The following is a 144,179-nucleotide window of genomic DNA, read 5'->3' as shown; positions in this document are numbered from 1 at the left end:
AAAAAAAATGACATTAGTGGATGGTTGAGAGAGAAAGACGAGCAAAGCAAAATTAGCACTGCCGCCTTCATCCTCATGGATGGGGTAGTCAACGCAGAATGAGCACATGAAGGAAGGTGACAGATAATGAGTAGTTTCAACCCAAAACATTGACAATTCCTTTCTACCACAGATGTCTTGATCTATCAAATTCCTCCATCCATTGATGCTCCAGGTTCCAGCACCTGCGACTTGTACTCCCCTTCCTATGGTCAGGAAGAAAGAGGTGTAACTCTCTTATGCAGCAGGACAAATTGTGGCATTTCAGGTGGAAACACTGCATCAGGACTAGTGTGAAGATGGAAGATTGCGGGTATGAAGGTGAGAGAGGGCCGGGTGAGACTGGGGCCAGTGTGTGATTGCTGGAAAGAGGACGGATGAAGGATGATGGACAGATGGAGCCTGGTAGAGTATTTGTGGCTCCAGATTCTAGCATATGCAGTCCCTTGCATCTCTGCTTTACCCTTAGAATACTGATAAACATTCATTTTTCATGTAACAACTCTAAAGCTGATTATCTGCTTGTCAATATACAAATTGATGGCCCATTCTCAACAACTTCAAATCCAAGAAAATCAACTTCCCTTGAGTTTGTAAAAATAGTTTGCAGTTACAGAGAGTTTGTAGATAATTGAGAAATGAATGAAGACAGCTATCTCTCATTTACAGTACCGTGTAAAAGTCTCACACACACACACACACACACACACACACACACACACACACACACACACACACACACACACACACACACACACACACACACACACACACACACACACACACACACACGAGCTGTTGAGACAGATTTTACCTGGAATTTCGGAGACCAACACCGGGAACCGTCCAGGCTCTCGGCACGAGGCCCGTGGCTCAGGACCCAGGAGTGGCAGCCCGGTAGGGGTCTTGGGCTGGACCCCTCGCACTTACGCTATATCTGCCCACAAAAACCTCTGGAGGAGAGTGACAAGAACAGGAAGAGTTATGCCAGCTTGGACGTCGCCCAGATGAACAAGGTTGGAGAACCAGGACCATCTGAGAAACTGGCTACCGGAATGCTACCTTAACAGTAACCCACGTAAAAGCGGATATATCAAGTGCATGTGTGGACTCTGGCAACAGCAAATACCATCGTTCACATGCACAGAAAAACAACTGATTACCCAACAATCAAACATTGTCAACAGAAGATGGTTATTCCATCTCGAACAAGAAGACTTAGAATCACAATGCACCACAGTATCATCATCGCAGAACTGAGCTTGTTGGCGAATATGAGATCAATCCCCCACCTCCACAACTCACAGAAGGCACAAAGGTAACAGTTCATCTTGTACACGGGAAATGCAAGTTCGATCCTCACCTCAGACACATCGATGCTGGCTATGACAGAGAGAGGATTATTGCTAAACTGTCGACTGTCAGCCAGCAAACTAGGCTCCACAGGCTTTGTGATAAAATTCCATCAACAGCATGCAAGACACAGCGATTGAAGCATTGTGCACAATTGCAACCTCCAGCATAACTGAGACCAATAACCTGATATATGCATTGGCAGCAGCAATCCTAGAAATACTGAGCTACAAAACGAAATACAGTGGAGAGTACTGTGATAACCCCCTGGAGGCAACGATTGGAAGCCAAGATGAAAACCACAAGACTGGAGGTCAGCAGACTAACTGAGCTGCAGAAGAGTGGGAAGACCAAAGATTCACCTCGGCTCTGAAGAAAGTACAGAGGTATGTCCAAAGCCAAATCCCTGGAAGCTGCCAAGCAATGGCTAACAACTCTAGTGACTAGACTACAGACCTGGACTAAGGATGCAGAGGTCAAGCGAATGAATGCACTCTTCTCCAGAGAACCAGGAAAAGTGTTCACACGGTTTGCAGAGCAGCAACATGCCAGTTCCTGAACAACAACTGAGGAGTACTGGGAGAGTTTATGGGAGAAAGAAGCATCACATAACACCATGGCCCAATGGCTGAAAGATCTACAAGCAAGTCTCTGCAATCTCTCAGAGGAAGAACCAGTCACTACCACAACAGTAGATGTCCAGCAACAGGTAGCAGGTGTGTGTGCGTGTGTGTATATGCGCGCGTGCCCAGGACTTCTACACAGTACTGTATATTGGTTAAAATAGGAAGGTGGGTGGGAAACAGAAATAAATGTTCTTAGCTTTGTATTAACTCAGTAGTATTGTTATTTGGTAACTGGAAAGGCATAATATACAGTACTGTTCAGAAGTCTTAGGCAACCCAGCTCCATATATGTGCCTAAGACATTTGCATAGTACTGTACATATGTATATTGGAAAATAGAATTGACCTTATAAGTCATGCTGCTCTAAACGAGAGATTTAAAACCACATAATAAATAATGACCTAATTTAAATAGATTCAAAAATAGATTTTCCTTCTCATAAATCGTTATGTTCATCGCATACCCTTCATGTATAATCATTATTCTGGTGGGTAGAATGTAATTTGGTATAATTTAGATATACAAATTAGGTAATCACAAAACAGATTATTCCCTTAATTTGAAGAAAAGGTTCTTATTTTATACATCAGAGGGGTGTTAGAGATGAAATATAAATTATACTAACTGACTGAGTCATCCATTTATATTGGATTTCCTGTAAGACAAATCTCAAAAACTTGCAGAGCATAAACTTTATATCTTCACACTTAGATTAGGGATAATGTGCTGATAAATAATGCTAATTAACAACTCATTTATATGGACAAATTGGATCAGTTAATAAACAGAATCACCTTCACGTAGCTTGATGTGCTGCAGATGACTTCATTTCAATAAGCTCCTAACTCTAATATGATGATGTCTTATGAGGGATTCCATGAGCAAAGGAAACTGCTTAGAACAGGCTGATGTGTTCTGGTCTGTATGTGCAGATATACACTGTGTTTCAATGCTTTATGGAGGTGTTCCAATGAACACATACACTCAATGGCCACTTTATTAGGCACACTCGTACACCCCCTCTTAATGTAAATATCTAATCAGCCAATCATGTGCAGCAACTCAATACATAAAAGCATGCAGACATCATCAAGAGGTTCAGTTTTTGTTCAGACCAACCATCAAAATGGGGAAGAATTGTGATCCAAGTGACTTCGATCGTGGAATAATTGTTGGTGCCAGATGGGGTGGTTTGAGTATCTCAGAAACTGCTGATCTCCTGGATTTTTATGTACAACAATCTCTAGAGCAGGAGTTCCCAAATCTTTTTATGCCATGGAGCCTTACCATTAGCAGAGGGGTCCATAAACCACTGGTTAAGAAAAAGGTGCGAAAAACAAAAAAAAAATCGAGTGACTGGCAGTTCTGAGGGTGAAAACACCTTGTTTATGAGATTGTTTCAAAGAAGAGACAGTAACCATGCATTACAATAGTGGTGTTTATTTCTGTCCATAGATGCTGCCTGACCTGCTGAGTTTCTCCAGCATTTTGTGTTACATTGGATTTCCAGCATCTGCAGAATCTCTTGTCTTATAGAATATGAGATGTTTTTCCTTCAAGCTGACAATGGATAACACATTGTGGAAGTAGAGGAGTTTTTTTCTTAGAAATTTGAATACCTGAGAGCATGGGTGGGAAACAGGGTTACAGAATGAAGATTGACCTTCCCTGAATTATGAGGCCTAATTCCAATCATTAGCATGGAAGCAGTGAAGCACAAAATTTCTGCCACCAAGCAAGTGAAGGAATTGTCCACTCAGCCTGCCTTTGTTGGATCAAGACAGACCCATAACAAAACTCCATTTCATCCCCTGATTTTATAACCCTTAATCCCCTCATTTTATAAAGATCTATAAGCATTAAATACTGGAACCCTGAAATTAAAATAGGTCATGCTGGAGATAGTCAGTAGGCCAGGCAGACTTAATGTTCTGAGTCAATGGCCTTTCATCAAGCCCTGAGGTAGGCTAACCTTTCACAACTGATGAAAGGTCATGGACCTGAAACAGCAACTCTGTTGCTCTCTCCACAAATATTGCCACAAGTTGTGACATATTTTGTGAGAAGTCTCCAACACCATTACACTGAGCACGGGGGTCCCCCCAGGGCTGTATGCTCCGTCCACTGCTTTTCACTCTGCTGACCCACTGTGCAGCAAAACACAGCTCGATCCACATCATCGAGTTCACCGATGACATGACCGTGGTGGGTCTCATCAGCAAGAACGATGAGTTAGCATACAGAGAGGAGGTGCAGTGGCTAACAGACTGATGCAAAGCCAACAACCTGTCTCTGAATGTGAACAAAACAAAAGAGATGGTTGTTGACTACAGGAGAGCACAGAGTAATCACTCTCCGCTGAACATCGATGGCTCCTCCGTTGAGATCGTTAAGAGCACCAAATTTCTTGGTTTTCACCTGGCGGAGAATCTCACCTGCTCCATAGCAAAGAAAGCCCAGCAGCATCTCTACTTTCGGCAAAGGCTGAGGAAAATTCATCTCCCACCCCCATTCCTCACCACATTCTACAGAGGATGTATCCAGAGCATCCTGAGCAGCTGCATCACTGTCTGATTCGGGAATTGCACTGTCTTGGATCACAAGACCCTGCAGCGGATAGTGAGGTCAGCTGAGAAGATCATCGGGCTCTCTCTTCCCACCATTACGGACATTTACACTACATGCTGAACCCGCAAGACTAACAGCATTGTGAAGGACCCCACGCACCCGCCATCCAAACTCTTCTCCCTCCTGTCATCTGGCAAAAGGTACCAAAGCATTCGGGCTCTCACGACCAGACTGTGCAACAGTTTCTTCTCCCAAGCCATCAGACTCCTCAATACCCAGACTCTAGACTGACATCTCCATCATTTATTATTATATTGAATTTTGTCCTCTGCTGTGCCTATTGTCTTGTTTATTAATTATTTTATTTATGAATTAATTATTGTACTGCCCTGCACTGTTTTGTGCACTTTATATAGTCCTGTGTAGGTCTGTAGTCTAGCATAGTTTTGTGTTATTTCAGGTAGCACCAGGGTCCTGGAGGAACTTTGTTTTGTTTTTACTGTGTACTGTACAGCAGTTTATGGTCGAAATGACGGTAAAAAGTGACGTGACTTGACTTGACTTGACTTGACAAGTTCAAACAATCTCACTTTTGAACTTAAAGACAGGAGAAGGCCATACAGTCCTGAAGTGGCATGGTAGTTTAGCGGTTAGTATGCATTTCAGTTACAGCTCATGTGGGAAGATCAGGGTTCGATTCCCACCGCTGTCTATAAGGAGTTTCTCTCCGTATATTTCCTCTGGACCGCGTGGATTTCCTCTGGATGCTCCAGATGTGTTCCATATTTCAAAGATGCACAGTTAGGGTTAGTGAGTTTTATGCATACTACTTTGGTGCCAGAAGCATTGCTCGGCACAATCCTCCCTGATTTGATTTGACGCAAATTACATGTTTTATTGTTTGTTTTAATGTACATGCCACAAAAAAAAGATAATCCTCCCCTTAAAAAATTCTAGCTTCTTTCCCTTTCCTTTTTCGTGCTCATGATGGGACTTGGCCCAAAATGTTGAATCTTTAATCCTCTCCATAGGTACTGCCTGACCTATTGAGTTCCTCCAGCATTTTCTGTGTGTTAATCTTTCTTTTCTGCCTCTTCTTCCCTGGGGAGAGATCATGGCTCATTTGTGGCAAAGATCATGCATCCACTTAATCACATTTCTCCTGTAATTGCCCTTTAACAAAAATTTGACAGTCTCAGATTTAAAGCTGCTAACTTGGCCCAGCATCTGAAGTCAGTTCCAAACTTGTAATGCAATTTTCTACCTAAAATCATGTAAAATTATTTTGTACCTTGGCTTGCATAGTTAAGGGAGAAGCACAAAGCCTTTTTCCCAGGAAAGGAGAATCAAAAGCTGGACAGCACAGCATAGGTTTAAGTTGACCTGACAATGTAAACTCAGTGGCCGCTTTATTGGATGCCAGAAGTCCAAAGCAACATGCACAAAATACTGGAAAAAGTCAGCAGGTCAGACAGCACTCACGGAAATGAACAAATAGTTGAGACCCTTCTTCAGGACTGGAAAGGAAGGGGGAAAGCACCAGAATAAAAAGACATGTGATGGTAGGTATGTAAGATGATGGTACCCTCCTGATGAAGGGTTTTGGCCTGAAACGTCGTTATTACCTCCTCCCATAGATGCTGTCTGGCCTGCTGAGTTCTGCCAGCATTTTATGTTTTTTAAGGATAAGAGGAACTCTACCTCTGTTAAGGTGGTGGGAAGATGTGAACGTGCAAGTCTGGGAAATGGGGGAGGCACAGGTGAGGGCAGCATCAGTGGTGGAGGAAGAGAAATCTCATTCGTTAAAGAAGGAAGGAGGACATCTCTGATGTCCTGAAAGGAAACACTTATCCTGTGAATGGGTGCGGTGGAGATAAATGATACAGAGTGGGAAGAGGTATAGTCAAGATAGGTGTGGGAATTGGTAAGTTTGTAAAAGATGTTGGTCAACAGTTGTCTCCAGAGAGATCGAGAAAGACGAGGGTGGTGTCAGAAATGGACCAAGTTTTTTTTTTAAGGTTAGCTTGTTTTAGTTTGGGTTTTTTTTCCCTTTTTTATAATTACCTTTTTCATGGTTAATTACTAAGAGATTGGGAGGTTAGACTCCATTTGTTACTTGGAATATATGTTTCAACATGTTAACGGTTATTAATGTATTCTTGATCTCTATGTATCAGTATCAATATTGTTTATTGGAAACTTAATAAAAAGATTGAAAAAGAAAGAAATGGACCAAGTGAATTTAAGGGCAGAGTGAAATTTGGAGGCAAAATTGATGAAAATGATGAACTCAGCATGGATGCAAGACACTGCACCAATCCAGTTATCAATGTGATGGATGAAGAGTTGGGAGGCATTACCAGGAAAGGTTTGGAACATGGATTAGCATAGCTGGGGCCCATGAAGATGCCCATGGCTACCCCTCAAGCTTGGAGAAAGTGGGAAAAGCCGAAGCAGAAATTGTTGATGGTGAAGACCAGTTCTGCCAGACAGAGGAGGATGTGGTGAAGATGAACTACTTTGTTCTTTTATTGTGAATGAAGCGGAGAGCTTTAAGAGCTTCTTGATGGAGATAAAAGTCTATAAGGACTGGACATCCATGATGAAAATGAGGTGGTCAGGACCAGACAGCTAGTGAAGAAATCGAGCATGAGAACTGTTGTGGTTGTAGATGGGAAGGGACTGAGCCAAAGGGGATAGAATTGAGCTGAGGCATGAGAACATGAGTCCAGTGAGGCAAGAGCAGGCAGAAACAATAGGCCTGACCAGTGGAACCCACCAAGAGATTCAGTTGTTGATCAGATCAGACATGAGAATGGAGAGAAAATATGATCTAAGTGATTTTGACCGTGGAATGATTTAATTGCCAGATGGTGTAGTTTGAGTATCTCATAGACTGCTGGGTCCCCTGAGCTTCACATGCGCAACAGTCTCTAGAGTTTACAGAGAACGGCAGTTCTGTGGGTGGAAATGTCTTGCTTACGAGAGAATTCAGAGGAGAATAGCTAGAATGGTTCAAGCTGACAGGAAGGCAACAGTAACTCAAATAAACATGTGTTACCACATTGATGTGCAGAAAAGCATCTCTGAAAGCACGACACATCAAACCTTAGAGTGGATGGGCTACAGCAGCAGAAGAGCAAAAACATGCACTTATTAGATACAGGAGGTATCTAATTATGTGGCCACTGAGTGTAGGGAAAATTAGACAGCATCACTCTTGAGCGTACAGCATCACTGGAGAACTAATGTCAGTATGTGCAGAGATTCAAGAGGCTGTAGGTACTAGAATGTGGAACAACAATCTTCTGGAGGAACTCCAAGCAACACAAATGGACCTTCTCTTGTTTGTTGGAGAAACTCAATGGGTTAAGCAGCATCTGCTGGTAGGGTGGGTCGGTGGGCGGGAGAAGACCTGTCAACATTTCAGGTTGAAACTCTGAATGAAGATTGAGATTGCAGAGGGGAGACACAGCTGGTAAGAGTGGGAGTGGCGAAACAGGAGACTGAGGTGATGGGTGGAAAGGAAATGGGTGAAAGATGACTGCCAGGTTGAGTCAAGGAGGTGAGGAAAAGAACGCAGGTGGAGTTAGCAGACACAAATTAGCTGACAATTGGCAGACAGCTCTGTCCAACCACCCCCCCGCCCCCCAACTTCACCCCTTCCACTTACAATCAGGATGTCATACTTCATGTTGTGGCTAGAAGCAACAAACTTATTGATGGAGGAACTCAATGGGTCAAGAAGCATCTATGAGTGGAAGGGAACTTTTAATGTCTTATGTCAAACTCTTGTCATTTGAGTGCTCTGGTTTCCTCCCACAATCCAAACGTGTCCTAGTTAGTAGGTAAATTGGTCTTTGTAAAATATCTTGTGAGTAGGCTAGGGTTAAATAGTTGGGTTGCTGGACGGTGCAGTTAGTTGGGCCAGAATGGCCTGATCAACTCTGTATCTCTAAATAAGTTAATACAGGAAAAGTAATTATAAAGTTCAAAGTTCAAAGTTAGTTTATTATTAAAGTACGTATGTCACCATGTACAACCGTGAGATTAGTTTTCTGCAGCCGTTCCCAGTGAAGTACAAATTTCAAAGTAAAATTTATTATCAGAGTACATACATGTCACCACATACTACCCTGAGATTCTTTTTCTGCAGCATACTTAACAAATCTATTGGACAGTAACTGTAAACAGGATCTGTAAACTGTAAACAAAATGTGCAAGTAACAATAAATAATGAGTATGAAATAACAGGATAAAATAGTCCTTAAATGAGTGCAGCTATCCCTTTTTGTTCAAGAGGCTGATGGTTTAGCAGTAGTAACTGTTCTTATAACTGGTGGTGTGAGTCCAAAAGCACCTGTACCTTCTACCTGAGTAAACAGCATGGCCTGGGTGGTGAGCATCTTTGATGATGGCTGCTGCTATTCTACGAAGTTTCATGAAAATGTGCTCAACAGTTGGGAGGGTTTTCCCCATGATGTACTGGGCTAAATCCACTACCTTTCATAGAATTTTCTGCTCAAAGGCATTAGTGTTCCCAAATCGGGCTGTAATGCAGCCAGTCAGCACACTTTCCACCACACATCCATAGAAGTTTGCCAAGGTTTTTGATGATGTGCCAAATCTCCGCAGACTCCTGAGGAAACTGAGGTGTCGTCGTGTTTTCTTCACAATTATATTCACATGATGGGTCCAGGACAGGTCTTCTGAGATAGTGACACCCAGGAATTTAAAGTTATTGACCCACTCCATCTCTGATCCTCCAATGATTACTGGCTCATGGACCTCTGGTCTCCATCTCCTGACGTCTATTATCAGTTTCTTCATTATACTGACATTGAGTGAGAGGTTGTTGTATCAGCCATATTTTCAGTCTTCTTCCTGTATGCTAATTCATCACACCTTTGATACGACCCAGAATAGTGGTGTCATCAGTAAACTTGTAAATGGTTTTGGAGTTGTACCTAGCCACACAGACATAGGTTTAAAGTGAGCAGAGCAGTGGGCTAAGTACACATCCCTGCAGAGCTCCTATGCTGATGGAGATTGTGGAGAAGATGTTTTTGCCAATCTGAAATGACTTGGGTCTACAAGTTAAGAAATCCAGGATTTAATCGCACAAGGGGGACTTGAGGCCCAGGTCTTGAAGTTTACTGATTAGTTAAGAGGGGCTGATGGTGTTAAATGCCAAGATGTAATTGATAAACAGCATTCTGATGTATCCATCTTTGCTCTCCAGATGTTCCAGGGTTGTGTAAAGATCTAATGAGATAGCATCTGATCAGACCTGTTGTTTCAGTAGGTGAAATGGAGTGGATCCAAATTGCCACTCAGATAGGAACTGATTTGCTTCAATACCAGCCTCTCAAAACAGTACATCACTGTTGCTGTAGGTGCCAATGGGTAATACTCATTTAGACAGATTACCATGCACTCCTTGGGCACCAGTACGATTGAAGCCTGCTTGAAGCAAGTGAGTACCACACACTGCCAGAGGGAGAAGTTGAAGATATCAGTGAATACACCAGCCAGTTGGTTGGCACAAATTTTCAGTACCCGGCCAGACACTCCATCCAGACTGGATGCTTTCCTTGGATTCACTCTCTTGAAGGCAGCCCATGCATCATCTTTTGATACTGAGACCAAAGTATCATCAGGAGGCATGGGGTGTGCAATGGTTCCTCCTTGTTCTGGGGATCAAAGAGAGCATAAAAGGCATTGAACTCATCTAGAAGGAACAAAGAAAGGCAATAGGTTCATTGACACAAAGTCTGACAATCAATATATAAAAGAAGACAAACTGTGCAAATACAAAAAAGAAGTCAATAAAAATACTACTGAGAACATGACCTGTAGAATCTTTGAAAGTGAGTCCATAGCTTGTGTTCAGTGATCAGTTCAGCCTTGTGGTGAGGTTGGGAGGAGAAATGCAGGGGTGGGTTTCAGCCACATAGGCTCAGAGCTGGGAAAGTCCAATGCTTTGACACCCCACAATTTGATAAAGAAATAGCTAAGTTATATCCAAATAGTAAAGGAGGCATTTGGTATCAAACGTTCCACCATTTTCTCAGTGAAAGCTTGTTTGCATTGCTAACAGATCATTGACTATTACTGATACAAAATGCCAGAGGAACTCAACAGATCAGGCAACATTTATGGAAAGGAAAGTCGACATTTTGGGGCAAGGCTAGTAATTCTTTTAAGATTAGTTTATTCCTCTCTATAGATGCTGCCTGACCTGCTGAATTGTCAGGCATTGTGTGTGTGTGTGTGTGTGTGTGTGTGTGTGTGTGTGTGTGTGTGTGTGTGTGTGTGTGTGTGTGTGTGTGTGTGTGTGTGTGTGTGTGTGTTTGTGTGTTACTTTGGATTTCCAGCACCTGCAGAATCTCTTGTGCTCATGGCTGTTACCAGCAATTTTGGGAACAAAATCAGCTCTATGCCCAAAGAGGGACCATACATTATCTCAGTTTGACTGGAAAACAGAATGCGAGAACTGAAAGCAGAGTGCAGTGTTATGATGCAGCACTGCAGAACCGAAGATGATGTAGGCAAATGCAAACAGCTCCAATGGAGATCTTTGTCGGCATGGATACATGGGCGGAATGGTTTTGTTTGGTGTAGGACCTTATGTGGATGTGCCATTCATACACTAACTCAATTGAGTGTTTGAAATTAACTTTGGAAATAGCAGGAGAAACTGAAAGATCTGGTTGTTCTGAGGTGGTCTGACCTGCTGAGTGTTTCCAGCACGTTGTGTTTTTGTTTTAGATCTGTTTGGGCTTATAAATAAGCTTTCCTGAGAGAATCATCTAAGGATCGTCACTTTGTCATGGTGGAGAGCCTTGTGAGTTCCTGAGATCCAGAGAATGATGCTATCTGGCGCTTGGCTTCTGGTAGGTTCTCCAATGCCGGAAAGGTCAAGGGTGAGGTTCCAATCAAAGGTGATCCAACCAATAAGTCAATAGTGAAGCTGGCAAATGATGATGACAGCACGACTAATCAATAAGCTTCAAAACCTTGTCTCCCTCAAATGGACCCCTGAATTTCTACTCGAGGAGACCTCAGTCAGTGCAGATCAGTGGTAGCATCTCCTCCTTTCTGATAATCATCACAGACACACCTCGGGGATATGCGCTCAGCCCACTGCTTCACTCTCCTATGGAGGAAAGCTGCAGGAGTGCAGTGTCTCCAACCATCTTGCATTCCATGCCGCCAGACCCTGACCCTGGCCTGTCAGGAACCTTGCAAAGGCTGCTCATGCATTAACCTCCACATGCTAAACAAAGTCACGCACAGGCATCCTCCATTAAAGGAATCCACCTTAATATCTCAGAAGAAGATTGTAGCAATCAGCAAATGCAGAAGGGGGTCAGGATTATGAGGTCTAAAAATCATGGATCCCAGATCAGTTTCTACAGCCACCTGCCCACCAAAGACAACCCCTCAGGGGAACATCATACTCGACAGGAGAGATCACATTGCCATTTTCCTTAGCGATCAGATGGAGTAACAGAAGTTCACACACAAAGAGCTATGATCCTTCTAATAGCAGTGAAATATGTTGCCCAGTGGCCAAGTTTGTTCACAATGGCACTTACATGTGACAATACCAGTTGCTTGAAGCCTAAATGTAATGACAGACTAAAATATTTCAGAGCACATTGATATGGAAATAATGAACACAACTGAAGTTGGCTTTGTGGACAGGCCAGATTTCAATAAAGATCTTGAGGAACTGACCAATCAATGTGCTACCTGTCAGCAATCAAGGCAGTAAATCTCTTCGGCATCTGTCTTCTTCAAGCATTATTCAGCTGTCAAAAATAGAGGAAGGTATCATGGGACTTGCATTTTCATAGCACCTTTCACAACCACTTCCTATCAAATGAGGTTTTGTAATCAAGGAAATGCACTCAGTGGCCACTTTATTAAGAACCTCCTATATCTAATAAAGTGGCCACTGAGTGTATGTTTGTGGTCTTCTGCTGCTGTAGCCCATCAAACCTTTAAGGTCTGACATGTTGTTCATTCAGAGATGCTCTTTGGCACATCACTATTATAACATGTGGTTATTTGAGTTACTGTCTCTTTCCTATCAGCTTGAACCAGTCTGGCCATTCTCCTCTGACCTCTCTCATTAACAAGGTGTTTCCACCCACAGAACTGCCACTCACTGGATGTCTTTTGTTTTTCACACTACTCTCTGTCAACTTTACTGACTGTTGTGTGTGAAAATCCCAGGAGATCCCTAGTTTCTGAGATACAAACTACCCCATCTGGCACCAACAATCATTTATGGTCAAAGTCTCATTTCTTCTTCATTCTAAACAATAACTGAACCTGAGGACAATATCTGCATGCTTTTGTGCACTGAATTGCTGCCCATGATTGGCTGATTAGGTATCTGCATGATCAAGCAGGTGTACAAGTTTACCCACTATAGTGACCGCTGAATGTAGCTCTGTGGTTATGAAGTAACAAGGCAACCAATCAATGCACAAGAGAGTCCCAGAGGCAATGATGAGATCATGGCCCGATAATCTGTTTTATTGATGTCAATAAGACATAAATATTGCCAGGATTCTGGCAGTAAATGACTCTACTTTTCACTAGTGTACTACCATAGGATATTTTACATCAAGCTGAGAGCACAAATGGGGTGTAGGGCTAATCAGTAAATAAGCAGCTCCAACAATAACAGGATCATAAAACTGACAAAATCCATGTTACTAAGATGCGTCTGATCTTCCCATTGCATCTTTGCTTATCAACAAAGAACTACTTTACAACATTGGGTCTGTAGACGTGCAAGTCATGAGAAAACTCAGGTATCTTGAGAATGTAGTGACTCTTTCTTTCTCCACCACTCTTGCAAACAATGAGTTCCATTCCTGTTCCTGTTGACTTTTTCTCAACAGTATCAGAATCAGATTTATTATCACTGACTTATATGATGTGAAATTTGTTGTTTTGCAGCTGCATTTTTTTTTGCAAATTTGTTTTTGCATAGTGAAAAACCATAAAACTACTATAAATTACAAGGCAATTTATGAGTAAAGCACAATTGATAAGTACTTGGATGTAAAGGGTACTAAAGGCTTTGTTCTAGTTGTGGGTCAATGGCACTAGGCAGAGTAAGGTGCTGAAGATGTTGAAGGGCCTGTTTATGTGCTGAAGTGCTCTATGACTCTATGACTTAATTCTGAGGCTTCCATTTATCAGGGTCAACCATGGATGTTGAGTCCTTGCTGTCCAGATATACAAGCCAGGGCAGTATCTATGACTAACTATGGCTCTGTAAATACTGCAAAAGAAAATTGCTAATGAGGTAATGTTCATGGACTGTTCAAAAAGATGACAGAGGGGAAGAAGCTGGTTTTGAATTGCTGAGTGTAGGTCTTCAGACTCCTGTATCTCCACCCTGCTGGTAGTGACAAGAAAAGAACATTTCCTTGATGGTGAGGCTTCTCAATGATGGATGTCACTTTCATGAGGCACCACCCTTTGAATAGTCCTCGATGGTAGGGGAAGTTGTGACCATAATAAAATTGGCTGAGTCTACAACTGTCTGCAGACTCTTGCAAGTCTGTACATTGAAGTCTCTGTACCAGGTTATGATGCAGCCAGTCAGAATACTCCCCTCTGTACATCTATAGAAGTTTGAAAGAATTCTTGGTGATTTACCAAATCTCTTCAAGCTCCTAACAAGGTAAAACCGTTGGTGTGCCTACTTCATTGCTGCACCACTGCTCAGTACAAGAGGACATGGCTTTAAAGTGAGGGGAGGGAAGTTCAAGGGGGATATTAGAGGAAGGTTTTTCACGTGGAGAGTGGTTGGTGCATGGAATGCACTGCCTGAGTCAGTGGTGGAGGCAGACACACTAGTGAAGTTTAAGAGACTACTAGACAAGTATACGGAGGAATTTAAGGTGAGGGGCTATATGGGCGGCAGGGTTTGAGGGTCGGCACAACATTGTAATGTGCTGTACTATTCTGTGTCCTATGTTCATAATTGCATCAACATCTTGGGCCCAGACTAGAGGTCGATAACGAAGAACCCGAAGGTGCTCGCCTTTCCAGTGCTGTCTCCTCCATCAGGACTGGTGTGTGTTCTCCCGACTTGTTAATCCTGAAGTCCACCATCAATTCCTTAGCTTTACTGATGCTGAGTGCAAGGTTGTTGTTGTGGAACCACTCAATCAGCTGATCTATCTCACTGGTGTATACTTCCTTGTCACCTTCTGAGATTTTACCAAAAACAGTGTTGTCATCTCCAAATTTATTTAGTCTGTGCTTAGCCATATATTCATTGGTGCTAAGAAAGTAGAGCAGTGGGCTAAGCACATATCCTTGCAGTGTGTCTTTTGTGATTGTCAGAAAGGAGAAGATGTTATCTCGAAACTATACTGACTGTATTCTCCTGATGAAGAATTCAAGAATCCAGATGATTCGGCTGATTGATTTTTACTGAGGGGATGATGGTATTGAAAGCTAATCTGTAACTGATAAACAGCAGCCTGGCGTATGTTTTGGTACTGTCTTGGTACTCCAAAGCAGAGCAGAAATCCAGTGAGTTTGTGTCTACTGTAGACTTGTTGCAGCATGACTGTGTCTCTGTTTCTAAATTTTGCATGTCCATGAGTTTTACCAATTTTTACAGATGCATCTTGGAAGACTGCTTGGTACAGCAACTTGTCTGCCTGACACTGCAGGAAACGGCAGCGATTTGAACACAACCTGGTCTATTACACCTCCCTTCTACTGACTTCCCACTCCCTTGGGAAAGCAGTCAAAATAATCAAACTCCTCTCCCACCTAAGACATTTTCCCTTAATTCTCTCTCATATAAAAGCTTCAAGCAGGGGTTGCCAACCTGGGGTCCACAGATTCCTCAGTTAAGGGTAGGGGTCCGGGGCATGAAAAGGATTGGGAACCCCTAGCTTAGATAAATGAATTTCCAGGCTCAAGGACAGCTTCCATCCCACTGTTATCAGTCCCTATAATGAACCTCTCATACACAAAATGATTGATTTCTGTCAAGCTCTATTCTGCAATCTCCTTTCCTTTTTACTGCCTCCATGTACTTACAAATAGAATAATCTGGAAGGTATGCAAACCAAAGCTTTTCACTATATCTTGATATGTGTGACAATAATGAACCAATACCAATATCCATAACAATCACATTAATGTTGACCCTTCTGCTGAGGAATTTAATACAAAGGCTATAAACCAATAAGATCATAAGACACTGGAGCAGAATTAGGCTCATTTAGTAAATACTAAGACCCACGGCCTAACTATATGCGCCACCTTGGTCACTCATTCAGTGCCCCCTTCTTAATATGCTGTAGCTTCAGCCAATTTTGATGTATTTGTGGTAAACTATGTGTATACCTGTCTGGACACGCCCCTCTGCTGACTGCTCCTGTGGCTCCTCGCACATACCCCTGTATAAAGGCGATTGGAGGCACTGCTCCTCCCTCAGTCTCCATGATGTCGTGGTCTCGTTTGCAGCTAATAAAAGCCTATCTTTTGCCTCCCGTCTCCGAGAGTTATTGATGGTGCGTCAGTATTTGAGTCTCGGGTGTGAGAATCGAACTCACAAACTTCTGACTGAAGGTCAAAATTAGGTTGCAACAGTAAGCCAAAGTTTGAGATGCCAGAAATGAAAGCAGTACATGAGGACAGCATCAGTCTCACATCTGATCTCAGCAGAATATCTCACCAAGTTTTCCACATGCCAATCCAGATGAAGGGTCTTGGCCCGAAACACTGACTGTTTATTCCTCCCCATAGATGTTGCCCGACCTGCCGAGCTCCTCTACCACTTTGTGTATTGCTCTAGATTTCCAACATCTGCAGCATTTCATGTGTCTAAAGTTACCCAAATTCATGTGTAACTCAGATGGGTGGGTGAAGCTAGTTAGATCATTGTTGATGAGATTAGGAATCATGGGGTCAGACTTATTTCTTGTGTGCTTGTGCATACATATGCATGCGTATAGATATGTATGTGTGTATAAAAGTATGTGTTTGTGTAAGAGCATATGTATGTATAATTGTATCTGTAACTGTGTGTGTATGTGTGTTTAAAATTATGTATGTTTATAAGTGTATGCATATGTGTGTATAAAAATGTGCCTCTGGGTGGGTGGGTGTGTGTGTGTGCTTGTGCGCATTTATCCAAACAACTATTCAATACTTTACATGAGACGCAGAGAGGGTTACAATGAGCAGCAGAACAAAGGAGAACAGGGAATTGTTGTTTCCTTTGACAGGTGACAGAAGACTGACCAGGGTAAAATGATGCACCAGTGCTTTGCCAATCCCGGGAGACCAGACAGTCAGTTTGTACAGACGTTGTCGATCAAAGCTTTGCACTTTGCTTCAGTGCCCTTGCCTGGGAAGTGGAAAACGCAATCAGCCAGCAACCCCACTGCTGATGGAGCGCATGTCCGTGCCAGGTGAGGAGTAGCACAAACTCAGACATGGAGGACATGGTTGACTGCACGTCTGACATCTCAGCACTTCAGGCATAAGCAATGGCCACTTGGGTGAATCACAGCAAGACTGATGGAGCTTGTGGAACCAAAGGCAGTGAAAGGTAAGAATGGATATAAATAAATAAAATTCTGCCCTGACATTGCACAAATCATGTATTTTCTATCTCAGACAACCCTCTCCATAAATGCCAAGGGTGCTGCTTTGAAACATTCACTGTGATGCTGAAGGCAGCCTGTTTTCCATAGAGTCTCACCCTATTACTGTCATTTTTGTCAAGCCAAGTTTCAGCTGTTTCATGAAGACCTGTGAAATTCGGCACTTTTAACCACAACACAATGTAGTTTTTTACAATTTAATAGTTCGGATGAGATGCATCCTGTGTAAGCCTACATACTCACCTCTCCACGGGCACTTGAGTGGCCTGCCTTGCCTTCAAGAATCCTGCATGGAATCATCAATAAATATGCCAGAAGATTAAAGTAAGCAAGAATTCCCAATAAACTGGAAAAAATAAAGCTAGTTCTTCTATCTCAAAAAAAAACTTTTATTTACCTTTTAATGGGACCACAAAATTTCTGCTGAAAAGAAAATCAACCAAACCAGAGGAGGTTAGGGATGTCATGTTAACGTGTGACTTCTGTTTGCGTACTGAGAAATGGCCGTGATCATGAATTGCATTTTAAATAAATTCAAATTCAAAGCTAAAGTTAAATTCAATTTATAGCATCATAGAGAGCTACAGCACAGAAACAGGCTCTTCAGCCCATCTAGTCAATACTGAATTGTTAGGCCCTGGGGATTTTGCCTCGAAACAGCAATCTCTGTAATCTAGTATTTTGCCTCAGTTCTATAGACTCAGTATCCATCTCCTGAGTAAATACAGATAAAAAAAACTATTCAAGATCTCGCCCATTTTTTTCGACTCCATGTGTAGATGACGATGCTAATCGTTAAGTGGACCTATTTTGTCCCTGGCTATGCTTTTTTTATATATTTATTTTGGGATTCAGCGTGGGATAGGACCTTCTGACATTTCAAGCCACACCGCACAGCAATCTCCCGATTTAACCCTAACTTAATCACAGAACAATTAACAATGACCAATTAACCCACCAACTGGTATGTCTTTGGTCTGTGGGAGGAAACCAGAGCACCTGGAGGAAACCCATACATTCCATGGGAGGCCATACAAACTCCTAAGAGAGGATGCCTGGAATGAACTTCAAACTCAGATGCCTCGAGCTGTAATATCAATGCATTAACTAGTACGTTACAGTGATGCCCCATGTTCTTAATTTATTTGTAGAAGCCCCTGGGATTTCCCTTCACAGTTTTTACCTTCTTTTAGCCCTCTTGATTTCCCCCGTTAAGTTTTCTCTTGCATTTCCAATACTCCTTGGTTTTGTCTTCACCTTTTTCATAGAAGTTAGAACAATAAAGCATGGAACAGTTCCTATAGCCCAAGGTGGTGTGCCAGACATATTATGCTAATTACACCTAATTAAACTAATTCCTTTCAGCCTGCAAAAGATCTATATCCCTCAATTTCCTGCACAAACATGTGACTATCTGAACCCTATTAAACATCCCCATCATGTATACCTCCAACATCAAGCCTGGCAGTACATTCTAGGTACCTACCACTCACTACCTAAAAAATTGCTGCCCTCATTCCTTTTGAAAATTTCCCCCTCACCTGAAATGCATGCCCTCTGCTTTTGGACATTTCAGCCTTTAGTAAAAGGTACCAGCTGTCTGCTCTATCTATGCCTTTCATCTCAAGTATTTGTTTATTTATTGTGATAGAACATGGAGTCGACCCTTCGAGTCCTTTAAGCCATGGCACCCAGCAATCCCCCGATTTAATTGTAGTCTAATCACAGGACAATTTACAATGACCAGTTAACCTATCAACTGGTACTTCTTTGGACTATGGGTGGAAACTGGAGCAGCCGGAGGTAACCCACATGGTCATAGGGAGAACATACAAACTCCTTAAAGGCAGTAGTAGGGAATGAACTTACAGCTCCAGATTGCTGGTACTGTAAAGCATTGTGCTAACCATTATGCTACAATGCTACCCCATCAGATCTCACCACAACCTTCATTGATCCAGAGAAAATTTGACTCCTCCCATTTAAATGTGCTCCAGGCAAACTGTTTGTTATTTGCTTACTTAAGCACATTACTTCTACTGGGCTGTAAGCTGCCAACAACAGCGCGACAGTGTCTCTGTCCTGGGCCAGTCTTTCGAGTTGTCTGCAGGTGTAGCCCATAGAAGATCCTTCCTCGCCTACGGGTGAAGTCTTGGAGGCTTCTGTCGGTGCATTTGTTGCATTGTTTTTTTTACGGGAAGGAGCTGCTAGTCCCTTGCCCAACACTGCTCCTTTCGCAGCTGGATTCGGGACCATCCATGGCTGAGTTTGTTATGCACCAGTCCCCTATTCCAAAAGATCATAACACCATAAGATATAGGAGCAGAATTAGGCCATTTGACCCATTGTGTCTGCTCCACCATTTCATCATGGCTGATCCAGTTTTTCTCTCAGCGCCAATCTCCTGCCTTGTCCCCATATCTCTTCATGCCCTGATCAAACAAGAATCAGTCAACCTCTGCCTCAAGTATACCTTGCCTCCACAGCTGCCTGTGCAAAGAATTCCACAAATTCACTGCTTACTGGCAAAAAAATACCTCCTCATCTCTGTTCTAAAAGAATGCACCTCTGTTCTGCAGCTTTGTCCTCTGGTCTTGGACTCTCCCACCATAGGAAACATCCTCTCCACATCCACTCCATCAAGACCTTTCACTATTCAATAGGATTCAATGAGGTCACTCCTCATTTTTCCGAATTCTAGTGAATACAGGCCCAGAGCCATGAGACATCCTTCATAAGACAAGCCACTCAATCCTGGAATCATTTTCGTGAACTTCCTTTGAACCTTCTCCAGTTTCAGCACATCATTTCTAAGATAAAGTGCCCAAACCTACTCACAACACTCCATGAGGCCCCACCAGTGCTTTATAAAGTTTCAGCATTACATCCTTTTCTTATATCTTCAGTCCTCTTGAAATGAATGCTAACATGGTATTTGCCTTCCTCACCACAGACTCAAGCTGCAAATTAAACTTTAGGGAATCCTGCACAATAACTTCCAAGTCCCTTTGTGCCTCAGCTTTTTTTATTTTCTCTCCATTTAGAAGATAATCAACCCTTTCATTTCTTCCACCAAAGTGCATGACCATACACTTCCTGACGCTGTATTCCATCTGTCATTTCTTTTCCCATTCTCCTTATCTTTATAAGTCTTTCTGTAGCCTCTCTACTTCCTCAAAACTACCTGCCCCTCCATCTATCTTCATATCGTCTGCAACTTTTCAACAAAGCCATCATTTCCATCATCCAAATCACTCACATACAATGTAAAAAGAATCAGTCACAACACAGGCTCCTGTGGAACACCACTAGTCACTGGAAGCCAACCAGAAAAGGCTCTCTTTATTGCCATTCTTTGCCTCCTGCCAATCAGCCACAGTTTTAACCATGCTAGAGTCTTTTCTGTAATACCAATTTAAGCAGCTTCATGTGGCATGTTGTCAAAGGCCTTCTGAAAATCCAAGTACACAACATCAACCAATTCTTCTTTGTCTATCCTGCTCACTGCTCCTTATTTTGCATTATCACCCCCTTTTTGTCAATTGCATTCAATCTCTCCTGCCTCCCCAGCATTCTGGTTGAATGCCCAAGCTAGGTGGTCTTTCATTAGAAACATAGAAAACCTGCAGCACAATACAGGCCCTTCAGCACACAATGCTGCGTTGAACATATACTGACGACACTGACACTTGATCCGCCCAACTCCAGAACTCTGAGATCTTAGGCTTCTAAACACAAGCAAAACCCTAAGTCCAAACCCTGAAGTGGCAACTCTGGACCAAACTTGAATCACAGAAGGATGTTCGACAGCTGTCACATCCTACAACTGAAAACAAGCCGTATAGGTTTCAACGAGGTTTTGCTCCCAGATGAAGTCATTACCTTTTATGCTTGCTTTGGCCACCAAAGCATGGATGTACCTTTATGAACTCCCACTGCCCTCTACAACCCTATACTTCAGTCTCCAATATAAGAGCATCCTTCAGGACGGTGAACCCATGGAAAACATCCAGCCTAGACAGATACCTGACCAAGTGCTAAGGACCTGTGCTTATCAATTGGCTGGAGTTTTCACCTGTTTCTTTAACTTCTCACTTCAGTAGTCTGAGATACCCATCTGCTTCCAGCAGGCATCAATTACACCATGCCTCAGAAAAATGTGGTAAACTGCATCAATGACTATTGTCCACAAGCACTTACATCCACTGTGATGAAATGATTTGAGAGGTTGGTGAAGAAACATATCAACTCTTGCCTGAGAAGTGACTCCCATTGCCTACTGTCAGAACAGGACAAAAGCAGATGCTATTTCATTCACTCTTCTCTCAACCCTGGAACATCTGGCAGTGAAGATACATACTACATTTCTTACCATTCAATACCATCATTCCCTCAAAACTAATCAATAAGCTTGAATTCCTAGGCCTGAATACATCCTTATACAACTGGCTCCTTGATTTCTTCACTTGTGGATCCCAGTTAGTTCGGATTGGCAACAACTTCTCCTCCACAATCTCCATCTATACGGGTGCACAACATCTTTGTGCTTAGCCTCCTGCTCTGTTCACTTTATACTTATGACTGTGAGGCTAAGCATAGTTCCAATGCCATATTTAAGTTTGCTGACAACACCACTGTTGTTAGCTGAATCACAGGAGGTAACAAATCAGCACATAGGAGGGAGTTTCATAATCTGGCTGAGTGGTGTGACAACAACGACCTCTCACTTAATGTTAGCAAGACCAATAAACTGATTATTGACTGTAGATAGAGGAAATTGGAGGTCCATCAGCCAATTCCCATTGGCTGAATCAGAGGCAGAAAGGGTCAGCAAATTTTAATTCCTCAGTGTTATCAAGTCAGATGATCTGTTCAGGGTCTAGCACCTTAGCGTCATCTCAAAGGAAGCACAGTTCCTCTATTTTCTTAGAAGCGTGTGGAGATTCAGCAAGTCATCTAAACTTTGACAAACCTCTGCAGATATGTGAAGGACAGTAAATTGACTGGATGCATCACAGCCTGGTATGGAATCACCAATGCCCTTCAATGGAAGATTCTACAAAAAGTAATGGATACACACCAGTCCAACACAGGGAAAGCCCTCCTTACCATTGAGCACATCTGCTGGAGTGTTATCACAGGAAAGCAACATCCCTCATCAAGAATTCCCACCACCCAGGTCATGCTCTCTTCTCACTACTGTCATCAGGAAGAAGGTACAGGAGCTTTGGAAACCCCCACCACCAGGAGCAGTTATTACCCCTCAATCTTCGGGCTCTGGAACCAGTGGGGATAACTTCACTTCACCCAATCTCACTCACCCCAACACTAAACTGTTCTCACTACCAATGGACTCTTCATCTCATGGTCTCAATCTTTGGTGCCTATTTGTTTATTTTTATTATTTCACTCTTTTGTACATGCACAATTTGATGTCTTTTGCAAACTAGCTGTTCGTCCATCCTGTTGGGTGCAGTCCTCTGTTGATTCTTTTGAGTTTCTTTGTATTTACTGTGAATGCCCACAAGAAAATTAATCCCAGGGTTGTATATGGTGACATATACCTCCTTGATAATACATTTTTAACTTCGATTTTGTGAGTCCAGGCCAGGAACTTCTAGTTGGACACCTGATATGTGTGCATCTGAGAGCTTGGGTACAGGACTGGAGCCTCAGATGCAGCCCGGCCTGGGGTCGGAGGCCTAGCTCTGTGTGTATGTGGGTGGGAGGGCAGGAAAGGGGCTTGTTTTGCTGTTATTGCTTTGTTTTGTGTGGTCGTTGTTGTTGCTGCTTGTGCTGTTCTGCCGAAAATTATGGACCTGCTATGCTGGTGCTGGAATCTATGGCAACACTTGCAGCCAGCCGCCTACACATCTGTGGGTGTGTTGGTTGTTAATGCTTTGATGTACACGTTCATCATTCACCTTCAAGAAGCCAAGCCATCCAGGCCATGCCCTTTTCTCACTACTGACATCAGACAGGAGTCAGATCCCACACCACCAGGTTCAGGAACCGTTATTAACCTTCAGCCATCAAACTCCTTAATCAATATGGATAACTCTATTCACATCCACTCTGAACTGATTCCACAAACTACAGATACACTTTTAATGACTTGACAACTCATATTCTCAGTATTTATTTATTTACTTATTTATTTATACATTCTTTCATTCATCTTATTTATTTATTTGCCTACTTATTTGGAAGCCGCATCTATCATCAAAGATTCTCACCACCCGGGCCATGCTTTTTTCTCGCTGCTCACTGCTCAGGCTGAAGGTATGAGTGCCTCAGGACTCACACCAGCAGGTTCAAGAACAGTCACTACCCCTCAAACATCAGGCTCTTGAACGAAAGAGGATAATTGCATTCATCTACTGAGGTGTTCCCGCAACTAATGATCTCACTTTAAGGACTCTTTATCTTGTTATTTCATGCTTTCATTATGTATTGCTATCTATCTACATCTGCACTTCAACAGCTTGTTGTCTTCTATGCTCGTACTCTTTCATTGATCCTGTTATTATCACTATTTTATAGATTTACTGAGTATGCCTGCAGGAAAAAGAATCTCAGAGCTGTATGTGGTGATGTGTATGTACTCTGAGAATAATTTTTACTTTAAGCTTTTTGAATTTTATTTGTCTGTTTGTTTGTTATACATAATATCTTCTTTTGCACTTTGGTTGTTTGTCAGTCCTTGTTTATGTGTAGTTTTCATAAACTCGATATAAGTTCTTTATTTTCCTGTAAATGCCCACAAGAAAATTAGTCTCTGGATTGTACATGGTGACGCACACGTACTTTGAAAACAAATTACCTTGACTTTGACTTTTTTTTTGAAAGCTAACACTCCATCATCTCCTCAGAGGCAATTGGGAATAAATATTAGTTGCTGGCTTTATCAGTGTTGTTCATGGTTCCCCAAAAATAAGATGTTTTTGAAAACATCTCTTCTCTACTTTTTGATATTATTCTGTGTATGTCCAGAGGAAAAACAATTCAACAAATAGTGTCATTATTCAACAAGAACAGAACTGAAAAGAAGGTGTCTGAATGCACAATACAGGGCAATACACAAAGCAAATGGTCAGGACTGAACAATTTAGATTGTATGTCAAAAGGGACTGAATTTCTCAACTCATTTGAAAAATACTTGTGACATCAGAGAGAGATTTCAGAGCAGTTCTGCTCTTGGTTATTTCTTCTCTGCTGCTGTATCTTAATCAGAATTAGGAGTTGCCCATCGGAAGGTGAATTATACACAGCTTGCAGAAAGCAGTTGATTCAGTAAGCAGCTCTCTCTTTATTCCCTTTTGGTACAAATAGCCTCCAAGCAATGCAGATTTCACGGAGACTTCTGGAAAGATTACCTAGGATTTTATTGATGTAGTTATGTTTTGTTCAGGAGGGATTTTATTCAACCAACACTTATTGCTATTCCAGGCATTCTACTGGTTTGTGTTACATAAACATGAGCTCTGCTGGCCAAATTTGCATGTCTTTTGTGAAGTTGATCTGATTTACATTTAGCAATGAATAAATAAAGGCTTCAGTTTCTGGAAACCTGAAATGAAACGAGGAAAAGTGCTGGAAACAGTTCTGAGGGAAGGGTTCACTTGAGACATTAGCCTGTCTGTCATTGATCAGATATTTTCTTGGGAAATCCACCAGACAATAGTTATCTTTTTCATAAATGGACTCTGAATTCAGGCTCAGCTTAACAATTGATCAAGGTCACCTATAATTCACCTGCTCAGAGGATCCACTGCACTGCATTGTCCCTGTGACCAAAAAGACAGAAGAAACATCTCAGAGGCTGACCACCTTAAGCAGGATAAACTATTGGGGATTAAGCAGAATTAATAGATGAATATTTTTTCAACAGATGTCTGAGTTTGGAATACATAGAGCGTAGAACATTACACCACAATACAGGCTCTTCAGTCCACTCTCACCTTAAATCTATGCCCACAGGTTTTTGTTCCACTACTCTAGAGAAGGGTGGCAGTCTGGAGATACGTCTCTACCAAAGAAGGTGTAAGGTGCTCCTTCCCTCAGCTAGCCTGCAGGTCACCCTTGGGCAAGGTGTAGCACCTGCTTAGTCCCCCCAATCAGGGTCACGTGAAACCCATGGGAGCAGATGGTGGATAGTCACACGAACAGCTGGTGCATATCACAAGCCCTGGTTATGCGAGCACTGACACCAGGCAGATAATATCTGAAAAACATCGATAATGGCTGGAGCCACCCATCTTGCAAAGATACTGCCCAGAAGAAGGCAATGACAAACCACTTCTGTCGAAAAATTTGCCAAGAACAGTCATGATCATGGAAAGACCACATCATATGACATGACACATAATGATGATGTGTTGACATCCACTTTAACTCTGCCTCTCATAATTTTAAACATTTCTATAAGATTGCTCCCCCTTCTCTATGGAATAAAGACTAAGGCTGGCCAGACCCTGCCAATAATTCAGGCCCTCTAGTCCTGGTGACATCCTCATAAATCTCAGTAATCTTTCCAATTTCACCAGTTTTTCAATAATAGTGTGATCAAACTGTCGAGGTTCAACCTGACCAATGATTTGTGCAGCTGCAATTTAATGTCCTAGCTCCTATAGACAATGTCCTGACTGATGAAGGCCGGCATGCTAAATGCCTTTTTCACCAACTGTGACACTGCTTTCAATAAACTATGCATATAATCCCAAGTCCCTCAGTTCCATTGCTCTCCCTGGTGTGTTATTATTCATAGTATAAGTCATATGCTGGTTTGACTTTGCAAAATGCGTCACCTCACATCTACCTGCATTGAAATCCATTCACTACTTCCTTGGCTTAATTCCTTAACTGATCATAAATGTTACCCCCCGCCTCCTGTAATCTATAATCACCTTCATCGCTATCTGTAACGCATCTTAATTTCATATCATCAGTGAACTTACTGATCTATTTCTCTCTACAGATGCTGCTTGACACTTTGAGCTCCTCCAGAAGCTTGTTTCTATTTAGAGATACAGTGTGGAACAGGCCCTTGCGGTCTAACAAGCCACAATGCCCGAAAACCCACCTATTCATATAGACAATTACTTACTAACTGGTACGTCTTTGGACTGTGGGAAGAAACCAGAGCACCAGGAGGAAATTCAAATGGTCACAGTGAGAACGTACAAACTCCTTACAGACTGCGCCGATATCCAAACTGTGACACCGTGCGCTGTAATATGGCAGAACAGTAGCGTAGTGATTAGTACAGCACTTTACGGTACCAGTGACACCAATTCAATTCTCGCCACTGCCTGTAAGCATTTTGTACATTCTTCCCATGACCACGTGGGTTTCTCCTGGATGCTCTGGTTTCCTCCCACAGTGCAAAGACGTACCAGTTGGTAGGTTAATTGGTCGTTGTAAGTTGTCCCATGATTGGGCTGGGATTAAAGTCTAGGGTTGCTGGGCAGCGTGAATCAAAGGGTTGGAATGGCCAACTCCACGCTGTATCTCAATAAACCAATCAATAAAGAAATAAATAAACAAACAGTGTCACACTAACTGTTATGCTACTGTGGCACCCAGATTTTCTACTCCAAATTCTAGCATCTGCAATTTCTTGTGTTCCTGGAACATACAGCCAGTTGCCTCTGCATCGAAGGCATGAACGGAAAAAAGGGCTAAGTATGCGCAAAAGGAAAAGAAACTCCTACAATTGTGCTTGCCTGTGCCAGGATTGAGTCACAGATCTAATGCATCAAAGAATCTTTAAACAAATCTGCTGAGATTTCAGAAATCTTCTTTGAAAGTAGCAGATGAGAATGATGAAGAGTGGGTATTGGAGGGTCCAGTGGGTGAACCTTACCTGCCAAGCATTAATAACGTAACTCTAGAGATTATTTAGAAACTAATTGTCCTGAAACTTTTCCAGTGGAATGTGCTTTGGGAGAATAAAGAGATAAGTAATGAGGAAAATCTGACTAAAGATCTGAAACCTAAAACACTAACTCCTTCTACCTTTTCTCTTATGGTCCACTTGTGTCTCCTTTCAGATTCCTTCTTCTTTAGCCCTTACCCTTTCCCATCCATCTGTCTTCTTCTATCACCTTCCAGCTTGCCTCTTTATCTGCTCCCCCACCTTTTTATCAGGGCAACTTCCCCCATTCTTTCTTAATCCAGAAGAAGGGTCTCGGCTCGAAATGTTGAAAATTTGTTCTTTTCCACAGTTGCTGCCTGGCCTGCTGAATTTCTCAAGCATTTCTTAAGTGTGTTTTGCCCTGGATTTCTGGCATCTGCAGAATTCCTCTTATTTGTGATTTAAAACATTAACTGTCCCTCTCTGCACTGATGCTGTGGACTCACTGACTGTTTCCATAATTTTGTGCTTTTTGTCATAGCTAATTGAAAGTCTAGCTTCAAATGGTGGAATGATAAAACTGAGTTTGTTCACAAACTCAAAACCAGGTTAAAAAAAAATTGCATTGCTGTCATCCTGAAATCGAAGTACCCGACCTCAGACCCACCACTGTGGCACCTTAAGTTGCCTGCTATGATTTGTTTTCATATCTGAAAATTTGTAATATTTAAATACAGCTTAAAGTAATGAGTTCTCCTTAATCTGACTCAGTCAAGATTTGTCAATGAGAGAGAGAGAGAGAGAGAGAGCAATTACTTTTGATCATTCAGTTCTCCATTACAGTCTGCCAGAACCAATTCCGCTCTAACCTGATGTCATAATTGTGGAGGCACTGACCTTTCTTAATCTCCGAGTGTGCACAATGAGGCGTAAAGCTTAATGTGTGAGATGAACTCAGTGTCAGCAGCCAGCCATCAATGATTTGTTTTCGAAATGTGATGAAGGCATTTGACAAAACTGATTCCTGTTTCAGCTCTCTCTTGTCAAATTGACATTATCAATGCTCAAGGTCATGGTGAAAGTTTCTTCATTTCAGCGGGTAAGACAACAACAGCACAATAGGCTTATTATCAGGATGAGGACATCTTAGAGAAGGTCTGTATTTGTTGCCTTTTCCAGAGATCAGGTGGGAGTCAACCATATTGGTGGCCTGTGGTCACATAACCAGACCGGGTTGAGAATAAGAGTGAACCAGATAATTAACTTCAAATTCAACAGTTGCCATAATGCAAGATGATCTTCTCTCTCCTGATCATTAGGAGGTACAAGAGACTGCAGATTCTGAAATATGATGCAACACACAAGATGCTGGAGGAACTCAGCAGTTCAGGTAGCATCTATGAACAAAAATAGACAATCAACATTTCAGGTTGAGAAAGTCCACTTGCACTGTGTTGACATTTCAGACGTTAATTGGGTACCAAGATGAAGGGTTTTAACCTGTAACAACAGGAGATTTTCCTCCATAGGTGCTGACTGACCTAACACACCACTCCTATATACACAACCCATATATAAGATTGTAATTTATAGTTTTTATTATTATTATGTATTGCAATGTACTGCTGCTGCAAAACAACAACTTTCATGACATATGCCTGTGATATTACATCTGCTTCTGATTCTGTCAATTAATCTTCTGAACTAAAGAGTTTGCTAAAACTATCCATGAAATTTGTTATTATCTTTATTTATTTAGAGATACATCATGGTGACAGGCCTTTCCAGCCCAATGAGTCCTCATCGCCCAATTACACCCACCTACCAACCTGTTCATCTTTGAAATGTGGGAGGAAACAGGGGCACCTGGAGGAAACCCACACAGTCATGGGGAAAACGTACAAACTCCTTACAGAGCAGCAGCAGAATTCAAACCAGATGGCTGACACTGTAAGAGCTTTATGCTACTGTGCCACACATCAATTTGAAGTGTTCATATACATATCTTGCACACTTATCTAAGACTCTTAAGGATGTCCATGTGTGATGTCAAAGTCTGCACTGTGGTTTTCCTTAAAGTAATACCTAGGTTCAGTGACTGACGATTAATGATGGCCTTACCAGTGATGTTTGTGTTCTATACATGAATGAAAAAACATCCCTTGAATCCTGACATCCAGTGCTGTCTATGTGCAGATCACACATTCCTCCTGTGAATTTTCCTTGGGTGCTCCACTTACTTCCCATATCCCAAAGACTTACAACTTGAGATGTTAGTTGGCTCCTTCATGTTTCTCTAATGTGTAAATGAGTGGTAATGTCAAGAGAAAAGTCAAAGAGACTTTGAGAAGAATAAAGAAAGTATGAATGATGTAGGAGTGTTGTGCTTAGAGGCTGCTACATGTTCAATGCTCCAAAGGTTCCCTATTATATTTCTACATTTCCATCTGAGGGAAAGGGAATAATTTGTAGGCAATGGAGAGAGAATAGGAGACTGGGATTGATGAAATTGCTTTACTAGAAACTGGCATGGACACAATGGGTTAAATGGCCTCTTCCTGTCATCCCATTCTATGACCAAGACCCCAATTCTAATATCATTTTTAGTTAATAGCACATATGTAAGGTGATCTAAGAGGTGCAGTCTTTCTTCAGTAAGAGAAGAAATGTGCAGTTATCCAGGTTTGGGTCTACGGAACATAGAACTGTACAGCACAGTTTAGACCCTTTGGCTCATGATGTTGAACTGACCTTTAACCTATTCCGAGATCAATCTGACTCTTCCTTCCTTCCATAATCCTTCAATTTTCTTTCATGAAAATATATGAAGATATTTGCTACTACTGTGTACAGTTATAATCACAATCAATAAAAGTTTATGATTACAGCATAGCCTAAGACATATCCCAACTTATCGTGAGTTATTTTGTGTTTACTTTATAGCATATAGAGATATACTGTAGATGGTTCCTTGCTTCCTTAAGGCTGTCTTAGCCTGGGGGAAGGAGGTGATAGTGGGCATAAGCTTCCAATCTTTACCAAATGCTCCCAATGGCATGCATCTCAAATAGCCTCAGACAACCAAGACAAGCTCTTGGCCTTCATGCGGGGTTTAGCTACTAAGCCTGGTGGAACTATCTCTATCGACTGGAAAAGGGCAAAGGTGGGTTACTGGTAACTGAAAACCAGTCACTTCAGACTGATGGAGCTGATCAGCTCGTCTAAGAGAAGGAAAACTCTGATCTCAGACATCCGCTGCCTCACCATTTCATGAGTAGGGCTTTGGGAGCTGAAGTCCCTAATGCAGTCTTATGTTGAATTCAACGCTGATTGGCAACTCTTGCAAAGCCATTGACGCCAACCTGTATTAGTCTCTGCTGTTCATTTAGATTCAACAGCTGCGTGGAGAGGGGAGTCTGCTACAGGGGCAACAGCTTGTTCTCCACATTGTACTGTCCTGGCTTGCTTATCACGTATACAGCACACTGCATACGGCACATCTGGTTATGATAGCAGAAAACATACAGTCACAAAGAGAGAACAAAATCACCAAAGTCCCGAAGTGGTATGGCCCATAGTTTGATGGTAAATTATTCTGGTCCAGCTTGTTCTTCTACCGAGCAAACACTAGATGGCAGCACCAATGGATGCACCGTGGATGCATATGTGGAACAAGCTGCCAGAGGAAGTGGTTCAGACAGGTACAATAATAACATTTTAAATACACCAGTATAGCTTCTCCTAGCTTTAGAACACTGAACATAGAACATAGTTCTTCAGCCCACAATGTTGAGCCAAACTTTTAAACTACTCTAAGGTCAATCTAATGTTTCTCTTCCACTTAGCCCTCAATTTTTTTTCTATCATCTATGTGCCTTTTGAAGAGTTTCCTAAGTGTATCTGTCTACACCACCACCCCTGTCAGTGTGTTCCCCGTGTCTTCCCCTCTCACTGTAAAGTACTTACCCCTGGTATGCCCCATACTTTCCACTAATCGCCTTAAAATTATGTCCCTTGGATTAGCCATTTCCACCCTGGGAAAAAGTCTATGGCTATCCACTCTATCCATTGTTCACCTCTATCAGTTCATCTCTCATTCCCCTTTGCTCCATAGAGAAAACCTCCAGGTCACTTGACCTGTCCTTATAAGACATGCTGTAATCCTGGCATCATCCTCGTAAATCTCCCCTGCACCCTCGCTACAGCTTCCACACTTTTCCTATCATGAGATGACCAAAACCGAGTACCATACTCAAGTTCAAGCTCACATGTAAATATTATTCAACCAGCCCAATTAGCAGCAGACTAATTGATTCAAAGAGAGAGAGAGAGAGCTTTGCACAGGTTGGGGAGCAGAGTTGAAAAAAGGTGCATTTCATGGGGCCTGGCACATTTGAGTAGTGGGTATGACTGTGAGGCCAGTTTTCTGCTTTGGGTGTCAGAGAGACCTCCCGACTCCCTGATGGCCATACTTGTGCCAGGAGCATCGAGCTACAGCTCGTAAGAGATTGAGTTAGGAAACTGGAGCTGCAGCTCGATGACCTTCGGCTTGATGGGAAGAATGAGGATGTGATAGATAGGAGCTCCAGGCAGGTCATCACCCCAGGGTCACAGGAGACAGTTAAGTGGGTGACCATCAGGAGAGGGAAGGGAGAGTGTCAGCTAGTGGAGAGCGCCCCTATGGATGTCCCACTTAACAATAAGTAGTCCATTTTGAGTGCTGTACTGATGGGGGAGGGGTCCTACCTGGGGGAAGCAATAGTTGTTGTGCCTCTGGCACTGAGTCTGGCCCTGCGGCTTAGAAGAGTAGGGAACAGAAGAGAAGGGCAGTGATAGTAGGGGTCTCTATAATTAGGAGGACAGATAGGCGATTCCGTGAGTGCGAAGAAGAAATAAGGATGGTAGCTTGCCTCCCAGGTGCCAGGGTTTGTGATGTTTCTGAGTGTGTTCACAATATCTTGAAATGGGAGGGTGAACAGCCAGAGGTCGTGGTACATATTGGTACCAATGACATAGGTAGAAAAAGGGTGGAGCTCCTGAAAGCAGAATACAGGGAGTTAGGAAGAAAGCTGAGAAACAGAAGCTCAAAGGTAGTAATCTCAGGATTACTGTCTCTGCCACACGACAGTGAATATAGGAATAGAATGAGATGGAGGATAAATGCATGGCTGAAGAATTGGAGCAGGAGATAGGCATTCTGATTTTTGGATCATTGGGACCTCATCTGGGGCGGGTGTGACCTGTACAAAATGGATGGATTACACTTGAATCTGAGCGGAACCAATATCCTGGTGGTGGGGTTTGCTAATGCTGTTGGGGATGGTTTAAACTAGAGTTGCAGGAGGGTGGGGACCAAAGTCAAGAGGCAGATGATGGGGAGGTTGGAGCACAAATAGAGAAAGCTTGTAGGGAGTTTGTGAGGAAGGATAAGCAGATGTCAGAGCAAAGAAGCACTCAGCCGGATGGTTTGAGATGTGTCTATTTTAATGCAAGGAGTATCATACACAAGGCAGATGAACAGAGCGTGGATCAGGATGTGGAACTGTGGCATTGTGGTCATTACATGGGCAGGAATGGCCGCTGAGTATCCCAGGCTTTAGATGTTTCAAAAAGAACAGAGAGGGTGGCAATAGAGATGGGAGTGTGGCATTGCTAATTAAGGATAGCATCATGGCTACAGAAAAGGAGGAAGTCATGGAGGGATTGTCTACTGAGTTTCTGTGGGTGGAAGTCAGAAACAGGAAAGGGGCAATAACTCTACCGGGTGTTTTTTAAAGATTCCCCAGTGGTAACAGGAATATTGAGGAGCAGATAGGGAGGCAGATTCTGGAACAGTGCAATAAAAGATAGGGTTGTTGTGATGGAAGTCTTAAACTTTCCTAATATTGATTGGCATGTTCTTAACACAAGGGTTTTAGATAGGATGGAGTTTCTTAAGTGTGTTCAGGAAGGTTTCCTGACACAATATGTAGATAAACCATCTTGCTATGTGTCGAAGGGCCAGTAATGTACCGTTAATTTCTATGTTCCATGTTCAGATGTGAATATAGCCAAATAAAACATTGTTCTTCGGGGGCTAAGGTGCAAGACACATTACCAACAGAGTGTAGCAAATAGCACAAAAATGCACATATGATTATGATTTCAGAAAAGCATACAGTCATAAAAAACAATATAGCCCAAGTCCTTAAGTAGTATGACTGTAGTCCTGGTCCACTTTGTTCTTCCATTGAGCGAACACCAGAGGGCAGCACCAATGAGAGGAGCCAGACCCCAACACAATATGGATTCCAGCAGACTCCTAAGAGGTTTTCCCATATTGCCTCAGTGCCTCCTCCCCTGGCAAGCCCATTGCTCAAATGTATTGCTTGCCACAACTGAGACAATACAGCTCCCCCACCATCCATCTCACCAATGAACCTGTCAATTGGACTTGCAGTTTACTACATTACCAATGTCCGACAGGGTCTAGAAATCCCAATAAAAGCATCGAAGACAATCACTTGCACCGCGCACCATCATAGCAGAGCAGTATGCAACGTCCAGTGCAACAACGCGACAGTACGTAATAAGTCCAGCACCATCACTATCAAGCAGCTCGCTAACAAGATAGTCCTGCAATATTTGATGCTTTAGTATCCAGCAGTGACTTGTGATTGTAAAAAATTGTACAGGATGAACAAATACATCTTTGATTGGGCCTGGAGTGGCCGCTGTGTCTGAGCGCACTTGACAAGAGTATTTCTTCCAAATGTGGTTTAACTGGGGTTTTACTGAGATACAACATTACTTCTCAGCTGTTGCCTGGTGGGATAAGGAGTGGAAAGACAATGTCATGAATTATTTTTGGAGGAAATGGACTGGGAACATTCACAAAGCAAGGAAAGAAGAGCATGTGTGGAGGTATCAATAGTGCATCATTACAGTCAACAGTGACTGCGGATGCAGCGGATCATCGGAGAAATAAAGACGGATATGTCTCATTTTTATTGCAGCACACTACATTATCAAAATTGAATGATGGAGCCCTGAAAGTAATTTTAAAGCATTTATCTCTTCAGCTATTTCAGGTGCCGTAATAAACAGAGAGGGCATAACATGTGTAATTTAGAATTGTCACTTGAATCACGCAATTCCAAAAGAGTCTTGAAATCATTGGCTATTTGACAACATCTTTAAGCATGTGCAAGTTAAGTTAACTACAAAGTGGTACTTTGTATTGTGGTTGCATCAGGCTATTGCATGGAAAATCACAGACCATGGGAGGCACAGAACAGAAAAGGCCATACATCCCATTGCATTTGTCCTGTGTTCCTGAAAGGATGATTCTATTAGTCCTTCTTCCTTCCTCTCTCCCCATGGTTATTGAAGTTGTTTGTATTTTAGTGTGAACAGTTTTATTGCACCTGTTTTCACCATCCTTTTCAGAGAGCACATTCCAGATCACATAAATGTGAGCAGCATTATTTTTAACGATTAAAGATTCACTTTGGTTGGCACATATACGTTGGAACATCGAAACATTCACTGAAACATATAATTTGTGTCAATGACTAATGTAGTCTGAGGTTGTACTGGCACCATCCCATAAGTATCATCATGGTTTCGATGGCAACATAAGACCATAAGACTAAGGAGCAGAAATAGGCCATTCAGCCCATCGAATCTGCTCCGTCATTTCATCATGAGCTGATCCAATCCCCCCTTTAGTCCTACTCCCCTGCCTTCTCACCATAACCTTTGATGCCCTGACTACTCAGATATCTATCAATCTCTGCCTTAAATACACCCAATGACTCGGCCTCCACTGCTGCCCGTGGCAACAAATTCCATAGATTCACCACCCCCTGGCTAAAAAGATTTTTTTGCATCTCTGTTCTGAATGGGCACCCTGCAATCCTTAAGTCCTGTCCTCTCGTACTGGACTTTTCGTACATGGTGTTTCCCACCATGGGAAACAACTTTGCCACATCCACTCTGTCCATGCCTTTCAACATTCAAAATGTTTCTATGAGGTTCCCCCTCATTCTTCTAAACTCCAAGGAGTACTGTCCAAGGGTGGTCAAACGTTCCTCATATGTTAACTCTCTCATTCCCAGAATCATTCTAGTGAATCTTCTCTGAACCCTCTCCAATGTCAGCACATCCTTTCTTAAATAAGGAGCCCAAAACTGCACACAGTATTCCAAGTGAGGTCTTACCAGTGCCTTATAGAGCCTCAACATCACATCCCTGCTCCTATACTCTATTCCTCTAGAAATGAACGCCAACATTGCATTTCGCTTCTTCACCACCAACTCAATGTGGAGGTTAACCTTAAGGGTATCCAGCACGAGAACTCCCAAGTACAGTTGCATCTCAGAACTTCGAATTCTCTCCCCATTTAAATAATAGTCTGCCCATTAATTCTTACATGGCATACCCACAACTTACTAACACTAACCCATACATCTTTGGAAAGTGGGAGGAAATCGGAGCAGTTGGAGGAACCACACACAGTCATGGGGGCAATGTACAAATTCCTTACAGAGTGCAGAGGGAATTGAACCCTGATACCTGACGCTGTAGAATTATGTTCTAACTACGACAGTACAGTTTTGTTCTTCTTTCTGTTCACTATACTACTGCATTGGGTATTTACCCATTTATCCTAAATCTACAGTACTCTGCAGAAATCTTAGGCACATATACTTTATATACTGTTGCAGGAGTGCAAATGAGTTTTGCACAAGACTGTATTTGTCAACGTGGAGTGGAGACCAAGTTTGTAAATCGGGGGAGAAAAGGATGCTGGGAAAGGAGAGAGTGGAGTGTTGCAGTAGGGTTGTGGGACAGGTGGCAGAGAAAGGGTGCCAGCGGCAGGGGCAGCCCTCAGACACCAGGCAAGGTCATTAGATTCTAAGCAATTGATTTATTGATCATTACAGAATGTCTATCCGCTGCTTCCAGCTCCCTCCCTTCTCCCTTGCCCATTTCCCCACCATGAATCCCTTACATAGAGACCCATACCAAAATCAGGTTTATCATCATTCACATACATCATGAAGTCTGTTATTTTTGTGACAGTATAATACATAAAATTGCTACTTTACTGTGCAAAAGTCTTAGGCATCTGACCTATGTATAGTCTTCGGTATATTTATATACATATATTTATATAAAGACTTCGGTATATATACACCGAAGACTTTTGCTCAGTATTGTACGTCCTCTCAGCAAATTGTCACTGAAAACAGCTTCTAATACAATCAATCAATTCCATCCATCATTTTGCTGACACCACTATTGTTGGACAAATCACAGGTGGTGATAAGTCAGTGTACAGGAATGTTTGAGTAGAATTACACCAACCGCCTCTCCCTCACTGTCAGTAAAACTGAACATCACCAACAACCTCTCCCTCACTGTCAGTAAAACTGAACATCACCAACAACCTCTCCCTCTGTCAGTAAAACTGAACATCACCAACAACCTCTCCCTCTCAGTAAAACTGAACAACACCAACAACCTCTCCCTCACTGTCAGTAAAACGGAACATCACCAACAACCTCTCCCTCACTGTCAGTAAAACTGAACATCACCAACAACCTCTCCCTCTCAGTAAAACTGAACAACACCAACAACCTCTCCCTCTGTCAGTAAAACTGAACATCACCAACAACCTCTCCCTTTGTCAGTAAAACTGAACATCACCAACAACCTCTCCCTCTGTCAGTAAAACTGAATATCACCAACAACCTCTCCCTCTGTCAGTAAAACTGAATATCACCAACAACCTCTCCCTCTGTCAGTAAAACTGAACATCACCAACAACCTCTCCCTCTGTCAGTAAAACTGAATATCACCAACAACCTCTCCCTCTGTCAGTAAAACTGAACATCACCAACAACCTCTCCCTCTGTCAGTAAAACTGAATATCACCAACAACCTCTCCCTCTGTCAGTAAAACTGAATATCACCAACAACCTCTCCCTCACTGTCAGTAAAACTGAACATCACCAACAACCTCTCCCTCACTGTCAGTAAAACTGAACATCACCAACAACCTCTCCCTCTGTCAGTAAAACTGAACATCACCAACAACCTCTCCCTCTCAGTAAAACTGAACAACACCAACAACCTCTCCCTCACTGTCAGTAAAACGGAACATCACCAACAACCTCTCCCTCACTGTCAGTAAAACTGAACATCACCAACAACCTCTCCCTCTCAGTAAAACTGAACAACACCAACAACCTCTCCCTCTGTCAGTAAAACTGAACATCACCAACAACCTCTCCCTCTGTCAGTAAAACTGAACATCACCAACAACCTCTCCCTCTGTCAGTAAAACTGAATATCACCAACAACCTCTCCCTCTGTCAGTAAAACTGAATATCACCAACAACCTCTCCCTCTGTCAGTAAAACTGAACATCACCAACAACCTCTCCCTCTGTCAGTAAAACTGAATATCACCAACAACCTCTCCCTCTGTCAGTAAAACTGAACATCACCAACAACCTCTCCCTCTGTCAGTAAAACTGAATATCACCAACAACCTCTCCCTCTGTCAGTAAAACTGAATATCACCAACAACCTCTCCCTCACTGTCAGTAAAACTGAATATCACCAACAACCTCTCCCTCTGTCAGTAAAACTGAACATCACCAACAACCTCTCCCTCTCAGTAAAACTGAACAACACCAACAACCTCTCCCTCACTGTCAGTAAAACGGAACATCACCAACAACCTCTCCCTCTGTCAGTAAAACTGAACATCACCAACAACCTCTCCCTCTCAGTAAAACTGAACAACACCAACAACCTCTCCCTCACTGTCAGTAAAACGGAACATCACCAACAACCTCTCCCTCACTGTCAGTAAAACTGAACATCACCAACAACCTCTCCCTCTGTCAGTAAAACTGAACATCACCAACAACCTCTCCCTCTCAGTAAAACTGAACAACACCAACAACCTCTCCCTCACTGTCAGTAAAACGGAACATCACCAACAACCTCTCCCTCACTGTCAGTAAAACTGAACATCACCAACAACCTCTCCCTCTCAGTAAAACTGAACAACACCAACAACCTCTCCCTCTGTCAGTAAAACTGAACATCACCAACAACCTCTCCCTTTGTCAGTAAAACTGAACATCACCAACAACCTCTCCCTCTGTCAGTAAAACTGAATATCACCAACAACCTCTCCCTCTGTCAGTAAAACTGAATATCACCAACAACCTCTCCCTCTGTCAGTAAAACTGAACATCACCAACAACCTCTCCCTCTGTCAGTAAAACTGAATATCACCAACAACCTCTCCCTCTGTCAGTAAAACTGAACATCACCAACAACCTCTCCCTCTGTCAGTAAAACTGAATATCACCAACAACCTCTCCCTCTGTCAGTAAAACTGAATATCACCAACAACCTCTCCCTCACTGTCAGTAAAACTGAACATCACCAACAACCTCTCCCTCACTGTCAGTAAAACTGAACATCACCAACAACCTCTCCCTCTGTCAGTAAAACTGAACATCACCAACAACCTCTCCCTCTCAGTAAAACTGAACAACACCAACAACCTCTCCCTCACTGTCAGTAAAACGGAACATCACCAACAACCTCTCCCTCACTGTCAGTAAAACTGAACATCACCAACAACCTCTCCCTCTCAGTAAAACTGAACAACACCAACAACCTCTCCCTCTGTCAGTAAAACTGAACATCACCAACAACCTCTCCCTCTGTCAGTAAAACTGAACATCACCAACAACCTCTCCCTCTGTCAGTAAAACTGAATATCACCAACAACCTCTCCCTCTGTCAGTAAAACTGAATATCACCAACAACCTCTCCCTCTGTCAGTAAAACTGAACATCACCAACAACCTCTCCCTCTGTCAGTAAAACTGAATATCACCAACAACCTCTCCCTCTGTCAGTAAAACTGAACATCACCAACAACCTCTCCCTCTGTCAGTAAAACTGAATATCACCAACAACCTCTCCCTCTGTCAGTAAAACTGAATATCACCAACAACCTCTCCCTCACTGTCAGTAAAACTGAATATCACCAACAACCTCTCCCTCTGTCAGTAAAACTGAATATCACCAACAACCTCTCCCTCACTGTCAGTAAAACTGAATATCACCAACAACCTCTCCCTCACTGTCAGTAAAACTGAATATCACCAACAACCTCTCCCTCTGTCAGTAAAACTGAACATCACCAACAACCTCTCCCTCTGTCAGTAAAACTGAACATCACCAACAACCTCTCCCTCTGTCAGTAAAACTGAATATCACCAACAACCTCTCCCTCTGTCAGTAAAACTGAATATCACCAACAACCTCTCCCTCTGTCAGTAAAACTGAACATCACCAACAACCTCTCCCTCTGTCAGTAAAACTGAATATCACCAACAACCTCTCCCTCTGTCAGTAAAACTGAATATCACCAACAACCTCTCCCTCTGTCAGTAAAACTGAACATCACCAACAACCTCTCCCTCTGTCAGTAAAACTGAACATCACCAACAACCTCTCCCTCTGTCAGTAAAACTGAACATCACCAACAACCTCTCCCTCTCAGTAAAACTGAACAACACCAACAACCTCTCCCTCACTGTCAGTAAAACGGAACATCACCAACAACCTCTCCCTCACTGTCAGTAAAACTGAACATCACCAACAACCTCTCCCTCTCAGTAAAACTGAACAACACCAACAACCTCTCCCTCTGTCAGTAAAACTGAACATCACCAACAACCTCTCCCTCTGTCAGTAAAACTGAACATCACCAACAACCTCTCCCTCTGTCAGTAAAACTGAATATCACCAACAACCTCTCCCTCTGTCAGTAAAACTGAATATCACCAACAACCTCTCCCTCTGTCAGTAAAACTGAACATCACCAACAACCTCTCCCTCTGTCAGTAAAACTGAATATCACCAACAACCTCTCCCTCTGTCAGTAAAACTGAACATCACCAACAACCTCTCCCTCTGTCAGTAAAACTGAATATCACCAACAACCTCTCCCTCTGTCAGTAAAACTGAATATCACCAACAACCTCTCCCTCACTGTCAGTAAAACGGAACATCACCAACAACCTCTCCCTCACTGTCAGTAAAACTGAACATCACCAACAACCTCTCCCTCTGTCAGTAAAACTGAACATCACCAACAACCTCTCCCTCTCAGTAAAACTGAACAACACCAACAACCTCTCCCTCACTGTCAGTAAAACGGAACATCACCAACAACCTCTCCCTCACTGTCAGTAAAACTGAACATCACCAACAACCTCTCCCTCTCAGTAAAACTGAACAACACCAACAACCTCTCCCTCTGTCAGTAAAACTGAACATCACCAACAACCTCTCCCTCTGTCAGTAAAACTGAACATCACCAACAACCTCTCCCTCTGTCAGTAAAACTGAATATCACCAACAACCTCTCCCTCTGTCAGTAAAACTGAATATCACCAACAACCTCTCCCTCTGTCAGTAAAACTGAACATCACCAACAACCTCTCCCTCTGTCAGTAAAACTGAATATCACCAACAACCTCTCCCTCTGTCAGTAAAACTGAACATCACCAACAACCTCTCCCTCTGTCAGTAAAACTGAATATCACCAACAACCTCTCCCTCTGTCAGTAAAACTGAATATCACCAACAACCTCTCCCTCACTGTCAGTAAAACTGAATATCACCAACAACCTCTCCCTGTCAGTAAAACTGAATATCACCAACAACCTCTCCCTCACTGTCAGTAAAACTGAATATCACCAACAACCTCTCCCTCACTGTCAGTAAAACTGAATATCACCAACAACCTCTCCCTCTGTCAGTAAAACTGAACATCACCAACAACCTCTCCCTCTGTCAGTAAAACTGAATATCACCAACAACCTCTCCCTCTGTCAGTAAAACTGAACATCACCAACAACCTCTCCCTCTGTCAGTAAAACTGAATATCACCAACAACCTCTCCCTCTGTCAGTAAAACTGAATATCACCAACAACCTCTCCCTCTGTCAGTAAAACTGAATATCACCAACAACCTCTCCCTCACTGTCAGTAAAACTGAATATCACCAACAACCTCTCCCTCACTGTCAGTAAAACTGAACATCACCAACAACCTCTCCCTCTGTCAGTAAAACTGAACATCACCAACAACCTCTCCCTCTCAGTAAAACTGAACAACACCAACAACCTCTCCCTCACTGTCAGTAAAACGGAACATCACCAACAACCTCTCCCTCACTGTCAGTAAAACTGAACATCACCAACAACCTCTCCCTCTCAGTAAAACTGAACAACACCAACAACCTCTCCCTCTGTCAGTAAAACTGAACATCACCAACAACCTCTCCCTCTGTCAGTAAAACTGAACATCACCAACAACCTCTCCCTCACTGTCAGTAAAACTGAACATCACCAACAACCTCTCCCTCTGTCAGTAAAACTGAACATCACCAACAACCTCTCCCTCTCAGTAAAACTGAACAACACCAACAACCTCTCCCTCACTGTCAGTAAAACGGAACATCACCAACAACCTCTCCCTCACTGTCAGTAAAACTGAACATCACCAACAACCTCTCCCTCTCAGTAAAACTGAACAACACCAACAACCTCTCCCTCTGTCAGTAAAACTGAACATCACCAACAACCTCTCCCTCTGTCAGTAAAACTGAACATCACCAACAACCTCTCCCTCTGTCAGTAAAACTGAATATCACCAACAACCTCTCCCTCTGTCAGTAAAACTGAATATCACCAACAACCTCTCCCTCTGTCAGTAAAACTGAACATCACCAACAACCTCTCCCTCTGTCAGTAAAACTGAATATCACCAACAACCTCTCCCTCTGTCAGTAAAACTGAACATCACCAACAACCTCTCCCTCTGTCAGTAAAACTGAATATCACCAACAACCTCTCCCTCTGTCAGTAAAACTGAATATCACCAACAACCTCTCCCTCACTGTCAGTAAAACTGAATATCACCAACAACCTCTCCCTCTGTCAGTAAAACTGAATATCACCAACAACCTCTCCCTCACTGTCAGTAAAACTGAATATCACCAACAACCTCTCCCTCACTGTCAGTAAAACTGAATATCACCAACAACCTCTCCCTCTGTCAGTAAAACTGAATATCACCAACAACCTCTCCCTCTGTCAGTAAAACTGAATATCACCAACAACCTCTCCCTCTGTCAGTAAAACTGAACATCACCAACAACCTCTCCCTCTGTCAGTAAAACTGAATATCACCAACAACCTCTCCCTCTGTCAGTAAAACTGAATATCACCAACAACCTCTCCCTCTGTCAGTAAAACTGAATATCACCAACAACCTCTCCCTCTGTCAGTAAAACTGAATATCACCAACAACCTCTCCCTCACTGTCAGTAAAACTGAATATCACCAACAACCTCTCCCTCTGTCAGTAAAACTGAATATCACCAACAACCTCTCCCTCTGTCAGTAAAACTGAACATCACCAACAACCTCTCCCTCTGTCAGTAAAACTGAATATCACCAACAACCTCTCCCTCTGTCAGTAAAACTGAATATCACCAACAACCTCTCCCTCTGTCAGTAAAACTGAACATCACCAACAACCTCTCCCTCTGTCAGTAAAACTGAACATCACCAACAACCTCTCCCTCTGTCAGTAAAACTGAACATCACCAACAACCTCTCCCTCTCAGTAAAACTGAACAACACCAACAACCTCTCCCTCACTGTCAGTAAAACGGAACATCACCAACAACCTCTCCCTCACTGTCAGTAAAACTGAACATCACCAACAACCTCTCCCTCTCAGTAAAACTGAACAACACCAACAACCTCTCCCTCTGTCAGTAAAACTGAACATCACCAACAACCTCTCCCTCTGTCAGTAAAACTGAACATCACCAACAACCTCTCCCTCTGTCAGTAAAACTGAATATCACCAACAACCTCTCCCTCTGTCAGTAAAACTGAATATCACCAACAACCTCTCCCTCTGTCAGTAAAACTGAACATCACCAACAACCTCTCCCTCTGTCAGTAAAACTGAATATCACCAACAACCTCTCCCTCTGTCAGTAAAACTGAACATCACCAACAACCTCTCCCTCTGTCAGTAAAACTGAATATCACCAACAACCTCTCCCTCTGTCAGTAAAACTGAATATCACCAACAACCTCTCCCTCACTGTCAGTAAAACTGAACATCACCAACAACCTCTCCCTCACTGTCAGTAAAACTGAACATCACCAACAACCTCTCCCTCTGTCAGTAAAACTGAACATCACCAACAACCTCTCCCTCTCAGTAAAACTGAACAACACCAACAACCTCTCCCTCACTGTCAGTAAAACGGAACATCACCAACAACCTCTCCCTCACTGTCAGTAAAACTGAACATCACCAACAACCTCTCCCTCTCAGTAAAACTGAACAACACCAACAACCCCTCCCTCTGTCAGTAAAACTGAACATCACCAACAACCTCTCCCTCTGTCAGTAAAACTGAACATCACCAACAACCTCTCCCTCTGTCAGTAAAACTGAATATCACCAACAACCTCTCCCTCTGTCAGTAAAACTGAATATCACCAACAACCTCTCCCTCTGTCAGTAAAACTGAACATCACCAACAACCTCTCCCTCTGTCAGTAAAACTGAATATCACCAACAACCTCTCCCTCTGTCAGTAAAACTGAACATCACCAACAACCTCTCCCTCTGTCAGTAAAACTGAATATCACCAACAACCTCTCCCTCTGTCAGTAAAACTGAATATCACCAACAACCTCTCCCTCTGTCAGTAAAACTGAATATCACCAACAACCTCTCCCTCACTGTCAGTAAAACTGAATATCACCAACAACCTCTCCCTCACTGTCAGTAAAACTGAACATCACCAACAACCTCTCCCTCTGTCAGTAAAACTGAACATCACCAACAACCTCTCCCTCTCAGTAAAACTGAACAACACCAACAACCTCTCCCTCACTGTCAGTAAAACGGAACATCACCAACAACCTCTCCCTCACTGTCAGTAAAACTGAACATCACCAACAACCTCTCCCTCTCAGTAAAACTGAACAACACCAACAACCTCTCCCTCTGTCAGTAAAACTGAACATCACCAACAACCTCTCCCTCTGTCAGTAAAACTGAACATCACCAACAACCTCTCCCTCACTGTCAGTAAAACTGAACATCACCAACAACCTCTCCCTCTGTCAGTAAAACTGAACATCACCAACAACCTCTCCCTCTCAGTAAAACTGAACAACACCAACAACCTCTCCCTCACTGTCAGTAAAACGGAACATCACCAACAACCTCTCCCTCACTGTCAGTAAAACTGAACATCACCAACAACCTCTCCCTCTCAGTAAAACTGAACAACACCAACAACCTCTCCCTCTGTCAGTAAAACTGAACATCACCAACAACCTCTCCCTCTGTCAGTAAAACTGAACATCACCAACAACCTCTCCCTCTGTCAGTAAAACTGAATATCACCAACAACCTCTCCCTCTGTCAGTAAAACTGAATATCACCAACAACCTCTCCCTCTGTCAGTAAAACTGAACATCACCAACAACCTCTCCCTCTGTCAGTAAAACTGAATATCACCAACAACCTCTCCCTCTGTCAGTAAAACTGAACATCACCAACAACCTCTCCCTCTGTCAGTAAAACTGAATATCACCAACAACCTCTCCCTCTGTCAGTAAAACTGAATATCACCAACAACCTCTCCCTCACTGTCAGTAAAACTGAATATCACCAACAACCTCTCCCTCTGTCAGTAAAACTGAATATCACCAACAACCTCTCCCTCACTGTCAGTAAAACTGAATATCACCAACAACCTCTCCCTCACTGTCAGTAAAACTGAATATCACCAACAACCTCTCCCTCTGTCAGTAAAACTGAATATCACCAACAACCTCTCCCTCTGTCAGTAAAACTGAATATCACCAACAACCTCTCCCTCTGTCAGTAAAACTGAACATCACCAACAACCTCTCCCTCTGTCAGTAAAACTGAATATCACCAACAACCTCTCCCTCTGTCAGTAAAACTGAATATCACCAACAACCTCTCCCTCTGTCAGTAAAACTGAATATCACCAACAACCTCTCCCTCTGTCAGTAAAACTGAATATCACCAACAACCTCTCCCTCACTGTCAGTAAAACTGAATATCACCAACAACCTCTCCCTCTGTCAGTAAAACTGAATATCACCAACAACCTCTCCCTCTGTCAGTAAAACTGAACATCACCAACAACCTCTCCCTCTGTCAGTAAAACTGAATATCACCAACAACCTCTCCCTCTGTCAGTAAAACTGAATATCACCAACAACCTCTCCCTCTGTCAGTAAAACTGAACATCACCAACAACCTCTCCCTCTGTCAGTAAAACTGAACATCACCAACAACCTCTCCCTCTGTCAGTAAAACTGAACATCACCAACAACCTCTCCCTCTCAGTAAAACTGAACAACACCAACAACCTCTCCCTCACTGTCAGTAAAACGGAACATCACCAACAACCTCTCCCTCACTGTCAGTAAAACTGAACATCACCAACAACCTCTCCCTCTCAGTAAAACTGAACAACACCAACAACCTCTCCCTCTGTCAGTAAAACTGAACATCACCAACAACCTCTCCCTCTGTCAGTAAAACTGAACATCACCAACAACCTCTCCCTCTGTCAGTAAAACTGAATATCACCAACAACCTCTCCCTCTGTCAGTAAAACTGAATATCACCAACAACCTCTCCCTCTGTCAGTAAAACTGAACATCACCAACAACCTCTCCCTCTGTCAGTAAAACTGAATATCACCAACAACCTCTCCCTCTGTCAGTAAAACTGAACATCACCAACAACCTCTCCCTCTGTCAGTAAAACTGAATATCACCAACAACCTCTCCCTCTGTCAGTAAAACTGAATATCACCAACAACCTCTCCCTCACTGTCAGTAAAACTGAACATCACCAACAACCTCTCCCTCACTGTCAGTAAAACTGAACATCACCAACAACCTCTCCCTCTGTCAGTAAAACTGAACATCACCAACAACCTCTCCCTCTCAGTAAAACTGAACAACACCAACAACCTCTCCCTCACTGTCAGTAAAACGGAACATCACCAACAACCTCTCCCTCACTGTCAGTAAAACTGAACATCACCAACAACCTCTCCCTCTCAGTAAAACTGAACAACACCAACAACCCCTCCCTCTGTCAGTAAAACTGAACATCACCAACAACCTCTCCCTCTGTCAGTAAAACTGAACATCACCAACAACCTCTCCCTCTGTCAGTAAAACTGAATATCACCAACAACCTCTCCCTCTGTCAGTAAAACTGAATATCACCAACAACCTCTCCCTCTGTCAGTAAAACTGAACATCACCAACAACCTCTCCCTCTGTCAGTAAAACTGAATATCACCAACAACCTCTCCCTCTGTCAGTAAAACTGAACATCACCAACAACCTCTCCCTCTGTCAGTAAAACTGAATATCACCAACAACCTCTCCCTCTGTCAGTAAAACTGAATATCACCAACAACCTCTCCCTCACTGTCAGTAAACCTGAATATCACCAACAACCTCTCCCTGTCAGTAAAACTGAATATCACCAACAACCTCTCCCTCACTGTCAGTAAAACTGAATATCACCAACAACCTCTCCCTCACTGTCAGTAAAACTGAATATCACCAACAACCTCTCCCTCTGTCAGTAAAACTGAACATCACCAACAACCTCTCCCTCTGTCAGTAAAACTGAATATCACCAACAACCTCTCCCTCTGTCAGTAAAACTGAACATCACCAACAACCTCTCCCTCTGTCAGTAAAACTGAATATCACCAACAACCTCTCCCTCTGTCAGTAAAACTGAATATCACCAACAACCTCTCCCTCTGTCAGTAAAACTGAATATCACCAACAACCTCTCCCTCACTGTCAGTAAAACTGAATATCACCAACAACCTCTCCCTCACTGTCAGTAAAACTGAACATCACCAACAACCTCTCCCTCTGTCAGTAAAACTGAACATCACCAACAACCTCTCCCTCTCAGTAAAACTGAACAACACCAACAACCTCTCCCTCACTGTCAGTAAAACGGAACATCACCAACAACCTCTCCCTCACTGTCAGTAAAACTGAACATCACCAACAACCTCTCCCTCTCAGTAAAACTGAACAACACCAACAACCTCTCCCTCTGTCAGTAAAACTGAACATCACCAACAACCTCTCCCTCTGTCAGTAAAACTGAACATCACCAACAACCTCTCCCTCACTGTCAGTAAAACTGAACATCACCAACAACCTCTCCCTCTGTCAGTAAAACTGAACATCACCAACAACCTCTCCCTCTCAGTAAAACTGAACAACACCAACAACCTCTCCCTCACTGTCAGTAAAACGGAACATCACCAACAACCTCTCCCTCACTGTCAGTAAAACTGAACATCACCAACAACCTCTCCCTCTCAGTAAAACTGAACAACACCAACAACCTCTCCCTCTGTCAGTAAAACTGAACATCACCAACAACCTCTCCCTCTGTCAGTAAAACTGAACATCACCAACAACCTCTCCCTCTGTCAGTAAAACTGAATATCACCAACAACCTCTCCCTCTGTCAGTAAAACTGAATATCACCAACAACCTCTCCCTCTGTCAGTAAAACTGAACATCACCAACAACCTCTCCCTCTGTCAGTAAAACTGAATATCACCAACAACCTCTCCCTCTGTCAGTAAAACTGAACATCACCAACAACCTCTCCCTCTGTCAGTAAAACTGAATATCACCAACAACCTCTCCCTCTGTCAGTAAAACTGAATATCACCAACAACCTCTCCCTCACTGTCAGTAAAACTGAATATCACCAACAACCTCTCCCTCTGTCAGTAAAACTGAATATCACCAACAACCTCTCCCTCACTGTCAGTAAAACTGAATATCACCAACAACCTCTCCCTCACTGTCAGTAAAACTGAATATCACCAACAACCTCTCCCTCTGTCAGTAAAACTGAATATCACCAACAACCTCTCCCTCTGTCAGTAAAACTGAATATCACCAACAACCTCTCCCTCTGTCAGTAAAACTGAACATCACCAACAACCTCTCCCTCTGTCAGTAAAACTGAATATCACCAACAACCTCTCCCTCTGTCAGTAAAACTGAATATCACCAACAACCTCTCCCTCTGTCAGTAAAACTGAATATCACCAACAACCTCTCCCTCTGTCAGTAAAACTGAATATCACCAACAACCTCTCCCTCACTGTCAGTAAAACTGAATATCACCAACAACCTCTCCCTCACTGTCAGTAAAACTGAACATCACCAACAACCTCTCCCTCTGTCAGTAAAACTGAATATCACCAACAACCTCTCCCTCACTGTCAGTAAAACTGAATATCACCAACAACCTCTCCCTCTGTCAGTAAAACTGAATATCACCAACAACCTCTCCCTCTGTCAGTAAAACTGAACATCACCAACAACCTCTCCCTCTGTCAGTAAAACTGAATATCACCAACAACCTCTCCCTCTGTCAGTAAAACTGAATATCACCAACAACCTCTCCCTCTGTCAGTAAAACTGAACATCACCAACAACCTCTCCCTCTGTCAGTAAAACTGAACATCACCAACAACCTCTCCCTCTGTCAGTAAAACTGAACATCACCAACAACCTCTCCCTCTCAGTAAAACTGAACAACACCAACAACCTCTCCCTCACTGTCAGTAAAACGGAACATCACCAACAACCTCTCCCTCACTGTCAGTAAAACTGAACATCACCAACAACCTCTCCCTCTCAGTAAAACTGAACAACACCAACAACCTCTCCCTCTGTCAGTAAAACTGAACATCACCAACAACCTCTCCCTCTGTCAGTAAAACTGAACATCACCAACAACCTCTCCCTCTGTCAGTAAAACTGAATATCACCAACAACCTCTCCCTCTGTCAGTAAAACTGAATATCACCAACAACCTCTCCCTCTGTCAGTAAAACTGAACATCACCAACAACCTCTCCCTCTGTCAGTAAAACTGAACATCACCAACAACCTCTCCCTCTGTCAGTAAAACTGAACATCACCAACAACCTCTCCCTCTGTCAGTAAAACTGAATATCACCAACAACCTCTCCCTCTGTCAGTAAAACTGAATATCACCAACAACCTCTCCCTCTGTCAGTAAAACTGAACATCACCAACAACCTCTCCCTCTGTCAGTAAAACTGAATATCACCAACAACCTCTCCCTCTGTCAGTAAAACTGAACATCACCAACAACCTCTCCCTCTGTCAGTAAAACTGAATATCACCAACAACCTCTCCCTCTGTCAGTAAAACTGAATATCACCAACAACCTCTCCCTCACTGTCAGTAAAACTGAATATCACCAACAACCTCTCCCTCTGTCAGTAAAACTGAATATCACCAACAACCTCTCCCTCACTGTCAGTAAAACTGAATATCACCAACAACCTCTCCCTCACTGTCAGTAAAACTGAATATCACCAACAACCTCTCCCTCTGTCAGTAAAACTGAATATCACCAACAACCTCTCCCTCTGTCAGTAAAACTGAATATCACCAACAACCTCTCCCTCTGTCAGTAAAACTGAACATCACCAACAACCTCTCCCTCTGTCAGTAAAACTGAATATCACCAACAACCTCTCCCTCTGTCAGTAAAACTGAATATCACCAACAACCTCTCCCTCTGTCAGTAAAACTGAATATCACCAACAACCTCTCCCTCTGTCAGTAAAACTGAATATCACCAACAACCTCTCCCTCACTGTCAGTAAAACTGAATATCACCAACAACCTCTCCCTCTGTCAGTAAAACTGAATATCACCAACAACCTCTCCCTCTGTCAGTAAAACTGAACATCACCAACAACCTCTCCCTCTGTCAGTAAAACTGAATATCACCAACAACCTCTCCCTCTGTCAGTAAAACTGAATATCACCAACAACCTCTCCCTCTGTCAGTAAAACTGAACATCACCAACAACCTCTCCCTCTGTCAGTAAAACTGAACATCACCAACAACCTCTCCCTCTGTCAGTAAAACTGAACATCACCAACAACCTCTCCCTCTCAGTAAAACTGAACAACACCAACAACCTCTCCCTCACTGTCAGTAAAACGGAACATCACCAACAACCTCTCCCTCACTGTCAGTAAAACTGAACATCACCAACAACCTCTCCCTCTCAGTAAAACTGAACAACACCAACAACCTCTCCCTCTGTCAGTAAAACTGAACATCACCAACAACCTCTCCCTCTGTCAGTAAAACTGAACATCACCAACAACCTCTCCCTCTGTCAGTAAAACTGAATATCACCAACAACCTCTCCCTCTGTCAGTAAAACTGAATATCACCAACAACCTCTCCCTCTGTCAGTAAAACTGAACATCACCAACAACCTCTCCCTCTGTCAGTAAAACTGAATATCACCAACAACCTCTCCCTCTGTCAGTAAAACTGAACATCACCAACAACCTCTCCCTCTGTCAGTAAAACTGAATATCACCAACAACCTCTCCCTCTGTCAGTAAAACTGAATATCACCAACAACCTCTCCCTCACTGTCAGTAAAACTGAACATCACCAACAACCTCTCCCTCACTGTCAGTAAAACTGAACATCACCAACAACCTCTCCCTCTGTCAGTAAAACTGAACATCACCAACAACCTCTCCCTCTCAGTAAAACTGAACAACACCAACAACCTCTCCCTCACTGTCAGTAAAACGGAACATCACCAACAACCTCTCCCTCACTGTCAGTAAAACTGAACATCACCAACAACCTCTCCCTCTCAGTAAAACTGAACAACACCAACAACCCCTCCCTCTGTCAGTAAAACTGAACATCACCAACAACCTCTCCCTCTGTCAGTAAAACTGAACATCACCAACAACCTCTCCCTCTGTCAGTAAAACTGAATATCACCAACAACCTCTCCCTCTGTCAGTAAAACTGAATATCACCAACAACCTCTCCCTCTGTCAGTAAAACTGAACATCACCAACAACCTCTCCCTCTGTCAGTAAAACTGAATATCACCAACAACCTCTCCCTCTGTCAGTAAAACTGAACATCACCAACAACCTCTCCCTCTGTCAGTAAAACTGAATATCACCAACAACCTCTCCCTCTGTCAGTAAAACTGAATATCACCAACAACCTCTCCCTCACTGTCAGTAAAACTGAATATCACCAACAACCTCTCCCTGTCAGTAAAACTGAATATCACCAACAACCTCTCCCTCACTGTCAGTAAAACTGAATATCACCAACAACCTCTCCCTCACTGTCAGTAAAACTGAATATCACCAACAACCTCTCCCTCTGTCAGTAAAACTGAACATCACCAACAACCTCTCCCTCTGTCAGTAAAACTGAATATCACCAACAACCTCTCCCTCTGTCAGTAAAACTGAACATCACCAACAACCTCTCCCTCTGTCAGTAAAACTGAATATCACCAACAACCTCTCCCTCTGTCAGTAAAACTGAATATCACCAACAACCTCTCCCTCTGTCAGTAAAACTGAATATCACCAACAACCTCTCCCTCACTGTCAGTAAAACTGAATATCACCAACAACCTCTCCCTCACTGTCAGTAAAACTGAACATCACCAACAACCTCTCCCTCTGTCAGTAAAACTGAACATCACCAACAACCTCTCCCTCTCAGTAAAACTGAACAACACCAACAACCTCTCCCTCACTGTCAGTAAAACGGAACATCACCAACAACCTCTCCCTCACTGTCAGTAAAACTGAACATCACCAACAACCTCTCCCTCTCAGTAAAACTGAACAACACCAACAACCTCTCCCTCTGTCAGTAAAACTGAACATCACCAACAACCTCTCCCTCTGTCAGTAAAACTGAACATCACCAACAACCTCTCCCTCACTGTCAGTAAAACTGAACATCACCAACAACCTCTCCCTCTGTCAGTAAAACTGAACATCACCAACAACCTCTCCCTCTCAGTAAAACTGAACAACACCAACAACCTCTCCCTCACTGTCAGTAAAACGGAACATCACCAACAACCTCTCCCTCACTGTCAGTAAAACTGAACATCACCAACAACCTCTCCCTCTCAGTAAAACTGAACAACACCAACAACCTCTCCCTCTGTCAGTAAAACTGAACATCACCAACAACCTCTCCCTCTGTCAGTAAAACTGAACATCACCAACAACCTCTCCCTCTGTCAGTAAAACTGAATATCACCAACAACCTCTCCCTCTGTCAGTAAAACTGAATATCACCAACAACCTCTCCCTCTGTCAGTAAAACTGAACATCACCAACAACCTCTCCCTCTGTCAGTAAAACTGAATATCACCAACAACCTCTCCCTCTGTCAGTAAAACTGAACATCACCAACAACCTCTCCCTCTGTCAGTAAAACTGAATATCACCAACAACCTCTCCCTCTGTCAGTAAAACTGAATATCACCAACAACCTCTCCCTCACTGTCAGTAAAACTGAATATCACCAACAACCTCTCCCTCTGTCAGTAAAACTGAATATCACCAACAACCTCTCCCTCACTGTCAGTAAAACTGAATATCACCAACAACCTCTCCCTCACTGTCAGTAAAACTGAATATCACCAACAACCTCTCCCTCTGTCAGTAAAACTGAATATCACCAACAACCTCTCCCTCTGTCAGTAAAACTGAATATCACCAACAACCTCTCCCTCTGTCAGTAAAACTGAACATCACCAACAACCTCTCCCTCTGTCAGTAAAACTGAATATCACCAACAACCTCTCCCTCTGTCAGTAAAACTGAATATCACCAACAACCTCTCCCTCTGTCAGTAAAACTGAATATCACCAACAACCTCTCCCTCTGTCAGTAAAACTGAATATCACCAACAACCTCTCCCTCACTGTCAGTAAAACTGAATATCACCAACAACCTCTCCCTCACTGTCAGTAAAACTGAACATCACCAACAACCTCTCCCTCTGTCAGTAAAACTGAATATCACCAACAACCTCTCCCTCACTGTCAGTAAAACTGAATATCACCAACAACCTCTCCCTCTGTCAGTAAAACTGAATATCACCAACAACCTCTCCCTCTGTCAGTAAAACTGAACATCACCAACAACCTCTCCCTCTGTCAGTAAAACTGAATATCACCAACAACCTCTCCCTCTGTCAGTAAAACTGAATATCACCAACAACCTCTCCCTCTGTCAGTAAAACTGAACATCACCAACAACCTCTCCCTCTGTCAGTAAAACTGAACATCACCAACAACCTCTCCCTCTGTCAGTAAAACTGAACATCACCAACAACCTCTCCCTCTCAGTAAAACTGAACAACACCAACAACCTCTCCCTCACTGTCAGTAAAACGGAACATCACCAACAACCTCTCCCTCACTGTCAGTAAAACTGAACATCACCAACAACCTCTCCCTCTCAGTAAAACTGAACAACACCAACAACCTCTCCCTCTGTCAGTAAAACTGAACATCACCAACAACCTCTCCCTCTGTCAGTAAAACTGAACATCACCAACAACCTCTCCCTCTGTCAGTAAAACTGAATATCACCAACAACCTCTCCCTCTGTCAGTAAAACTGAATATCACCAACAACCTCTCCCTCTGTCAGTAAAACTGAACATCACCAACAACCTCTCCCTCTGTCAGTAAAACTGAATATCACCAACAACCTCTCCCTCTGTCAGTAAAACTGAACATCACCAACAACCTCTCCCTCTGTCAGTAAAACTGAATATCACCAACAACCTCTCCCTCTGTCAGTAAAACTGAATATCACCAACAACCTCTCCCTCACTGTCAGTAAAACTGAACATCACCAACAACCTCTCCCTCACTGTCAGTAAAACTGAACATCACCAACAACCTCTCCCTCTGTCAGTAAAACTGAACATCACCAACAACCTCTCCCTCTCAGTAAAACTGAACAACACCAACAACCTCTCCCTCACTGTCAGTAAAACGGAACATCACCAACAACCTCTCCCTCACTGTCAGTAAAACTGAACATCACCAACAACCTCTCCCTCTCAGTAAAACTGAACAACACCAACAACCTCTCCCTCTGTCAGTAAAACTGAACATCACCAACAACCTCTCCCTCTGTCAGTAAAACTGAACATCACCAACAACCTCTCCCTCTGTCAGTAAAACTGAATATCACCAACAACCTCTCCCTCTGTCAGTAAAACTGAATATCACCAACAACCTCTCCCTCTGTCAGTAAAACTGAACATCACCAACAACCTCTCCCTCTGTCAGTAAAACTGAATATCACCAACAACCTCTCCCTCTGTCAGTAAAACTGAACATCACCAACAACCTCTCCCTCTGTCAGTAAAACTGAATATCACCAACAACCTCTCCCTCTGTCAGTAAAACTGAATATCACCAACAACCTCTCCCTCACTGTCAGTAAAACTGAATATCACCAACAACCTCTCCCTGTCAGTAAAACTGAATATCACCAACAACCTCTCCCTCACTGTCAGTAAAACTGAATATCACCAACAACCTCTCCCTCACTGTCAGTAAAACTGAATATCACCAACAACCTCTCCCTCTGTCAGTAAAACTGAACATCACCAACAACCTCTCCCTCTGTCAGTAAAACTGAATATCACCAACAACCTCTCCCTCTGTCAGTAAAACTGAACATCACCAACAACCTCTCCCTCTGTCAGTAAAACTGAATATCACCAACAACCTCTCCCTCTGTCAGTAAAACTGAATATCACCAACAACCTCTCCCTCTGTCAGTAAAACTGAATATCACCAACAACCTCTCCCTCACTGTCAGTAAAACTGAATATCACCAACAACCTCTCCCTCACTGTCAGTAAAACTGAACATCACCAACAACCTCTCCCTCTGTCAGTAAAACTGAACATCACCAACAACCTCTCCCTCTCAGTAAAACTGAACAACACCAACAACCTCTCCCTCACTGTCAGTAAAACGGAACATCACCAACAACCTCTCCCTCACTGTCAGTAAAACTGAACATCACCAACAACCTCTCCCTCTCAGTAAAACTGAACAACACCAACAACCTCTCCCTCTGTCAGTAAAACTGAACATCACCAACAACCTCTCCCTCTGTCAGTAAAACTGAACATCACCAACAACCTCTCCCTCACTGTCAGTAAAACTGAACATCACCAACAACCTCTCCCTCTGTCAGTAAAACTGAACATCACCAACAACCTCTCCCTCTCAGTAAAACTGAACAACACCAACAACCTCTCCCTCACTGTCAGTAAAACGGAACATCACCAACAACCTCTCCCTCACTGTCAGTAAAACTGAACATCACCAACAACCTCTCCCTCTCAGTAAAACTGAACAACACCAACAACCTCTCCCTCTGTCAGTAAAACTGAACATCACCAACAACCTCTCCCTCTGTCAGTAAAACTGAACATCACCAACAACCTCTCCCTCTGTCAGTAAAACTGAATATCACCAACAACCTCTCCCTCTGTCAGTAAAACTGAATATCACCAACAACCTCTCCCTCTGTCAGTAAAACTGAACATCACCAACAACCTCTCCCTCTGTCAGTAAAACTGAATATCACCAACAACCTCTCCCTCTGTCAGTAAAACTGAACATCACCAACAACCTCTCCCTCTGTCAGTAAAACTGAATATCACCAACAACCTCTCCCTCTGTCAGTAAAACTGAATATCACCAACAACCTCTCCCTCACTGTCAGTAAAACTGAATATCACCAACAACCTCTCCCTCTGTCAGTAAAACTGAATATCACCAACAACCTCTCCCTCACTGTCAGTAAAACTGAATATCACCAACAACCTCTCCCTCACTGTCAGTAAAACTGAATATCACCAACAACCTCTCCCTCTGTCAGTAAAACTGAATATCACCAACAACCTCTCCCTCTGTCAGTAAAACTGAATATCACCAACAACCTCTCCCTCTGTCAGTAAAACTGAACATCACCAACAACCTCTCCCTCTGTCAGTAAAACTGAATATCACCAACAACCTCTCCCTCTGTCAGTAAAACTGAATATCACCAACAACCTCTCCCTCTGTCAGTAAAACTGAATATCACCAACAACCTCTCCCTCTGTCAGTAAAACTGAATATCACCAACAACCTCTCCCTCACTGTCAGTAAAACTGAATATCACCAACAACCTCTCCCTCACTGTCAGTAAAACTGAACATCACCAACAACCTCTCCCTCTGTCAGTAAAACTGAACATCACCAACAACCTCTCCCTCACTGTCAGTAAAACTAAATATCACCAACAACCTCTCTCTCTGTCAGTAAAACTGAATATCACCAACAACCTCTCCCTCACTGTCAGTAAAACTGAATATCACCAACAACCTCTCCCTCACTGTCAGTAAAACTGAATATCACCAACAACCTTTCCCTCACTGTCAGTAAAACTGAATATTACCAACAACCTCTCCCTCTGTCAGTAAAACTGAACAATACCAGTATAAAAATGAACAAATTCACACTTCTTAGTGTCCATGTCATATATCTATAGACATCATGGACTGAAATGTCCAACATAGAAGGCTACTTGCAGGCATGTCCTCTGGGATGCAACCCCATACACTTTAGCAAAATCTTCTTGTAGTCTCACATTCTTTAGGCATTCTGCCCCACTTCCTCCTGTACTTTTACTCTACAAGATTCTTTCAGTAAGGTCTCATCACTGACCCATGCATCGCACAGGCAAACAGGATTGGTCAATGGTCTGCCTCTGTTTCCTAAAGCCATGTATGGCAACGTCAAACAAGTAGTAAATTCTTCATTTAAATAGAAGTGTGCAGCACAGAAGCAGCCTCTTGACCCCTGATAACTTTATCAGCAATGATGCCAACTTTTTCATATAGTCCCGACTGAAGAGCAGCAGGCTTCCTAGTTTCTTCACTCCAATCCCCCGTAGTACAGATAGCTGCCACTGTCCCTTTGACACTTCCACTTATTGCCTGCATTTGCTTCATGGTAATGTTGTATTTAAAGGCCTCGTCCTGAGCACTTAGGGCTCAACGGTAAGATTTCCATTTCTAACAATACTGTTTGTGATTTCACCCTTGGAGTTCAGTTGTGTCATTTTGTTTATTTTGAGTCTGATCTGAGTTAATTCTAAACTTACTCTGCACTTGAGATCACCACCCATCCATAACTCTCTTGTTGCAAAGTTAATCTTCACATTGGCCTGTACGTGGTCTATCTCCCTTTGTTGCTTACCTGAACATGTGTCTTACCAAAATGCATCTTAGATGTTGCTATTTTATATGTTTCCACCATTACTTCTGGCAGACCATTCCAGGCACCTGTCACTCTCTGTGTGAAAAACAAAACAGGCCATGTAAATTTTCTATAAACTTTCCCCCTCTCACTTCAAAATTATGGCCTCCAGGATTCAACATTTCCACCCTGGGAGACAGACTTTGACTGTCTATGCTGCCTATACCCCTCATAATTTTATAAACTTCTACCAGGTCACCCCCTCAAACTCCAATGCTCCAGGAAACAGTCTGTTAGGGGTTCCCAATCTGGGGTGCCTGGACCCCTCAGTTAATGGTAGGGGTCCATCACATAAAAACCCTGGTCTAAGTTTGTCCAACCTCTCCTTGCAGCTAATACTCTCAAATTCAGGCAGCATCTTCAAGAACTTCTTTTATTGTTAGCATGAAGTCTTATCAGTGGAAAATGAGGAAATAAAACCATCCAGATAGATTTGCTTTTTATTTAGCTTTTGTCAGTTAAAATGAAAGAATGCAAGTTCTAATTATGTGATACTTTATCAAGTGTTCTTTGAAAGTCTATGGATATAAAATCATCTGATATAACACTGTGAGATGTTATCTATGGAATTTCAAAGAGCATTTTATATAGTACCACATCATCTATGTCACCCTCATCAACGTGCTATTAAAGACAAAGAATGCTTCTAGTTTTCCTCAATAAACTCTGTCAATGTAGTATAGATGCAAAATCACTGGCCAGAAATGTGAACCCTGCTTTTCTCTTCACAGAGGTTGCCTGACCTGCCGAATATGTCTTTATTTTCTCTCACTTGTACTGGTCATTCCCTCCTTGATTTGCTGTCTGCAGGTTGAACTTGCTGTACTGCTTTGACTTGCTGACCACAGTGTCTGCCTGCCTATATGAATTTGCATTTCAGAATGTCTAAATCTTCGGTGCCTAGGACATGTCTGTCGTCGGGGTAGGCTCTGTCAGTTTACCACTAGGACTCAGACCAGAATGCCCTGGTGGCCATTGACAGCTCATGAGCCCTGCTGGCTTTGCACCTATGAGGGGTGATTGATAAGTCTGTGGCCTAAGGTAGAAGGCGTCAATTTTAGAAAACCTAGCACATTTACTTTTCAGCATAGTCCCCTCCTACATTTACACACAGTCCAGCGGTCGTGGAGTATACGGATCTTGGACCTTCAGAAAGTGCCCTCAGCAGAGGTGACTGATAAGTTCACTGCCTAAGGTAGAAGGAAATTAGTTATTCAGCTCTCGTTACGTGCACATGCAGTTCAACTCTGAGTGATTATGCAGAAAGTTTGAAGTTAATAACTCATCTCCTTCTACCTTAGGCCACTAAATTATCACTCACCCCTGCTGCGGACACTTTCAGGAGGTCCAAGATCTGTATGCTCCACGACCACTGGACTAAGTGTGTAAATGTAGGAGGGGACTATGTTGAAAAATAAATGTGCTAGGGTTTCCAACATTGACTCCGTCTACCTTAGGCCACAAACTTATCAATCACTCCTTGTATATTTGTAAATTATTGATTTAGCTAGAATTGTTAAGCCCTCAAGTTTTCTATTTAATCTTGTCAAGTTTATTTTGACTGGCACGGGTTTTCAGCCTACTGTAATTATTTAAAGCAGATTCCCTATTAGTGCAAATAGTGGTTCCTTGTGTGTGTTTGAGAATGATTCGTCTTGCAGTGTCACTCAGTCAAGTCATCGAAGTACAGCTGGAGTTCCAATAAATAAACTCTCGTTGCTCTCTCAACATGGGATACCTCTGGTTTCCATCGTCTGACGATTCACAACATGACAGAAAGGACTTGGAACTATTTTTAATATTTCTGTTAGAGATGTTTTAAAGTTATTCAAATTGATTTAACTTATTTATAAAAACTGTGTGATTATTACCACTGAAACACTAGCATTTAAAAAAGTAACCAAAGGGAAAATATTTCAGATGTCTACCTGCCTTTCTTTTTTACCATTTGAGATAGGTCACCATCCCTACACCGGTTCTTCCTGGCCAAGAGCTAGGGGCTAAATGCGAAGTGTACCTGAAACCACAGCCCAGCACACCATTTTCCTGTCACTAGACTTGATGTGACAGACAAGAAGGTAGATGCATTGAAACTTGATTCGCCTTGGACCTCCACATTTAACTGAATGTGCATGGAAGTCTGAAGCAAGTTGAACAGCCAGTGGCTATTATCCCTATGTTTTCCGGGCTCTATTCAACCTGTAGCGGTTATTTTAAAACAAAGCAAAACCGCTGAGCGACTAAGCCAGGTGATTGACACCGTATGACACGCTTCCAAAATAACAAAGTTCCAAAGTCAAAAAAAAGTACGTTCAATCCTTTATTACAAAACTAGCAAAGACAACTGATCTTTTAGCGATGAAAAAATAATGAAACTAAATTAGTAATATATCAATCTTAGCACTCAAGCAGCTTAACTTAGTGTGACAATTAGTGTAGTAAGCAGTCAAGCTAAATTGGCATTCTGTAAGTATTTAAGTGGTCTAATAAATTTCTAATTAGCAGTCAACAAAAAAAAACATCCTGTGGATTACAACCTCTCTACTAGACTAAACTAAACTAACTAAGCAAATGTGTGACTTTGTAACCATACTCATTAGTTTCTGCCATGCCCCTACCATCATGACAGATTACCAAAGTAAACTTGCACTAAAGTACAATACAGACAGAAAATAGGTACATGGCTCCAACAAACAGAAAACAGATACAGGTCTCCGACGCAAAACTTTGCCTTCAGTGCCTTGCTGAGTTTCTCGGGTCTCACTATTAATAAATCAGCCTGCCTCTGTTCATTTATTCTTCACAGTAGATCCAAGTTTGCAATCCTCATTGAATTATGTTTGCTGATATCACTAATTAATGATAATGACATTGGTGTCACAAGCTTTAGCAAGAATCATAGAACATTACAGCACAGACAGAGATAATCCACCCCACTGTTCCCAAAGCCTGTCGTTAGGAGAAGGCAACTGAAAGTTTTGAAAAGGATATCAATAAACCTCTCACATATTTGTTCTTCATTGTCCCGAAACCTTCGTGTCTATCTTTCAAACATTCATCCAATTCCCTTTTCAGAGATTAGACTTCGCTACCGCCATCTTTTTTGTTGACTATATTAGCACTTAGGTGGATGGTGCGCTGTCTTAATTAGTCAGGGGATTCAGTTCAAGAGCCTCAAGGTAATGTTGCAGTCCTACAGAAGTATGATTAGACCACATTTGGAATATTGTGCTCATTTCTGGTCACCTCGTTATAGGGAGGATGTGGTGAACTATGTGCCTGTCGGGACACGCCCCTGCTGACTGCTCCTGTGGCTCCTCCCACAGGCCCCTGTATAAAGGAGACCTGCGGCCTGACGCTCGGCCTCAGTCTCCAGGACCTTGTATGATAGACACTCACTCCTGGTTCCTTCTTCCAGTCAATAAAAGCCGATATCTCGCCTACGTCTCAGTGTGAGTTATTGATGGTGCATCAGAGGATTTAGAAACTTTAGAGAGGGTGCAGAGGAAGATTTACCAGGATGCTGCCTAGATCAGGGAGCATGTCTTATGAGGATAAGTTGAGTGAGCTGGGGCTTTTCTCTTTGGAGCAAAAGAAGATAAAAGTTGACTTGATAGAGGTGTACGAAGAGATAACAGGCTTAGAGTGGGCAGCCAGAGACTATTAACTGGAGTGGAAATGGTTAATATGGGCAGGGCGGGCATAACTCGAAGGTATTGAGAGGAAAGTACAGGGGGATGTCCGAGGTAAGTTCTTCACACCGAGAGTAGAACACCCTGCCAGGGATCGTGGTACAGGCAGATATATATTAGGGGCATTTAAGAAACTCTTAAATAGGCACATGGATGATAGAAAAATGGAAGGCAATGTATGAGTTAGCCTGACCGTAGAGTTGGTGAAATATCGACAAAACATCGTGGGCTGAAGGGCCTGTACTGTGCTGTAATGTTCTGTGACCTGTGTTCACTAAATAAAATTCTCCCCTGTTTTTTTATGTTCTTTCCTAAATGGCCTTGGGTAGAGTTGTTTGGTCATCGAGACCCTCACTGCAAACTCCTTCAAAGGCCTTCAACAGTTTTGAGGAGAAATGAGAACCATTGCTAACGATCCTTGCCAAAATCGATCCTTCAAGTAACACTGGCATCAGAAAATAAGATGGGCATGCCGCTGACACTCAGCAGTCTGTGTCCCAACATTACAACAGAGTTCCCGATGAAGGGCCTCAGGCTAAAACGTCGACTGTTTACTCCCCCTCCATAGATTCTGCCTGGAGGAGCTAACTGAAGTGTGCCCCCCCCCCCCCAAGATGGCGTTCAAAGCAAAAGCCAATCTACTAAAAACTGGTATGCACCAGATGTTCAGTCAAAGCTGATCTGCCTGAGCGTGAACTTGGTAGAACTATTATGTTCTTAGTTGAGGAGTTTACAAGTAAAACTATATTTTGATGACAGAATGGTGACTAAGGAAGAATCACAAACTAGGTCCTGATTACAAAATAAAATAATTATCCCCAGGTCTAACAGAAAATCCAGTTTTCTATTCCGGCCCTGAGTCCACGCTATAACATAATCAGTGAAATTCCTGAGACTCGGTGTTGCTTCTGCTGCATTCCACGTTTCTACTTTTGTCTGCCATTTCCTGTTAACATATTTGTACAGTACACATTCCTTTTTACTGGTTATAAGCCCTTGATATTCTTTCCCTGACAACATTGCCTGACATGCTGAGTTCCTCCAGCATTTTGTGCATGTTACAGACTGTACAGCTGATTTTTGGACCAACATGAAAGCCAGTATATAAAGCTAGGTCTTAATCCCTTTCAAAATAATTTGTCGTGGCTTATTCTGGGAGCATTCAGAAACTCCCCCACTCCCAAGACTCCCTCACTGCTTCTGAAGGTATTGTGAGTAATACCCTGCCACCTGAACAAACATTATTGTTAAATTTACCAGTCAGCTGCTTTTGCAAACCAGCTATTGATTCTTTTTTCACAAGGTCTTACTATAACAAGGCAGCAGCATTGTATCATGTCAATAAAGGAGTCCAGCAGAGTCCATGTGTAGCCCAAGTTTTCAAACAACATGACCTTCGAAGTACACATGGGGAGGCTGGGCATATTTTAATATCTACTCCAGTGCGGAGATTGAATTTCCACATGAGAGACAGTTGTTGCATTGTTCTGCTTCATCCTTTGGCGTGAAAGAGGTCTGGATTTGTAAGAGTGCATTTCTAATCACGCACTTCAGTGTGTCCTGAAATACGTATTATCCATGAACTCTAAATGCTTCATTTCCTAATAAGCATTTAAACCCAGTGATACAAATATCAGTGCATTCCAATTGTCTTTTTCCTGTGATAGAATAGACAGTCGGAATCATTTATTCACAGTCGAAATGCCAAATACAAGGGGAAGGCTTTTGGGGGAGAAGAGAAAAGTTTTACAGAGATGTACAGGGCACATTCTTTAACACAAAGATTGGTCGGTATCTGGAATGTGTCAGAGTTGGAAAGATGTAGAATAATAGCACTAAGAGGCCAGACACATGCATGTGCAGGGAACGCAGGCTTATAAGTCATATGTATGGAGATAGGTCAGAGGGGAGTCACTGTTCTTGAACCTGATGGTGTGTACCCTTCAACCATCAGACTCCTGAACCAATGTAGATAACTTCACCCACCTCAATAATCAACTGACCCCACAAATTATGACGAAGGGTCTCGGCCTGAAACATCGACAGCACTTCTCACTATAGATGCTGCCTAGCCTGCTGTGTTCCACCAGCATTTTGTGTGTGTTGTTGTTTCCACAAATTATGGACTCACTTTCAAAGTCTCTAAAACTCAGGCTCTTGATATTATTGGTTGTTGTTTGTTTATTTGTTGTATTTGCACAGCTTGTCTTTTTTTCGCATCATTTTTTAATCAACCTTTGTATATGGTTTTTCATTGATTTATTGTAATTAATTTTCTGGTGTAAATGCCACAAGAAAATGAATCTCAGGGAGGTATACGATGACATATACATATTTAGAAAATAGATTTATTTTGAACTTTGAACTTTACAATGATCAACCATCCTTGTTAACTTTGCTTTTTCTCTTACCCCAGCAATGGTGCTGCACTGGAAACACATTAAACCCCTTTTTATAATGCTGGTCACTTTGTAAATACATGCTGGTATTTATCTATACTTTATTCCATATCTGTACTTTAACCTCTAACTTCATTTTTAGATAATTTTTAATTCTTTTAATTGTAAAGTTTTGTTGCATGTTGCTCCAACATGCCATAGCAAATTCCTAATACATGTGAATGTATTTGGCAAATAAAGTTGATCTTTGATTTTTGGGATAGGTTTAATTTAATTTGGCATCTTGGGTGGCATAGATATTGTGGGTCAAAGGGTCTGTTGTTTTGCAGAACTGTTCTGTGTTCTGTGTTGCAGTCCAAGTTGTAACCAGGGTAACAATGGGATGGTGAGCAGGCTTCATGGGGAATGCCATGCTCATCCATATCTGTCCATTGGATAAAGAAGGGGTTTGGAGGTGAACCAGTTATCAGCTGAAATCATGAAGTACAGATCAGTATAGCACATACACAGGCCCTTCAGCCCACCATGACCCTGATACCAGATTAATCCCATCTGCCTGCACACGATCCACATCCCTCCATTGCCCACCTCTTCATGTGCCACTCTAAGTTCTTCTGAAGCACCTTGATATGGAAGATAAAGGAGCAGAATTGAACAATTCAAAGTTCAAAGTAAATTTATTATCAAACTACACATATGTCACTATGCACAACCCTGCGATGGCACCAAGCGGTTGCCTCTTTGAGCCCATCTGCAGAAACAGTTTAAACTCCTCTCTTTAATGTCTCGCTTTTTTTTCCTTTTCAAGTTCTACTGAGGTCCTGGATCTGCAAGCGGCACTCAAACCGCGTTTTTTTTTACGGCTGATGAGATTTGTTTCCAGGGCTTGTCGGACGACTGTTTTCTGACATTTTCCAGGCACGGTTTGGAAGACGGCATCTCCAGGGTGTGACCCTGCATGGTCCTGTGGATGACCAATTCCAGACATGTGTTGCCAACTGTGGTGATGCAGGAGATGTCACTGCTGCGGTGTGTGGACGGAGCTCTCTGTATTCAAGTGGTTGGACACACGCTCTCTCTTTCTCTTGATGGGGGGAGAGTTTTCTGCTAAATCTTGGGTCGGGAATCTCAGAATAAAAAGCAACGTGCAGACTGTAATACCAGAACAGTGACTGTTAATCTCCTCTTTCGCTGTGAAAATAGCTGATATCTCTCTGTCACTTGTTAGTGAGAGAGAGAGACAGAGCCTGTGGCATGTCAAACTGGCAGGTAAATAATAGTTTTTGTTGATGGCAGATCCTGGTCTCTCTTTGAGCGCTTTGCTGTTGTTGGGTGGGAGGTGGGCAGTGACACTGTTTGCTGAAATGGGCAGGGGGAGGGGGAGGTTGATGCTTTGATACTTGCTGTTGCTTGCGTGGGGAGGGAGAAGAGAGGGCTTTAGAGTTCTAATGTTTTTATGCCCTCCATTTCTTTGGGGTTCTTATGCTTTTCGTGGATGTCTCCAAAGACAAGTATTTCAGGTTGAATATTGTTTACATTCTCCTATAATAAGCAGGACTATTAGAACCACTTAAGATTCATTTTCTTGCAGGCATACTCAATAAATCCATAATAGAATAACCATAACTGAATCAATGAAAGTCCACATCAAATTGGACACTGATCTAGTGTTCAAAAGACAGCAGACTGTGCAAATACAAAAAGAAAGAAAGAGTAATAATAAATAAAGAAGCAATAAATGTTGAGAACATGAGATGAAGAGTCCTTGAAGATGAGTCCATAAGTTGTGGGAACATTTCAATGATGGGGAAGGTGAAGTTATCCCCTTTGGTTCAAGAGCCTGCTGCTTGAGGGGTAGTAACTGTTCCTATTTGGCCCATCTAGTCTTCCCAGCATACCTGCTTCCATGAGCAACCCCAACACCAACCTCTCTCTGTATATAAAACTTACTTTGTAAATTTCTTTAAACATCCCCCCCCCCACTTTAAAGCTATACGCAGTAGTTTTAGTCATTTTCATTCTGTGAAAAAGACTGACTCTCTATGCCTCTCATTATTCGTCATGTCTCCACTCAACTTTTGGCACTTCAAAGAAAACAATCCAAATTTGTCCAGTCACCCCTTATGGTGAATCCCCTTTAATTCAGGCAACAAGAATTTGGAGAAGAGAATTCAACTGCTTTTCGATGACATTTCTCAGTACTTCAAGCTGTTTGTAATATTTACTGCTTAGTTTTTTTATCATTGTATGTCCTCATCCCTTCCCTGGTTTCTCCAGACTATGACCATACAACATAGACATTTCCAAAAGGAATAAACCAAAATTTATTTACGTTTTTTTGATATCCAGTTTACATCTTCCGGTTTAAGATGGTACTAGTGATGCCCAGTGATTACTCAAGGGCAGCAAAAAACAAACAAATGAAACTACTTTATACCTTATTAATAGCACGTTATTAATAGTGATCAACACTAACAACGCTGACGATGGAAAGACAAGCAAGGGGTGGTCGAGGGAAGCAGAGGCAGAAGGCGCAGGCGAGGCATAGTCATGGCAAATGGATGCAGGTGGTGACGGATGCATAGGGAAGGCCTGGTCATGGCAAGTGGAGTCGGGGTTAAAGAGGAGCCATGCCGTCCCAGAGAGTGAGGAAGTCCCAATGTCCGATCGATTTAAGCACTGGGCTGGGATAGAAAGTTTGGGTATGGCCTGAACCCCTGGCGGCGGGATCCAGGCCCTAGAGCTGTCTGACAGCAAGGAAGTACGCAACGTTTGGACAATTTAAGCACCAGGCCAGATTGAAAATGCCAGGACTAGGGACCAGAAGAAAGTCAGGAGCTGGATCTGCTCACTGATCCACAACATTTACTCAGCTCTGCGCTGAAATGCTGTGATGCCTGGCTTCACGTCTTGTATAAAACGTGAAGCTGTCTGCATGCTTTTATTGTCGGCATGTTTTTTTATCCCTCTCTGTCTCTGCGCGTTGGATGTTTGATGGTCTTTTTTAAAGTGTTTTTTTGGGATTCTTTGTTTTGTGGCTGCCTGTAAGGAGACGAATCTCAATGGTGTATTATGTGTGCATACTTTGATAATAAATGCAGTTTGAAATTTGATATCCAGAAGAACCTCCTCCACTCTATTTTGTGTGTTCTCTATGATTCCTTGTTCATTTAAGAGTTTTGCTCAAAACTCTTCCCACCACTAGCTATCCTTGTGCAGGTATCCCTAAAGTTTAATTTGCAGGTTGAGTCAGTGGTAAGGAAGGCAAATGTAGTGTTAGTATGCAATTTCAGAGTAGTAGAATACAAAGGCAAGGACATAATGTTGATGCTTTAGAAGGCATTGGTGAGGCCTCACTTAGAGGATTGTGAGCAGTTTGGGGCCCTTTATTTTAGAAAGGATGTGCTGACATTGGAGAGGGTTCAGAGGAGGTGATTCAGGGAATGAAAGGCTTATTGTTTGAAGGACATTTGATGACTTTGAGCCTTTACTCGCTGGAATTTAGAAGAATAGGGGTATCTCCTTGAAATCCATAAGATAAGATGGAATGGATGTTGAGAAAATGCTTCCTATGGCGGAGGAGTGTAGGACCCGAAGGCACAGCCGCAGAATAGAGGGGCATCCATTTAGAATGGAGATCAGAAGGAACTTTCTAGCCAGAGGGTGGTGAATCTGTGGAATTTGTTGCCACAGATGGCTCTGGAGGCCAGGTCACTGGGTATACTTAAGGCAGAGGTGACAGGTACTTGAGTAAACAGGGCATGAAAGGTTACAGGGAGAAGGTAAGAAAACTGGGTTCAAATAGAAATGGATCAGCCATGATGAAATGATGGAGCAGACTCAATGGGCTGAATGGCCTAATTCTGCTCCTACGTCTTATGGTCTTAATACAGCAACAATATATAAAGATTAGTTTTATTTGTCACATGTACATCGGAACATCAAAACATACACGCAATGAAATGGAGACATGAGAAAATGCTGCAGAAGCTGGAAAGCAAAAGAAACACAAACAAAATGCAGGAGGAACTCAGCAGGTCAGGCAAGATCTATGGAAAAGAGTAAACAGTTGACTTTTCGGGCCGAGACCCTTCATTGGGACTCGTACAATGAAATACATAGTTTTACGTCAACCACCAACACAGTCCAAGAGTGAGCCGAGGGCAGCCTACGTAACATGCCCATAACTTAGTAACCCGTATGTCTTTAAACGTGGGAGGAAGCTGAAGAACCTGAATAAAACCCACATGGTCACAGGGCAAATGTACAATTTCTTAACACAGGATTGTGCTGGGGTTGCCCGCAAGTGTGGCTATGCTTCTGGCGCCAACATAGAAATGGCCTCAACTTACTAACCATCACTAACCTTGCATCTTTGGAACGGCGGAGGAAACTGGAGCAGCTGGATGAAATCCATGCAGTGATGGGGAGAACATGCGAATACTTTACTGACAGTAGTGGGAATTGAACATGGGTTACTGGCACTTTAGTCTTGGGTGTCAACAAAATAACATTGCACCAATGACTAACTAAAACACATAGCTCACAATTATTATACTGAGGTGTATAATTAAAACGCTATGAATAATGAATGTGCTAATTAGCCTTATTGTAAAGTCACAAGTCTTTTTTATGATTCTATGTCAATCTGCCTTGTGTAGAAATAGAGAGAATTCATCAAGAATGAATACATAGGTCATGTCTGGCCTGGGATCACCGTGAACGCCAATAATTACTATTTGCAAACCTGTGTTATTTTAGAATTTCTATATAGAATCTGTTGGAACTATTCATTGAATTAGACCACAGTCAGTTCATTGGCACTATCAGGTAAATGCTTCAACTGAATTTACGGACACTGAGAGGACCAAAACCTTGTCCATGATCTGGAGACTTGTGTGCCTCAAGGATCCAGAGAGCTTTGTAAGGTGGAGTCAGGGCATTATGCTTTGGCCCACCCATGCCAAACAGGGCAAAGGGTAGAGGCCAAACTAAGAGTGGTCCACCAGTCCTCCCAGTTCAGGGTTCAGCTCTGGATTAACAAACCCAAGTGATAAAACAAAATTGTTATGGAAACAGCAACGAAGAATCCTTCCCCACCTGAGTATGCCGGTACTCCAGAGTCTCCATCTGGGACTTCCATGACAGACAAGTGAAAACAGAGAGGAAGCTACTGACATGACGAAGGAAGACCTGGACACCACCAAAGATGGACAACCTTCATTGCTACCCTAAGTGCCAATGGTGTAATGGGCAGTAAGTAAGTAAGAGAAAGAAATATCCAGCTTCTTTTGAAAAAAACTGCATTTGTTATAGAGAAATGCAAAGCTGCCTAAAATCTGAACTTAATTGAGAAAATGATTGAAAACCTAAGTAGGAATGGCAGCATTGATAGACAGGCAACTTTCAGGGTGATCAGCTTTGGAAAAGTGAGAGAACATTTTCAGAATCAGAATTAGGTGTATGATCACTGACATATATCATGAAATTTGTTGTGTTTGACACAGTGCAGTATTAAGAAAGCTACTGTAAGTTACAATAAAGATATAAAACTAAGTTGTGCAAATAGAGTGCAAAATAATGAGGTAGTTCATGGGTTCATGAAGTGTTCAGAAATCAGATGGTGGGGGGAAGAAGCTGTTCCTAAAATGTTGAGCGTGGGTCTTCGGGCTGCTGTACGTCCTCCCTGATGGTAGGAATGAGAAAAGGGCATGACATGGTGATGCACCATCAATAACTCTCGAAGACGTGAGTTGAGATGTAGGCTTTTATTAGCTGGAAGAAAGCACCGTCAGCAGCAAGAGCCCACCACACAACATCCTGGAGACTGAGGGAGGAGCAGTGCCTCCAATTGCCTTTATACAGGGGTCTGTGGGAGGAGCCACAGGAGCAGTCAGCAGGGAGGGGCGTGTCCAGACAGGTATATGTAGTTCACCACACATGGATAGTGAGGGTCCTTTATGATGCGGGGGGGGGGGGAGAGGTGTAGAGGACAGATGCACAGATATCATCGAGGTAGATCTCTTACATTTGTATTTAAATCTGAATGAGTTCTTATATTGACAATCTAGTGACTCTGAGTTAAATGAGTTACAACCTCATATAGAACAGAAACAGGCTGTTCAGCCCATTGAATCTACTTGATCTGCATTAATCCTATTTTAAACCCCAATTTTTATTCTCCCCACATTCTCATCAGTCCCACCAGATTCTATCACTCACCAACGTAATAGGAATAAATTGCAGTTGCTAATTAACTGGAAAATCTGCAACTGTTGAAACAGAATATAGAGCATTCATACACTCAGTGGCCATTTCATGAGCTGCACCTGTACACCTGCTCACTAATCACGGGTGGGAGCAGCGCAGAGTGAGGAGGTTACTCGCAGGTTGGCGGCACTCATTTTGAAAGACGAGCTTGGCAGGCATTCGGTGTCATTCCAGCGGCCCCATCAGTGGCAGGAGTGGCGTAGAGAGGAATAAATAAAAGTACAGAAGGGACAAGTGGAGCCTCTATTGTTGAAAGTGGGCCAGAGGGGAAAGTGGGAGTGTCAGTATTTGGCTCAACAGAGGCTTCAGCTCAGAAGAGGCGTTGGCACTGGATAAGTCATCCAGATAAGTTTCTGCTAAGTTTCCTTTTATCTTTACTGTGTCAAAGGTACTTAGTGTAGTTTAAATGGCCGTTGTGTGTTCTTCGTACTGGATTTCGGAGTCCTGCGAGACCCAGGGTAACTCCATCTGCATGAAGTGCATCCTCCTCCTAGAAGACCATGTTACAGATCTGAAACAGCAGCTGTATGACCTTTGGCTTGAATGGGAGAGTGAGGATATCAATTGATCAGAGTTACAGGGAAGTGGACACCACTAAGTTGCAGGAGGTGGGTGGCGGTGTGACTGTCAGGAGAAAGAATAGGAAGGCAAATAGGTAATTAGCATAGAGCACCCCTGTGGCCATTCCCTCAATAATAAGTATTCCGTTTCGGATATTGTTATCGGGGATGACCTTCCAGGGAATACCATGGAGACCAGGTTACTGGCACTAAACATGGGTCTGTGGTGCAGAAAGGAAAGAGGAAGAAGAGGAGAGCGGTACTGATAGGGGACTTAACTGTCAGGGGAACAGACAGAAGATACTCTGGACATGATTGGGACACCTGAATGGTATGTTGCCTCCCAGTGCCAGGGTAAGCAATGTCCTGAATTGCATCCACAACATTTTGGAGAGGGAGAGAGAGGACCGAGATGTCTTGGTACATATTGGTACCAATGATATTGGAAGGAAAAGCAAATAGGTCCTTAAAAGAGAATTTAGAGAGCAAAGTAGAAAGCAGGACCAACTGGGTAGTAATTTCTGGATCGCTGCCTAAGCCATGTGCCAGTGATGGTAGAAACATTTGGCAGATTAATGTGTGGCTGAGAAACTGGTGCAGGGGGCAAGGCTTCAGGTTCTTGGGTCATTAGGATCTCTTCTGGGGAGGTATGTCCTCCTCAAAAGTGATGGGTTACACCTGAACTCAAAGGGAACCAATATTCTCGTGGGCAGGTCTGTTAGAGCTGTTGGGGAGGGTTTAACCTGATTTGGCAGGGGGTGGGAGCAGGAGTAAAGAAACTCAGGATGGGAGAGATGGTAAAAAAGCAAAGGTAGCAGGAAGTCAGACTGTCAGGAAGGGCAGGCAGATGATAGGAGAAAAATGCAGCCAGCAGGGTGAGTATCAGTGCATTAGGGATGCAGAGTCAAAAAGGGTGGCAAATACAGTGCTGTAAGTGTTGTATCTTAGTGCAGGGAGTGTGAAAAACAAGGTGGGTATCTTTTTGCACTTTTACAGATTGTCGGGTATGATGTTGTGGCCATCACTGAATTGTGGCTGTAAGATGGCTGTAGATGGGAGCTGAATGTCCAAGGATAAATGTTGTATCACAGGGATAGCAAGGCAGGCAGAGGGGGTGGCGTAGCTCTGCTGATAAAGAGCGTCATCAAATCATTAGAAAGATGTGACATAGGATTGGAAGATGTTGAATCCTTGTGGGTTGAATTAAGAAACTATAAGGGTAAAAGGACCCTGATGGCAGTTATATACAGGCCTCCAAACGGTAGCTGGGATGTCAAATACTGATTACAGCAGGAAATAGAAAAGGTGGGAGGGCAATGTTGTGATAGTCATGGGAGATTTTAACATGCAGGGAGATTGGGAAAATCAGGTTTGTAAAGGATCTGAAGAGAGTAAATTTGTTGAACTCCTGTGAGATAGCTTGTTAGGGCAGTTTGTCATTGAGTCTACTGGAAGATCAGTTATACAGGATTGACAGTTATGTAATAAACCAGAGATAATTAGTGAGCTTAAGGTAAAGGGACACCTAGGAACCAATATGACTGAGTTCAACTTGAAATTTGTAGGGAGAAAGTAAAGTCTGATGCAACAGTATTTCAGTGGAGTTAAGAAAGAGGAGTTAGTATGAGAGAGGAGCTGGCCAAAGTAAATTGGAAGAAGATTCTGGCAGGGATGACAGCAGAGCAGCAATGGTGTGTGTTTCTGGAAAAAATGACGAAGGTGCGGGATAGATGTGTTCCAAAAACAAAGTACTTAAATGGCAAAATAGTACAACCGTGGCTGACAAAGAAAGTCAAAGCTAATGTAAAAGGAAAAGAGATGGCACACAATAAAGCAAAAAGTAGCAGAAAGAATGAGGATTGGGAAGTTTTTAAAAACCTATCTAGAACAACTAGGAGGAAAAAGATGAAAGTTAGCAAACAACATCAAGGTGGATAGAAAATACATTTCAAGTATATTAAAAACTAAAAGAGAGATGAGGGTGGATATAGGACCACTAGAAAATGAAGCTGGAGAAATAATAATGGGTGGCAAGGAGACGGCAGATGAATTAAGTGAGTATTTTGCATCCGTCTTCACTGTGGAATACACTAAGTGTGTGAAGGAAGAGAAGTGGGTGCAGTTACTGTTGCAAAGGAAAAGCTGCTCAAAAAGCTGGGAGACCTTAGGGTGCATGTCACCCAGGTGAACTGAAAGAGGTAGCATTAGAGATTGTGGTGGCATTAGTAATGATCTTGGACTGAAAAATTACGAACATCACTCCACTCTTTAAGCAAGGAGGGAGGCAGCAGAGAGTAAATTATGGACCAGTTAGCCTGACCTCAGTGGTTGGGAATACGTAGGAGTTCAATATTAAGGCTGAGGTTATGGAGTACTTGGTGACATGGGACAAGATAGGACAAAGTCACCATGGTTTCCTTGAGGGAAAATCTTGTGTAACAAACCTGCTGGGATTCTTTGAAGAGACTACAAGTAGGATAGATAAAGCGGATGGAGTGGATGTTGTATATTTGGATTTTCAGAAGACCTTTGACAAGGTACCACATAGAAGGCTGCTCACCATTCTCTGTGACAAAAGCTTACTTCTGATATCTCCCCCCCCATACTTTCCTCCAATCACCTTAAAATTATGCCCCCTTGTACTAGCCTTGTCCGCCCTGGGAAAAAAATCTCTGACTATCCAGCCAACCTATGGCTCTTATCATCTTGCAAAACCTGACAAGTGGGAGGAAGCGTGGAGGATGCACACAGAAACGTGAAAACTCCACACAGAGAGTACCCGAGTACTCTGGATTAGACTGGGTTTGCTGGAGATGCAAGATCTCTACCAGCTCTGCCACGATTTCTGTGCTGTCAACTGAATCTTCCCATAAGACACCACGTTACTGATCATTTCTTTCATTAGATAAATATCATGCAAGCCTGAGCGATGCATTAACTGTCAAGATCTTAGGATTTTGTCACATGAATAGAAATCAGTTGCCAGGAATATAATGAAAAGTTGCAGTTCCATTGCCACCTCGCTGATTAAATTTTCAGCAAAATTATTCTAAGCTGTTTGTCTTGAGGTCTAATGTCAGTCAATTGTGCATGATTTTCATTCAGTCTCCTTTCAATGTTTTCTCCAATTTGTATTAGTACAAAACCTTTAGAGGACAGAAAGAAGAGTTTAACTGATCCCTATAAATTTCCCCATAGTGTGTAGGCAAATGACAGAATCAAGTTGGGTTTGAAGGAATGTGAGCAGAATTTCTAACAAGGAAAATTAGTAGGGTAATGGGATTGCTCTGTGAGTCAGCACAGACTCGATGGACTGAATGATCTTCTGTGCTGCAAGGGTGGAAGAAAGGAAAGTAGTGAATCATTCTGGAGTTTTATCAAAAGCAGATGCACTATCAGGTTAGGGAAGGGGAGATGGCTTCAATAAAGTCCTTTGGAATTTCAAAAGGAGGCCAAAACAAGAAATGGGATAAAAAGACACTGTTTTTTATTGGGGAGAGAATTAGGAGATTGTTGTAGTCCTCCAAAGTTCACAGATCAAAGTAAATTTATTATTGAAATATTTGTATGTTACCATATGGCGGGATGAAGATATGATTCTACCAAAGGAGGTTTAAGGTACCTTCCCTCTGCTAGCCTGCAGGTCATCCCAATCTAGAATTATCAACCTCTGACTTAAATACACGAGATGGCTTTGTCTCCTCAGGCCTCTGTGACAACAAAATCCACTGACTTACTGCCATTCACACTCATTCTTCTTTCCAATCACTGCATGAACTTTCCTTCTGAGCATCTAGAATTTCAAATTATATTCACACTAATCTTCGGTCTGGGTGATGGGGTGGAGATGCATTTCTACCAAAGGAGGTGTAAGGCACTCCTTCCTCCACAAACCGACAGGTCACCCTTGGACAAGGTGCAGTACCTGCTTAAGCCCCTAATCAGAGTCACATGAGGCCATGGGAGCAGGTGGTGGATAGTCAGTTGAGCAACTGGTGCATATCGCAAGTCCTGTTTATGCGACCACCAACAAGACACTGTAAAGACACTGCCCAGAAGAAGGCAACAGCAAATAATTTTGGTAGAAAAATTTTCCAAGAACAATCATGGTCATGGATAATACTACATGGCACACAATGATAGTGGTCACTATATACTACCCTGAGGTTCATTCTCTTGCAGACATTTACAGGAAAAAAATATAGAAATACAGTAGAATTTTAAAAATAAAACCTATACTTAAACAAAGGCTGACAAACAACCAATGTTGAAAAAAGGACAAATTGTTGAAGTCAAAAATTAATGCTGAGAACAGTGGTTGTAAAGAATGTACTGAAATAGCCTTTTATTTTATTTATAAATATATATTAAATTAATTATTCAACATTTATTTCCATGTACAATATATTTTATAGATTATACTTAACATGCTATCTATTTATTATATACTTTATATTGTATTATTTTATTAGATGTATAAAATTAATATATTACATAAATGACATATTTTATAGAACTATATAAAGTATATTAGAACATAATATTTCAACCATGAATGAAATGCCCAGTAGTATGTGATCGATCGCAGTCTGACATTGGAGACTTAGGTCACTCATTCTCCATGAGTATCTATTGTTAATGGAATCTAGAACATAAAACATTACAGCATGGCACAGGCCCTTCGGCCCACAAAATTGTACCAACCTATGAACCCACTCTAAGATCAATCTAACTATTCCCTCCTACATATCCCTGCATTTTTCTACCACCTGTGTGCCTATCTAAGATGTTTTTAAATGTCCATAATGTATCCTAAGTGCTTCTAATGTACCACCACCACCGTCAGAGCATTCTGTAAAATTATGTAAAAACTTACCTTTGACATTCCCATCGTATAGTTTCTTCCAATCACCTTAAAAAGTATGCCCCCTCATTTTAGTCATTTCTGCCCAGGGGAAAAGTCCCTGGTTATTGAGGATTCAGAGTTAACCCTGGGAGAATGCATTCGATCCTACGTCAGCGTATGAGGGAGTTAGCATAACACTATTACAACACCAGTGACTGGGGTTCAATTCCTGCTGCTGTCTGCGAGGAGCTTGCACTTTCTCCCTGTGACCTTGGGTCTCCTCCAGATGCTCCAGTTTCCTCCCACGTTCAAAAGAAGTTTGGGCCAGCATTAGCTATGTTGGCGGCAGAAACATGGTGACACTTGTGGGCTGCTCCTCTGACTATATTGGTTATTGACACAAACTATGCATTTCAATGTATGTTTCAATATTTCAATGCACGTGTGACAAATAATGCTAATCTCTAATCTCTTTATGTACAATCTGTCTCTCTCGATTATAGTGTTCTTTTTCTCGAGAGAAGGCAGTCGTACCCACTGCTTTTAAATCTAAGCCAAAGTCACAGGGCTACCCTGGAGTGTCCAACAAGGAGACTGTTGCTGTAACAGAGAATCATCTTCCCACATTGGAATTGCGTATCGCTCACCAACTGCTTTCATGCTTTATCATCGATTCGTTTCAGCAAATAAATGGTCACACCAGTCATTATGGAACAGAGAGACACAGCAGGATTGCAAATATATGAAGGTTTAAATGAGGAATTTTGAACACAAGTGCTAATATTTCACAATTTTGCTCACAAGCAAGAGGGTACCTTCTGAGGTAATCCTTCAGTGTCTGTACACTACCATTCAGAAGGAGTCCTAGTCATAGGAAAGGACTCTTCAGCCAATCTAGTCACGGAAAACTATTATTCTGCCGTGTCCCGTTGACCAGCATCTGGAACCTGGCCCCCCCATTCCCCTCCCATGCATGTACTTATCCAAGCACCTCTTAAATGTTACAGTCAAACCAGTATCTACCTCTTCCACTGGCAGCTCATTCCACAGTTGCACCCCCTCTGAGTGATGAAGTTCCCTCCATGTTCTCCCTAAGTATTTCACCTTTTCCCCTTACCCTATCACCTCTAGTTCTAGTCTTGCCCATCTTCTGTGGAAAAAAAAAGCCTGTTTGTATTTACCCTATCCATACCTTTCATTATTTCATATACCTATATTAAATCTCCACCCATCTTCCTACACTCCAGGGAATAAAATCCTAATCTGTTCAACCTTTCCTTATACCTCAGCTCCCCAAGTCCTGACAACATCCTTGTAAATGTTCTCTGTACTCTTTCAGTCTTATTGATATCCTTCCTGTAGGAAGGCGATCTGAACTGCACATAATCCTTCAGCTTCAGTGTCAAGAAAATTGATGCACCATCAATAACTCACACTGAGATGTAAGGCGAGATATCGGCTTTTATTGACTGGAAGAAGGAACCAGGAGTGAGTGTCCATCATACTATGTCCTGGAGACTGAGGCCGAGCGTCAGGCCTCAGATCGCCTTTATACAGGGCCTGTGGGAGGAGCCACAGGAGCAGTCAGAAGGGGGCATGTCCAGACAGGCACATAGTTCACCACATTCACCCCCCCCCCCCTTTGTTTGAAAGAGTCCCCATGTGGCGAAATTTCTTACAGGTCAAGTCTATCAGGTGGTCGAATCTGTCGCTGCGATCTACGTAGCACCGACTGTGATTGCACCGATGCCAGCAACATTGGAGATTGCACAGGAGACGGACGTTGTGCTGGTTCCAGCTCATGCATGTGCGAGGCACCTGGTATATAAGTGTCATGAGGAGTCCATGTAGGGCCTGGTGAGCGCGGTGTCACCTCAGGTACAGGGTTCATAGTTACCGGAGAGTGTTCAGGGTAGTGGTCTGCTGCACCTGCGGGTGCCAGGTCGTGGATGGAGACCGTGTCCTCCCGCCCATCAGGTAAGACCACGTAAGCATACTGGGGGTTCGCATGCAGAAGGTGAACCCTCTCGACCAGCGGGGAGTATTTATTGCTCCTCACATGTTTCTGGAGCAGCACTGGCCCCGGGGACATCAGCCAAACTGGTAGAGCGGTCCCAGTGACAGACTTCCTGGGAAAAGAGAATAGGAGTTCGTGAGGGGGGGGGCCACCATCCGACCACCTGGGCCCCCCAAGGGCTTGTGCTTGGCTCAATGATCCCCTCCCTGAGCAGCCACTGCACCTCTGACTGAATGAAGGCCCTGTCCCCCGCACTGTACCTCCTGCTTTTAGTCGCCACCGTTTTACATTCGGGGTCAGGTTGGCGAACAGCGGCGGGGGAGGGACCTCGAGAGCGGAGAGACTGTAAGTGGTGTCGGTAGCACAGCTGTCGTGCTGGATGGATGTGTGTGTCGCTGTGTGTGTGTGGTCAGTAGTGATGAAGGCCCACAGAACGGAGGATTCCGGACAGTGAGTGGTGGGAGGGGCCCGTCATATACCATAGTCACACTTTTGAGATGGCTCTGGAAGTCCAGCCCCAATAGCACAGGTGCGCACAGATTAGGCATGACCAGTATTCCGATATTCTGTGCCTTGCATCACCAATGTCGCTACACAACCCATCCGGATGTCTGTGGAATGGGACCCAGAAACCAAATGGATCTTCTGACTAACTGGCCGTGTTGCGAGTCCGCAGCGTTGCACTGTGTCCGGGTGAATGAAACTCATAGTGCTGCCCGTGTCAAACAGGCATCTAGTCCTGTGCCCCTCCACCAGGATGTCCATCATGGACCTTGCAAGCTGGTGTGGGGCGCTTTGGTCGAGAGTTACAGTAGCCAGAGTTGAATCGCCGTCGGGGTACCCGGTAAGCATCGGAGGGTCGGGGGCGGGGCATGCTGACGCGACAAAGATGGCCGCCCACATCCAAGATGTGGCATGCAAGATGGCGGCCCCCACGTCTCACCCGCAGCGCTGCACGCCGCTCACAGTTTCGACTTACAGACCTCGGCGAAATGGCCCCAATTTCCGCAGCTGGAGCAGGTTATTTCTCGCGCTGGGCAGCGTTTACGAGGGTGCTTTTTGTGGCCACAAAATTAACAAAGCACAGGCTTCTGACGGGCTGCCGCTGTGGTCGGGTTCGGGGAGCTCGTGGAATCGCGACTGGCAGCGGCGATTTCGCTCGCGGGAGCCGGCGGTGGCGGGGTCTGAGGCGTCCACGGAACCGGCGGGGAATCGCGCAACTGGACAGCGTCGGCGTAGTGCAGCGCAGCTTCCAGAGCATTGCCCGTTTCGATCACCGAGCGTAAGGTAAGGTCAGCATTTTCCAGCAGTCGCTGGCGCATGTACACTGACCTCAGTCCCGTCACAAAGGCATGTCGCACTAGCAGCTCCGCATGCTGTTCTGCCGTGAGCGTCTTGCAGTCACAAGCTCGGACGAGTGTCTGTAGTGCTCGGAGAAACTCAGCGCTCGATTCTCCAGGCCGCTGTCGCCGGGTAGCTAAACGATGTCTTGCGTAGAGGGTGTTCACCGGCCGCAGGTACTGTCTTTTGAGGGTGTCCAGTGCCCCATCGTAGGTCGGCAGGTCCCGGATAAGGGAATAAACTTTTGGGGTGACCCTCGAGAGGAGAATTCTGTACATAACGGCAAGGTCAGTCGCACGAAGCTCCGCCAAGTATGATTGGAAGCATGCAAGCCAGTGTTCAAAAGCAAGAGCTGCTTCAGGGTCTTGAGGGTCCAAATCCAACCTTTCCGGATGTTTTAAAACTTCCAGTCAATAAAATTGATGCACCATCAATAACTCACACTGAGACGTAAGGCGAGATATCGGCTTTTATTGACTGAAGAAGGAACCAGCAGTGAGTGACCATCATATTACATCCTGGAGAATGAGGCAGAGGATTATACCTGAATCGCCTTTATACAGGGGCCTGTGGGAGGAGTCACAGGAGCAGTCAGAAGGGGGCGTGTCCAGACAATCACATAGTTCACCACAAAAGTCTTAAGCATCTCCTGTACCCAATACTCTGATTTATGAAGGGCAATGTGCCAAAAGCTCTCGGTACGACCCTATCTACCTGGACCTGTATTCCCAGACATAATTCCTTACACCAGACTGAGCCGCCTCTACGGCATGAACATTTACTCCTTAAGTATCAAGGCTGCCACAAGGCTTTGTGACTGTGGTGGAACTGACTGAGTTTAAAACCCTCAGCTGCCCCTTGCAGTCCTGTCCATCGGATTCTCCATACCAGGCAGTGATGCAACCAGTCAGAATGCTCTCCACAGTACATCTATATGTTTGATAGAGTCTTTAGTGACAACGCAGATCTCCTCAAACTCCTAATGAGGTCGAGCCACTGTTATGCCTTCTTCATGATTGCTTCAATGTGTCCTCCTCACTCAGCGTAACTGCAGACCAACAACAGAGATATAACAGACTTACTTAAGAATGATGTAACATGGAATAAAGCAGAGGTTCCTGGCCTTTTTTACACCATGGACCCCTACCATTAACTGAGGGGTCCACGGACTCCATGTTAGGAACATCTGGCATAAAGGGAAGGAAAGGAAGAGGGGAACTGGTGCCAAAATGTGTTAGTGATGGCATATCAGTTCTGCCTATCACTTCCTTGCTTCTGACGTCAATCCCACTCTCCTCCCTCCACCTCTGATGTGCCTCTCACGCTTCCTCACCTAGATCGCCCTCTAGTTCCTGTGCTACCTTTCCCCAGTACCTTTATATACTGGTTGTCTCCCTGTTTTCTCTCCAGTCGAGGTGAAAGACTTCATCCCGAAACATCAGCTGTTTATTTCCCATCGTAGATGCTGCCTAACCCACTGGATTTCTCTTACACCTTTCTGTGTTGCTCAAGACCAACTAATGTATTTGTGTCTTTACTGCCTCTGAAAAGGCTTTGAAAGGCTATAACTGATGGACAATAAATGAATAAACCAAGTCAACAAAAGTTTTGTTTGCATATTTTATGCATTTGTCCCTTCCTTCTTTCCTTCCTCATTCTTTTCATTCTCACTTCCCTCTTTCATTCTCTTTTTCTCGTTTTCAGCACACTATGCACAAGTTCAAGTTCAGGTTTAATTGTCATCAACTAAATACAGTTAAACAAAATAATATTCCTCCCAGGCCAAGGTGCAAAATACAGTACATAAGGCCAACACACAGCACATATAGTTACAATAGCACACACAGTCATAATAAATAATATTAGCCCAAGACCCTGAGTGGCATGGACTGAAGATTGATGGGATGGGATGTTGTCCTGGAGCCACGTTTCTGCAAGAACAAGCGTACAACCTTTCCTCATCTCATGTTGGGTCAGCCACAGACCATGCAAGAGCCAGCCTGCTGGGGCCAGCCCTGAACCCAGCATGGATTCCAGCACACCCAACTCTGTTCTCCCCTGCACCATCTCCCCTTCCTCCTCCCCTGGGTGGCCACAACAGGTGACACCGTGGCATAAGGGCCTGGTCCACATAACAACAAGGTCATGCAGCTGCTCCACCGTCTGCCTCTCCCTCCAATAAACTAATGAATTGTATGACCGAAGTCTAAAAGGTCTCCGGTGATCACAGGAAAAACATATAAGACAAACACTTGCACCATTTGTTAGACTCGGAAAGGCCGCTTTGACCAAGCACACTACCATCTTACCAGAAGTGCCTTTTAAACAACAGTAGTGGTTAGTGTAATACTGTCCAGTACAGGTGACCTGGGTTCAATTCCCACCGCTGCCTGTAAGAAGTTTGTGCGTTCTCCCCATGACAACGTGCATTTCCTCCAGGTGTTCTGGTTTCCTTCCACAGTCCATAGAAGTACAGGTGGTAGGTTAAATGGTCATTGTAAATTATCTTGTGATTACGCTAGGGTTAAGTTGGAAGGTTGTTGGATAACATGTCTCGAAGGCCTGGAGGGGCCTACTCCATGCTGTATCTCAAATAACTAGATAAATGAATAATCTTGACATGAAAATTAAGTGAAACAATTTGATAGAGTGCTTCATACCAGTTAACAAGAACAGTTTTAATTACGTTGTTTCTAGTAGTCTCATTGCCTTCCCTCTAATTTTTGACGATAGTCTAATGACCTTAGATTTTATGCATCAGAAGCAGATCACATACAGTATATTATATTTGAATATCAAATCACCATCAACACATTTGAAACTTTTAGAAAATGTAATTACAAGGCTTTTTCCCCTCAGATTTAAGTTTTTCTGCTTAATGGAACAATTATGTCTGAAACTGCTCAAGTGTGGTTTGTGTTTCAACAGTTACTTCCTGAAGCAAGTTTTATTGATAATCGTTGTGAATTTTGAACAAAACACAACAGCGTTTTATTAAGTGCTAATCTCCTGACCATATATATTTGGTTTCTCTCACATCATGAAGGAGCTTTCATCACTGCTATCACATTGACAGCAACAGCTAAATCTTTCAGAACCTACTGGACCGGTAGATAAATTTCCCCACGGTTCAGCACCCCTTTCAATCTGATTTGTAACTTGTCTTTTTGGTGGACGGGTATGTGTCCAGTGTCTGAGCCAATGGTTCGAGCATTGAACATAGAACACTACAGCTCAACAGAGGTCCTTTAGCCTACAATAAGGCCTCAATAGAGTGGATGTGGAGAGGATGTTTCCTGTGGTTGAAGAATCTAGGCTCAGAGGATAGAGCCTCAGAATAGAAGGACATCCTTTAAGAATGTAGATGAGGAAGAATTTTTTCAGCCAGAAAGTGGTGAATCTGGAATTTGTTGCTATGGAACAAGCGACTGTGGAAACCAAGCCTTTACATATATTTAAGGCAGAGATTGATTGGCCAGGGCAAGAAGGGAGAGAAGGCTGAAGATTGTGGTTGAGAAAAAAATGGATCAGCCATGATGAAAAGGTGGAACAGACCTAATCCTGTTCCTATATCTTATAATATTCTGCTGAAGATTTAAACTACTCGAAGATAAATATAACCCTTCCCTCCTATACAGCCCTCCACTTTTCTAACACATGAGCCTATCTAAGAATTTGATAAATGCCCCTAATGTATCAGGCTCTGTCTTAAAGGTTATACTTCAATTATCATTTCTAAATCCAGATATTCAATCATTAACACAACACTGTTGGTGGAATCAGTTTTCACTCAACCCATTGAAGTACAGGATATCAGACTCTTGAACAGACCTGAGGTATGTTAATAAAAACGCTAACTCTTTACTTCCCCTCATCACGACCTGTGCACTTTAATTGTCTGCCTGCACTTTACTTTCACTGAGATTGTAGCACTATATTCTGCATCTTGTTAGTTTTTTCCCTTTTGCACGGTATTGTAGTCATCAACGTGGAGCAGAGAGCGAGTTTGTAAACCAGGCGGGAGCATAGAATGTTGGGAATGGCGAGGGAGGAGCACCATGGGAGGGTGTGTGGGACAGGGGGCAGAGGAGAAATGCCAGGGGCATGTGATGGCGCGGGTGCAGACACTCCCAGCCCTGAAACACCAGGCAAGGTAATTTGATTCCAAACAATTGGTTTATTGATCATCACAAAATGTCTTTCTAAAGCTTCCTGCTCCCTTTCCCTTTTGCCAACCATGATTCCCCCCCCCCCCGACTCCCTTCCTAGTCTCAGTCCACAATAGACCCATATACAATCCGTTTTATCATCACTCACATATCATGAAATTTGTTTTTTTCTTGCGTCAGCAGTACAGTAAAATTGCTGCAGTGCTGTGTGTATGGAATGATATGTCTGAATAAGATACAAGCACAAGCCTTTCACTGTATCTTGATACATGTGACAAAAAAATAAGCCAATTACTGAACCAGATTGATGAAGAACACTTGCAAATTTCTACAGATGTACCTTGGAGAGCATTTTAACTGGCTGCATCACTGTCTGATTCGGGTGAGAGGGCTACTGCACATGATATGGTGTCATGAGTTTTAAACTTATTCAGCTCCATCATGGACACCTGCCTGCACAGCTTCCAGGGACATCTTCAAGGAATGATACCTCAAAAAATCGGCATCTATCTTTAAGGACCCTCATCACTCAGGTCATGCCCTGTTCTCACCACTTCAATCAGGAAGGCGTACAGGAGCATGAAGGTACACACTCAAAGATTCAGGAACTGCTTTTTCCCCTCTGCCATCTGCTTTCTGAATGAACATTGAACCAATGAACACTAGCTCAACTTTCTAATTTCTATTTTTGCTCTACTTACGTAATTTCATTATTTCATACATATATGTACTGTAATTCCCATTTGTTCTGTTATCATGTATTGCATTGTACTGCTGTCACAGAACGACAAATTCCACAACATACGGCAGTGATATTAAACATGATTCTGATTCTGATGAGTTAGGCCTTTACCATGATGCTGACCTTCTTATGCTGAACTGTATTTAAATACAAAAGGTATAATGCTGGTTAGACTGGATCATTAGTTCAGTAATGTTAACTACTACAGTACCATATCCAAGGATAATCTGTTCCTCTGAGGCATAGCCCAGAAATCAAGGGCAATAAAACATGGTGCTGCAACAAATCTTTATCACTGCAAACTTAAATATATTTAATTTGAAAACGGATATATTTATATTTCCGTTTATATTTCTGTTTATATTGAAACAGCAATCTGTTTGGCTGCTGAATGAATCTTCAGATTATAGAAATAAAATGGATTTTTTTCTGGTTTAGTTAGTTTATCTAGAACTTAAAGAAATTACTTCAACTCTCTGTGGAGCATGGGACAAAAAGCTTTGAATAAACTTTCCAAGGTTTTCATGGAACCTGGAACAGTACAGCACTGGAACAGGCCCATCAACTCACAGTGTCAGTGCTGAACATGATTTCAAGTTAAATTAAATTTCTTCTACCTCCACATGATCCATATCCGCACCCAATCACCTGCATATTCACGAGTCTATCAGTCTCTTAAGTGCCTCCATTGTATCTGCTTCCACCACCACGAACCCTGGCAGCACATTCCTGGCACATATCACCCTGCTAAAAAAAACTTCTTCTGCATATATTCTTTAAACTTTCCCCTCTCAGCTTAGATATAAAAAACAGAACTTTGACCATCGGCCAATCTGGATATTGGAAGGAGGGGATTTCACTTAGGTTCACCACCTGAGTAGAAAAGCCAGGAGCTGGTCACCACAGCAAAATAGAGATTTGAACAGTGACCAATCAGTATTTGGGATTGGTTAGTAAGAGAAAATTAAAGGAAGGCAGGGGCAACCGCAATGGCCCTTGTCACGGCAGCCATTGTTTGAGTGTGCAGAATCAGAGTGATGATATTGACACTTAAGCTCTTCAAAGCTTCAGTCAGAGAAAGCAAAGAAAAGCTCAACATTAAGTTTTTTTTTCCTCCCCTATTTTATATCTGATCATCTGGGACAGTGGAGATGCCAGGCAGGGTAGTGGAATGATTCTCTTACAGGATGCAAGAAGACGGGGAGACTTCCAGTGTCCCTGACCACTACAGCTGCAGCTTTTAACAATCTGCGTTAAGGAGTTGGAACTGGAAATGGATGAACTCCGGATCATTCGGGAGGCTGAAGGGGTGACAGATAGGACATACAGCGAGGTAAATGCACCCAAAGTGCAGGACATAGGAAACTGGGTGACGGTCAGGAAGGAGCCAGTGCAGAGTACCCTTGGCCACCCCCCTCAACAAAAGGTAAATCACAGTGGTCAGGTCTCTGGCACCAAGTCTTCCTCTGTGACTCAGAAGGGAATGGGGGGGGAGGGAAGAAGAGGCACGCTGTGATGATAGGGATTTGTTAGTGAGTGGAAAGGACAGGAGGCTCTATGGGCAAGAACAAGATTCTAAGCTGTTATGTTGCCTCCTCGGTGCCAGGGTCAGGAATCCCTTGGATTGCATGGTGAACAGCCAGAAGCCATAGTTTATGTAGGTACCAATGACATGGGTAGGACAAGTGACGAGGTTCTGCAGAGGGAGTTCAGGGAGTTAGGTGCTAAGTTAAAGGGCGAGATCTTGTGGGTTGTGATCTGAGGATTGCTACTAGTGCTGCATGCTAGTGAGGCCAGAACTAGGAAGATTATAGGGTTTAATGCATGGCCAAGAGGTTGGTTCGGGAGGAAGGGCATAAGATTTTTGGATCATTGGACTCTGTTCCAGGGAAGGTGGGACCTATACAGACAGAGCAGTTTGCACCTGAACTGGAGGGGAGCTAATATCCTAGCAGGAAGATTGGTTAATGCTACACAATGGGGTTTAAACTAGAGTTGCAGGGGATGGGAATCAGAGTGTCACAACAGTTAGTGAAGAGTTAGTGAGGTTATGGAGGCAAATGTTGGTAAGACAAAAGGTTGGGCATGGTCTAACTAGTGTTGTGAGCTGCTTATATTTCAATGCAAGAAGTATTGTAGGAAAGGCAGATGATAGTGCTGAGTTTGAGGCTTATAATCAGAGTCAATATATAGTGAGGAGATGCTTTTGATAGGGCAAATTTGAAGTCAACAGGGTGAATTGCAAAGTAAAAGGCAGACAAAATCGAAAAGGGTGAATATAGGACTGAAGGTGTTATATTTGAATATGCACAGTATATGGAATAAGGTAGATGTACTTGCAGCACAGTTGCAGATTGGCAGGTATATTGTAGGCATTGCTGAATCATGGCTGTAAGAAGATTATAGCTGGGAACTTAATATCCAAAGATAAACATTGTATCAAAAGGACAGGCAGGAAGGCAGAGGGGGCGGTGATGCTCAGTTGGTAAAAAATGAAATCAAATCTTTAAGAAAGAGGTGATGTAGGGTAGGAAGATGTTGAATCATTCTGGATAGAGCTAAGGAAATGCCAAGGTAAAAAAAAACCTGATAAACTCTCAAAGAATGGGAAGGATATGCTCTACAAATTGTAATAGAAATAGAAAATGTATGCCAAAAGGGCAATGTTATAATTAGTTATGGGGGATTTCTATATGCAGGTAGATTGGAGGTTCCAGGTGTTAGGAGGCATGAAGTGTGTGAAGTTGCCATAACTAGAGAGAAGGTTCCTGGAAAAGTGAAAGGTCTGAAGGTAGATAAGTCACCTGGACCAGAGTTCTGAAAGAGGTAGCTGAAGAGTTCATAGAGGCATCATCAACAATCTTTTAAGAATCACTAGAAGGTAGAATGTTTCCAGAAGACTGAAAATTTACAAATTTCACTCCACTTTTCAAGAAGGGAGGGAGGCAGAAGAAAGGAAACTATAGGCGAGTTTGTCTGACTTCAGTGGTAGGGACGATGTTGAAGTCGATTGTTAAGGATAACATCTCAGCCTACTTGGAGGCACATGATAAAATAGGCCATAGGCAGCCTAGTTTCCTCAAGAGAAATTCTTGCCTGACAAATCTGTTGGAATTCTTTGAAGATTAACAAGCAGGATAGACAAAACAGAATCACATGATGTTGTGTACTTGGATTTTCAGAAGGCCTTTGACAAAGTGCAACACATGAGGATGCTTAACAAGCTATAAGCCCTTGGCATTGCAGAAAAGATTCTAGCATGGATGAAGCTGTGACTGATTGGCAGGAGGCAAAGAGTAGGAATAAAGGGAATCTTTTCTCATTCATTGCCGGTAACTAGCGGTGTTCCACAGGGGTCTGTGTTGGGATTGATTCTTTTCACATTATATGTCAGTGAATTGAAGGATGGAGATGATGTCTTTGGTGCAAAGTTTACAGATGATATGAGAATAAGTGGAGGGGTAGGGTAGTTTTGAGGAAGTAAAGAGGCTACAGAAGGACTTAGACAGATTCAGAAAATGGGCAAAGAAATGGCAGATGGGATACAGTTTTGGGAGAAGTATGGTCATGCACTTTGGTAGAGAAATGAAAGGGTTGACTATTTCATAAATGGAGAAAAAATACCAAAAAAAACTGAGGCGCAAAGGGACTTGGGATGATTCCTTAAAGGTTAACTTACAGGTTGAGTGCTGTGAAGAAGACAAACGCAATATTAGCATTCATTTCAAGAGGACTGAAATATAAAAGCAAGAATATAATGTTTGGACTTTATAAAGCACTGGTGAGGCCTCACTTACAGCACTGTGAGCAGATTTGGCACTTTACTGTATCTTAGAAAGGATGTGCTGAAATTGGAGAGAGTTCAAAGGACGTTCAGAAATGGTTCCTGGGTTGAACGGCTTATCATATGAAGTGAGTTTGATGGCTCTGGGCCTGGATTCACTGGAATTCAGAAGAATGTGGAGTGACCACATTGATACCTGTAGAATGGTGAAAGGCCTGGGCAGAGTGGATGTGGAGAGGATGCTTTCTATGATGTGAGAGTCTAAGACCAGAGAATACAGCCTCAGACTAGTGGGGTATCCTTTTAGAATAGAGATGAGGAGGAATTTCTTTAGCCAGAGAATGGTGAATCTGTGGAATTCTTTGCCACAGGCAGCTGTGGAGGCCAAGTCTTTATATACATTTAAGACAGAGGTTGATAGATTCTTGATTGGTCAGGATATGAAGGCATATGGGGAGAAGGCAGGAGACTGCAGCTAAGAGGAAAATTGGATCAGCCATGATGAAATGGTGGAGCGGACGCGATGGGTCAAATGGCCTAATTCTGCTCCTATATCTTATGGTCTTATGTCCTCTAGCATTTGGCATTTTTACATCAGAAAAAAAAAAGATTCTAAATATCTATTTATGACTTAAGGGTAAGAATCCCACAGTATAGGGGTGTTCTGCTACTGGACAGGGAGGGGCTGACTTGGGTGAGCAAGCCCCTCTATTATTGTATTAGTGTACCCCCCAAGGGGTCACATGATTGGCAATTGGTTTAAAAAAGTGAAATTTAATACCAAATGCATGATCTACAAATGTATGAATGAAAAACTGTTGCATGGTTTATTGTTGTAAATACTTTTTATTATGAATAGCATTTATTTCGGTTAAAAAAATCTGCTCAATAATGTTTGTTGTCATACCAATTACTCTATGCCCAATGTACCACAGTGAACTTTAAGAAGATTTAATTAGGTTTGTAATCAGATGAAATAGAATGGGGAGTAATTCTTTATCCTGATGCTAGGATTCAGTTAATATCCACTGCTTAATACAGCCTCAAAATCCAATATCAGACTCTTGTGAACATAATATAAAGTGGCATTCCGACACAGTGCGAAGGGGGTGCTCTGCAGTGAAAGGTATTCTGTTTGTCCTCTGATGCCTAAAACTAACTTGTTTTTCTCTCTTTCCAATTTCTGATGAAGGGAATGTTAAAAAATTTTCCGAAAGTTGTCATGCTCCCAATGACTTTCACCAATTTTTACAGACATGCTATAGAAATCTTCCTTAACGGGATGCATCATACTTGTAGCTTGGCATGGCAATTAGCTTGCCCAAGAGCACAAGAAATTGGAGAGAGGAATTAAACTTCCCTTCCATTGATTTGTCAACACATCCTGCTGCTTCAGGAAAGCAGCCAACCTCATTAAGGAAGCCTCCCAACCCAGTAATTCTTTATACCCGTCCCCTCCCTCCAATTGGAAAAAAAATGTTTTAAAAACTTGAGAACACACACAAATAGGCTCAAGGACAGATTCTAATCCTTATTATAATGTTTTTGAACAGATCTCTTGTGCAATAAAGATGATTTTGGATCCCTTTATCTCTTTGGATCTCTGGATCTCCACATAGGATATTAGTGGGCAAAATTAGAGCACATGGTATTGGGGGTAGGGTACTGACATGATTAGAAAATTGGTTTGCAGACAAGAAACAAAGAGTAGGGATTAACGGGTCCTTTTCAGAATGGCAGGCAGTGACTAGTGGGCTACAGCAAGGCTCGGTGCTGGGACTGCAGCTATTTACAATATACGTTAATGATTTAGATGAAGGGGTTAAAAGTAACATTAGCAAATTTGCAGATGACATAAAGCTGGGTGGCAGTGTGAAATATGAGAAGGATGTTAGGAGAATGCAGGGTGACTTGGACAGGTTGGGTGAGTGGGCAGATGCATGGCAGATGCAGTTTAATGTGGATAACTGAGGTTATCCACTTTGGTGGCAAGAACAGGAAGGCTGATTACTATCTGAATGATGTCAAGTTAGGAAAAGGGGAAGTACAACAAGATCTAGGTGTCCTTGTTCATCAGTCACTAAAAGTAAGCATGCAGGTACAGTAGGTAGTGAATAAAGCTAATGGCATGTTGGCCTTCATAACAAGGGGAGTTGAGTATAGGAGCAAAGAGGTCCTTCTGCAATTGTACAGGACCTTGGTGAGACCACACCTACAGTATTCTGTTCACTTTTGGTCTCCAAATTTGAGGAAGAACATTCTTGCTATTCAGGGAGTGTAGCATAGGTTCACAAGGTTAATTCCCGGGATGGCAGGACTGTTATATGTTGAAAGATTGGGGCGACTGGGCTTATATACACCGGAATTTAAAGGATGAGAGGGGATCTAATTGAAACATATAAGATTATTAAGGGGTTGCATAGGCTAGAGGCAGGAAACATGTTCCCGATGTTGGGGGAATCCAGAACCAGAGGTCACAGTTTAAGAATAAAGGGTAGGCCAGTTAGAACGGAGTTGAGAAAAAATTTTTTCACCCAGAGAGTTGTGAATCTATGGAATGCTCTGCCTCTGAAGGCAGTGGAGGCCAATTCTCTGGATGCTTTCAAGAAAGAGTCAAATAGAGTTCTTAAAATTAGCGGAATCAAGGAATATGGGGAGAAGGCTGGAAAGGGGTACTGATTGTGGACAATAAGCTATGATCACATTGAATGGTGGTGCTGGCTGAAAGGGCCAAATGACCTACTCCTGCACCTATTGTCTATTAATCTGCCTTCATACTTGCTAATGCCCACTTTAGGCACAATATACCTTCTGGTGCACCCATAGTGGAAAAACATGTCTACCATATGCTAACATGAGAAAAATTATTCTGCTTTAATTTTTAATTTGTCTTTAAATCTAGCTTATACAGTACCTCTGCACTATACAGCAGCTTTAATATCAATCCTTGTCTTGATGGTTTTTAGCAAGAGTTGAAATAACTGTTTCAATTTGTGACAGCAAAAGCCTTAAGTACCCATGTGTGACAATGCCCAAGCAGTTTCTGTTTTTTGTGAGAATATGGTTCACTGCACTGAAGCCTCTTTCAACAAAGTAGGAGGATGGAAATGCAATGAAAAGCAGTTTGGCTCTTCTCTAAAGATCAGGAGACTTCATATGACAGTGTAATCACATACCACAAAAGTGAACATTTTTGAAAAACATTTTTGCTCCTTTATCATTCTGAATTTCAATAATTTCTCCTTGCAAACTCTCTTCCTGTTCTTCCATTTTGCAAATAAATTGGTTAGTTAGCCAGTCCAGAATTTCCAGATCATTTAAATCCTTGAATTAATGCTGAAGATCTCTCTTCAGTGACTGCAGGAGTTAACAGTACTCTTACAAATCACCATCTGTGAAAGAGAGTGCCCTACTTTCCATGCAGGGAAACTGTGAGAAAATTCTTCTCCCAATGTTTTGCTTATACACTGTACTTTTAGCCTGAAATTCTCACTCTGCAGTTTCATAATTAGAATGTTCATTTTGTCATACAGATTGACTAGGTATGCCACATCTCCATGTAAAAGCTTAATCTTGTTTCGCAAGCTCTTGTTGACTTTGAGCAAAAATTCAACCACAGTGTCAAAAAGATCAAATAAATGTTTTAATCAGCAGCATTTTGATAGCCAATACACTTCAGTGTGAAGAAGCAAGCGTTCAAATTCTTCATCACTATCTTGGCATAACTGTTGAAATATTCTGCTATTTAATGGATGAGCTTTAATTGTGTTAATAGCAGATATTACAAGAGCCATGCTTGAAGTAAGTCGCTGGCTGAGATTTTTGGCTGTGAGGTGTTGACAATGAATTACACAATGGATTGCAAATAGACTTGGAATTTCTTTTTTCATAAGTGCTACTAAGCCAGCATGGTGACCTATCGTACATGGTGCTCCAGTTGTTGCACAAGAAATCATGTTCCTAATCAGAATACTTTTATCCTCAATAAACATTTTGAGCTTGTTGTAGATTGATTCTCTGTTGATACTTGTTTTTAACATTTTACGAAAGAGAATCTATTCATAAAGTTCTCCATTTTGGATAAACTACGCATAAGCCATTAGCCATGCTTCGTTGTCTCACACAGTTGATTCATCCAGTTGTATCCCAATTTTTTTTGTAGCTCTGTGCATAGTTGATTCTCAATGTAATCACTAATTTCATCAATACAACAAGCTACAGAGGAATTGATTTTAAAATACTGGTATCCATTTTGAGGACAGTGGTGAGCACTTCTGATACAGCAGGTATTATTAATCATAACAATTGTATGAGATTTTCCACACATTGCGATCATTTTGGAAATGTTATAAGAAGCAATGTGACCACTATCAAGGTCGTTTTTAGCTTTTGTTGGTCAGGGTTCCTGCCTCACAAATTTCTACAGATGTACCCTAGAGTGCATTCTAACTGGTTAAATCACTATCTGGCTTGCAGAGGCTACTACACTAGTTCAGAAAGAACTGCAGAAAGTTACAAACCCATCCAGCTCCATCATGGGCACTCACCTGCCCAGAATCGAGGACATCTTTATCCTGTCATGAAACTTGTTTCTTTGCGGCAGCAGTACAGTGCAATACATAAAATTACTACAGTACTGTGTAAGAGCCTTAGGCAAACTAGCTAAATGTATTCATCTGCCTAAGACCTTTGCACAGTACTCTAAATGCGATGTGCTATAGCTGAAGTCCCTCAATTTTTCTTGGATCTTCATTCCATCTCTGACAGAAACTACTGGGAGCACTCAGCAGATCAGGCAGCATCTGTGGGAAGAGCAAAGAGCTAACGTTTCAGATCAAAGACCCTTCCTCAGAACTGATAATCTTCCTGTGCAGCACCTTGCTCAGATTCATCAGAGTCTTGAAAAATCAGATGCAAACTACAGATGATGAAAATCTAAAATACAAAACAGAAAGTGCTGGAAATACTCAACAGGTCAGGCAGCATCTGTGAGGAGAGAAACAGAATTAGTCATTCTGATGAAGGATCTTTGATCTGAAACATTGACTCAGTTTCTCTTCCTCAAGATCAATCCTGACATGATGAGTACTTACAGTACTCTGTTTTTATTCAATATAACCTTCTTGATTTTGTACTCAGCAGTAAACAATTTGCTGGAAGAACTCAGCGGGTCAAGCAAGACATGAAATGTCAACAATTCCTTTCCCCCCAGTGATGCTATCTGACATGCTGACATCTTCCAGCAGATTGTTTGTTACTTCAGGTTCCAGCATCTGCAACATCTTGGGTCATTTCTTGTTGATTCAAATGTGCAGGAATATAAGAAGCTGTAGTATGTAGTGTACGCCGCCCAATACATTTTGGAAACATCCCTTCATTAACTTCATCCCATCGTTAACATCTACTGAAGGCACTGCTTTCAAGAAGACAACATACATCATCAAAGATCCCCACCATACGGGCCATGCCATCTTCTCACAGCTACCATGAAGCAGGAGGTAGAGCCTCCAAACATATCTTTACCTCTCCAACACCCCCTTCCACTTTCCACATGGATCACTCCCTCCATGATTCTCTTGTCTATTCTTCCCTCCCCATTAATCTCCCTCTCAGCACTTATCCCTGCAAGTGGCCAAAGTGCAACACCTGCCCCTTCACCCCCATTCAGGGCCCCAAACAGTCATTCCAGATGAGGCCACACCTCACCTTCAAATTTTCTGAGGTTATCTATTGTGTCTCATGCTCCTGATATGGCCTACTCTACATTGATGAGACCCGTTGCAAAGTGGGAGGCCGCTTCATCATGCACCTCTGCTCCATTGGTCACAAACATAACTTCTCAGGGTCAGACATTTTAATTCCCATTCCGACATGTCAGCTGATGGCCCCCCCTTGTGACACGATGTGGTGTCCCTCAGGATGGAGGAGTAACACCTTATATTCTGTCTGGGTAGTCTCCAACTTGACGGTATAAATATCAATTTGTCCTCCTGTTTAAAAAAAAATCCCTCCTCTCACTTTTTATTCTATTCCCCACTCTGACCTCTTACCTCTTTTCACCTGAGTATTCCTTCCTCCTGGGTTCCCTCCTTCCCATTCCCCTCTGGTCCACTCTCCTCTCCAATCAGGTTCCATCTTCTCCAGCCCTTGACCTTTCCACCCACCTGTTTTCACCTATCACCTTCTAGCTAGCCTCCTTCCCTTCCCCCAACCTTTTTATTGCCTCTTTCTTTCCAGTACCGAAAAAGGGTCACAGCCCAAAACATCAACTGTGTATTCATTCCCTAGATGCTGCCTGATCTGCTGAGTTCATCCAGCATTTTGAGTGTGTTTCTGCAGAAGGTACAGAAGCCTGAAGACCCACACCACCAAGTTCATGAGTAACTACCTTCATTCAACCATTCAGTTCTTGAAACAACCAGCACAACCCTAATCACTGTCATCACTATGATGACTTCGATTACTCTGCACTAAAATTGACGTTATTTCTTTTATTCTGATTGTGCTCTTTATTATAAAAATTGAGTCTAATTTATGTTTTATGTTTCCTTGTGAACACTGCTTATCTGATGCTAGGTGCATGTGATGCTGCTGCAAGTATATCTTTGCACCTGTGCATAAGTGTACTTGTGCAGGTGACCAAACTTGAGTTTGCCTTTATCTCCCTTATTTTGTATTCTATGCCCAAATTCCACAATCCAAAGTATATTTCAATGTATGTATTTGTTATATAACATAGACATTTATCTTTTTACAGGTAGCCACAAAACAAAGACACCCAAAAAAAACTCTGTATATATAAACTAATCCCAATATGCAGAGAATAAAAACCACATCATGTCCATAAAAAGAGCCCATAAGAAAACAGGAGAATAAAATAGCTCATAAAAAGACCATCAAACATGCAATGTGCAATGAGAAAAAAAAACATCATGCAAGCAGTAACTGCAAGCAAGTGGCATTTCTGTGATGAAGTCTGGAAAGAGAGTCTCACAGTCCAGTGCAGAGCTGAATAAATGTGGTGGAGTTTTGACCTGAACTACCTCATACCTCACCTCAGACCCTGACACCCTAACTTTTTCAATCTGGCCTGGCACTTAACTCTCCACCAATCATTGGGTTCTGCCGCTTGGATACACCAGACTTCCCCACCACGATTCTGCCTGTAAATCTCCATCCGAACATCGTGTTCAGTCACGTTACTGTGCTCTAGGCCCTGGACTACACAACTTCGATTCCCTCTGTGCCCGACCTTTCACAATCCAATGTGGTTTACTAACCGTTCTCTCAACCTCCACTGCTACCTTCAAGGATTCACACAAATATGTACAGTCTCTCTCTTCCTGTAAGCCCTTTGCAACTGTGCAACCTACCCTATATTGTCTTGCCACTAGATTCAATAGACACAATAGACAATAGACAATAAGTGCAGGAGTAGGCCATTTAGCCTTTCGAACTAGGACACCATTCAATGTGATCATGGCTGATCATTCATAATCAGTACCCGTTCCTGCCTTCTCCCCATATACCTTGACTCCGCTTTCTTTAAGAGCTCTATCTAACTCTTTCTTGAAAGCATCCAGAGAATTGGCCTCCACTGCCTTCTGAGACAGAGCATTCCATAGATCCACAACTCTCTGGGTGAAAAAATTTTTCCTCAGCTCCATTCTAAATGGCCTACCCCTTATTCTTAAACTGTGACCTCTGGTTCTGGACTCCCCCAACATCGGGAACATGCTTCCTGCCTCTAGTGTGTCCAATCCCTTAATAATCTTACATGTTTCAATCAGATCCCCTCTCATCCTTCTAAATTCTAATGTATACAAGCCCTGTCGCTCCAATCTTTCAACATATGACAGTCTTGCAATCCTGGGAATTAACCTCGTGAACCTACGCTGCACTCCCTAAATAGCAAGAATGTCCTTCCTCAAATTTGGAGACCAAAACTGAACACAGTACTCCAGGTACGGTCTCACTAGGGCCCTGTACAATTGCAGAAGGACCTCTTTGCTCCTATACTCAACTCCCCCTTGTTATGAAGGCCAACATGCCATTAGCTTTCTTCACTGCCTGCTGTACCTGCATGCTTACTTTCAGGACGGATGTACAAGAACACCTAGATCTCGTACTTCCCCTTTTCCTAACTTGACACCATTCAGATACTAATCTGTCTTCCTGTTCTTGCCACCAAAGTGGATAACCTCACACTTATTCACATTAAACTGCATCTGCCATGCATCTGCCCACTCACCCAACCTGTCCAAGTCACCCTGCATTCTCCTAACATCCTTCTCATATTTCACACCATCACCCAGCTTTGTGTCATCTGCGAATTTGCTAATGTTACTTTTAATCCCTTCATCTAAATCGTTAATGTATATTGTAAATAGCTGCGGTCCCAGCACCGAGCCTTGCTGTACCCCACTAGTCACTGCCTACCATACTGAAAAGGACCCGTTTATCCCTACGCTTTGTTTCCTGTCTGCCAACCAATTTTCCATCCATATTAGTACCCTACCCCCGATACCATGTGTTCTAATTTTGCCTACTAATCTCCTATGTGGGACCTTATCAAAGGCTTTCAGCCTGGATGGGATCCAGCACCCTTTCACCCACAGCTCCTTTGCTGAGGCATCTATGTAATAAGACCCATTGCAAAACAATTATGAGAGGCACAGATTGGGTGGGTAGTCAGAATCTTTCTTCTCAGGGTAGAAATCACAAATACGAGAGGACACAGCTTTAAGGCAAGAAAGAATAATTTTAAAGGATAAGTGCAAGAGTTTCTGCAGATGCTGGAAATCCATGCTGGAGGGATTCAGCAGTCATGCAGCACGTATGGAGGGGTATAGAGCGTCGGCACTTCGGGCTGAGACCCCACATTAATATTGGAAAGGAAGGGGGAAGAAGCCAGAGTAAAAACGTGGGCAGAGGGGAAGGAGTAGCAAACTGTAAGGTGATAGGTGAAGCTGGGTGAGGGGAAAGGTTGTTGCCTTGGGACAGGTGGATGAAGTGAGAAGCTGGGAGGTATAGGTGGAAAAGGGAAATGGTTGAAGAAGAATGTATCTGATTTTAAAGGAGTTTTGCAGAGCAAATTTTATTTTCAACACAATGTATGGTAGTTGCCTGCAACACAAGGTAGAAGCAGATGCTACAATAACCTTAAAAGGGCTTTAGATCAGCACTTGACTGTGCAGAGAAATGAAAGGATATGCATCATGTACAGGCAGAAGGGATTAGTTTAATCTGGCATTGTGTTCCACACAGACATTGTGGACTGAGATGCATGTAATGTTCTATGCTCTGTAAAATAGGTTAAAGTTCAATGGCTCTAATCCTTTGGCAGAATGCCACATAATTTCAAGTGCTTAGTATTTGAAATAACTGCGGCATCATCTATTTAGAATGAAGTGGACTAACCAGGGACCTTGACTACACTGTCAGGCATCTGCATTTGTTGAGTGTGTCAGCTTTTATATCCTGGAAGGTACGTGACAGCTTGCCACCTTGAAGACTGGTCCCTGGTCTCTGGTCTCTGGTCTCCTGCACTTGAAAAACGAATCAGGAAAATGCTGTAGCAAACATCAAATATTAAGCAAAATGAATAACTAACTCAGAAAATGCAACTTGAAAGGAAAATTATATTTTGCTGTTGCTTCCTCTGGGTCCAATAGCTTTGTGTAAAAATAAAGTGCCTGGTTCTCAGGATCACAGTTAAAAGTTCAAAGCAATTATCAAGGCATGTACAGTATATGTTACCCTATACGACCTTGAGATACATTTTCTTGCAGTAATTTATTGGGTAAAAAAGATATCCAATAGAACTTTATGAAAATCTATACATAAAGACACAAAGACTTACTAGAATTAGGGGACATTGCTTCATAATTCAGGGAGTAGATTTAGGTTGGAGATGAGCAAGAACTCCTTTTCCCAGAGAGTGGTGAATCTGTGGAATTTTCTGCCCAATGAAGCATTGGAGGTGACCTCAGTAATATATTTAAGACAAGGTTGGATAGATTTTTGCATAATGGGGAAATTAAGGGTTATGGAGAAAAGGCAGGCGGCTGGAGTTGAGTCCATGTTCAGATCAGCCATGATCTTGTTAAATGGCGGAGCAGGCTCAACGGGCCAGATGGCCTACTCCTGCTCCTATTTCTTATGTTCGTATGTAACACAAAATGTTGGAGGGAATCAGCAAGTCAATGGAAGGAAATAAACAGTCAAATTTAAAGGATGACACCCAGAGTTATAAGGAAAGATGGAATAAGAAAGGATGTTATTACCTAGGAAGATTGAGAGAAGATTTGATAGAGGTATACAAAATTATGAAGGATATAGATAGGATAAATGCAAGCAGGCATTTTCCACTGAGGTTGGGTGAGACTAGAACTAGAGGTTATGGGCTAAGGGTAAAAGGTGAAATGTTTAAGGAAAACATGAGGGGAAACTTCTTCACTCAGAGGTGGTGAGAGAGTGTAGTGAGTAACCAGCACAAGTGGTGGATGCAATTTCAATTTCAATGTTTAAGCTTGAATACATACATGGATAGGAGGGGTATGGAGGGGTATGGAGGTTTCTGGTCCTGGTGCAGGTCGATGGGAGTAGGCAGTCTAAATGGGTCAACATTTACCAGAGGGCTGAAGGGCCTGTTTCTATGAGTCTATGATTGGATAGAAGGGGGAAGAAGCTAGAACAAATAGCCAATGTGCAAAACAAGGCTACTGTGCAAATACATAACAATAATCCTGAGAACGTAAGTTATAAAGAGTCCTTGAAATTATGTCTGTAGGTCATAGAATCAGTTTAGAGTTGAAGTGATTGAAGTTATCCACGTTGGTTCCGGAGCATGATGATTGTAGAGTGATAACTGTTCCTGATCCTGGTAGTGGGGAATCTCTTGCCTGTTGGAGGGCATTGCCTTGTTGATAACCAGGCATCCTTAAATGAGAATAAGGAATAAGAATCGTTAGACCCAGTGAACAAAGGAGAAGAATTGAAGCATTATATGCCACATTAGATCAATTAGATCAATCTGAATTTTCAAACACCGCAGAATGTGTCAGAACAAAAGGACATTGTGAGGCCCTTTGCACCCGTGAAAGCTCATTGCACTCTCCCTGCTCTTTCTCCCTACCTTTTTCTTCCCCTCTCAATTTCCTTTTTGAACGTACTGTTAAATGTGCATCTGGTGGATCTACTTCATTAGAAGTTTGAGGAGATTTGGTACGTCACCAAAGACTCTGACAGTTTCTACATATGTATCATGGAGGGTGTTCTGACTGGATCCATCACAGCCTGGTTCAAAAGCTCCAAAGAACAGGATCGCATTAGGGTTAGGCTAAGACATTCACACAGAACTATACATCATGGAAATTAGGCTATTTTGCCCGCAGAATCTATGACAACCATCAACCACTCATTTATTCTAATCCTATACCCATTTTATTCTTCCATGTTTCATTCAGCCTGGATTCACCTACACACTAGAGGTAAACTAGAGATGCATGCTTCCAATCATACTTGGAGGAGGTTAATGCAACTGAACCCGCTGTTATACACAGAATTCTCCTCTCGAGGGTCACCACAAAAGTTTATTCAATTATCAGAGAGCTGCCGACCTACGCTGGGGCACTGGATGCCCTCAAAAGACAGTACCTGCGGCCGGTGAACACCGACTACGCAAGACATCGCTTAGCTACCCGGCGACAGCGGCCTGGCGAATCGTGCGCTGGGTTTCTCCGAGAACTACAGACATTCATCCAAACTTGTGACTGCAAGACGCTCACGGCAGAACAGCATGCGGAGCTGCTAGTACGAGACGCCTTTGTGACGGGACTGAGGTCAGTGTACGTGCGCCAGCGGCTGCTGGAAAAAGCCGATCTTACCTTACGCTCGGCGATCGAGACAGCCGACATGCTGGAAGCTGCGCTGCACAACGCTGACGCTGTCCAGCTGCACGATTCCCCACCGGTTCCATGGACGCCTCAGACCCCGCCGCCGCCGGTTCCCACGAGCGAATTCGCCAACGCCGCTGCCAGTCGCGATTCCACGAGCTCTCCAAACCCGACCATGGCTGCGGCCCGTCAAAAGCCCGTGCTGTGGTATTTCTGTGGAGTCGGTAAACATCCTCGAAAACACTGCCGGGCGCGAGAAGCGACCTGTTCCAGCTGCAGAAAACGGGGTCATTTCGCCAAGGTCTGTAAGTCTAAACTATGAGCGGAGTGCAGTGCTGCAGGTGAGACATGGGGGCGCCATCTTGCATGCCCAGATGTGGGCGGCCATCTTTGTCGGCGTCAGCATGCCCCGCCCCCGACCCTCCGACGCTTACCGGGTACCCCGACGGCTCAACTCTGGCCACTGTAACTCTCGACCAAAGCGCCCCACACCAGCTTGCAAGGTCCATGATGGACATCCGGGTGGAGGGGCACAGGACTAGATGCCTGTTTGACATGGGCAGCACTGAGAGTTTTATTCACCCGGACACAGTGCAACGCTGCGGACTCGCAACACGGCCGGTAAGTCGGAGGATCATTTTGGCTTCTGGGTTGCATTCTACTGACATCCGGGCGGGTTGTGTAGCGACATTGGTGGTTCAAGGCACAGAATATCGGAACTTTGTGCTACTGGTCATGCCTAATCTGTGTGCACCTGTGCTATTGGGGCTGGACTTCCAGAGCCATCTCGAAAGTGTGACTATGGTATATGACAGGCCCCTCCCACCACTCACTGTCAGGAATCCTCAGTTCTGTGTGACTTCATCACTACTGACCACACACACACACCGACCCACACATCCCACCCAGCACCATGCCGACAGCTGCGCTACCGACACCACTTGCAGTCTCTCCACCCTCAAGGTCCCTCCCCCACCGCTGTTCGCCAACCTGACCCCCGACTGTAAACCTGTGGCAACTAAAAGCATGAGGTACATTGTGGGGGACAGGGCCTTCATTCAGTCAGAGGTGCAGCAGCTGCTCAGGGAGGGGATCATTGAGCCAAGCACAAGCCCTTGGAGGGCCCAGGTGGTTGTTGTTCGGACCGGGCAGAAAAATAGGATGGTCATGGATTATAGTCAAACCATCAATAGGTTCACGCAGCTTGATGCGTACCCCCTACCCCGCATCGCGAATATGGTCAACCAGATAGCTCAGCACAAGGTATACTTGACCATAGATCTGAAATCCGCTTATCACCAGCTCCCCATCTGCCCAGAGGACCGCCCCTACACCGTCTTCGAGGCGGGCGGCAGGCTCTATCACTTCCTGTGCGTCCCCTTCGGTGTCACGAATGGTGTCTCTGTCTTCCAGAAGGAAATGGACCGGATAGTGGACCAGTACCAACTGATGGCCACATTTCCCTATCTGGATAACATCACCATCTGTGGTCATGACTGGCCGGATCACGACGCCAACCTCCAACGATTTCTCCAAGTGGCCGCAGCTCTGAACCTTACCTATAACAGGGACAAGTGTGTGTTCGGAACCACCCGCCTCGCTATCCTTGGGTATGTCGTGGAAAACGGGGTCATTGGCCCTGATCCCGACCGTATGCGCTCCCTGTTAAAACTCCCTCTTCCCACCACTCTCAAAGCCCTCAGACAGTGCCTAGGTTTTTTTTTCCTATTACGCCCAATGGGTCCCCCATTACGCAGACAAGGCCCGCCCCCTGGTCAAGACTACCACTTCTCCCCTCTCTGCTGAGGCCTGCGCGGCCTTCAGCCGCATTAAAGGGGACATTGCCAAAGCTACGATGCATGTGGTGGACGAGACCATTCCCTTCCAAGTAGAGAGTGACGCCTCTGATTTCGCGCTGGCTGCTACCCTCAATCAGGAAATCAGGCCAGTAGCATTCTTTTCTCGTACCCTCCAAGGCTCTGAAATACGGCACTCCGTGGTGGAGAAAGAAGCCCAGGCCATAGTGGAGGCTGTTAGGCACTGGAGACACTATCTCGTTGGCAAAAGGTTCACCTTGCTGACCGACCAGCGCTCAGTTGCGTTCATGTTCAGCAACCAACAGCGGGGCAAAATCAAAAATGATAAGATTTTGCGGTGGAGAATAGAACTCTCCACCTACAACTATGATATTCTGTACCGGCCTGGCAGACTCAATGAGCCCCCTGATGCCCTATCCCTGGGTACGTGTGCTAGCGCACAGCTCGACCAGCTATACGCCCTTCATGCACAACTTTGCCATCCAGGGGTCACCCGATTTTACCATTTCGTGAAAGCCCAGAACCTGCCGTACTCCCTAGGGGACATCAGGACGATGACCAGGGACTGCCAAATTTGCGCTGAGTGCAAACTGCACTTCTACTGTCCTGACACGGCGCAACTTGTCAAGGCCACCCGCCCTTTTGAGCGATTGAGTGTTGACTTTAAGGGCCCCCTTCCCTCCACCGACCGCAATGTCTATTTTCTCAATGTTATTGACGAGTACTCGCGGTTCCCTTTTGCCATTCCCTGCCCCGACACCACTGCCACATCCGTCATAAAAGCCCTGCACCAGCTCTTCACTCTGTTTGGGTATCCCTGCTATATCCACAGTGATAGAGGGTCCTCCTTTATGAGTGATGAGCTGCGCCAGTACCTGCCATCTAGGGGCATTGCTACTAGTCGGACCACGAGTTATAATCCCTGGGGAAATGGACAGGTGGAGAGGGAGAACACCACAGTGTGGAAGGCCACACTTATAGCCCTTAAGTCAAAAGGGTTGCCGGTCTCTCGATGGCAGGAGGTCCTCCCTGAGGCACTCCACTCTATCCGCTCTCTGTTGTGTACGTCCACCAATGCCACCCCTCACGAACGCCTATTCTCTTTTCCCAGGAAGTCTGTCACTGGGACCACTCTGCCAGTTTGGCTGACGTCCCCGGGGCCAGTGCTGCTCCGGAAACATGTGAAGAGTAATAAATACTCCCCGCTGGTCGAGAGGGTTCACCTTCTACATGCGAACCCCCAGTATGCCTAAGTGGTCTTACCTGATGGGCGGGAGGACACGGTCTCCGTCCGCGACCTGGCGCCCGCAGGTGCAGCAGACCACTACCCTGAACACTCTCCGGTAACTGTGAACCCTGTACCTGAGGTGACACCGCGCTCGCCAGGCCCTACACAGACTCCTCACGACACTCATATACCGGGCGTTTCGTACACATATATACCAGGCGCCTCGCACATGCGTGAGGTACCACTGGCGCCTAGTGGGCTGGAACCAGCACAACCTCCGTCTCCTGTGCAATCACCGCCACCGCCGGCATCTGTGCAATCACAGCCGGTGCTACGTGGATCGCAGCGACAGATTCGACCACCTGATAAACTTAACCTGTATGAAAATTCGCCACATGGGGACTCTTTTAAAAAAACGGGGGGGGGGGGGGTGAATGTGGTGAACTACGTGTGCCTGTCTGGACATGCCCCCTGCTGACTGCTTCTGTGGCTCCTCCCACAGACACCTGTATAAAGGCGATCTGAGGCCTGACGCTCGGCCTCAGTCTCCAGGATGTAGTATGGTGGTCACTCACTGCTGGTTCCTTCTTCCAGTCAATAAAAGCAGATATCTCGCCTTTACGTCTCAGAGTGAGTTATTGATGGTGCATCAGTTCCTACGGCATGTTGTATGTGTTGCTCAATATTGCCAGCAGCTGCAGAAACTCCTATGTCGGGGGAGAATGTTGACTGATTGTTCCTTTAACACCACAGCCCCAATAAAAGACATGGTAAAGGCTTTCTCTGGCTGTTCCAGTTTCCTTCCACTTTATAAACTCACACATGCTGTGTTTAGTGAGCTGTGGGCATGAAGTTTTGCTGCCAGAAGCACGGTGACACTTGTAGCATAACCTTGGGACTGTGTTGGTTGTTGATGTAACACATTTCACTGTATGTTCCTGCGTTCTGTATTACATGCAACAAATAAAGATAATCTTTATCTCTTATCTGAACATGCCTAAGCTGATGTTTGAGTCTGGTTCTTTTCTGAGCCAAGCAAATTAGAACTCATCTCTGTGTTGGTTGGCCAGGTGTTCAGATTCAACAGTTCTAACTGGTGTTGCACCCAGCGTTCGAGCTGATTTCACATTAGTTCCAAGTAGAGTGACTCAGAGAGCAATTAATTAAACTATTAGATTTGAATGAGTTAACACTACAGGTGAGGTAGCTGTTCACTTCACTAGCACATTATTAATTTTCACTGCAGTTCTTTCCTTTACAGCTAGTTTGTTTCCAACAAGAGCTATAAATGTCATGCAGTTCTTTCAGAATGTACTTCTGTCTGATTTGTTGAAAGTGGCATCACATCGAGACAGACAAGCTGGTGAAAAAGACATTTGGAGCATCAGCCTACAGGAGAGGAAGGAAAAGTCAGGAGAGCACACATGAGTTCTCATCGAGGGGTTAGTGGTGGAAAGGGTGAGCAGTTTCAATTTCCCTGGTGTCCACATCTCTGAAGATCTACCTTGGTGTCACAATGTGCACTGGCAATGTCAGAGCCCAAGTGCAGAGGAAAGACAGACTCCAATGTCGAGACAGGAACCAACGTTTATCCCATAAGAATTCCAACGGAAGATGGATGGCCTAGCTGAGTGGCACTGGCAGGTGTAACTAGGACCCCATAATTAGCACTAATCAGGTGCTTGTTTAAATAAAACCCATAACATGTAATCCCGGAGCACATGAAAATAAAGTTAACAAATTTAAAGAGAAAACACGAGGTGACCACATTAGAAAGAGTGAATCATTCAAGAAAAACACAAGGAATTCTAAACAATTAACAACTATCGTTAAACAACAATTAATCAATTCAGGTACTCTAAAAACTTTGGAACTAAGCACTCTCTGGCTCCCCACATAGGCCTAGGCCCAGAAAGCTCATAACACCTGAGCCCAATATATTAATGCAATTACAAAGAAGGCATGCCAACGGCTATACTTCATTATGAGTTTGTGGCGATTTAGCTTGTCACCAAAGTCTGGAGCAAATTTCCCACAGATGCACCATGGATAGCATTCTGATAGATTGCATCACAGCCTTGGTATGGAGCCACTGATACACAGGATGACAAAAAGCTGCAGAGGGTTGTAGTCTCAGCCATTTCCATCATGGGCATACCTAACAAGGTTGTCCTCGAGAGGCCATGTCTCAAGAAGGCAGGATTTTTCACCAAGGACCTCACCATTAGGGACATGCCTTCTCTGGGGAGGAGATACAGGAAATCCATAACACTGGACTTCTGCTTTCTGAATACTTTTTGGTGCACCTTATGGATTTTGGGCAGCTGATCATGAAAATCACTGTGCAGTTTCCCTATCATGCACCATTTGTTTGGAACTGCCTATATTTGTAATTTCAATTTATAATTCAAGTCAATTAAAATATTGCCTTCAATGTAAGTTGAATAGTTTTGTTTCTTGCCTAGGCATGCCTGGACATGCTTTAGGTTGCCAGCATGACCCACCCAATGACACCTGGATATTGATCCTTCAATGTTAAACCTGAAAGCTGTGCTACTACACACCAGCAATGCCAACCCTTCAATAGCAGTCAGTTATGCACTACACATGAAAGAAAACCACCGAAACTTGTAAGTCTTATTGGAACACAAACAGTGTTTTTGTGAAGGTGATGAACAAAGAAGGTGAAGACTCTTCAAAATTTCTCAGAATAACTGATGCCAAGATTAAGGAGGGCATAGTTGTTGATCGACAAATCAAACAGGTCACCAACGGCAAGCAATTCAAAGACTTCCTAGTGGGACTGGAGAAAATCACATGAAAGTTATTCAAGGATGTTGCTGAAAACTTTTTTCAGCAAACTACGTGCAGCTGGTTGACAACATGCATCAAGCATACAAGAGCATGAAGTGCAACATGTCACTAATGATTCATTTACTGCATTCCCACTTAGACTTCTTCCCTGCAAATCACCAGGACATTGCGGTCATGTAAAAACAGTACCAGGGCAACTCAAATCCATCAATGCTGGCTGATTACAGTTGGACGCTTAAGCGAGAAGCCTTAGACACTGAGTAAAAATGAAAATCATCAACACAACATTGTTAGCTTAGTTGACCTATTGCAAAGTCTCAGCACCATTATGCAACTAAAAACATTATATCCAATAAAAGTTAATTTCTTGTTTCTCCAAATTCGTACGTGGTACAAGCAGTCTGAAATTATATTTATGTTCAGCTTCAAGCAGTCTAAGTAGACAAAAATTCCTGAGGAAGCAACATTTTTGGAAAAAAAAATTGTTGTCCAGTATTATCAATGTTTTGGGAACATGATCATGATTTTCCCCTCTGATCAGATTTTTGAAACAGTCTCTGAACCCATGAACACTGCTTCATTATTGTAAATTTTGTACTGTTGTGTGTGTTCAACCTAGGATGGTGGTCTCTCTTTAAGGAAGTTATAGAAGGACTGAGCTGCTGTCCTCGAAAAGGTGTTTCCCACATTCGGAGATTTAGGTGATTATTGGACTGCACTTTATATTGATCTCCTTCAGTTTTTCAGTGTTTTCTTTCTTGTGGACGATTGGCGGGTGGGTGATCTGTTAATTCTTTGTGTGTAAGAGGGGTGTTGGGGGCTTGGTGCTACTGTTGCTGTTCTTTTCTGCGAGTGAGGGGGTCAGGGATTGTAATGTGTAGGAGGCTGTTGATTGTTTTAGTCACTGGTTTATGCTGAGGGCGAGGTAGGGGATGCTGGTGTTTTGAGAGTGGGAAGGGGGCAAGGAGTGGGGAATCATGGAATAAGGAAAAGGGAGAGAAGGGGGAGTAGGAAGAACCAGAGAGACGTTCTTTAAAGATCAATGAACTAATTGTTTGGAAACAAATGACCTTGCCTGATGTCTCCAGGCTGGGTGATGCAGCACCTGTGCCGGCAACCCCTCCCCCCCCATCCCTGGCATTTCTGCTTTACCACCTGTCCCAAACCCATCCCATGGCGCTCCACCCTTGCCGCTCCTAATATCTTTTCCTCCCGCCATGTTGACAAATACAGCACAATGCAAAGGTCCTAGGCACCCCAACTCTATATATAGAACCATAGACCCATAGAACACTACAGCACAGTACAGGCCCTTCAGCCCTCTATGTTGTGCCGACTCATATAATCCTTAAAAAAAATACTAAACCCACACTACCCCATAACCCTCCTGACGAAAGGTCTCGGCCCAAAACATCGACAGCGCTTCTCCCTATGGATGCTGCCTGGCCTGCTGTGTTCCACCAGCATTTTGTGTGTTATTCCCATAACCCTCCATTTTTCTTTCATCCACGTGTCTGTCCAAGAGGCTCTTAAATACCCCTAATGTTTTAGCCTCCACCATCATCCCTGGCAAGTCATTCCAGGCACTCATAACCTCCTGTGTAAAAAACTTACCCCTGATGTCTCCCCTAAACTTCCCTCTCTTAATTTTGTACATATGCGCCTAAGATTTTAGCACAGTACTGTAAGTATCATTTAAGAAGCACTTAGGTAGGTACATGGAAAGGCAGTGCTTAGAGAGATATGGTCCAAACACAGGAAATGGGTGTAGTTGGTTTGGCACCATGGTTTCGATGGAGAGATTGGACCAGATAGAAGACAGAACATAGAACAGTACAGTACAGAACAGGCTCTTTGGCCCACAATGTTGTGCTGGCTTTTTAACCTACTCCAGAATTAATCACACCCTCCCTTCTACACAGCTCACAAACCTCCTTTTTACTTTCATCCATATGCCTACCTCTTTAATGCCCCTGATGTAATTGCCTGGTTGTCCACTCTACCTATGCCTGTTATACACCCCTATTGAGTCTCTTCTCATCCTTCTTTGCTTCAGAAAGAAAAGGCCACGCACAACTTTTCCTCATAAGGCATGCTCCCTGATTGAGACAGCATCCTGGTAAGTCACCTCTGTACCTTCTCTAAAGCTTCCACATCCTTCAAATAATAATAAGGCAGCTTCTCTTCTGGTATTAGATGCCAGTGTTTGCTGTGTCTATAGCAGAATTTGTATCCACTGCCTTCAACACCGATGCCAACTATCCTGCCAAATAAAACAAGCAATGGGAGAGATAATGTTGAACAAAGTCACACTAAATTCAGAAGAGACAATTCAAATGACCTTGGCAATAAATTAATTTGACCTCTTTCCCAATCGTGACATTGTAAATCCTCTCATTGCTGACCATTAAACAAAGGATTTTACAGCATTGAAACCTAGGGAAATAAGTACTGTACAGCCACAGCTTTGTTAACATCCTTCATGATGATAAGGACGGGGATAGAAAGCTAATGTAAAATGCTGAAATAATACAAGCTTTAGCTGTGCGCTTTTTGTTATATGGAGAGTGAACAAAAGAATAAAGGTCTCGGTATTATCAATGGATGAAAGAATTGTTTGCTCATTGACACCACATTTCGTTCAATGGAACCATTTTCTCTCAGATTCCAGGGTGAAGCTGAAAACTAAAACATTATTTTTCTAGCTCGTGCTGGGGTCCTAACCTGCAAATGATTAATTGGCCCCCAAACAATTGATATTAGAAATGTCAGGAGATGAATGCATGATAGCAAGAGGTTTCAGGAAATCACTTCCTATTTGCAAACCTGAATGAACAGCCAAGATACATTATATCTTGCAGTTTTCTCTCTCTCTCTCTCTCTCTACCTTCTTTCATTACAAGCAGCATTCGTTGACATTTGCTTGGGCTCCTTCTCATAATGCAAGTGCCACAGGGTCTTCCAGGCAAAGTGAGGAGCAAATCTCTTGCGTCATCGCCTCCCAGTGAGGTTGAAGAAGAAGCCGTTGCACTTTTCACATGCAATAATTGATTGAACTTCTTTCCTCTCACTGCAAAACTCTGATTACAATTCTGGTTCTGGTAATAGAACTGTTTAGTGTGTATCATCTGGTTCTTAGCCATATGATGCCAACACAGCAAATGAGACCACGGTAAGTAGCAGTTAGCATGATACTATTACAGCTTGAGATGTCAGAGATCGGGATTCAAACCTAGCATCTTCTGTAAGAAAGTTTGTATATTCTTTCTGTGAGTGTCTGGGTTTGCTTTGGGTGCTCTGGTTCCCACCCACAGTCCAAAAATGTGTCAGTTAGCAGGTTAATTGATCATCATAAATTTCCCCATCATTAGGCTAGGGTTAAATAGGTGGGTTGCTGGGCAGCGCATATCCGTGGGCTTTAAGGGCCTGTTCTCTGTTGTATCTCTGAATAAAGTAAATAAGTAAAAGCTCATTTATTGTCATCAGCTGCACATATCTACAACCAAATAAAATATACAGGTAATTCAAAATGCATGTGAAGAGCACAGCATAGGTAAACAGTAAACAGTACAGACAACAATAAACAGTTCGCTGACCGAGTGACGAGACCTTGGTGGTGGCAGGGTATTCTTTAGTCTCACAGCCTGAGGGAAGAAGCTGTTGCCCAGTGTGGCTGTCCTTGTCCTGTTGCTTCTGTACCCCCTCCCTGTCGGTAGTGGGTGGTAGGGATCTCATCTATGCTCCAGGCCCTTCGCAGAAAACTTCTTCTTCAAGTGCCTTGCGTGTTACACGCTTGGGCGATCATGGCTCTTCACACTGAATGATCGCTTGCAACGTCAATGATATCTCGCACATTTAGATTTGTTCTTTCACAGTGTCCATATATTTTCTTCTTTGCCTTCCTCTTCCATGTTTCCCAGGCCTACGGCCTTGTAACGTAAGGCATTCTATTTCTCCCTTTTTGATGACTTGGCCCAGGAAATTAAGTTTCCTCTCATTTAATGTTCTCATTAAAGATCTTTTTGCATGGGCACATTAGTCTCATTAGTTACCCTATCTCTATATGATATTTTCAGCATTCTTCTAAGAAACCACATTTCTGTTGTTTCTAAGTTTCTTTGGAGTTCTGGTGTTTTAGTCCATGTTTCGGAAGCACACAGCAAGATTGGCGAGATGTAACACTTTAGTAGCCTAAGCCTTGTTGTCATAGAAATGCATCTGTTGGTAAAAATGGGTTCCATTTTTTGGAAGTTGGTTTCGGCAATGGCAATTCTTCTGTTTATTTCTACTTTGCTTCTAGCACCTTGTGATATAAAGCTACCAAGGTAATTAAAGCAGGTCTTTTGTTCAATCTCTTGGTTACCGATGTACAATTGGCAGTTGGGAGTATCCTGCTGTTTTGATATTACCATACATTTGTTTTTTTTTACAGTTGATGGTTAGACCAAAATCTGCACTTTTTTGTACTACTTTACTTTGTCTAGGAGGATATGTAGGTCTTCTGCATCAATTGCTATTAGGGTGGTATCGTCTGCATATCTTATATTGTTGATGTTAACATCTCCAATTTTTATTCCATCTAGGTCTTCTATTTCTCTGAGAATCATTTCACTACAGATATTAAATAATTCCAGTGAGGCAACACAGTCCAACTGCTTATATTATCATTAATTTTTACTGCTGCCATTTGATTCCAATATAAATTTTGAAGCAGTTGTTGGTCCTTTCCGTCAATGTTTAGTTTAGCGAGAATTTGAAATAATTTTTCATGTTGCACTTTGTTGAATGCTTTAGTGAAATCAATAAAACATAAAGAGACATCATTTTGATATTCAATTGCCCTTTCTGAAAGCATTTGTAGTATGAAAATTGCATTCCTATTTCCTCTATCCTCAATAAACCCATATTGCCTTTTAGAAGTTTCTGGCCTTAACTTGTTTTAATTTGACTTAGAACAATTCCCAACAAAATCTTTATTATGTGACTCATAAGACTGATTCTATAATTTTCGCAGTCAATAGTTCCAGGAATTTTTGGCAGAGTTATAAATACTGATTTCAAGAGATCGTCAGACAATACACCAGACTCATATATGCCATTAAACAGTTCAAAAAGAATATCTATGCCCAGATCTTCTAGGGCTTCCACTGAAATTTCATCAGGTCCAGTGCCTTTACCATGTTTCATGCTTTCCATTGCTTTAGTTATTTCTTCTTTAGTAATAGGTGGGCCAGAATTAGGGTGTTTAATATCTGGGGGTTCCCCTCTATTATCTTCAAAAAGCTGCTCTATATACTGAATCCCCCTTTCACATACTTTATCTGGATCTGTTAGTATGGATCCATCTGCTGATCTTATGCATCCTGTAGAGGAGGTTTTCTTAATTCCAGTAATTTCCTTAATTTTCTTGCGCAATTCTTTGTTGTTGTTAATATGGCCTTCTACTTCATCGCATTTTTGATTAGCCATTTTTCCTTTGCAATATTGCACAATTGTCTGGTCTGTCTGTCTAGCTCCCTGTATTGCACTTCATTATTCTTCACTAACCTTCTTCGTTTCATCAGATCTAGAATTTCTTGGGTTATCCACCCCTCGTTGGTGTGCTAGATTTCTTGTACTGGGATTATCTCCTTTGCTGACTGCTTACAACACTCCCGGTAAATGTCACAAATAAGGGGGGAGGGATGCCCCCTATTTGTGTCATTTAATCCTCTTGGAGGCTTTTATTAGCCTCTGTAGGGTCTTGCAATCTGATGACTTCATCCCTTGATGCAAGGTTTCAACCCAAAACATCAACAATTTCTTCTTCCCCCATAGATGCTGCTCAACCTTCTGAAATGCTCCAGCAAACTGTTGCTCCAAATTCTGCTATACTGTGTTACTCAGGCAAGGTATGGTGATGTAGCAGTTAACTCATCATAAGGCATTCTGAAATGCAGAGTTTAATTACAGCATCCTCTGTAAGGAGTCTCTGTCTGTTCTCCTCATAAAGTGTGTGGGCTTTCTTCAGGTCCTCCCACTGTCCAAAGATGTACTGGGATGGGCCCATTGGACATTGTCCAGTGATCAGGTTAGTGTTAATTGGGGGTGGCTGGGGTGGCATGACTTGAAAGACCAGAAGGGATGAATCGGTGCTGTATTCCCAAAACGAAATGAAATGAAGACCTGGTTAGACCAAATCTCTGGGCAGTACACTTTAAGTTGAGTTGGTGGTAAGGAAAGCAAATGCAATGTTAACATTTATTTCAAGCAAACTCCAATGTAGGAGCAAAGATGTGGTTGGGAAGATGTTAGAGTCAGTTGTTAAGGATGAGGTGATGGAGTACTTGGTGACACAGGACAAGATAGTACAAAGTCAGCATGGTTTCCTTCAGGGAAAATTCTGCCTGACGAACCTGTTGGAATTCTTTGAGGAGATTACAAGTAGGATAGATAAAGGGGATGCAGAGGATGTTGTATATTTGGATTTTCAGAAAGCCTTTGACAAGGTGCAACACATGAGACTGCTTACCAAGTTAAGAGCTTTTGGTATTACGGGAAAGTTACTAACATGGTTAAAGCATAGGCTGATTGGTAGGAGGCAGCAAGTGGAAGTAAAAGGATCCTTTTCTTATTGGCTGCTAGATACTAGTGGTGCTCTATAGGGGTGAGTATTGGGACCACTTCTTTTTATGCTGTATATAAATGATTTAGATGATGGAATAGATGGCTTTGTTGTCAAGTTTGCAGGTTATACAAAGATTGATGGGGGCAGGAAGTGTTGAGGAAACAGGTAGGATGCAGAAGGACTTAGACAGATTAGGAGAACGGGCAAGAAAGTGGCAAATGAAATATAACGATAGAAAATGCATGGTCATGCACTTTGGTAGTAGAAATAAATGTGTGGACTATTTTCTAAATCCAGGAACCTGAGACGCAGAGGGACTTGGGAGTTCTTGTGCAGAACACCTGAAAGTTAACTTGCAGGTTGAGTCAGTGGTGAGGAAAGCAAATACAGTGTTAGCATTCATTTCAAGAGGTCTAGAATACAAGAGTAAGGAGGTGATGCTGAGGCTTCATAAGGCACTGCTGAGGTCTCACCTTGAGTATTGCGAACTGTTTTGGGCCCCTCATCTTAGAAAAGATGTGCTGCCATTGGAGATGGTCCAGAGGAAGTCCACAAGTATGATTCCAGGAATGAAAGTGTTATCATATGAGGGGCATTTGATGGCTCTGGGTCGGTATTTGCTGGAATTCAGAAGGATGAGAGGGGATCTCAATGAAACCTTTTGAATGTTGAAAGGCCTAAACAGAGTAGATGTGGAAAGGATGTTTTCCATGGTGGGAGAGTCTAGGACAAGAGGCCTCAGCCTCAGGATAGAGGGGCGCCCTTTCAAAACAGAGATGCAGAGAAATTTTGTTAGCCAATGGGTGGTGAATTTGTGGAATTTGTTGCCACATGCAGCTGTGGAGGCCTGGTTGTTGGATGTACTTAAGGCAGAGATTGATAGGTTCTTGTTTGGACGTGGCATCAAAGGTTAAATGGAGAAGGTCGAGAACTGGGGTTGAGGAGGAGAGAAAAAAAGGATTAGTCATGATTGAATGACAGAGCAGACTCAATAGGCCAGATGGCCTAATTCTGCTCCTATGTCTTATGATAATGCTGAGGATTTATGAGGCATTGGTCAGACCACACTTGGTGTATTGCAAATGTTTTGGGCCCCTTATCTAAGAAACCATGTACTGATGTTGGAGACATTCCGGAGGCAGTTTGTGAAAATGATCCCAGGAATGCAGGGGTTAATGCATGAAGAGTGTATAGTGGTTTTTGGCCTGTACATGCTGGGGTTTAGAAGAATCCCACTGAAACCTTTTGAAAATGGAAAGGCCTTGATAGAGTGGATGTTGAGTGGATGTTTCCTATGGTGGGGGAGTCTAGGACTGGAGAGCACAGCCTCAGAATAGAATGACATCCATTTAGAACAGAGATGAGGAGGAATTTCCTTAGCCAGGGGTGGTGAATCTGTGGGATTCATTGCCACATTGGCTCTGAAGGCCATGTCATTGGGTATGTTTAAAGCAGAGGTTGATAGCTACTTAATTCGTAAGGCTGCCTTGTGTCTTTTGGTCCTCCAGTCTGACTGCACCTAGAAGTGTTCCTAGAAGGGAAAGCAACAAAAGAATGCAGAATAAAATGTTACAGTTAGAGAAAGTTCAGAGCACGTGACAAGAAAGAGGAAAGTCATAACTATGTAGATTGTGAGGTCAAGAGTCCACTTCGCCGTATGTGGGAACTATTTAGAATTACATGGTTTAGAAGCCGCCTTTGGAGTAAGATAGGTAAGTGACTGCAGTACACTTTGTAGATGGCTAGGAGGTGTACTTAGTGGAGTTAATGAATGTTTAGGATAACTGATGTGGTGCCAAACCAAACAGGCTGCCTTGCCCTGGATAGTATCAAGTTTCTTGAGTATAGTTGGAGCTGTCTTCTTCTAAAGTATGCAATTGTATTCCAGCATACTCTTGCCTTGTAGATGACAGAGTAGCAGGAGGAAGGCCATTAATCACTGTAGTGCGTTCTTTGGGCCTGCGAGGGGGATTAGGCTCTGATGTGCCTGAATTGGTTAAATGTTGTTTAACGAAAGTCATTAATCATTAGAGTTCCTTATGTTTTTCTTGTGCAACGCGCTCTTTGTAGTGCTGTTTCCTGATGCCTTCTGTTTAAGCTTGTTAAGCTTATTTTGAAAGACTAAGGGAATCTGTGTTACCTCTATCATTTAAGTAGTTGCCCGATTAGCAATAACTGCACGGTCCTAGCTTTGAGGATAATACTTCAATGTTCGTTTTGAAATATTATGAATAAAATCTCATCGCCATCTCTACATCAGCACCTGCCTTTCCTTTGAGCTTGAGTTCTGATATTGCCAGCTCATACCATGACAATCTCCGAATAAAGGGTGTCTCTCTAAAACTGATATAGGGAGGAGTGTATTCAGCCTGTAAAGGGTGGATCTGTGGTATTTATTTTCACAGAGGGCTGCTGGGATTAAGGAATTCTGTGTACTTGCACACAATGACTTGACCTCCACAGGTAGTGATTGATAGGTTACAGGGGAAGACAAGAGAATGGGCTTAAGGGGGTTTATTAACCCCCTCAAACATGGTTGAATAGCTGAGCAGAGTTGATAGGCCTCACAGTGAAAATCCTTTTTTTAATTTTTAATATTTACCATTTTTCCCGGATTTGGACATCAATGGTGAAGCTGGCATTCTTTGTCAGTCCGTAAATTTCCTCAGGAAATGTCACAGTGGACCAGCACCTTGAGCCAAGAGTTTCATTGTGCTGTCATACAAGCAGCCTGACTTGGGGAGGCAAGCCTGCAGGTGCCTGCTGCCTTTGTCCTTTTTGTTCTAAGAATTGGGAAGTGCTGTCAGAATATCCAACATGAGTTCGTTTTGTGGATGGCGCAGATTGCAATCTCAGTGTACCTGTGGTGAAGAAATATTTAGAGGGTGAACAAGGTGCCAAAGAAGCAGACTGCTCTGCCTAGGATGTGTCAAGCCTTTATGTTTCATTGGATCTGCATTCTGCCAGGTAAGTGCAGAGTTTTCCATCACACTCCATAATTATAGTGGAAAGGCTTTGGAGCATCTGAAGATTAAGTTATTCACCGCAGGATAACCAGTCCCTGGCAATTTTGAGTTTGAGGCCAAAAGTTCAGGGTCCTGTCATCAGGCTTCGGGCTGATCCCAAGGATTGAAGAGCCAAAGTCAGCAAGTCTTGAAGACAAGGCCCAATGGCAGAAGCCCAGGGTCTGTGAGTCTCAGAATCCATTGAGGAACTTGGAGGTCTGATGTCTGTGAGTCCACAGGAGGTTGGAAGACTGGTGTGTGTGTGTGTGTGTGTGTGTGTGTGTGTGTGTGTGTGTGTGTGTGTGTGTGTGTGTGTGTGTGTGTGTAGGAGGGAGGCAAGGGCTTGCTGGTGCTGCTTCTTTTGGTCTGCTGACCATTGCGTATATACCATGTTGGCACAAGAACGTGTGGCAACAATTGCAGGCTGCCCACAGCACATCCCTAGGTGTATTGGTTGTTAACACAATCAATGCATTTCACTGTTTAGTTTGATGTACATATGACAAATAAATGAATCTGAATCAGTGTGGCACAGTAGCGTAGCAGTTCACACATTGCTCTTTACCGCACCAGAGATCACCGATTGGAGTTCCATTCCTGCACTGCCCGTAAGGAGTTTGTATGTTCTCCGTGTGACCACATGGCTTTCCACCAGGTGTTCCGGTTTTCCCTTATATCACAAAGGATATACAGTTAATGCTAGTGAGTTGTGGGCACACTACTATGTTGATGCCAGAAACTTGGTAACACTTGTCAGTCACCCCGCACAATCCTTGCTGATTTGATTTGATCCAAACAGTGTATTTCACTGTATGTTTCAATGTAGATGTGACAAATAAAGCTAAGTTTAAAAAATTGATCTGAATCTTTTATTTATGGGTCTGGTCCAGATTAGCTGCTGGTCAGTGTTTACTCCAGAATGTTGATGGTGGACGAAGTTTGATCATCTTTCTCTCTTTGCCATTCAAATTATCCTTGAAAGGTTATTGGACCAGTTGTCCGAATGTCTCCTTCCTTGATGCAGTGTCATCTGTACTGTAGTAATTCATCAAATTACTGAAGAGTTGTATGGTAGGATATGGTTTGTTAAAAATATCGTGAATTTAAAAACAGCCGGATGAAAGGAATTTTGGCCAAATGTATTTTTTTGGGTGAAGAACGTATAGGCATGTCATGGACCAGCCTCGAATCACGTGAAATAGATCACAGGTGAATTCTGAAATCCGGCATGTTGACACCTCTGTCCATGATATACTAGCAAAAAGGATGGACCATTGACCTGCCTTCCATGACTTGTAATGAAATAGGTTTGTAGTTTGAAATAGAAAACTTTTATAATAAAGCTCATCAGTCATCAAAGTAAGCATAATGTTCAGGGAGTATATTATGCCATCTCCACATATATGCAAGTGCATTTGAAAACTTTAATACATATCCATTCCGAAGGGCAAACGATCCACCCCACAATTTCCTTCAGCAAACTTGAGGGAAATTTTGAATGTCAAAAATTCCTTCACCATACACAGCCTTGTGGAGTCTAGAACAATAAATTTACTGCCTGATGCAAACATCAGGCTCGCAAACACCTCATTGACTTTACCTACTGAATATTGAAAGGCCTGGATACATTATACAAGCACAGAATGTTTTCAATAGTGGAACAGTCTAGGACTAGAGGGCACCACCTCAGAATAGAAGGACATCGCTTTAGAACAGAGATGAAGAAGAACTTATTTAGCTAGAGTGTGGAGATTCTGTGGAACTTATTGTCACAGACAGCCGTGTAGACCAAATCTTTGGGTATGTTTAAGTGGAGGTGATAGGATCTTGAAGCAGACTCGATGGGCTGAATGGCCTAGTTCTGCTCTTATGGCCTATTAGCCTAAATAAACACACAATGACTTTCATCAAGTTATTGCAATAACCTCAGTTAAATCAATGGCAACATTTAATTCCTTTGGACCTCTCAACAATTTGTTACTCTGCTGTGTTAGCTCCAAGTGAATATTTCAACACACACATCTTGTGAGTCACTGGTGGATTGGTGTTGGAGGATTAGGTGACAGTGTTGTAAGTTTGTGTGATGAACAGTTACATGGTACTTCAGAGACCATGCAAAAGATTAAAAGATAAAGATCAGTTTCATTGGTCACATGTACATCAAAACATACACTGAAATGTGTTGCTCGTGTCAATGACCAACACAGTTCAAGTACTGTGTCAGGGCAGCCCATTAGTGTTGCCATGATTCCAGCACCATTGTGGTATGGTCACAACTTCCAAACATCACTGCGGGGAGCAGTGAGTTCAGAGGAGACCCACACGGTCATGGGGAGAACATAGGAACTCCTTACAGACAGCAGTGGGAATTGAATCCTAAGCATTAACACTGCCAAGGCATTACATTAGCTGCAACATGGTTGTGCTGAATCTCATGGCTTTGACCTGATTTTCCAATAATTCCCTCTGTCTCTGTACTGCACCACAATCAACCCTTACTTCCCTATCCCCCACTTCCTTTGCGGCGTCCATCATTTTCCAGACAACTCTTAATAGGCAGCTCCTTTGCTTGCATCTTCAGAAACAGTTCTATTCCTATCTTTGATACCTCTTTTTTTCCTTTTCAAGGTTCTTTTGAAGACCCTGACCTGGAGTTACAAGCTGACTTGTTCTTTGCAGAAATGGGACCTGCTCTCGGGCCACTTTTCAATATGCCAAGGACGTGGCTTGGACACTCGCATGCCTTCAGGGGCCGGATTTTCGTGGCTCTGGAGGCGGGCAGATTCAAGGCCGGTGCCACCGCCGCCTGATGCGTCATGGGAGATGGAAGATAGTAAGCAACGAGTTGGCTGCTGGCTCTGTGCCCAGAGACCCGAGTTCTTTGGGCACAGAGCTCGGAAGAAGTGATGCAACAGACCTTTAACACCATAATCAGCAAGTTATATTGTTATGTCTCCCCTCTCAGTGTGAAACAGGGACACCTCTTTTTCTCTTATTAGAGAGAGAGAGAGAGAGAGAGCAAGCCTGTGGTATGTCGAATTACCAGAGGAACAAGTAGTTTTTGGGGTACTGCAAGTCTGTGTGTTTATTGATGCTTTGCTGCACGCTTGAGTGTTTGGTGGGGGGGGGGGTGCCGATCCTTTTTGTTAGTGGGGGAGGAAGGGTCGGTGCTTTGCTGTTGCTTATGCCTGGGCGGGGGAGCTGGGGGGGGACTTTGGGGTTCTAATATTTAACTGCCATTCATTCTTTGGGGTACTCCTCTGTTTTAGTGGATGTTTGCAAAGGAGAAGAATTTCAGGAATTTCAGGATGTACATTATAAACATTTCTCTGACATTAAGTGTACTTATTCAATCTCTTCTTGTGTTGGGAACTCTTATGAATACTGCCATACTTCTACCTCCCTTCCCCTTGCTAACCCTTGACACATGTCTGGAAAATCTCAATAAAGGCCCTAAGCCTTTTTGTAGACTTTTTTTTGTTTGTAGACTTAGGCCTCCTAGACATTGGTATAAAGTCTGACGAATGCTACATTTGCTTTGGTGATCCTGGCATTTAGTCCATCATCAGTGACGACGCTTGTGCTGCCAAAATATGTGAATCTGTTCACTGGGTTGAGTTTTGACTGTCAAGTTTGGCTCAAAGTATGATTTCCCCAGAACTGGCTGATACATTACTTCAGTCTTCTTGGTATTGATGGTAGGTCCAAAGTTGGTACAGGCATTGGAAAACTTGTCAACAGGGTGCTGCGTATCACCTTCTGAACTAGCACTGAGGGCACAGTCATCAGCAAAAAGGAAGCTGTTGATCATAACTTTGGTTTTTGCTTGGAGCCTCCTGAGGGGCAAGGCTCTGATTGCCTTCAGGTATGATAGCCTATTGAGATTTTGAACGTTTCAAAAGATATTTCAGAGCCAAAAAAAGGACTAATGAAAAGAAGAAAATTATTCTGAGGTCACTCTTCCAGATGACTTTCCATGGTCAGCTGTGTCCATTTCCAGTCCTGTGATAATACAGAACATTCAACACAGATGTTTGCATTTCATTGCTCTGAGGATGGCAGTTTACATAATGCTGTTGCAGCTTCAGTGACCTGTCTGTAAGGAGTGGCCTATCTGTAAGGAGTTTGTACATTTTTCCTGAGACAGGGTGGGTTTCCTCCCACACCACATTCCAAAAGACTATGGGGCAGTAGGTTAATTGGTCACATGGGCAAATCTGAGTGGCTTGGGCTTGTTGAACTGGAAAGCAACTGTTAGTAAACTATATCCTGTGGCGACCCACTTCCTAGCACACTCGAACCGGCTCACAAATAGCCAGCGCGCCGGCATTAAGGCCAGTCCCAAAAGGGCGCCAGGTCTGCTTCACCAACAAAGGGAAAAGCTCGCATGAGACTGTGAGTACGTGCCCCCTACAGCATCCGCGCGTGGGACAGGACTGTGAATACGTGCCTCCTACAGCATCCGCGCCCGGGGAGGACGGGATCAGGGAGGCTTTAAAGCAAAGCCGTGAAGTTCAAATAAAATCTTCTTTAACTGCAGTTTACCGACTCCGTGTCATTATTTCAGCGCTGCGTGTAGCACACCGCTACAATCCCTCCAAAATAAAGGAAAAGGTTGTGAAAAGTGTGTTTGTTCATCGGATTCAAATACACAATAGAAAAACAGCACTGGTTCCAAAAATCATTTGCATTAACTTCCCCAGGACTGATTCTGTCTTGCAGGCTGGATGCTGTGAATGCTTAACATTCCCAAAGAAAACAGCAAAAGTCATCTGATAATTTGATGACTCAGAATCAGAATTGGAATCAGGTTTCATATCACTGGCATACAACGTGTCATGAAATGTGTTGTAATGCAGCAGCAGTACAGAGCAGTACATAATAATAAAATCAGTAAGTTACAGTAAGAGAATTTATATATTTTAAAAAGTTAAATTATGTAAGTAGTGCAAAAGGGGAAAATAGTAGTTAGGTGGTGTTCTTGGGTTCAACGTCTGTGCAGAAATCTGATGGCAGAGGGGAAGAACCTATTCCTGAATCATTGAGTGTGTGCCTCAAGCTAAATTCAAATTTATTGTTATCATAGACATACATACACAAGGTATTAAAGCCATAGAAATGAGTGTTTTGCAGCAACACAGAATCAACTAAGGCCAAACATAAGTTAACACACAGTTATATTAACATAAATTATTCATTAGTTGACACGTGTGCAAAATAAATAAACAATACTAGTGCAAGACTCGGAGTGGAGAAACGTCTCTACCAAAGGAGGTATAAGGTGCCTCTTCCCTCCACTAGCCTGAAAATCACCTTTGGGCGAGTTGTGGCACCTGCTTAGCCCCCTGATCAGGGTCATGTAAAGCCACAGGAGCAGGAGGTGGATGGTTATATGAGCAGATGGTGCATATCACAAGTCCTGGTTATGTGACCACTGACACCAGGCAGACAATCTCTGAAGAGCATTGATAATGCCTGTGGTCACCCATCTTGTAAAGACACTGCCCAGAAGAAGGCAATGGCATACCACTTCTGCAGAAAAATTTGCCAGACGCAATCATGGTCATGGAAAGTCCATGACCGGCCATGTTGTACAATATGGTACATAATGAATGAATGTATGAGGTCAAGATTGAGGGATAGAAAACCACAGGAGGTCGTGTTAGGGATTTTACATTCAGTTCAAGAGCAGTGGTGGTGGGGAAGATGCTGTTCTTGAAACTCTTCAGTCTCTTGTACCTCCTACCTGATGAAAGAATGGAGAAGAGGGCATAGACTGGATAGTGTGGTCCCTGATGATAGTAAGAACATTAGAAATAGGAGCAGAAGTAGGCTATTTGGCTCATCAAGCCTGCTCCACCATTCAATAAGATCATGGCTGATCTGGCCATGGACTCATCTCCACCTACCTGCCTTTTCTCCATAACCCTTAATTTCCCTATTATGCAAAAATCTATCCAATCTTGTCTTAAATATATTTACTGAGGTAGTCGCCACTGTTCCATTGGGTGGAAAATTCCACAGATTCACCACTCTCTGGGAAAAGCAGTTCCTCTTCATCTCGGTCCTAAATCTACTCCTCCGAATCTTGAAGCTATGTCCCCTGGTTCTAGTCTCACCGACCAATGGAAACAATTTTCCTGCCTCTATCTTATCTATACCTTTCCTAATTGTATATGTTTCTATAAGATCTCCTCTCATTCTTCTGAATTCCAGTGAGTCACACTCCCAGGTGACTCATTCTCTCCTCATAGTCTTACCCCTCATCTCTGGAATCAACCTGGTGAACCTTCTCTGCACTGCCTCCAAAGCCAGTATATCCTTCGTCACATAAGGTGACCAGAACTGCCAGCACCACCAGTACCCTGTAAAATTGCAGCATAACCACCCTGCTCTTAAATTCAATCCCTCTAGCAATGAAGGCCAACAAGCCATTTGCCTTCTTGATAGCCTGCTGCACCTGCAAACCAACCTATTGTGATTCATACACAAGCACTCCCAAGTCCCTCTGCACAGCAGCATACTGCAATTTTTACCATTTAAATAATATTCTGCTCTTGCATTTTAATTCCAAAGTGGATGACCTCGCATTTACCAACATTGTACTGCATCTGCCAGACCCTTGCCCACTCACTTAATCTATTTATCTAACTCTGAAGACTCTCCATATCTTTTGCGCAATTTGCTTTTGCACTCAATTTATTGTCATCAGCAAACTTAGATACATCACACTCAGTCTCCTCTTTCAGATCGTTCACGTATATCCTGAACAGTTGCGGGTCCCACACCGACCCCTGTGGCACACCACTCACCACTGATTGCCAGCCAGAGTAACACCCATATATCCCCACTCTCTGCTTTCTATGAGTTAACCACTCTGCTAGCCATGCTAATACATCACCCCCAACTCTATGCTTCCTTATCTTATGGATAAGTCTTTTATGTGGCAGCTTATTGATTGCCTTCTGGAAATACCAGTGAATAACGTCCATCTGTTCCCCTCTATTCACTGCGCTTATTATATCCTCAAAGAACTCCAGTAAGTTTGTCAACCAGGACCTGGCTTTGTTGAGTCTGCCTGATCGATCCATTTCTTTCCAGATACCTTGTTATTTCTTTTTTAATGAATTCTTCAATCATTTTTCCCAACTACAGATGTTAAATTAACTGATCTATAGTTATCTGCCTTTTGCCTACATTCTTTTTTGACCATTGAATTCTCCAACTTCCAATAATTCCCTCCCCCTCCCTTCCCCATCCCAGTTTCACTCTGCCTCCTCCTCCAGCTGCCTATCACCTCTTTCATGATTCTGCCTTCTTCGACTACCCATAGTACTTTCACCTTACATTCCTTCTTCACCTTTCCTGCCTATCCCCTCCCTGCTTCCCCTCCCCCACCCCTTGATCTTTCCTCTTACTGGTTTTCCACCTGGCACCTACCAGCCTTCTCCTTCCCACCCTCCCCCTACCTTCTTCAGCCCCTGCAACCTCCTTCTTCAGCCCTGATGAAGGGTCTCGGCCCAAAACGTTGACTGCTCGTTTCCACAGACGCTGCCCGACCTGCTGAGCTCCTCCAGCATGTTGTACGTGTTGATCTGTACTGTGCTGTACCCTGCTCTATGTTCTATGTTGTATTCCAAAAGACATCCGGTTTGGTCAGTTAATTCATCACTGTAAATTGCATCTAGTGTGTGGTGGGTGGCAAAATGTGGGGCAGTTTTGGGAATGTGAGCAAAGGGCGAATTCTAGAGTTAGGGTATATAGCAAATATTAATTACAACAGTGCCATTCTTTCACTGTAGCAAAGTTAAAGGGAATATGAAGTCCCATCTCATCGACTATTCATTTCCCTCCACAGATGCTGCCTGACCTGCTGAGTTCTTCCTGTGCTTTGTATGTTTAGTCATATCTCCATTGTTTCCTGACTTGTCTTCCTTCTCCAGGGAGATTAAGGAGATGCAATAACTCCCAGCCTTGCCAGTGACGCCCACATTACCTGAATAAATAATAGAAGAATTATTTTTTTACTAAATTAAAAGTCATAGCAACAGCATTGTGATCATTAATCCAGTCTTGCGTCTCGCTCATCACCTCTGTCAGTTTCTCAATGTACCTCCATGGTCCAATTAGCAAGGCATTTAAATGCAAATGAGGCGATACACTTCTGGATGTGTAGCTCGCGGAGAAAAAGAACTGCAGGATTACACCCTTCTCAGCTAAGCATAGGCACTGAAAAACTGCTGAGGAACTGGTCGAGCAAATCAATGCTCCCAGCTACTAAACTAAACAAGCTTTAAATCTTAGACATAATCACAAAGCATTGCAAATGTGATCAAACTCTCAAACACAAGAGATTCTGCAGATGCTGGAAATCCAGAGCAACACGCACAAAATGCCGGAGGAACTCAGCGGGTCAGTCAGCATGTTTGGAGTTTAATAAAGAGTCAATGCGCTGGGTCGAGGTCCTTCATCAGGACTGGAGGTCAAAACTGCCCAGTGCAAAACTGACACAAGTCAACTCACCATCAAGGACATAGAAGCAGAAAGGTGCTGGAGAGAGGCCAGTAACAGCATAAAGGATCCCACCCACCCTGCTCATGGACTGTTTGTCCCACTCCCATCAGACACTCCTGTACCTAGTGTCACTTTATGTACAGTTCAAAAGTCTGATGCACACTCACAGATATATATATGTGCACAGTTGTAGTAAAAAACGTACAGTACCTGCAACAACATCAGAGGGACACAGCATCAGATAAGCAGTGTTCACCAGAAAGACATGAAATATAGAATGTAAACACAAGAGATTCTAGAGAAGCTGGAAATACAGAACCACAGGTATATAATGCTGGAGGAACCCAGTAGGTCAGGCAGCATCAATGGAGAGGAATAAACAATCCTGATGAAGTGTCTTGATGGGACCTATTCTTCTTACATAGAAACATAGAAAACCTACAACACAATACAAGCCCTTCGACCCACAAAGCTGTGCAGAACATGTCCTTACCTTAGGACTACCTAGGCTTATCATAGCCCTCTATTTTTCTAAGCTCCATGTATTCATCCAGGAGTCTCTTAAAAGACCCGATCATTTCTGCCTCCACCGCCACCACCGGCAGCCCATTCCACACACTCACTGCTCTCTGCTTAAAGAACTCTTCCCTGACATCTCCTCTGTACCTGCTTCCAAGCACCTTAAAAATATGCCCTCTCGTGCTAGCCATTTCAGCCCTGGGAAAAAGCCTCTGGGTATCCACACGATCAATGGGAGTCAACTTACATTATACATCAATGATTTGGATGATGAAAAGGAAGGCTTTGTTGCAAAGTTTGCAAATGATAGGAAGATAGGTAGATTTGAGAAAGTAGAAAGGTTACAGAATGACTTAAACAGATTAGGAGAATGGGCAAAATACTGGCAGATGGAATACAGTGTAGGAACATGTATGGCCATGCACTTTGGTAGAAGAAATCAAATGGTTGACTATTTTCTAAATGGAGACAAATACAAAAATCTGAGGCGCAAAGTGACTTGGGAGACCTAAAGATTAATGTGCAGGTTGAATCAGTGGTGAAGAAGGTAAATGTGATATTAGCATTCATTTCAAGAGGACCAGAATAGAAAGGCAAGGATGTAATGTTGAGATTTTATAAAGCACTAGTGAGGCCTCTTTTTGGAATATTGTGAGCAGTTTTGGACCCCTTATCTTAGAAAGGATGTGCTGAAACTGGAGAGGGTTCAAAGGAGGTTCACAAAAATGATTCCAGCATTGAATGGCTTGTTAATTGAAGAGTGTTTGATGGCTCTGGGGCCTGTATTCACTAGAATTCAGAAGAATGAGGGGACACCAAATTGAAACCTACCAACTGTGAAAGGCCTTAATTGAATAGATGTGGAGAGGATGTTTCTGATGGTGGGAGAGTCTAAGACCAGGAGACACAACCTCAGAATAGAGGGGCATCCTTTCAGAATGGAGATGAGGAGGAATTTCTATAGCCAGAGGGTGGTGAAACTGTGGAATTCATTGCAATAGGTAGCTGTGGAGGCCAAGTCTTTATGTATATTCAGGGCAGAAGTTCATAGATTCTTGATTGGTCAGGGTATGAATGCATACATGGAGAAGGCAGGAGATTGGGACTGAGAGGAAAATTGGATCAGGTCATGATGAAATGGTGGAGCAGACTTGATGGGCCAAATGGTCTAATTCTTCTCCTATATCATATGGTCTTATGGTCTCAGCCCAAAACAGCAGTTCTTTAATCCTCTCCATAGATGCTGCCAAAGATAAAAAGACACAATTTTTACTAGAAAGAACACAATTAAAAACAAAATGAAACAAAAACGGTCGAGAACTTTCCCAGTGTATCTGCCGAATAAACTCTTCTTGAGCTTCCAGTCGGATACAGGTATCAATTTCAACCAACGATTTGATGACAAATTCTGTTTGATGAAGATGGCAGAGATTGTCATCAGAATGTCAGTTAAAATCAATATCTGTACCCGGCTGTAAGCCCAAGTAGAGCTTAAAGCAAAACAATGTTCTGTTTCATGCCAGCTGTGCAAAGTGGCCATACTGTAGCTAAACAGAGTTAGTAATTATAGATGTGCCGGTTGGTTCAAGAAGCAAATGCTTGGAGGGAAGTGTCTTTTCTTGAACCAATGAGCACTACCTCACTATTCCTCTTTCATGTTTGTTATTTATTTATTTATTTATTTGTTTGTTTGTTTATTTATTATTGTAATTATTCTTGCGATTTGTTATGCCTGCTCTATACTGCAGCCACAAAACAACAACAGCATTATGAAGGACCCCATGCACCCCTCATACAATCTCTTCTCCCACCTGCCGTCTGGGAAAAGGATCTGAAGCATTCGGGCTCTCACGACCAGACTATGTAACAGTTTCTTCCTCCAAGCTATCAGACTCCTCAATACCCAGAGCCTGGACTGACACCTTACTGCCCTATTGTCCTGTTTATTATTTATTGTAATGCCTGCACTGTTTTTGTGCACTTTACGCAGTCCTGTGTAGGTCGTAGTCTAGTGTAGCTTTCTGTGTTTTTTTACGTAATTCAGTCTAGTTTTTGTACTGTGTCATGTAACACCATGGTCCTGAAAAACGTTGTCTCGTTTTTACTATGTACTGTACCCGCAGTTATGGTTGAAATGACAATAAAAGTGATTTGACTTGACTTGAAATTTCATGACCTTTGTCAGTGATAAAAAACCTGATTATGATTCTGACTCAGAAATCTGTTACTGTGGGTGACCTTTTCCCAGAGCTGAAATGGCTAACATGAAGAGACATAGTTTTAAGGTGCTTGGAAGCAGGTACAAGGGAGACGTCAGAGGTAAATTTTTCACACACAGAGTGGTGGGTGCATGGAATGCACTGCCAGCAAAGATGATTGAGGTGGATACAATAGAGTCTTTTAAGAGACTCTTAGATAGATACATGGAGCTTAGGAAAATAGAGGGCTATACAGTAGGGAAATTCTAGGCAGCTTCTAGAGTAGGCTACTTGGTCGGCACAACATTGTGGGCTGAAGGGCCTGTAATGTGCTGTAGATTTCTATGTTTCTATGCTCTGTACAGCATTCTCCAGCCCAGGACAGCAACATAAAGGACAGAAACTCCTGCATGAAGAAGCATTCACTGGGGCACACTCCTGTCAGAGTGATTCCTGTCCATTCAAACCAGTCTGGTCTGTCAAAGTGATGTCTGAGCTTCATAATCTCTCTTGCATGTTTGAGCGACCCCTGTCCATTCCGTGGTGTGCATCCACACTTTTAAAAAATAAAAGTGAAGTTAGTTTTATTTCTCACATGTATATCAAAACATGCAATGAAATGTGTCATTTGCATCAACCCAAATCAGCACAGATTGTGGTGGGCAGCCCACAACTCACTAGCAGTAACCCTAAGTCATCGGAAAGTGGTTAGAAACTGGAGCAGCAGGAGGAAACACATGCAGTCACCGGAAAAACGTACAAACCCCTTACAGACAGAAGCAGGAATCAAACCACAATCTTACAACTAGCACTGTAAAGTGCTGCATTCACCATAAATGTCGATTTGAGAATTGATATTCAAAGAATCCTTCTTTCCATGTGAATATGAAGGATTCATATATCGGTGAAATGGCTCCTTACTGCCCCCAGCTGGCGATTTCATACAGTGACAAGCTGGAGGAACAGACAGACAGACAGACTTTATTGATCCCGAGGGAAATTGGGTTTTGTTAACTTAAGAGGGTTGAGCAGCATCTGTGAATGGAAAAGAATTGGCAATGTTTAGGTTGAAACCCTGCATCAAGATTTTATCCAGTAAATAGTTGATAACAGATGACCCCTGTCCTGTCCAGCCAGCTCTGGTTGGTTGGGGTTTTGTTTTAATGAACTCTCTTTAACCGGGGTGATGGAAAAGAGGGAGGCCAGAAGGTAGTGTATGGTGATTATTCCACTTTTCACTGTCTGTTCAGTGTGCTGGTCTCTGGTGCTGGGTGAAGAATTGTTCAGGTCCACCTGAAAATCACTTTGTACTCAAACTGTTTTTCACCAAGCACTCAAAAGTCAAAACTGAGATTATTTTAGTCAGATTGGCTTTCAGCTGATATTTGCCAAAGGCTGGTGAATGGGGCTGAAGTAAAGACTGTTCAAAATTTAATTGAGTGCAAGGGTTGGAAAAACTTGTACAGTGACTATATTCAAAGCTAGATAAAATAAACACATCATTATCAATTTGGAAGAAGAATACTACACCTGAAACTTTAACTTTTGTTCTTGCCACAGATGCTTCCCTGCTCCATGGAGTATTTCCAACATTTTCTGTTTCAATTAGTCAGCACTGTTTTGGGCATGGTAGGTCAAGTCCAACAAATCTTATAGAGTTTTCAAGAAAGTTACTTGGAAGGCTGAGGAAGGAAAATCAGCAGTTGTTGTCTACATGGACTCATGCAAGAACTTTTACAAGCTCCCACATGGAAGGTTCAATCAGTTGGAATTAGGGATCAGATGGTAAATTAGATTAGACATTGGTTTCACAGGAGAAGCCAGAGAGAATTAGTAGATAGTTGCCCCTCTGACTGAGGCCTGTGTCTAGAGAGATGCTGCAGAGATCAGTACTGGGTCCATTGTTGTTTGTTGCCTCTGTCAATGATCTGGATGATAAGGTGGAAAAGTGGATCAGCAAATTTGAGAATGACACCAATAATGAGGTGTACTGGAAAGCTATCAAAGCTTTCAGCTGAAAAAATGGGCAGAAAAATGGGAGATGGAACTTAATGCAGACAAGTGTAAGGGTGTTGCAATTTAGGAGGACAAACTAGGGTAGGATTTACACAGTGGATAGTAGGGAATTGAGTTGTAGGGCATAGAGGGATCTGCAAATACACATCCATAATTCCTTGAGAGTGGATAATTCCTACAAGGAATAAAACATTGTCATCAAAGATTTTGGAAATGGGGCATATTGAATAGTTAGAGAAGACTTTTGGAACCATTTTAACATGTGATTACTGGTCAATGAGCCAATATATATTATTCCTCTGACCTATGAAAAATCCATGAGAATTCTTGTGAAGAGTTCTAGCAAAATGGTTCTTTGAAGCATCAGATATCTGGCATAAAGTTGGTTTACTTATAACTTTTGGAGGCACAGCATGGTAACATGCCTTCCAGCCCATCAAGCCCATGCTGCCCCATTACACCACGTGACAAATCTCCTAAAACTATAAGACCATAAAATATAGGAGCAAAATTAGGCCATTTGGCCCATCAAGTCTGCTCTGCCATTTCATCATGGCTGACCCATTTTCCATCTCATCCCCAATCTCCTGCCTTCTCCCTGTATCCCTTCATGCCCTGACTAATTAAGAATCTATCAACCTCTGCCTTAAATACACCCAATGACTTGGCCTCCACAGCCACTTGTGGTAATGAATTCCACAAATCCACCACTCTCTGGCTAAAGAAATTCCTCCTCATCTTTATTCTAAAAGTACATCCCTCAATTCTGAGGCTGTGTTCTCTGGTCTCAGACACTCCCACCCTAGGAAACATCCTCTCCACATCCATTCTATCGGGGCCTTTCAGGAAAGTAACCACAGCGGGAGGGGTGCTTGATATGTTGACTGCTTTCCTGAGAGAGCAGGAGGCGGGAGTCAATCGAGCGAAGGTTAGTTTGCGTGATGGACTTGGCTATGTTCACGACTTTCTGTGGATTCCAATAGATTGGAGATCTGGCACAGTAACAAGCTCTTCTGCCCCAGTGAGCCTGCACTGCCCAGTTACAACCATGTGAACAATAAATGTTTAAAGATAGTGGTCAAAATGAGCCATGGTCAGTGGTGCTGTCATAGCGTTAGGCTAACCCTCATGCTACTGTGGATTTTTTGTAGATTCAGATAGTGTAGTTGAAACTACTCTGGACTAACCTTTGGTTCTTCAACACTTCCCTCACTCACTCAAACCATCATTAGTTTAGTTTATTGATTTCTCTTGCATTTCTCAGCGCTTTCTCCACCCCCCTCTCCCGTTCCCTGCATCTTATATTCTGTTTGATCTTAAACACAAGAGCTGGATTTCCAAAGTAGTGCTCACAACACGCTGGAGGAACTCAGCAGGTCAGGCAGCATCTATGGAAATGAATAAACAGTCGATGTTTTGGGCTGAGAAACTTCTTCAGGACAGAAGAAAGGGGGAAGAGGCCAGAATATAAAGGTGGGGGGGACGGGATGGAGGCAAGCTAAAAGATGAACCTAGGTGAGTGGGAAAAGTCAAGGGCTGAAGAAGAAGGAATCCGATAGGAGAGGAGAGTGGACCACTGGAGAAAGGGGGGGGGAGGAGGGGACCCAGGGGAAAGTAATAGGCAGGTGAGAAGAAGTGAAAGGTCAGAGTGGATAATAGAGGAAGGGGGAGAAATTGTTCACCAGGTCTTTTTTTTTTTAATGATGACCCGAATTACTTTCTCCCTCAACATGATGCCTAATGAGCTTTTCCAACGCTTTCATTTCTGTTTCGGAGAAACTGGAAGATGTGGAGATTTGGGACAAATCTTGAGAATGGTTTAAAAGAAGTCCAAAGGGTAATGAGTAGTGGCTTTGTTTTCAAATTCAACATCCACTGCCATTATGGAATAAAGTCAGATTTATTCTGCTTGTCCCAAAACTACATATACCACACTGTTAACACTCACAGCTGATGTACATCTGAGGGTGTGATGTCGTGATATGATCCTCTCCTGCGGCATACTCACTAAACCAAAAAGAAAAGGTTAGGGCTGGCGAATTCCGGCAGAAGCAAAATTATATGGTGCAGTAAGTCTTAATTACTGTCAAAAAATCTCTGGCTTGAAATAAATAATATTCAGGAGATGGAGCCACACTTCAGAGCTGAATTATTGTTAGAATTTTTAAAATATTGAACAGTTTTATTTTCTCACCCTTTGAAAAGAATAGGCTTTTCAGCTCACCATGTTGTGCTGAACTACGCTAAGGCAGATAAATGTCTAACTAAACTAATCCCTTCTGCCTTCACAATATCTATATCCCTCCATTCTTTGCACATTCTCTGGATCTGAGAGCCTCTTATTTGCCTCCACTGCCACCCATGCCAGCGCATTTCCTGCACACAAACTTTATATAGAAGCGATTGTCCTACACGCCTCTTTTGAATGTATGACCTCTCAGCTTAAATGCATGCTCTGTCGCATTAGACACTTCAACTCCGGAAAAATGAACCTGTCTACTCTATGCGTCTCATATGTTTCTACCATGCCTTCCCTCAGGCTCTGTTGCTCCAGATAAAACACCGATTTGTCCAACTCCTTATAGCTCAGGTCCCCTAAACCAGGCAGCAGAACCTCTTCGACACTCTCTCCAAGATCCTCCACACCTTGTGGTGACCAGAATTAAATGTAATATTCAAGATGTGATTCAACTGAACTTTTCTCTTTTCAATACCGTCAGGTCGGTGGTCTTGCTTTCATCATCCTCCTGTGCAGAGGATCCCAGAGATGTACAACTCATGGTAAAAGGAAGATCCTAGATACCTCATTCTTAAATGATTACATTGTGGCGACCCACTTCCTAGCGCACTCGAACCGGCTCACAAATAGCCAGCGCGCCGGCACAAAGACCAGTCCCAAAAGGGCGCCAGGTCTGCTTCACCAACAAAGGGAAAAAGCCTGCGCGGGATTGTGAGTACGTGCCCCTACAGCATCCGCGCCCGGGGAGGGCGGGATCAGGGAGGCTTTAAAGCAAGGCTGTGAAGTTCGAATAAAATCTTCTTTAACTGCAGTTTACCGACTCCGTGTCGTTATTTCAGCGCTGCGTGTAGCACACCGCTACAATTGGTGACCCCGACGGTCCAAACGATTTTTGGACCGGAGATGACCGATGCCGCACCTGTTCATGCAGTTTCGTTGAAACTGCCAAGCTTCTGGATGCTGCAACCTCACCTATGGTTCCAGCAAGCAGAAGCCCAATTCCACTTTCGGCAGATAATCTCAGAGGACACATGTTACTACTACGTGGTGAGCTCCCTCGACCAGGACACAGCGGCCCAGGTTGAGGAGTTCATACAGTCTTCCCCCAGCGGACGGCAAGTACACGGAATTCAAAGCCCTGCTCATAAGGACTTTCGGACTCCCACAGCGTGAGCGGGCTGCCCATTTACTGCACCTGGATGGTTTGGGAGTCAGACCTCCATCAGCTTTAGTGAATGAGATGCTGTCTCTGGCTGGCAGACACACACCCTGCCTCATGTTTGAGCAAGCATTCCTGGAGCAGTTGTCCGAGGACATACGCCTGCTGCTGTCTGACGTGGATTTCAGCGACCCCCGGAAGGTGCCACCCTTGGCAGATGTGCTGTGGAAAGCCAAGAAGGTGAGTGGGGCATCCATCACACAGATCACCAGGCCACGCTCCCAGCAGCAAACCAGACCAGGCCCGGCCGCAGAGCCCGCTAACCCCAGAGACAGGGATGAGGAGCCCAACGAACAATGGTGTTTCTACCACCAGCGGTGGGGCGCAGAAGCCTGCCGCTGTAGCCCACCCTGCAAGTTCCCAGGAAACACCAGGGCCAGCTGCTGCTGATGGCTACGGCGGCTGGCCATCGGGATAGCTTCCTGTATGTGTGGGACAAGAGGTCGGGACGCCGTTTTTTGGTCGACACCAGTGCCGAGATCAGCGTCTTACCTCCGATGTGTTATGACACCCGCAACAGGGCACCGGGTCCCCCCCGAGGGCCATGAACGGCAGCATGGTAAGGACCTACGGCACCCGTACGGTGAAGCTACAGTTCGGCTCCAGCCAGTTCACATGGGACTTCACACTGGCCGCCATAGCCCAACCGCTTCTGGGTGTGGATTTTTTGCAGGCTCACAGCCTGCTGGTCGACCTGCTGAGGCAGAGACTGGTCCACGTCGAGACCTTTCAGACGTTCACGGATCTTCTCCATGGTAGACCTCGTCCGGGGATACCATCAAATCCTGATCCTTCCGGACGACGTCCACAAAACGGCTCTCATCACCCCATTCGGTTTTATCGAGTTCCTCTGCATGCCGTTCGGCCTGAAGAATGCCGCACAGACGTTCCAGCGGTTAATGGACACAGTGGGACGCGACCTGGACTTCGCATTCATCTATTTGGACGACATCCTCATAGCCAGCAGCAGTCGTCAGGAGCATCTGTCCCACCTCCATCAACTCTATGCCCGACTGAGTGAGTACGGTCTTACAATCAACCCCGCCAAATGCCAGTTCGGACTTGATACCATTGACTTCCTGGGCCACAGGATTACTAAAGACGGGGTAACCCCTCTGCCCGCTAAGGTAGACGCAGTCCGCCATTTCCCCCGACCCACCACAATCAAAGGCCTTCAGGGATTCGTAGATATGGTCAATTTCTACCACCGCTTCCTCCCTTCAGCTGCCCGAATCATGCGCCCCCTGTTCGCCCTGATGTCGGGTCCGGGCAAGGACATTACCTGGGACGAGGAGTCCGCCGCCGCTTTCATTAAAATGAAAGAAGCCTTGGCAAATGCCACGATGCTAGTGCACCCCAGAATGGACGCCCCTACCACCCTCACAGTGGACGTATCTAACACGGCAGTCGGTGGGGTACTGTGGCAACTCATCATGGGTCGCTGGCAACCCCTGGCGTTTTTCAGCAAACACCTGCAGCCACCCAAGCTCAAATACAGTGCTTTCGACCAGGAACTGTTGGCGCTCTACCTGGCAATCCGGCATTTCAGGTATTTCTTAGAAGGTAGGCCCTTCACCGCGTTCACGGACTGCAAGCCGCTTACCTTTACGTTCACGAAGGTGTCCGATCCCTTGTTGTCCCGCCAGCAGCGCCATCTGTCCTACATCTCTGAATACATGATGGATGTCCGGCACGTCTCGGGTAAGGACAATGTCGTGGCGGACGCACTCTCTCGCCCTAACATTCATGCCCTTTTCCAAGGGGTAGACTTTGAGGTGCTGGCGGAGGCACAGCAGGCAGACGAGGAGATCCTGTGTTACAGAACCGCAGTCTCTGGTTTGCAGCTCCAGGACCTCCCCGTAGGCCCAGGTGAGAGGACCCTACTCTGTGACGTCGCCACCGGCCAGCCCCGTCCTGTCGTCCCGGCACCTTGGCGGCGATGCGTTTTCGACTCCATTCATAACTTAGCGCACCCCTCCATCAGGACAACCGTCCGGATGGTCTCCAGCAGGTTCGTTTGGCACGGACTCTGCAAGCAGGTCAGTGCATGGGCCAGAACATGTATGATGCACTGTCAGACGGCCAAGGTGCAGCGGCACACCAAAGCTCTGCCGCCACAGTTCCACCCCACCCACCGGCGTTTCGACCACATTCATGTGGATATCGTGGGTCCCCTGCCAGTGCCGCGAGGAGCACGGCACCTCCTGACTATCGTGGACCGGTTCACCGGATGGCCAAAGGCGATCCCACTCACCGACACCACCTCCAAATCTTGTGCCCGGGCACTGATCGCCACCTAGGTGTCCCGCTTTGGTGTACCGGCCCACATTACCTCCGACAGAGGCGCCCAGTTCATCTCTAGCCTGTGGTCAGCTATGGCCAGCCTTTTGGGGACACAGCTGCACCACACCACTGCCTACCACCCACAGTCGAACAGCCTGGTGGAGCGTTTCCACCGTCACCTGAAGTCGGCTCTCTGGCCCACCTGAGAGGAGCTAACTGGGTGGACGAGATTCCCTGGGTCCTGCTCGGCATCCGCATGGCGCCCAAAGACGATCTGCACGGCTCGTCGGCTGAGCTGGTGTACGGCGCACCCCTGGACGTCCCCTGGGAGTTCATACCAGCCCCAAGGGGGCAAGAGGAAGAACCTGCAGCAGTCCTGGGCAGACTACGCGAGAGGCTCAGTGACCTGGCCCCCATACCCACTTTGCAGCATGGGCAGAACCCAACTTGCATACCCCAAGACCTGCAGAACAGTATGTTTGTGTTTGTACGAAGGGACGGGCATCGGCCACCACTGCAATGGTGGACTGACTCAAACCGGCCCATGTGGACTTGGCGCAACCGGCCGAGTTTCCGGCACCGCGGCGCAGAGGCCAACCTCCCAAACAGGGTCTGGCCCAGACTGTGGACATCGGGGGGGGTGTATCGCCGGTACTGGGGGGGGGGGTTATGTGGCGACCCACTTCCTAGCGCACTTGAACCGGCTCACAAATAGCCAGCACGACAGCACAAAGGCCAGTTCCAAAAGGGCGCCAGGTCTGCTTCACCAACAAAGGGAAAAGCCTGCGCGGGATTGTGAGTTCGTGCCCCCTACAGCATCCGCGCCCGGGGAGGGTGGGATCAGGGAGGCTTTAAAGCAAGGCTGTGAAGTTTGAATAAAATCTTGCTTTAACTGCAGTTTACTGACTCCGTGTCATTATTTTAGCGTTGTGTGTAGCACACCGCTACAACACCATCTTATCTTGGAACCATGTCTCTTCATTTCAAATTCTCCCACTGGTGGAAACATCTCAACATCTACACTTAAATTTTATTTTATTATGAGGATATAACATCTATTTAAGCAGGAAAATTACAATCACAATTGAGATGGAAAACCATTGTAAAAAAAATATGCATGAAAAAGGGGTGCCACAGTAGAGCAGTGGTTAGTGTGATGCCATTACAGCTCAGCATGTCAGAGTTCAGAGTTCAATACCAGTATCCTCTGTACGTCCTCCCCATGGAATGCATGGGTTTTCTCCAGGTGCTCTGATTTCCTCCCACAGTTCAAAGACGTAATGGTTAATAGGTTAATTGGCCATTGTAAGTTGGCCTGTGATTGAGTTAGGGTTAAATCAGGAGGGGCTGGGCAGCGCAGCTCGAAGTGCTAAAAGAGCCTAGTCAATTCTGATGTCAAAAATAAAGTGAAATAAAAATAATGAGACTGGATAGGCTGAATGCAATGGGGGTGGTTCTTTTGCACCCCAAGACTTTTGCAGAGTCATGTATTTGTCAACGTAGATTGCAGGGAGAGTTTGTAAGTCTGGTAGAAACAAACTTTGGGAAATGTGAGGATGGAGTGCCACTGGAAGTGTGGGGTACAGAGAAGGGGTTGGGCGGCTGGTGACGTAGGTGCAGAAACACTCAGACGTGAGACACCAGGCAAGGTCATTTGATGCCAAACAATTGGTTTATTGATCATTATAGAATCTCTCTCTGGTGCTTCCCTCTCCCTTCCTCTTTTCTCAACCCCTCTCCCTGCCTCCATCCCACTCTCAGTCCACAATAGAGACCCATACCAAAATCAGATTTATTGTCACTCACATGTGTCAAGAAAATTGTTTTCTTTATGGCTTCAGTACAGTGCAATACATCAGATTACTAGAGTACTTTACAAAGGTCTTATGCACCCTAGCTATATACATGTACCTGAGACTTTTACACAGTAATATAAATGTTATTGAACCAACCTGCAACCTACCTCTGTGCAGCAAGGAATTGATCATCTTTCACTAAAATGGAACTCTTTTTATTTAAGTAGTGTTCTTTCTTGAAAAACGCATGCATAATTTATGTTTAATGCATAAAGACAGGAGATTCTGCAGTTGGCAGAAGTGAGTACAGAGCATGACCTAGGTCGGGGGTCGGCAACCCGCGGCTCCCGAGCCATTTGTGGCTCTTTCACCTCTGTGCTGCGGCTCCCTGTGGCTTTGGGAAATAATTGGTCAGTATTTAATTAAAATGTATTTTATGTTAGTTTGTTAGCTTTTGAAATGTAATTCTAAATTTGAAGATTATGGTGATCTTGTACAATCTAAGTGTGGCGACACATTTCCTGGCACATCCGAAACGGCTCACAATTAGCCAGCATTCCGGCTAAGGGAGATAGCCTACGGGGGTTTGTGAGTACGTGTCTTTTGCAGCATCTGCGTCCATGGGGGCTGGGTTGAGGGAGGCTTAAAAGCAAGGCTGTTTAGTTCGAATAAAGTTATTCGACTGCAGTTTACTGACTGCGTGAGCACACCGCTACAACGTGTTTTTATCGCTGGCTGTCCAGAGGGGAGGTGCTGAAATGCTTTGTCGCGTGTCTGGAAGAAGTGAAAACTTTCCTGGGCAGCAAAGGGCTCACCTTTCCTGAGCTGGAACAGCCAGAGTGGCTGGAAAAGCTACACTTCATGGTAGACATGACAGCGCACCTGAACACACTGAAAACAGCTCTTCAGGGTTAAGGACTTACAGCCCTACACATGTTGGAGGATGTTTTGGCATTCGAGCGCAAGTTGACAGTGCTTGCCAGAGATTTACAGAAAGGCACATTGTCTCACTTCCCCAATTTGAGAGAGTTCAAACAAGGTCACGACATGATAAATTCGGAGTATTTACATTCTGCAATCATCGCAATGCAAACATCGTTTGGGAAACGCTTCTGTGGGTTCAGAGAGGAAAAAAACACATTATCCTTCCCGGTCACTCCCCTAAGCATCGATCCATCCCTACCGAATACGACTGCATTGTCAGGTGTGAGTCAACCTGACCAAGTATGATAAATATTTTAATTGCCTATTATTTTACGTATATTCATATGTTTTCATTGTTCAGTGAAATAGTCCTTTTATTTTTCAGGTTGACAGCTGGCTGACGTTATTTTTGGTTTGCTGCTGGCGGCAAATTTAAGTTTAGCATTTTTCATAAACACAAGAAGGACTCAAATAGACGTTGAGTATTTTACTTAAAAGTAACCTTCAACCCAACATCTTATTTTCGGAGTTCAAAATGTTTTTGTTGCATGCAGAAATGTAATTTCGTTTTCTCTGCAGGAGCTCATCAATTTCATAAATGCAACACATTATAGTTTGTTTATACATAGCATAAAGGCAAAACAAAACGTTGTATGCAGTGTTATTTCATTTTAAATGTCAAACGGGTTTTGCGGCTCCCAGTGTTTTCTTTTCTGTGGGAAACGGGTCCAAGTGGCTCTTTCAGTGGTAAAGGTTGCTGACCCCTGACCTAGGTAGCAGGGATCTTTGATGATGCATGCTGCTTATCTATCACAGTGTTTCATGTAGATATGCTCAATGGTTGGAAGGCTTTACCCATGATGTACTGGGCTGAATCCACTAGCTTTCGTAGGAATTTCTGTTCGAAGACATTGGTGTTTCTATACCAGGCATGAAGCAGTCAGTCAGTACACTCTCCACTGCACATCTGTAGAAGTTTGTTGAAGTTTTAAATGTCATGCACAATACAGCATGAAAATTTACCTTTCTGGCTTTACAAGCCCACCAAATTACAGCCAGGAGACTAACCACTACATCTTTGGAATATGGAAGGAAACCAAAGCACCCGGTTTCCTGTCAATATGACAATGAACCCAACTTTGACTTTGATTTTGACTTTGAAGAGTAGATAGCATGACTGTAAAGAGGAAAAAGATTCATGGAAATGAGACATCATATAACTATAATTATAAAGAAAGAACAAAAGCAACTCACAAGCCTGTGGAGGTATGTCATGTCATCAAAAACTCTGGCAAACTTCTATCGATGTGTGGTGCAAAGTGTGCTGACAGGTTGCATTGTGGCCTGGTCTGGGAACAACAAAGCATTTGAGTGGAAAATCCAACAAAAGGTAGTGGATTCAGCCCAGTACATCACAGGTAAAGTCTTCCCACCCATCAAGCACATCTTCATGAAACGTTGCCTTAGAGAAGCATCATCCATCATCAGAGATCCTCACCACCCAGGCCATGCTCTTTTCTCGCTGCTGTCATCAGGTAGAAGGTACAAGAGCTTCAGGAATCATACCACCAGGTTCAAGAACAGTTACAACCCCTCAACCATCAGGCTTGTGAACAAAAGGGGATAGATGTTGTCTCTGTACAACTACATATCAATTAAATAAAAGCACACACGTGGAGATGGCTTTACTGGTGTACTCACATTGCAGCAAGAGAGAGAGAGAGAGAGAGAGATCAATATGCATGAGTAGACAACAGGTCAATGTGCATAGGTAAGTTATCAGTCGATATGTAGTATTAAGGGGAGTCAACGCTCTAAAAGAAATTGATCCATACATTACACTTCTTCCCCCTTTAGATTAATGTAACATAAAAATGTGCATGTAACAAAACGTCCAATTTCCCTTTAACAGACCAAGTTCAAATGAACATGCTTTCACAATATAGTCCATAACTTTCTTCACTATACTGAAGATTCAGTCTATGTGTGTTACTCTGGGTTTTCTTTTTCAGGATAGTGCCTTTGGACCCGTGGAGTGGTATCAGGTTTGGCAGGTGTCTTGTCAAAGACAACTTTCTCAGTTGCCGGTGTAACGTTGCTGTTAGTGACATGGTCAACACTGAGAGGTAAGTCTGGTGACTGTCATGTGTTCATTTTGTTGGATGCAGTCGACTCAGGTATGTTTTTTGGCTGAAATCCAGTATCTGGTCCACATGATCCCTCCATGTTGGATCTCCAACATCTACTGTGTACATCACTGATCCAGTTCTTGTAGCTATCCTCACAGGTGTCCACTTGTCTTCTCAGTAATCAGGTGCTAGGACTTCCATTCTATTTCTGATGTTCCCATAACCAATGGTTTCACTTTAAGGACTCCTTATCTTGTTATTTCATGCTCTCATTATTTATTGCTATTTATTTATAATTGCATTTGAACAACTTGCTGTAGATTGATCCCGTTAACAGTTACTGTTCTATAGATTTACCTACAGGAAAGACAATCCCAGGGTTGTATGTGGTGACATGCATGAACTCTGATAGTAAATTTTACTTTGAACTTGGAGATGACCTTTCCTCAGGGATAATTCCTGTAGTTTATATTTTAAATTTAAAATTCCAATGATAACATATATTTTATCTGGGAAGAAATGGGTTCTGGTTGAAAAAGGAAATGAGGATGGAATGACTTCCTCATTGAACCATCAACCATTACAAAAGGTGAAAGGGAAAAGCAGTCATGGAGTAAAGTAAATGGGACAAGGTTAGTAACAGAGACAAATGGAAGGAATGAAATAAAGCCACTTTCAACAACCAAATTGTTGAGTGTTGTAGCATTGAAGATTCTGGTCTGTTGCCTAAACTGGTATTTAAATTATTGATAAACACAAAACATTTTACTAATGCTGGAAATCCAGAATGACACCTACTAGATGCTGGAGGAACTCAGGAGAGGAATAAAGAGAGGACATTTTGGGCAGAGACTTTTCATCAGGTCCTATCCATCTATGCTGCCTGACCTGCTGAGTTCCTCCAGCATTTTAAGTGTGTTGTTTAAATAATTGACTACTTCTTATGTAACAATAAACTGCAAGGTCTCGAGTTTAAATGTATTTATTTGGCTGTATCAATCATTTAAAGCTCCAATGAAGTTCATTTTATTGCTGAAATGAAAATTAAATTAGTGCTGAGTTGGGAGAATGAGGAATAGTTTCCTCCAACTCACATTATCTGACTAATCAATTTTGAAAAAAAAAACAAGACATTTCTTTGCAAACGGTCTGTTATTCATAACCTCTAACTGCACTGGAAAACTGCACTTATGGCTGTACAACAATGAATAATTTATGACTTTTTGTGCATTTTTTTGAAAATACTAAATGCTGACAATTTGACCTATTCTCGTTCTGAACAAATTACTCATGAGTGTGAATTGTGTGTTGGCTGGTGAAGTACAATTGCTAGATTACAAACAGTCAAGTCTATATCTCCTTAAACCATCTGATTGCTGATAAACCACCAAATACAACAAAATACTTCCAAGTTCATAAATCAAAGTCACACGTTGAGAAATAAATATGATGCATTTAAAACATTAAAGCTCCTTAAATCAAGTTCTATCAGTCATCATCTAACAATGCATATTTCATTGACTGTAGTCTGTGATCAAACTTACACTCTGTGCCCACTTTATTAGTTACCCCGTACTTAATAAAGTGGTCACTGAGTATATGCTTGTGGTCTTCTGCTACAGCAGCCCAGCCACTTCATTGGCTGATGTGCCATGTGTACAGAGATGCTCTTCTGCACATCACTTTTGTAACATGTCGATACTTGAGTTACTATCGCCATCCTGTCAGCTTGAGCCAGGCTATTCTCCTCTGACCTCCCTCATTAACAAGGTGCTTTAGCCCCCAGAATTGCCACTCACTGGATGGTTTATTGTTTATCACATTGTTCACTGTAAACTCTGGAGACTGCTGTGTGTGAAAATCCCAGGAGATCAGCAGTTTCTGAGATACTCAAATCATCCTGTTAGGCACCAACAATCATTCCAGGTCAAAGTAATTTAGATCATATTTCTTCCCCATTCTGATGTTTGGTCTGAACAACTGAACCTCCTGATCATGTCTGCATAATCTTATGCATTGAGTTTCTGCCACATGATTGGTTAACTACTTAGCCATTGTATTAACAAGCAGGTCTAGAGGTGTATCCAATAAAGTGGCTATTGAGTGCATAATTCCACGAAAAAGTTTGTGGAATTATAGGTAAGGTGGGGAAGACATCAGGCAGATAGTCAATCTTATTTAGGATTTTCTCACCTTTGAAAACTTTTTGCAAATCCGATACACTATTACAGGTTGAATAACCTTTTTTAGAAATTCCAAAATCCAAAAATCTCCAAAATCTGTATTTTTTTAAGCACTGACATAACGTCACAAAATGGAAAATTCAACAAAGTACTTGGAAGGTTCCCAGGTGATAAGGCAGGTGTCTGCACTTCAGGCAGTTCTAAGAAGTAACTTCCCATATGTAATAAACAGAAATTAACGATGAATAGAAAAACACCACATTAAGTGAAAAACGAAGATCTCGATTGTGTAATGAAAGAGTGGATTGATTAGTGTCAGACAGAACATATGTCATTTAATGATAATGTGATCATGAAACAAGCAAAGATATATCACGATTAACTGAAAATTGAAGGTAATTGTAAATATTCAGAAGGCTGACTGCAGAAATCTCAGAAAAGGCAGAACATTAAATTTTTAAAGATTTATGGTGATAAAGCTTCTGCAGATCATGAAGCAGCAGAGAAATGCATTGATGAGTTTGCCAAGATCGTCACAAATGAAAATCCAACACACTAAATGGCTGCATCAGTGCTTGTGTGTGATAAACAAGTGTAAGACAAAGACTGCTTACATACATTTGGAGTTGGAAATAATGGTGATCCCAAGCTATCTTATTATATATTCCAAATTCTAAAAATGGTCTGAAATCTGAAGCACTTCCAGCCCCAAGCATTTTGGATAATTGGTACTCAACCTGTGGTATGAATATTTTAAGAAGATTGCCGAAAAGGATAGTTTAAAAAAACATTACAGCACAGGTACAGGTCCTTCATCCCACAATATCCGTACTTAAAATGACACTGATTTAATCTGCACCTGGGCCTATATCCATCAATTGGCTGCTAATTTATGTGCCTGCCTAGATGTTGCCATGGTATCGGTTTCCATCACTTTGATTGGCAGTGCATTCCAGCCACCAATCTCTGTGAATAAAAAACTTGCCATATAAATCTTCTTTAAGCTTTTCTCCTTGCACATGAAAGCTAAGTACTCTACTCTTCGTTATTTCCATCTAGGAAAAGGATTCTCTCTATCAGATCTGAGAATTAGAGAGGGCTATGCTCTGTCCACAACAAACATTTCCCGTTGCATAGCTATTTTAATTCTAATCCTCATTCCCATTCCAACATGTCAGTCCATACCATGATGAAGCCATTCTCAGGTTGGAGCAACCATGTCATATTTCATTTGGGTAGCCTCCAACCTGATGGGATAAAAACTGATTTCCCTAACTTCTGGTAATTTTTACCTCTTCCCTTTTCCCTTTCTTCCATTCTCTCACTTTGACTCCTCTCATACCTCTTCTCTTCTCCTCACCTGTCTATCACTTCCCTCTGGTGCCCCTCATCATTCCGTTTCTCCCATGGTCCAGTCTACTTTCCAAGCAGTTTCATTATCTTTGGCCATTTACCTTTTCCACCTATTGCCTCACAGTTTCTCACTTCATCCGCCTTCCTTCCCCTTCACTTGGCTTCATCTATCACCTTCATAGCTTGTACTCCTTCCCAATCCCAACCATCATTCACCGGCTTTTTCCTCCTTCCTTTCAAATCCAGATGACTGTTTATTCCTGCCATACATGCTGGCTGACCTGATGAGATCCTCCAGCATTTTGTGTGTGTTGCACAGGAGGTCAACTGCCCATTTCAGTACATTGGCCTTTCCGAACTGCAATCCCCCACAGTCCCACAAACCCGCTTCAGTTCCACGCTTCTTTAAATTCTTCATTCTCAATACAGGTTTCAATTATTTTTAAAATCAGTGTACATTTTGAGGTTGGGAGTTCAGAAACTTGAAATGATCTGTAAATAAATCATTCTTACCTTCTTTTGGCCCATTTGGTCACAATCTTCTTGATAGCATGAGCAGCACCCTTATTTTCAATTGGGCATCAGCCCAGGTTTACTGTACATCCCATGCAGGGGGGATTGGAATTTCAAAAATGAGATAAATGTACGATTTGGGTAAATACGTCAATGCAGAGTCAGAGGACCATACTGTAGAAAAAAGAATAGTGAGGTTAATATCTAGTAAGTAAGAATGTGAACTGTGCTAATGTGGTGACAGGGAACTGCAGACAAGCCCTAGAAGCAGAGGTGCAAAATGCAGCAGCGATGACATCCAAGTTTGAGGAATTTCACTAATTATGCTGTAGCACACACTCATTGTTGTAATAGAAAATTGGATTTGCTGTTAGATTGTACATAATCATTTTATTCTGTAATCAAGACCTAATTCCTTACCAAAAGATCATAAGATATAAGAGCAGAATTAGGCTATTCAACCCCTCAAGTCTTCTCCACCATTGATTTCTTTTCCCTCTTAACCCCATTCCCCTTAACCTTTGACACCATAACTAATTAAGAACCTATCAACCCCCATTTTAAATATACCCAGTGACTTGGCCTCCGCAGCCATCTGTGGCAATGAATTCCAGGTCCACTATCCTCTTGCTAAAGAAATCCCTCTATCATCTCTGTTCTAAAGAGCCATCCTTCTATTCTGAGGTTGTGCCCACTCTTCTAGACTCCCCCACTGTAGGATATATCCTTTCAACATCCACTCTACCTAGGCCTTTCAATATTTGATAGGTTTCAATGAGACCTTCCCTCATTCTTCTAAACTCCAGCGAATACAGGCCCAGAGCCATTGAATGCTTCTCATACGTTAATCCGTTCATTCCCAGGATCATTCTCTGGACCCTCTTCAACGTCAGCAAATCTTTTCTTAGATAAGGGGCCAAAAACTACTCACAATACTCCAAATGAGGCCTCACCAATGCTTTATAAAGTCTTAGCATTACATCCTTGCTTTTATATTTTAGTCCTCTCAAAATGAATGCAAACATTGCATTTGCCTTCCTCACCATCAGCTCAATCTTCAAGTTACTTTTAGGGAATCCTTCATATGGACTCCCAAGTCCTGTTGCATCTCTGATTACTGAATTGTCTTTCCAGTTAGAAAATGGACTTTATCTTTATCCTTCTACCAAAGTGCATGATCATACACTTTCCTACGCTATATCCCATCCGCAACATTTTTTTCCATTCTCTTAATATGTCTAGGTCCTTCTGCAGATCATAAGATATAGGAGCAGAAGTAGGTTATTTGGCCCATTGAGTCTGCTCTGGAATTCAATCATGGTCTGATCCAATTCTTCCAGTCATCCCCACACCCCTGCTTTCTCCCCATACCCTTTGATGCTCTGGCTAATCAAGAACCTGGTTATCTCTGCCTTAAATACACCCAATCACTTGGCCTCCACATCTTCTTGTGGCAACAAATTCACCACCCACTGACTAAAGTAATTTCTTCGCATCTCAGTTCTAAATGGACGTCCTTCAATCCTGAAATTGTGCCCGCTTGTCCTAGATTCCCCTACCAAGGAAAAT

The sequence above is a fragment of the Hypanus sabinus genome, chromosome 17 (assembly GCF_030144855.1).
Source record: "Hypanus sabinus isolate sHypSab1 chromosome 17, sHypSab1.hap1, whole genome shotgun sequence".
Lineage (NCBI taxonomy): Eukaryota > Metazoa > Chordata > Chondrichthyes > Myliobatiformes > Dasyatidae > Hypanus > Hypanus sabinus.
The sequence above is the reverse complement of the archived record's forward strand: the minus strand, read 5'-3'. Positions refer to the sequence as shown.